Source organism: Tympanuchus pallidicinctus, unplaced genomic scaffold (genome assembly GCF_026119805.1).
Source record: "Tympanuchus pallidicinctus isolate F22 unplaced genomic scaffold, pur_lepc_1.0 scaffold3, whole genome shotgun sequence".
Lineage (NCBI taxonomy): Eukaryota > Metazoa > Chordata > Aves > Galliformes > Phasianidae > Tympanuchus > Tympanuchus pallidicinctus.
Window position 1 is genome coordinate 509314 of NW_026294747.1, and position 101063 is coordinate 610376.

A 101063-nucleotide genomic window follows, 5' to 3' on the forward strand; every position below is an offset into this window, starting at 1 on the left:
TCTGCCTCTCCACCCACTGTATCCAGATGAAGCGCTACGCCCAGCTCTGAAGCTCACAACCTGCCTTTTTGGAACTACTTCTGTCTAGCTCATTAGAGCGGCAGCACAGGGCCTAGTAAGCAGGTCAGAACCTAAGCAGATGTTAAGCCAGCTACTCCAGCCCTTGCTCTTCACTTCCTTTTAACGCCAGTTCTTGTTTCACGCAGGCTGACAGTAGCAGACGTGCACTTTAAGCGCTGGCTGCCTCCACCCCTGGCTCTCACCCTGGAGCACAAAGGCTGTGTGCACCACGTGTGCAGGGCACAGCTTCCCCTCCAGGAGGAGACGCACAGGACCAAGTTCAGTCCCAACTACAACCCGGACAGCCTCAGTCAAACCTTCCTCTGAACTGACTAAGCTCTCCAGTGCTGCTGACCTCCGATTCACTGGGGAGGGTTTCAGACCCTATTGCATTGACACCACTGCCAGGCTTCACTATGATGTTAGATCCAAGCACAGTCACATTACACTGTTATCACTGCTCTCAACGCTCCACAGAGCATTTTCTACGTGACAAGCTCCAGCTGTATGCAGAGTGAAATATTCTGAAGCTCACAGTCAACCTTCTTGGAGAGAGAAAAGGGGAGGGGACCCCAAACACAAACAAATATGGTATAAAGAAAGGCAAGTCTCAAAAGACAATGACTTACTAAAAAAATAACCCAGCAAAGCATGTTGACAGACAGTTAACTGAGTGCTGCCTTGAAGCCTGAAGTTCAACAATGTGAAGTGGAACATCACCATTCTTTTTCAGTTGCCTCTTTTTATTTATTTATTTTTATCAGTAGTAGTCGGATTGCTATCGCAAACACCTTCACAACATACAAGAAACAAATTTGTCTTTAATCCAGAATAAGGTAATGTGGTTTTCCTTGTTGTTGTTGTTCTTTTTCCCAAATCTGATGGGAATTCAAAAATAAGAGAAACAGTAAAACTATGACAACAGCACCTTGACATTGTTTTAATTCCAACGCTATCAGAAGGTAAAAGCAGTAAACAGATATAGTACTAACAGGAATAAAGATACTTACTGTCTAAAATGTAAACGGAATGTTTTGGTTCAATTTATTTTTCTGAAAGAGGACAGTTTATCATCAATTCACAATTGAAGCAGCATGCAATTTTAATTTTTTTTTTTTAAAATCTTTTTCTGTTTTCAATTCTTGGCAACGGCGACAAACCACAACGTTATCGAGGAATGTAATGCAGACTTTTTTAGTTTGTTTGCTTTTTTCTTTTTTTTTTTTTTCTCCTCTTTTTTCCTTTTTTTTTTTTTCTTTTTATTTTTGTTTTAATTTGTGCGCAAATGACTTTGACTTTTGTTCCCTTTCAGGTCATGGATACGTTCAATAAATAGATTGTGGAATCACTGTACTGTATAAACTTCAGTTATACATGCAGTCCATAAAATTATTTTTTACTGAATAATTTACCCTGTTATGTATATATACAAATAGATAATTTCGTCTCAATATAATCTGTACAGCACGAGCCCACTATCTTCCCCTTTTAATGGTCAATGTACATACACAGGAAGTGTCTATTCTTATAAACCGCCAGCCAACTCTCTTTTTGTTATCCATGGTGAGAGCTCTCACGTAAGACTGGGTAGTTCGGCACTGCGAGTTCCAGTGCCTCTTGTCTATGCCCCTGCAGCCTTCCTTTGTGTACCCCTTGGGGTTGCATTTGGTCTCATAGAAGTATTGCTTCAGTTGGCCTTTCGGTACCGGGACTTTCTCAAGGACTGTGACGGTCGCACCAGACATGTCCACCGCAGTCTTTTTCTCCGCCGCCGTTACCCACTCGCTCGTGCTGTCGCAGACGCTCAGTTCCCCGCGGCGAGCTGGGTCAGAGTGACGCCGGACTCTCATGGACATGTTTGCAGCATCCAGGTAGTTTTTGTACTCCTCAAGCAGAAAAAGCAGCGGGGGTTCCAAAGGCACTTGGCTGCTCAGCATGACTCGGGATGTGTACAAGTCCGCGTCCTTGTTTTCCTCGCTGGGCTGGATGTCCTGATCCTCATCCAGAAGCTCCTCTATCACGTGCTCAAAAGTGTCCGCCAGCGACGTCAGTCCTCTTGAACCAGCGTTGGGCCCGTTTAGGCTTTCAAGTGTCCCGTGGGTCCGAAGACCTGGGTAAGCCAAGCTGCCTTGTCCTCTTACACTAGCTTCTTTCATCGGGGCAGCTTTCATGCAACTGAAGTATGAGATAACCATAGTAAGGAAAAGGATGGTCATCACTCTTCTAACTTGGTGGAACTGTTAAGGACAAAAACAAGAAGAAAATTAACCTCAGAGGAACAAAGCTATCAAAATTCACCTAAGCTGTCACAAGACATCATGCTTTTCCTGCAGAGATACACTGCATGCATGCAGCTGCAACACAATACCAGTGGAGGAGCATACTCTGGTACAAAGGTGTTTCTTCAATTTAGATTTCCAGATAAATCATAAGCGAAAACTTGGGCAACACTGATAATAGTGAGTCAGTTCATATGTGCCAATGTCTTGCTGTGGTAAGTACTAGATCATATACTACACAAACTCCTTATTTACTGAACTATTACACCTATTTCAAGTAACAACAAGAGCAGAACTGCTATTTAGCAACATAGCGTTTCAGCATTAAAAGGCAGCTTCACAAGTGTGGAAGGCAAGGAAGTGGAAAGCCAAATATTTGATTTTTTTTTTTTTTTTTAAATATTATTTATTTAAAGATCTACCTATGCCAAAAATAGTCAAATCCAAAAGAAACAGAACGGCACCAGGATAAATTGCATCTGTATTTTAAAAGCAATCCTCAAAGCACAGGAAGAGGCCATGCACCTCAGAGGTCTCACCAGGTCAATCCCTCAACTAGAAGTAGAAAGTACGTACACAAATATAGAACAAGAATATGATGCAGGACTGTGCGCTTGTAACCCTACTAAATTGGAGCTGGAAAGATTGCTTGCATCATGTGAATGCCAGGGGAAGGACATACTGGATTACAGCACTGATAAAGTGCTCGCTATACCGAAATGACAGCGCCAGGATCGCTGTGCTGCGTTTCCCCAGAGCCCCACAGCAGCTAATCTCAAGTGGGCAAAGCACATATTTTAAGCCCAGGGATCTCCATGCAAACTAACAGCATGGCCAGGCCACACCACACCGCCATACCTGAACAAAGAACAGCTTGCCTTGTTTCTCACACATTCTGCCTCCAGTTCTGGATCACGTTAGGGGCCATGCCTTCAGGCTTATCAGTTGGCTTGGCTCTTTCCTCATTGAGCACACAGGGACAGCACCAGCTAACAGCGTCGGCAAGAAAACTCCTCACCAGCTTTGGGATTAGCAAAACTCATTCCTACCAGCACTCCAAACAGTTTGGGCTTGCACAACTGCAGCTACTCACGTGTTTTGCTAAGCCTCCATGTGTTTCCCATGGTAGAAATTGTTTCTTCCTGAAGAACAGAGTGCATAGGTAGGATACGATCACAACGAGAGCCCCCCAAATCCTGCTGTGACACAGAGCTATACTTAGTCTGATCCCAAGTGCTACTACAACATCTATCATGTGTCCAGTTGTTGTATTTCCCTCCTATCTGCTCTCTCACCAGTTCTGCTTGCTAGAAAGCAATGGCATTGTTCACATTTTTGAAGCAGCAGCTAATGCTTATTTCGTAGCTTTTGAAGTTCACTCGGAAGTACCTCATACTTGGCAGCACTCACTGGAGTAAATGCTATTTCTGTTTGCCAACAGGGTGCTATGTAAAAAGCCTTACTTCATCTCCTGCAAATATGCTATGGGAAACTAGTACTCAAGACTCCACTGTGGAAAGACAATCAATCACAAAAGGCACAAAGAAAATGAAATATGTACTAGAAAGGCAGTGCCTGACACGTGGATCTCAAAGTCTACTTAATGAAGTACTGTGGGGTGTAGGGAATGAAAACCAACATTTTTTGTGCCCATGCCCTCCCCTCAGATACTAAGTCAAATTCTGGCTAAGAATCACCTCCTTTCCAGCACAACTTCACTTTCTTGCCTCCATCTCTTTTCCTGTTTAGAAGTGTTACTGTGGCATAGATTTATTAAGATTAAACAAACCTGACATCTGTGACTCACAGGAACACAGTGTTTGCTCTAACCATGCAGAACATTAATATTTTGCATATTTTTCATCCTGGGATTTTAAAAACACATTTTACAGTGAGCAGTATCAGATTTCTTCCTCAAAGGGAAGAAACAGACACTAGAGATGATTTACCACACAAGGAAAAAGGCTATCAGTCTTCCTTGGTCAAATGTGGAGAGGCATGACAGGAGGGAGACAGAGCGGTTTAGCTCGCATAAAAGGACAGAGCCAGTGGGAACAAGAATCATACATTCCCTCTTCTGAGAATTCTCAGAATTCTTTCATGTGAAAGGAAAATCAAAAGCCGTTTTGCGTCCTCTGACCACCAGAGCACTGAACAGAACACAGAGCAGGCGGCTCCTAATCAAGGCGTCATTATTTTTATTAGAGTGGTGCCCAAAGGTCCCAGCCAATATCTGGACTCTAGTGGACGGATTCTGTCTGAGCACACAGCAGCCAGAGGGCCGCCCAACATGACAGCAGCAGGACACAACACAGGCGGGACCGAGGCGAGCACAGAACAAACAGGAGCTTGCATCCGTCAGTGAAGCTTGAGCGTTGGAGGCTGAGGATTTGCTAAGTGAAGCCAAGGATACAGTGATTCCTGGAACAGGACACATCCTTCCCTATTATCATTGAACTGTTTATTTATGATAGCAATGAACTTGATAGGATCCAGAGTGACTACAATAGCAGAACTTCATTTGAGAGGAAAACTTAAAAGGCAGACAATATATCAGAAGCAGAGAGGTGCAGAGAAGCTCCGTCAGGAGGCTCAGTGTCCTCCAACTTGCTGGCTGGTCACCAGATCTAGCAGCATTTTATCTCAGACATAAATTAATCCTTTCTTAATTGGTTTTGCCCTCCATTTAGGAGGGAAACTGCTGTCAAGCTTGATCAATTTACATCCCATCTGATATCTGACTGTCACTATGATAGGTACTACGAAAAAACACAACTAGTCTCTGAAAGCCAACAACTTTATGACAGACGTTATTCACAAGAAATGTGACCACCTGAAAAGCCACCCCTTTCCCTCCCACTTATATCAATAGAGAAGTATGTCAAAGCATGGCTTAGCAGTGCAGACCATTAGCAAGCAAGCACACAGCTACATCTTTGTATAAGAGTTGCAGACTAAACTGAACAGCACAAGCAGGACATGAGAATATTCTCCTTTACCTTGACAACGACTAGAGCAATATACATGGTCCTCAGGTTTTCCACTCAAAATATTGAGTAAAATAATTAAACTTCTAGGAAGCATCTTCATTCTAAAGGCTATAATTTCTATGAGAAGTTGCTCAGAATCTGGTAGTTTAAGATACCACAGCAGATTAAGACAAACCTCATTTTGTGGATAGAAACAGCCTTCGAGCTACTGATGAACAGACTCACGGGTGTGCATGATTTCAGCTCTCACTTAGTGAGCAGGACTAATATCCCCGTGCAGCACTGGACACAAATTGGACAGCATCTTCCAGTCCTTTTTCTTCTACTCCCCATCAAATGCTTGTTATATTGCAAAGATTAAAGGTACTGGCTGTCTTGCTGCAGTAGGTGCCTTACAAACTCCAAACACTGACAGATCACATACACCCCTCCAGTCACAAGGCAGGGACCACATCACCTGCGTGGAAGCAGAAAGGGCTTGGAACACAGGACAAATCCATACTTCCCATTTTCCAAGCGTGCTCCTGCTGAACATCTATTTAAATAGGTGCATGCTAGCTGCCTTGAGACTCAGCGTTGAACAGCTTCCTCGGGTCACACAAGATGCCTGTCAGAAATGAGGCTTGAGACCAGTTCCTTAAATGCTATCCATTCTCATGGCTGTGAGAGCATCCTTCCTCCTCTAATGCAGCAACAAAGCTGAAGCCATGAAAACAGGTCACCCACCACGGACCAGATCTCAGAAAGACATGACCTAGTTTGTACTTCAATAAAGTCCATACAATTACAGCTAGAATAAAGGCACATAATTGTGGCAGCAGTCCCCACTAATGGGAAGGAGGCTTGTTAAATGAAGGTCATGTCAATTACAGCTAGTTTACATATGCAGTCAATTACTTAGCTGCACTATTTACTTAGGTATTTAGCATTTAATGAGAATTCACCAGCTAATTGTTTCATTTCATTATTTTTAGTTATTTTAAGCAGAAATCTAATGGCTTAGGTTCTATTTCCAGCAGAGAGACCTGAAGAACAACCGTGAACATGAACTTGCCTTCCTGCATCCTGATGCGCCATGAAAGTTGAAATAACTTTCAGTAGTGAATAGATTCAGAATCCTTTCATCTCCAGAAAAGCAGCATGCAGTGGAAAGTCAAATCAGCAGCAAGATAATCATTTTCTGCCTTGCCATTTTCTAAGACCTTTATACAGAAGTTCAGTTTACTAAATAGCACCGAATGGCAAAGGCACGAGTTCCTGCTCCACGCATCATTACTGGAGTGTGTGAACAGATACCAGAATGGGATGCATGTCAGCACACGCTTTACAAAGATTTAATGCACTGAGAACAAACAGCATTAACCTTTAATACACGCATAACTGGCTGTCTGACGCACTATGGTTATCCTCACAGCTATTCATGCCAACTATATAATTAATTTTTATTGCTGGAAATAAAGCACCCCCCACACACACCTCTCATGTATACATACATACATAGGCACGCCCTTGCCCAATTTGTATTCTTTAAGTTGTTGCTTCATGTCAGGAAGAACACAGACACTTTCCCCCCCCCTCCTCACAAACCAAAACCAACCCAACCCAACCCAACATCGACCAGAGGTGGGAAAGAACCCAAAGAAAATAATACAGGATATTAATGCCACAACATAACACCCTTGATCCCTCATAGAGTTACACATCAGTTTCCTACAAACATTCCTCATACCTTTCTGGGTGCTCAAACAATACAAAGGGCACACTTGCTGCAAAACTCTCAGAAGGAATTCAGCCGTTCTTTACATGAGCAGACTAGCCAGGCTCCTCATTACAAGTGTGCCTGTAGTTCACTTGGCAAAGTACAGGCCTGAAGGAGTTCCCAGCAGGATTTCTGTCGGCCAGATCTTGGACCCAAGCTGCAAACACCAGGAAAGAGGCACAATAAATTCTGGCAGTGTGCACAGGCGAAGGAATAGCAGGCCAGGCTCACAGATGGTATCAGAGCTTTCACAGAGACAACACCCATAGAAGAGAACAGATGTGCACTATTTTTACACATTCACAATGGGAATTGCTGGGAGAGCCCATGGCACACACACTGCTTCTCCAGCTGTTCGTACAGCATCCCGCACAAGGGGCACCCCAACTGCACAGGCTTTGTGATCATCCCTGTAAACAAACTCAGCTCCAAAAGGGACTGTGTGTTTGCCACATCAAGCTATACAGGGAAAGCCCTCTTCAAATAGCAGCTACCAGCAGGTTTATGCTCACCAGGAGTAGCATGGGTAGGGTAACATGCCATCCATACTCCTACTGCCATACCAGAAACACCAGACAGCAGAGACAAGACTCCAAATCTGAGGCTATAGCATTAGCAAATCCCAGGTTGAGAATTCACGCCGCTTTCCAAGCCCAAAATCAAGCTGTTTTAGACAATTTGCTGTGATACGCTCATGCCATTTCTACGTTCATTCAGAAGGAACATTACAAGACTTAAGTGAACTTTAAGTTCACCAAGACATTATCGTATAAAAAAAATCTAAACCCACATAAAACAACTAAACAAAAAGCCAACTACAAAACCATTCAATGGAATTATTACTCCCTGCCAAGATAATATCTAGATCCTCCGCAAAAGCAAATAATTACAGTTCTCCAAAATCATTCACTCCAATTTCCACTAGAGCTTTATACAATGCTAACCCAACCTGTGCATGAAAGAACATTAGGGCAGAGTCTGTGGTTTGCCTCCCATTTTACTACGGCTCTTTAGTATGCAACACTGTGCTGAATCATCACAGGATAATGCTATTCTGCCAAGCACATGCATGCAGCTCCCACTGAAGTTGAGGATAATCGGCATTTGAAAGCAAGAGCAGAATGGAGCACACTGCAGGCAAACTAGCAGGAGTTGGATCCTTTGTACTGTGACGTGTGTCCAGCAGCCCTCCAACAACCCAGAAGCTGCTGCACCAGTTAAGCTCGCATCTTACAAGCACCTATAAACTTCTGAACAGCATGTAAAGCATCCCACGCACCCATCAGCTCTGCTGCAAGTGGCAAGTTTCCCAGGACCTATAGAAAGTTATGCACTCAATGTGAACGTAAGAGAAGCTCAGCCAAGGAAAAGCAATGGTTAAGAAGTTAAAGCATCAGACAGTTGCCCATGGACAGTGCCTCCTCTACAGCAAGGGCTATGCCCGCTTATTTTGCAAGATACGTACCTTCGCTGAATCCCTGTCTGTGTGTGGCACTGCTGTAAGGGAATACCTTGCTTTTAGCCATAGTCAGTCCTTGAAACAAAGCTGATCAGCACTGTGATGTGTATGAACCAGAAACTGGAAATGCCTGTTGTCAAACTCCTGACAGGTATTAACAATAAGCCTGCTTCGTCAGTGGTGTTATCAGTCATCTTCTGGCTGCCTGCCCTCGTGTGCAGACTTTTCTCAACACATGTTCCATCCAGTTGTTAGCACAGCATCTCTGCGGTAATATTGTCCCTACAAGGTACCAGAACACCTAGAAGTACTGGAATCCAAAGTTGCACAAGAACTAGCAGACCAGCAGGAGAAATCTCTAAGTTCACAAAGCCACCCCAATATATGTTAATGGAATAACGGACAGCTTCTATTTAACTGCCATTATTTTATTTAAACACCCTTGGAGGGGGCAGCAATCTAACCCATCTCACTAGGCAGCCAGCCCTGCACCTGTCCTGCTGTAAGAACTACTTTATCTTTGGAGATAGCACTGTGTTGTGAAGTTAATGTATCAGCATAACTACTGAAAACCCTGTGGCAAGAACTGCTGTCTTCGCCACTGATACTTTATTTTGACAATGCAGCACATCACAGCTTTCAAAAGCATCGTAATTTTCAGCCTGCTTTCCCCCCTCTGTGTGATTTCATGTTGAAACAAGACTTTTGCTATCACTGTCGGGTTCTCTGTAAGCAACTTTAAAAATTAGGGGGGCCAGTTTCAACTAGATGTAGATGTTTCATAGGCAACACTACTTCCACAGCCCTCAACCAGCAAGCCAGTAGCTGAGACCACCCAAATAAGCTTTCTGCTCCATCCCTAGTTGGGCAAGCCTTCACGGCACAGCTGCCAAGCAAGAAGAGAGCAGCACACGGGTTTGCCCACAGGTTTACCCACGTATTTACAACACTGCCTTGTTGCTTCCACTTCAAATTTTGTATAGGAAAAGAGTCTGGAGTTAGTTTGAGGGGGTGAGGAGGTGTATCTGACAAAGATGCAAACGTCAGAAAACAAAGTTCAGTAGCTGCACCGCTCCAGATCCAGACATCTATTAGAACACAAGGAAAAAGAGAAGTAAAACCTGCAGCCTTGCAGGAAGAATTATCAACCTCCTGCCTTTTCACAGTTGTATAATGGTGTAATCTCTCGCCCAGAGGAATATTACACTGTGACTTGTGTGAACACGGCACATGGGCATTAGGTTGTTCCATCCCCCCAGATTAAAGTGAAGTTTACCTGACTGATGACTTCTCATACCAGTCATTAGATTGGTGGCATCGTGGGAAGTTATTTTGATGAGAGCTGCTGAGGCTCACTCAAGCAGCACATATTCCAGCAGACCTAATTCTGGCACACGCAGCCACTGCCTGGTATAAATCCACAGCGCTCTATTCATAGATTTGTACCAGCTGTGAAGCTGGCCCAGCATTTATGCAGTCATAAAATCAGATGGGGCCATCACCTAGACTATAGCTAATATCTGCATCAGAACAACGTGCAACAGGTTTAAGCAGAACAGCTTCCACACGCTCCCGACTCCCCAAGGATATGTGCATATTTAGGATTAATTACACTTTAAAGAGGAAGAAAGAAAGTTTCCTAGGTGTGCAGCCCAGCTCCCCCCTTCCCCCACCAACACAAGCACACAAATAGCCCAGACATGCCTATAAACAAAAGTATGCAAAACCCAGGCCAACACAATCCAACTTCCCTCCACTCCACGTTAGGGTGTTTTGTTTCAGATACTTGCACCCCCAGCAGAACAAAGCGGTTCTGCTGCCAGCCTACAGTCTTCACTGCAAGAGCCCTTAAGCTCCAAAGGGTGGGCTCATAGACGGGATTTCAGTAATTAGACATTCCTCTATAAAAACTTCAATACCTGTCCCTTCACATAAGCAGATCCTACTGCCCTGCAGGGAAGGAGAGCCTCTCTTCAAATAGCTGGGAGTAGGGGGAGGAAGCAGAAAGTCAGAGAAACAAAACTACTCAGTCACTCCATAGAAAGCAGCTAGCTGTTCTCCCTCTCCCAAACCTCTGCACAGCATTGAAGATCCTCAAAATTACTGAAATTCCAAAATAAAACACCTTATCAGATACGACCAATAGATTTCCACGGGGAGCGAAAGCCTTGGAGAAGTTGAAAGAGAAGAGAGACCTGGTACTTACACTGCTGAGTCTCTGGTCGGGTAACACTTCTCACAAAACAGACTGTCAAAGCATCAGAAGCGCTTTGCAAACACAGAATCTCAGCACACTTAGGTGAGGAGAAACCACATTCAACATCCTATTTTCCTACTGGGTAGACTGAAGCACATGACAAAACTTAACTTTCCTCAGGTTGCACAGCAAGTCACTGGCAAACCACAGAACAAGGGAGCTCCTGCTCCCGATCCCTTGCTTCAGCCCCTACAGAGCTACCTTAACCATATGCATCATTCACATATTTTGCAAATCTCTCTACAGTAAATTCCATATCTAACCCAGAAAGAGGCAGGGCAGCTGATTAAAACCTTAGGGATACTATTTAGAATACACATGCTAGCTCACTTCCATCTGTGTTGTTAATTAGTTCCTGACCGTAGGTTAAATGTAGGGCATGTTGTCACGAGCCTAAGGTGGGGTGGCAGGACCTCCTGCCATTGCCATATGGCTTTTTGTTTCTTCTTTCATTCTTCAGCTTTGAGCCTCATGCTTCTAATTTGTGGGCTCAACCATTGTGTAACAAACAACAAGAAAAGGCAGAACTGTTTCTGTTAATGCAAAAATATTATTCACCACCAAAACCTCTAAGAGGTTTGATTTGAAATGCATCATCCAGAAGCTGCTTTTACCCAAAAGCCTGCTATGAAATTCAGGAAATAGCTGTTCTCGTGAAGAAGCAGGTATTGACCAGCCCTAGAAATGCAAAACAGGCAGCTTGCCAGGAAGCAAAGGTCAGCCTTAACTTGGATAAAATAGCAATGAGCAAAGCCATCCTACGCATAATACATACAGAGGCTCCTCGTACAGGGGGTGAAGCCACTATAGCAAAGTCATCATGATGATAAATAACAAAAAAGATAAAAGAAACACTAGCAGTGGCACCTCCACAAACGCATCTTTTTTGGCAGAAAACACGAAGGGCTCAGGATGGTCCTGGTCAAAGCTGCAGGTCACGTTTCAAAGTATGTCTGAACAAGACAAGAGACGCAGTGCATCGACAATTCTCCCTCAGTCATTTCCCAGTGAGCACAACTTGAATAATAACAGCTCTGCTGATGGTTTGCAACTGAAGAGTTGCTCCGGAGCGTTTATCTTACAGTAGAAATCAACGTTGTTTACTATGCTTCCTAGCTGCCACTGCATAGCTGGCCGTTCATTAGCCAAAGGCTGGGGAAATGATTTGTGTTATTTCCACACACAGGGCTTCCAAATTTTCCTAACAGTTACAGGAGTCACAGCACACTAAGAGAACACCCGTGTTGAACAATTCTGATTAAGAACCAGCTGACCTGAGTTCATGCTGGAGCATTACAGAACCCAGGACGTCTCACTCAGGCTTGTCAGACTTGGAGATAGACCTCTTTGTAGGTGTTGACCTGTAAGTATTTTCTTCCTAACTTCTAATGGAGGTATGTGAAATTGACTGACATTTCCTTTGCAAACAACCTTGCTCATCATTACTGCTACTTTTGCAGTTAAAGCTGCACTGAGGGCAGCAGAAATTAATCATTAATAGCAACTGAAAAAGAGAACGGGACTTGAAATGAGTCTTTCAAGGAAGCCAGCTTTTAAATCCAGATGCCAATCACGAGCTTGTGAGGGGAAAGCTCATTTTCAGACTTTACGCTAATCATTACATCAAATTTGTGTTGCTGTAAGTAGATGCAAAGAAGCACCTGCTTATCTTTATCTTTGCTCCATTTCATTGGCAACAACTTGCATGCCCCATACCAGTGCCTTGTTGTTGTAAGGAGATGTTCAACATCGCCTCCCAATGAAAACAGCCTTTCTTCACCAGTCTGCAGGACATTAAATACCAAAAAAAAAAAAAAAAGATGACACTGACAGAAACCATTACTCTTGTACCTCCAAAAGCAGAAATGAAGAACCTTGGTAGTGTTTATATCTCATTTTGGTTCAATCCATTAAAAAAATAAAAGGCAATCGTGATGTTCAGCAGCAGACCTACCCCACCACAGTTTCCTGGCACACGTTCTGGTTAAGTCACCCTTGCCAGCTTAACCTTGTTCTCAGCTTTGCTTCCCCCTTGGACTTGTGCTGGTTTTCGGTACAAATTCTATCAAACAACATTTCTCTCCTGGCATTTAAAGCTCAAACTGGATTATCAACTCAAAAGGAATGTAAATACCAAGTGAACATCCCAGTCTTAATGCAGGCAGCCAGCAAGCACAATTATCTAGAAATACCACAAAACTCAGTCCCATCTCTCATCCCAGCAGTGCCCATACAGTTCTGTACTGCGGTGGCAGCAATGATGAAGAGTAGGTTGGTTTCCTTACTAATCCAGCCCTCGGATCAAGTTTAGATTCCATTTCTTTTTATTTCAGTCTATCAAATACTGAACACACTGAGGGAACCATGTCCAGCATAAGGAAAGGTAAACTAAACCATATGGATATTAAGTGTTGCACCAAGCTTAGAAAGTAAATGGCATAACAGACTAAGGAATTCAGAGATCATAACCTTTAATTCCTCGATCTAGGAAAAAAAAGCCACACACACACACACACACACACACACACACACACACACACACACACAAACCTGCATTTCTCCAGGAGCTGTTATGTTTAAAGAAAGCAGTGTTTTGATCACGTTAGATAAGGCATAACATGTGCTAGAGTTGAGAGGAGATTATGTTCAACTCCTTTATAAGGTACAGGATTCAGCAAAATGCAGTAAAGTAAAAAGGACTCTAGTCCTGTTCTTATTACTACAGCCTTAACTGCAGCAACATGCTTGGAGTCTTTCACATGCTGAGTTAATAAGGAGCATACAACAGCACTTTGCTGAGTTTCCCAATCATTTCCCAGAACCTTCTTGCTATACTACATGTATCTAAGTGCCTACCAGCCTACTGATAGCCCACTGCCTATGGAGGGGAGGCAGCTTGGATGCCAAACTCCAGGTGAACGGAGGGTAGTTTTATAGTTTTATACATATCAGAGTTTGGTACAAGAGCTGTATCCCTTAACCTATGAGGCTGCATGAACAGTCTGCAGTCGCTTCCCTACCTGAAAGGCAAACACCCCTGTGCCACAGCACCTCAATTTCCCAAGGGACAGCTCAGTTCCCACATATAGAACACTTATTCTGATCTACTTTACACCAATGGATTTAAAATATTTTAAGAAATTACCGAAATTACCACCTGGAAAGATAGGCAGTGTGCATAAGCAGTAAAGGGTTTGTATTTCCTAAGTTGCACAAGTTGGAAGTTCTCAGCTCCTACTGATGTTTGCTTGTGCTGGCTTCCTAACCCTGCTGGGCATTTTGACTGCTATAAGTCCACAGTTATTTTAAGAGCCCATAAATAATTGCACATAAGATTGAGCTTACTGACAAAAAAAAAGGCATGTTGGACTGTCCTTATAACCAGTTCCTGGGAAACTGAGTAAGGAACAACGCTTATTCTGCTCTCCCAAATGCAGTCTGCTGTTGCTAAAAAAAATAAATCGCCTACAAAACATACAGATAGGGGTTATCAGCAGCCTGGCTCATTGCAACTGTCCAGGCACAGAGCAAGGGCCAGCCATAGCAGCGTGTTGTGCCACAGATCTCTAGGTGGCGGTAGCTGCTCAGATTTTAAGATACCAAAAGATGCTTATCTCAAATTTAGCAACCAGTATTCCTCCCATCCTCCTAGAACTGCCTTTCCTAATTTGCAATGTGACCCCCTCCCCCCCCCCCCATTTCTTCATAATTTATAGTAGTCTGAAGCTGAGTCACAAGGATTTCTGCGTTTTCCTAACCAAGTGCACAAGAAAAGAAATGAAGTGCCAAAGTATTGAGGTAATTTATAGCGTAAAGCATCGAGAGTTTCTAGTCGATCAAAGGACTCAGGGAAACAAACATAAGAACAATCATGCCTTCTGTTCTATACAAATGCCACGGCCAGAAATAACTGCCCTAATTAACTGGTTTCAAACTGACTTCTCTGAAAGATAGGAGATTCTTACTGAGAAAAGCATACCACTGCTACAGCCTTATGGCAGCTGTCACTGGGCATGGAAATTCACTAAATGAAGCTTCCTTTTGCTTTCTCGAGTTGTCCACGGCACTCATCTTTAGACAGCTGTATCCAGTTGTGATGCCTAAATTACACCATAATGGGACCTTCTGCTTCCATTACTACCAGGGTTACTGCAGCATTACAGTCACGTCAAATCAGCATCATCCCAGCCAGCTCCCAAGTTCTAAGTGGTAAGAATTCGGTGAGGTGAAGTTGGCGTCTCTTTTTGCAAGACAGCTGACTATTACGTGGCATCTGTAGTGTCTTCAGCACTCCAAGCTGCTCTGACTAGCTGGTAATGGTTGCAGTTGAGCACAGCAGCTGAATTCTACTGCCCTATTGTTGTAATAGGCCCAGAAAGCTGAAGAGCAGGCACTATGACGTTGACCCTGCCTACACTGTAGGTACAGGACTATTTGCCCTGTTCTGCAAGGAACAGAATGAAAACAGCATGCGACAGCTCAGAGCCCGTACCTGTAAGCAACATGGCCAGCGTAAGCATGTTGACCACAACACAGTGCCTACCCAATTTACACACACTTGCACCTCCCAAATTAAAACACTGCATTCTTCTAGTATACGCCAGTGCTTCCAAACCAAGTAGCATGAGCATCTGTTGTAACAACATGCAAGTCTAAAGCACCAGAGCAGAGTTTCCAGAGCTGTCTAGCAAGATCTGTTTAGTTTTTGTACTGAGGAGCTCTTGCCAGGGACCAGGGCTGCATGAACGGCGATCCCTGCCCCACACAGCTCACACAACCAGCGTGCACGAGCACAGGAAACAATAGGATCCATGCGCTGATCAACAGCAGGCAGCCCCATCCCAGCTCGTCTGTGGTGCAGCCTGCTCAGCTGGCGTCTGTGCCACCTCCTAATGGTGCGTGGTGGGGAACAAGGGCGTTATTACACACGGCACCTTCTTGCTTGGAAACAAAAGCAGTGGGTTGTGGCGTTACCACATTTCAGTAACACACAGAAATAGCTTCGCATCAGTGCTTTTCAAAGGGTGTTCACAGCTAAGTACTTGCAGGAATGCCAGTATATGGACTGATCTAAGAAATGATTGAGAGTTTCCTAATTAAGCAGCAATTTAGCTATTCAGGAGGAACCAAGTGCTCACAACATATGCTTGAGAGCAGGTCAAGACAAGTTTGTAATTAACCTATTAAAAGCACATATCCTCTTCTCGTGGAGCCTCCACCAGCTCACACAATGCCTAACACAAGATTTCTGGCACAGGCACACACCACGTTCTCAGAACAACATTTCAGCCTTTCACACGAGCCAGGAAGGCAGACGAGTGAATGGCTAATCTCGAAGCAGGCTCACGCACGGAAGCAATGCGATGGTCTCACCCTGCTCCTCAGGAGCTGCGTTTATGCCCTCTCCCTGGCACACAGCTATTACTGAGCTGGAGATGCAATATGCTCTGCTTCCCTCCCTCCAGCAGTGGAGCAACAGTTGCAGGAAGTACTAAGGGCAGTGCACAGGCTTTTAACTGCAGCTGCTTTCACTTCAGCATCATCACTGCGCGCAAAGCTTTAAAGAAAAAGAACGGATCCTTCTTTGCCACTACATCCTTCCACATTTTAATGCACCTCTGGAACGCTGCACTGCATAGTATTCCAGTGTTCTGTAGTACTACAACACCATGCCTTTGCTTTTAGAAGCACGCTGCTTGAAATCGAACTTCTCCAGATTAGCTTCCAAGATAAAAGCCATTTCCCTTTCTCCTCTGCTATCTCCCTTATCACATCTGGATTATTCTGACACAGTGTCCGCACTCCTCCTGATCCGCTTACCCTAATTTCACCGCCCCAGAGCGCCAGGCAGCAGCCCAGCACGCCAGTGGGCTGAGCAGGCAGCACGCTGCTTACAAATGGATTTCCCCAGCCGAGGTTCAATGGAGCTGAACATTAAGCAGTAGTACTACAGCGGAAAATTGCTGCCTGGTATAGCATCCTGCAGAAAGCCTCTGAACTCAGCAATTACAGAATCACAGAATGGCCAGGGTTGGAAGGGAGCTCAAGGATCATGAATCTCCAACCCCCTGCCACACGCATCCAATCTCCACATTTAATACCAGCCCAGGCTGCCCAGGGCCCCATCCGACCTGGCCTTGAACACCTCCAGGGATGGGGCATCCACAGCCCCTCTGGGCAATTCTCAGCCAGCAAGCGGACGAAGCCGTCACCGGCTCCTTCCAGGTGCAGCCAGCGAGCTAGGGGGCAGGGCAGCGGGGCAACAGCCGGGGCCAACGAGGGAGAGGGGCTCGGCTGACACGACGAGCTCTCGGCAGCCCATCCCCGTAGAGATGAGGGGCCCACGCTGGGCACACCGCCCTGCGCTCATCGCGCCATGAATTAAAGATGACTCAAACGCTGAGGAAAAAATGTATCGCCGGGATAGATTCCTCGCATTCATTAGAACCGCGTTACTAGAAATATAAATAAGTAATGGCTATCGATCCCGCGATAGCGGTAACCTCGGAACTAAGCGGAGCGGAACGCTCAGCTCAGCGCACGGCGCGGCTCCGATGCCGCCCCCACGGCCGCACCGCAGCGCTCGGGCCGCGAGGCGTGGCCGGCCGGGCGCCCCGCGCTCCCGTCGGGCGGGCGGCGAGGACGCCGCGCTGCCGGCGCAGGAACGGCGCTAGCGGCGGGCGGCGTGCCGGGCATTCCGGCGGCGCCGGCGTCCAACAAGTGTCTCCCTCCCGGCCTCGCGGCGCTCCCCGAAGCGCCGCCACCTCCGTCGCGCGCCCGCCGCCAGGGGGCGCCACGCAACGCCCCACGGCCGCGCCCGCGCGGGGTCCGCGCGCTCCGCCACGCGCCGCGCTCCGCCGCCGTCGGGGCAGCGCCGGGAGGCGGCTCGGGGCCGGCAGGTGCCCGACGCGGTGGGGCCCCCCTCCGGCTCGGCCCGCCTGCCGGCTCCGCAACTTTGTCGGCGGGGCGCCGCGTACCTCCGTCGTCCACACAAAGGCTGGCCGCTCCCCTCCGGGCAGTCACATCCTCTCGCGGGCGCCCGGTGCCTCCGGCCGCCTTCCGCCGCCCCGGCAACGCAGGCGGCGGCGGCTCAAGTGTCTCATCAAAGCTTGATGAGGGGCGGGAGGGCAACCGAGCGGCAGCCGCCCAGCACCCAGCCCGGCCGCCTCCCTCCTAAGCGAGCGGAGCCGTGCCGAACTTCGCCCCCCGCCCGGCGCTTGGGCCAGCGGAGCGGCGGCCGCCCGCCTCGCGCTGCCCCGCTTAAAGGCTCCGCGCCGCCGCCTCCCCCGCCCCGCCCCGCCCGGCCCCCGCTCCCCGCGCCCCCCGAGCGGCGGGCAGGGCACGGAGGGGCCGGGCCGGGAGGGGGGCGGGGGGGGCGGCGGGTGTTGGTTTACGCTGGCGGGGCCGGAGCGATCCATTTAAATATCGCTCCCGCGCTGACCTCTCCTATTAAGAATGCAATCAAGATAATAGCGGGCATTGCTTATTGATGAGTGGCCCAGGTAACGCTACACCGGCGGCTCGCTGCCCGCACGGGGGCACGGCCCGGGCCGGCTCCGCCCGCACCCGACGGCGCGGACCGGGCCGCAGCCGCAGCCCCGCAGCACGGCCGCGCTCCCGCAGCACCCGCACCCTCCCCCCTTCCCAGCCCCCAGCACAGTGCATTATTGATAGTGGAAAGTGCGCTGCAATGGCAGCCCCTGATTGAGTGGCTCCATCCGATCTTGGTAAAGACCTGTCCCGTGTTCCCTCACAGATCGGGCTTTCGCCCTTCCACACAACCGATGCCCCAGGCAGTTCTCCCCGCTGCGATAGACACCTCGGGTCCCACGCTCTCCTTTGTGCTGGGAGAAATGTGGGCGTCTCACTGCCGCCCCCGGGCAGTCCTGCGTGCTGCGCGATGAAACACCTGCATTTATTGGATCGGCGACGTCGTAAAACAGCCCCGGCGTTTGAAACCTGAGAGCACCAAAGGCCTCCTCTATAAAACTGCTTTTAATATATATTAAGGGAAACAATCCTGGTGGTTAATATCCTTTGCAGCTTTAAGAACTTCTTTAAAAATCGCACCTTGAGTCCTCCTTGCTTGAAACTCCAATTCTGCCATTAGGAACGGGTCAGCCATTGCTTTCCCTCATTATGCACCTGCATGACCTGGGACCGCTTGCTGGTGGACCTTTGTGGACAGCCTCCAACAAGGGGAGCGCAGCTGGACGGTGCTATCTGCATTTCATTTGTACGTCGGGCTTCTACCTGCTACACAGTTCAGCTTTCCAGGTACAGCTGTATGACAGCAGTGCCTGACGGCACTCAAGGTGGCACGTTCTAAGCTGCTTTTTGCATCGTGAGGAGGCTGAGCTGTGGCAGAGCTTTAATATTCAGCGTTCGTAGGACAATGCCTGCAAGTATTTGAATGATCCACCCGTCAGGTTGAACAGCAGCAGGGGCTGCTTTAATTAGCTGTAACGTAATACATTACACACGTGTTATTCCTGGAGGAGGGACTCTTCTCTTACACTAGACATGCAGATGAGCAGCAGCGAATGTCGTGCTGTAGAGACGCTGAAGCATCTGCTGGCTTGCGCTCAGGAGCGAGGGGGAGAGCTCATGTTCAGAAAGCCTGCTTGCAATCAAAGCAAGCTTTTAATTTTGGAAAGGAAGCATGTTCTGGTCTGCATGACAAATCTTTGCTTGGTCGTGGATGCGTTCAGCTCTGCTCTGCTGTGGACATGAAGACCATCGGTTACAGGCAACCTCGTGCCAAAATTCCCAATTTGCTCTGCTACCAGCACTCTGTCTTTTGCCTCAGTATCAAGATCTTGCTAAGGAAGAGGTGTGGTCAGAGAGCTGCTGCATCTTGCCAGGATAATCTGCCCTTGGGGGATTATTACCAGCCAGTGCTTGATGGCCAGGAAAATGAAAAAGTGGTGTAAATAATGATCTGCTTGCGTTCTAATCCAAATACAATCTGGGCTCCTTCGTTTTCAGCAGACATTGACTTCCAGGAGAATGCTGTATGAAGGAGCCCCAAAAGACTGGGCCTGTGAAGTCCCAGTTTGTGAAGCAAACAGAAATCCTTATGGGGAGACACTTCCCTGGCCAGAGACTCTGTTCTGTTTCTACAAGAAGTACTTAAAGCTTAGAGGTACACAGAGAGCCTCGCTTCCACATCCATATGCAAGGATCCGCAGTGCTGCTGCTTCCCATGGGTTCCTGGGTGCCCAGTGAAGACAGCCCCCATTTCCCCTCTCTCTGCTGGAGTTGAGTTTTGCGGGTGCTGCAGCTCAGCACTGCTAGGTAGGACCTGCTCCTAGTTATTTCAGCCAGGTGACTGTAGTGCTTCGAATCCATTGTGTCAGTGCCATGGCATGCCTGCTGTACGGCGCTCACATTGACATCCAGTGTCTTCTTCCTACTCCTGACTAGATAAAACTATGTTTCGCATGCACCAGTTACACTTAAACCTTTTCCAAATGGCGACAGCGAAGGAGTACAACTAAGAGTTGTCCCTCTCTCCAATGTTGATTTATCCCTACAGCAATATCAGATTGCTTGTAGTGGGGTAGGACCATTGCTTTTTGCTGAATTCAATTTAAACAATAGCATAGGCACTAATGATACCGTAGATACCGTAAAGAACAAAGCAGCAGCACACACATCTGGTTTCTGTCTCAGTGAAGGCTATGCATTATAGTGATTGATGTACGAGGTCCAAATTTACTGATAATCTAATTATATGATGAAGTAGGTTGTGGGGCTCTCAAATTCCCCCATTGAGATTGTAAGAGGAACAATAAAAAAAAGTCGATATTTGAAAAGAATAAGGCGGCTCAGCCTCCCCCCACAACTGCACCTTCACGCTCCCTGCTGTAGGAACGTAGTATCTCAGCCTGTTTTCCGAAGAGAAAAAGGTCAAGAAGCTGCAACGTGGACTCCCTCCTGCCTGGCTGTCAGGAAATACAAGATAATCCCGATTACACAAATGTGAATGATGTTGATACGCTCAGGTTTTGACACTGAAGTATTTTTTCTATTAATAATTTTAATTGCCTGAGGTCAGTTCTTATATCACTACAAGTATTTTATGTTTCATTATGTTTATTCATGTTTCCTAGTTACCTGTCTTTGCTATTTTTTCACATTAAAGGGCTGGAAAGTTCATTGAAATAAACTTTTCCAACTCAAGCAATGCGAAGAATTGCAGTGAGCTATAAACACGATTGGAAGTCGCAGGAATATCGTGTTTGGAAGGCGATGACTGGGCTGTGACGCCACTTTGTTGATGTTAGTCCCACTCACACCAGCGGGACTCCAAACCCAGGATCTTTCATTAGATGTGATTTGCAGGCTGTGCGTGTGTGTGTGCGTGCAGGATAAAGCACCTTTCAATCACTGGGGCTGAAACCACATTTTTGCTGAGGCCTAACAGCTCAGCATCATCACCCTCCAGCTACAGCAAAGAAGACTTTTTAAGAACTCGAACCAACGATTAAAGTAATTGGTCTCTTCTCATGTCTCCTACAGGTATGCCAGTTTCCCATCACACGGGAGATCTGTGTGCCCTGGATCTTGTCCCGTGTGTTCTAGTCATGGATTTCAGCGCAATTGCTGTGCGTGAAACTGCTGCCACAGCAAAGCTCTGTGGTAGGTGCAGATGAGGAAGTCATGAGTGAGTTGTACAGAGACGCGTTAAGCCTCTCATGACTGTACATGCTGTGGGATCACACGTGGCCTGCGCTTGGGCCTTGCCACCCCTGAGCAGCCATTGGCGCAGAGATCAATCACGCCATTTGCACACAACATAAGCACCCCCCTCCGGCCAGCAAGAGCATGGCCTCTCCAAAACAGCCATAGAATCACATAAACACAGAGCATCCCCAGTTGGAAGCGACCATCGAGTTCAATACCCTCAGCCCCACACAGGACTGCCCAAACCCAATATCTGAGAGCGGTGCCAAAACACCCCTTGAGCTCCAGCAGCTCAGGGCTGTGCCCACCACCCTCTGGTCAAAGCATCCTCCAGGTTAACAGATTAAAGCATTTAAGAGAGAAGTAGCTGAGAAACGGTAGACATTTTTTGCTAACTGTGGTATAAAATCGTCACTGTGGCCACAAAAAAGTCTCAGCAACAAAACCCAGATCACATCACGTCCTCCTCCCCCAGGCCTGTGACTTATGGTCTATGATGCAAACGTTGGATTCATTGCATTAAAGCCAAAATTTCCCTTAGCTAACACATTTCATTTGTTTGCTGTCTTATATGTTTATTGAACACTTGGGATTGTTAATCTTCTGCTAATTTAATAACTGGAACCATGTTATATGGTTATATAAACGTCGCTGCATTCTGCAGGGGAGATGAATGAGCATCATGGCACATGGCAGCAGGAAGCACCGGGCTGAGGTGGGACAGGAGCATGGGGCTGGTCCCTTTGGGCCTGAAAATCCTGCAGTTCATATGCAGAAAACCGACACGAGGTTTTTAGATGCGTGTAACTGACTTTCCTCAAGCTCCACACAGCTTCTCAAATGTGAGGCTGCACAGTGGGGCATGGCCACTGGGAGGACCCCAGAAAGCCAAGCATGAGGCTGGTGTGCCCCAGCACCCACCAGAACCAAACTCCGGTGGGACGGCCATGGGGCCTTCTGCAGAGATCCAGTACCCACACTGCCAGAGTATGAACTCGAAACCAACGTTTTTAGCGCTTGTTTCCTGGACACTGCTTATTTTTCGTGTAGTTTACACAGCTGACATGTAAATGCTTACAAAGGAGTAGTGGCTTCAAACAGCGCTTTGTTTGTCATTAGTTACCCTGATGAATCTGCTATAACTAATTGCAACCTGACGATATATTCCATGGCCTCATTGTGCCTTCAATAACTTGAATATAAACACCACTGAAGGCAGCAGGAATGCAAAGCATGTAAATCAGCACAGAGCTGAGCACTAGATTTTAAGCAAGGATCCTGCAGCGAGGAATTCAAACCATTATTCTGTATATTCCTTATATTTCTGTTTGATGCTTTACTCTTCTCCGTGCTTGGAGCAGAATCCATTTCCCTTCCAGGCATGCATAGCATGTTCCCCTTTGGTTTCCTAATTTGGGTTAGATCCTACCATATGAAAAATACACTCCGGTATTGCACCTAGAGCACATCGATGAGACCTAAAGAGCTCTTCTGTAATGGGAATTAAGATCAAAAAGGATACAGAATTTAAATATTCAACATTTTTTTCTTGGATATGAAACATACAAAAATTGTTTTGATGCAAAAGTTGCTGCGACAGAATATGTTACTTAAACTCCAGGACCATATTAGGGTAAAATGGCTTTTTAGAAAGGAATTGCACTGACAGAAACTCCTTCGTGTGTAAATTATGACATTTTGTCTATTGCCTCTTACTAGAAATGTTGAAAAAAAATCTGTTAAAAATATTCTTTTAGGAAGTTGTGTTGAGATAAAAGCAAATGAATAGGAATTGGTATAATTTAGAGGCTCATTTCTGATCAGTTTCTTAATTTATGCCCCATTTGCTGCCAGAAATCTGCAGCAGTTCCCAGTGTCCAGGAAGCACAGTAAGCAAAGTTGATAACACGGTTTATTTTGCAGTGGTGTTTGCTGCTTTTGTGTTGGAACCTCGCACTTGCAGTGAGTTGATGCTTTGTTGCTCCCATGAGAGGGACACAGGCAGGCTGGGACTGGGGTAAGCTAAACCTGCCCACAAACACATGCAGAGAGTGAGTGCACGAAACACACGCTGCAACAAGTTTGACCTAGCCTTCTGTCTGAATTCAGCTGCTATTTAGAGCCATTGGTCTTGACCAACATCCCACAGTCAGCACAAGATCACAGAGGCAATGACTTCCCGTGCTGTGGTTTCAAATGCAGCCAGACATGATGCACCAGCAGGTCACCATGGGATCAATAACTCTTCATCTTATGTCCCTGAGCACTGAGCAAGATACGCCTGTGCTCTTTGCTCATCTGTTCCTCCTGTGTGGGTCCACCTGCAGCACGTGCACCATTCCACTCTCCTCTGCAAAGACCCCTTAATGGGGTCCTTCCCCACTTGGTATACCCCTCGCTTCTTCCAGGCTCGAAAAGTGTGAGAGAAACGCAAAATGAGAGATGAAGAGACCACCAGGTCCAAACCAGGCTTGCATCATGCCCAGTGCATCCCAGGGAGGTGGCAGAGACACTGTCCCAGAGGCGTTCAAGGAGAGGGTAGATCTGGTACTTAGGGATGTGACTAGCAGGCACGGTGGGGATGGATCTGTGGTTGGACAGGGTGATCTCAGTGGTCTTTCCCAAACTGAATGATTGATTCCTGGGGCAGCAGGCACTCAAGTAAGCCCGACTGCTCCTGATAGGAACTGACGTGGCACATGCAGTTGTGCTGGCAGCCTGGCAGAGGCAAGCTGAGCTGTGCTGCTAATCAGGGCCGCAGGCAGCTGTCACGCAAAAGCAGCAGCTGGTGAAATGGCCTCTGGAGGTGCAGGAGGCAATGATACCTTGCCTCAGCCCTCCCTGCTGCTCTTGAGCAGGCTGGCGTGCCAGGGCACAGGGCAAGCCCAGCAGTGAGCAAACTGGGAAAATCCATCTTCCCCAGCTTCCCTCTGCCATGAAACAGCAGTCTGAAGTTGTGTCTGGAAAATCCCCCCAGATAAACGAATATGAAATTCTCACCGTTTAAAATTAACTTTCTCCTTTTGCCTGTAAAAAAAAAAAAAAGGCTCAGCCTTCCTATCAGATGTTTTGATTGCTTTGGGCTCCCTAAAAATTGAAAGCTGGCAGAATTCTCCTTAGCGAGTGCTGTGGGAGATCTTTGCTGGGATGATAAAAATAACTATTTGGTGCCAAAGGCGATAGGCTGGGGAACAAAAGCCTCTCTGAAGTCAGAAAAGTGGATTCTCTGAAAGAGTTAAAAAAAAAAAAAAAAGAGCCTAGAACAGCAGTGGGCATCCTGGGCTGTGACCAAGGCTGTGCAGCTGATGGCTGAGTCTAGGTGAAGGATTTGGAAGCAGGAAAACAACAGGTGGCGGGCGGGAAACGTGCGAGAATCAGATCTGCCTGGGGAATAGGCGGTGGATAGAGTGACTGGAGGTGATGTGGCACTGCGGGGAGAGAAGAATGGGACGAATCCCTGATGAAGCCCTGACCTCTCATGCCAGCAGGCCTTTGTGAAGAACGAATGCACAGCGAGAAAAGCAGAGGAAAAGGAAGAGAAAACAACAACGAACCAACGAAAAAACAGACTTCAGGTGTTCCTTTGGGAGAGGATGAGAGTGAAACTTGTGGCAGATATTAGTCACGTCACTTAGCAAGGTGTTCAAATACCACGGTGAATGATGAGTGCAGTATGAGGGCTTGGAATAACTTAGTCAGTAAACCAAACTTGAGGCGCAAAAAGATTCAGTGTTGTGATTGTGGTTGCAATATTGTGAGCTTCACTCCTGGTGTGGATGACTTTCTGCAGCCGATAGACGTGCTGTTCATTTTTCTGATGCAATAACATTTCAACCACAGTGTAAGTGCCGTCACACTTCAGGCTGCAGCAAGTGGCATGTACAAAAGCAAAGGATGCTTGAGATATATTCCGACCTGTCAGAAAATTCCAAAACTGGGATTTGGCCCCCACTTAAAAACCATTAGAGCTTTTTCTCTTGGGCAATTCCATTTTATCAGGTATCTGCTTACAGAACTCAGCCAGATCTCCTCTCAGATGGTTTTACAAACTTTCAGCAGATGTGAATGAGCATTTATTTGACAGAGACAACTAACTACCTCGGCAGCTCCACCCTCCTGACCCTTGTTCGTGAATCCCCTTGGTCAGGTTTCAAAAGTATTTGCTGTCAGAAGTAATCCGTTTTTTTTTTTTTTAGCTTTTAGTAACCACCTGCTTCCCTGAAACCCATTGTCCTCTCATGATAAATTCAGTTTTGCACCTGAATATTACATCAAATGTCATCGTCAGGGTTTTGATGATAGTTTTATGAGAAAATATTGAAGGTCTCTTTGAACACGGTGTAAAACAGAACTTCCCTGTCCCTCAGGAAAACCTGAATGGGAGTTATAGTGAATATGGAATGACCATTGGGTTGCTATGCAAGCTTCTTCAGTTGCTGCTCTTTTAGGGATACAAACGTGTAAAAAAAAATAAAAATACACCTTAATACAGGATGAGGCCTGAAGTCAACATTTTGAAGTTTCCATAGCTGTACATATTCAGTGCCTCCCATAGCTACCATTCACACTTGTTTATTTAAAAAAATCTATCTCTAAAGAAGCTGGAGCATGCATACATGAATATCTATGTGTTGATCCGTGGTATTTTTCACTCTACTCGTTACTCAGAGGGGAGTTTGATAACACATCTGTACCACTGATGAACATACAGTAGCAAAAGAACTGCAAAGATTTCTCGCACAACACACTAGACATACAGGAACTGGAATTTATGCTCTCGGTTATTGATGGAGCAGCCAAGGAACCAGCTTTGCTGGCTTTCTCTGCAGACTGTCTTGAAGAGGATGCATGGAAACGCATATGAAGCAAACTCTCTGGACACTGCCCATGTTCTTCTACTCTTGCTGAGCAGATGAGAGCAGAGATAATCCCAAAATATTCTCACTTCCTCATCAACATGCCTCCAACTTCTAAGTGCTTCAGATTGTCTGTTTGCACTTGTTTTAATAATGGAATCTAGTCAGAAGCTCGTGGCCCCATAAACTTTAGGCATAATTTTAACTATGTCAACTTTAGAAAGTCAGTATCTGCCTCATCAAAGGGCAGTTATGTCCAACGTGGGTGTCTCTGCCAATTGTGTTTCGAACTGCAGCAATAATCCAACCAAACCATGCAAATAGCTTTTCTACACCCACATTTTTTAATTATCATCATGAGACTGAGGTAGCTGAGACCAGATCTATAACATTTTCTGGATGTCAAAATGCCCACACACCTTCTGTAATCCTTGTGCTACCAGCCCCCTTTCGCATTGCTTTTAGCTGGCCCATCTAATTATCTATTACCTTCACTGTTTAATGTATTATTCATAAGCCCCACAAAGGACTGTCAGGAGGAAGGGGCTCTGTTTAAGAAAAAGGAAACAACTTGTCTGACCAGACCACCTCAGCTGCGCCACCTTATAAACACTGCGGCGGTCGATACAGCCCTCCTCGCCCCTTTTCAGAAATGAACCGTTTCTTTTTTACTGCCAGGTGAGACCTCTGCATACACTGCAAACAGAAATAATGTGTTTTCGTCAGAGATTTGTGGCCTACTTCCCATTTTGAAAATAAATAAATTCATTATCTTCGCATGTGCTGCAGTCAATAAGGATCTGAAATGGGAAAGCAGTGAAAATGTTATGACTTAATGAACGCGTTGCGTAATCATTCTTACCAAATGTCAAAATAAATTGGAGGCCAGTGTGTATGGTTTATGCTTGTCAAGTTAGGGTTTTGTTTGCTATTTCTGGAAGAAAAAAAGAAAGACCAGAACACTAAAAAGTAGGGGAAGAGAAGGCATATATTTGGGTACTGATGGAAAGAGTTTGGTCCGTGCCAGCCCATCCGCTCACGCAGCCTGCCAGCAGACCACAAGGCTGTACTCTGCCATCAAGTTCCAGCAGCCCCAGGAACTGCGGAATACAAGGAACAAAGCCAGGTTCTGCCTATGCTTGAGGCCTTTTGGGGTGTCCCATCACATCCAGTGTTGGCATGTAGGCATTGAGAAACATGGGATTCGCCTGTCCTAAGCAAAGAACTTTCTGTTTGTCCAAGCAATGAATACCTGGGAAGCTCCAAGTCTGGAATATCCGCAGAGCCAATGGCTCGATCCTTGGGTCTTCCCTCTGAGGGTGCCTGGGGAAAAGACCAATTAGGACTATGCGATAAGAAGGATGACTCCCATACTTATGTGATTAGGAAAACAGATCTCTAAAACAACATATTCAAAAGAAGATCAAAGCAGGACTGTTCTTTTGTGGTTAGATTTTGACTTATTTACGCTTTGCCCCATTGTGTACATGTTCTAGCAGCACCCAGAGGCCACAGCTGTGCGTTGCTCACTGCATCAAAGGCAGTGCCTCCAGCGTGCCAGTATTCCTTATGGCCCGCATGAAACGCGCAAATACACATATGTGGCTTTCATTTATTTTGTTTCATGACACAGGGAGGGGGGAAAAATCCTTTTCATACACCTACATCTATCACATAGCAACTAAGAATAGAAGCAATATTGAGACAGATGGAAATGTTAGCGGTGACAGCTCACAAGCACGAATCGCACATTTGTGAAATAATGAAATGGGTGGGCAGTTGTTATATGAACTCCATGTCAGTCGTTACGCTTTCCTGGCTATCATTTTGCAAGAGTATGTCTCAGAGATATTTTCAACCCAGAGGAGTTGGTGCCCTGCGCTGTGCCACACCTTGCTGGATGTGTGGGAGCGAGGACTTGGGGAACTGCCGAGTGATTTGTGCAAGAGCTGCTCATCACAAGCCCTGGGATGGTCCAGGACATTTCCTTGCCAGGACATCTCAGTATTTCCTACGTGTGGTGGGAAGGACGCAGAAAGGAGTAAAAACATTTGGAAACCCAAGTGCAAGGGAAACACGGGATGCTCAGATTTGTTTCCAAAGCTTAGTTCTAGCCATATGAGTACTATGTGCTTACGTGTCATCTGCCCATATCCTGTGGTCCCTTGCCCACCATGAATGGCAACAAGTTAGCCCTGCATTCCTCACTTCAGTCTTCCCAGCTCTTCGTGCCCCAAAAGCCACTGTCTCCATTTTAAGAACCGCTTCAGTGTTTTGCTAGCCCCATTTTCCAAGCCTCCATCCAAGGGTTTTTCCACCAACAAAAGAAACGCTGTGCTCTCAATCTTAAGTTAGCTCAAAGGGGAGGGAGCTGTGAAAGCGCTCCCCCATAAGTCCATCCATACGTCTGCCCATATGCCTTGCAGTCTGTGCTACCTGTCTGTTTCCCAAGTCCTGCTTGGGAACCTGCTGATTTTCTGAGGTACCGTTGCTTTCACAAGATGCTGTTTACGGCATCATGTTGACATTACTATTTTTTGCTGGAGGAATGAACTAGATCTCCTGAAACCTTATGGACGTTCTCTTTGTTTGTGTACCTGATTAAAAAAAAAAAAAAACAACCAACAACTCTGGCAGCTACATCCTGGAGTGCTCAGTGGAGATTTACTACAGTGATTCATTCATGATAAGACTTCCAGCTCTGAGCAAAATTTCTCCTCGGGGATTCATCCACCTTTCCAGAATCTCTCATGGCTGGGCAATAGTGTGCCACTGCTTCTAGGAAGCAAAGTCCAGTTACTAAATGGCAGCCAGATGACATTTTCTTTGGGCATTTCGGGGAGCTCGAGAATACTGGCGTGGTAAAGAAATGAAAGAAATATCTTGCTGCACGAAATCAAGTGCACATCCAGCCCCTCAGCTTAACGAAATGCTACGCAAGACTCCATGCCTATCAGCAGTGACTATCAGCAGGTCATTCAAAATAGGAGAACTATTGAAGGATGTTGAAAATCAAGTGGTTATCCAAAAGGAGAAGGATAAATTTTGAGACAAATCATGCCTACATCGGATGCCACACAGAGAAACATCTCATAGTAAATACAGATAGCCAAGAGACATCAAAGCAATTAAGTTGCACCAGGGGAGGTTCTGGTGGGATGTTAAGAAGAATTTCTTCTCAGAACGAGCAGTGAGGCATTGGCACCAGCTGCCCAGAGAGGGAGTGGAGTCATCTGGAGGTGTTCAAGAAAAGAGTAGATGTGGCATGGAAGAAGATGGTCAGTGGGCATGGCGGAGGTAGATTGGGTTTGGACTTGAAGATCTTTTCCAACCTTTATGATTCCATGATTCTAAACCACTGAAGACAACACTTGTGGTAGTGGGCAAAACAAATGGAAAGCCATTAAAGAGGACAAAAAGAGGCTGTCACGTCAAAGCTTTGGAGGATGAAGTGAGATTCAGAGGAGATTGGACATTTTACAGTATCATAAACGTAAGAGACAGAAGGCAGTGATGAACCACCACCAAATGGGTGACAGCTCCTGGAGAAATACTATGTACTAAAATCAATAAAGCCACTTGCAGATGAAGGCATGAGTCACTCGAGCAAATGCGACCAAATATGGCCCAGTGTCATTTGTTAGCAGCCACACGTCCCATCCATCTCGCAGAGAGTTCTGCACAAACAGGGTGGCGGTGGCAGAAAGGGCAACAGTAGAACTGGGAGTTTGGAAAGGCTGCTGACAGAATACCGGGTGTAAAATTAAAGTGAATGAAGACATACACGGCGGTCTCCGGGGTGGGAAATTCACGTAAACAGAAGCTCCTTGAGAGCAGTTTGGGGGAACTGGCAGGACTCCGGCAGGGCTCACCGCCTCTAGTTCGCAGCACACGTACTCAGCTCTCAGCCACCTGACTCCTTCCCGAGCGAGGAGAGGTCAGAGGATGCTTCCTTAGGAGTCTCACAACCCGGCGCTTCTAAGGAGCCGCGTTCGGGCTCCCTCCATCCTGCCGACGACAGCCGCTCCCAGAGCGGCCTCTTCCTCCTCCACGACTTTCTCCTCTCTCGGGCGCTGCCGAGAAACGTCCCGGCAGCGCAACTTTCCAACTGGCAGTGGAAAAACACCCGGCTGCTCCCCGCCCCTCCCCGGGCTGCCCGGCAGGGAGGCGGCCGCTCCCGGAGCGGGGCGGACAGGAGCCCCCCGCACAGCGCACGGCGCTCCTGCGGCAGCTCCATGTTGGCTCCGGGGCGATGGCATCCCCGGCCCCCGCTGCCGGGACCCCGGCGGGAGGCGGTCGCCGCGGTAACCGCGCGGCGGGGGCGGCGGGGCTGGGGCGGGGGGGGGGGGGGGGGTGGGGGGACGCCCGGCCGTGCCAGCCGGGGTTCCCTGCTCGGCGCTACGTGCGAGCCGCCGCGGGAGCCCGGGGAGGCGGGGGCGCCGGGATCCTCCCTCCCTTCCTCCCTCCTTCCCTCCCTGCCTCCCCGGCGGGGCCGGCGCCGCAGCGGGGCGCCGCCGGCTCTGCCGCAGGGAGCGGTGCCGGGGTGGGGGGAGTCGGAGCGTCTCCACCGGGGCGGGCGGCCGGGATCCCCCGGCGGAGGCAGCACGGCCCCTTCCTCCTCGGGAGCCCCCTGCCCCCCAGCAGCCCGGGTTCGGGAGGGAGAGCGATGCACAGGCTCCACGCAGAACCCCAGAGCTTCTCTACCTGCTACACCGCCGCTGCTCCGCCAAACTGCTGACTTTCCAGAGCTTATTTTTAGCCCGGAGACTAAATATTATTAGCTACATTTCTACGTAGGAAGGATCGGAAGAGGGAGGGGAGGGGGGCACTCGAGAGAGGGAGGCGAGCAGAAAGCTTATCCGAGCCATCTCCAGGCGGGGGACTGCGTTTGGGTTTCAGGCTCGTCAAACACCTCCCCCCTTTCATTTCTAGGCAAGCGGCTGCGGACATGGGATCGGCAGCGCAGGACGCTCCGCTCCGTCGGGGGCTGCACGCACGCACACATACACACACCGCGGAGCCATCGGTGACCCCCGCGCTGGGCACCGGGCGGCTCCATGGAGGTGCAGCTCAGCTGCGTCTCTTTATCTGCGTGAGATCAGCTGTGCACAGTGCCAGCCAGAGCTGAGCTGCAGCTCTTCAGCTATGCAAAATCAACTTCCATCCTCAGCTAGGAAAAAAACCCGGCGCATCTGCTTATTTCGGTAACGATCGGTTGCATCTCTGCCCAAAGCATGCACACGCAGATCGAGATACGAGATTCCCAGATAATATCAGGCACAACTTAACTCAACTCGCAGCGCAATCTCATAACGCGTCTCCTACCTTTGCTACGCTCCACGCACAGCCCCGCCACAAAGGGAACAAAACTCGGCACAGAGCAGGAACCCATCCCCACAGCACCAAGCGGGAGGCAGAGCCAGAGGGGGGGGAGTCACCCCTCTGCTTACCTTGCTCACAGCCAACACCACCGGCAGTGGCTAGATCGCGGAGATAAACACTCGCATTTCCCAAAGTTGACACCGTCAAACCAACCCCCGGAGCTCGCAAGACTCTTTTCTTTTTTTTTTTTTCTTTTTCCCTCCCTTTCCTCCTTTTCCTATCGCAGCCCGCGCCGCTAGGAATTCAACTTCGCCCAGCTCCGGCGGGAAGGGAGGGGAGGGGAAGGGAAGGAGGGAGCGAGGGGCGGGGGGGTCGGCGCCGGCTGCCAGCGGCTCCCCTACCCCCGCCGGGCCGCGCAAGAGGCGCGCAGCGGGGCGGGACGCGGAGCCGCCCCCACCGCCGCCTCTGTCCAGGGTGCTGCCCCGCCGCAGCCGCCGCCGCTGCGCGCCCGCTGCGCGCTTCCTGCGCGGCCCCCGTTGGCGTCACGTGAAAAGCGCGGCTCTGCGCGCCCTCCGCCCGGCCCTGCCCGCGCCCCGCGCCCCCCGCCCGCTCCTCCGCTCCGAGTTCCTCGGGCTTTCCTCGCAGCCCAAGAACGCTGGGGTGAAAGTTGCGCCGGCCGCACCGCCATCGCGCTGGGTCGGAGCCCCGGGCGCGTTAAGTACTCGAAAGCCGAGCCCGTGATATCGCACTCTGTCGTTAAGCAACATCTCCAGATTTTTCTTTTTTTTTTTCTTTTCTTTTTTTTTTTCCAGTTACAAAAATACGCTTTTTAAAAAATTATGATGATTTTTTTTTTTATAGGTACTCACCATTGTTTCTTTGCTGTCCTGGAGACAGAAGTGTCTTAAAACCTGGTCTCTCCAACAGATGCTGGAAGGTAATGTGTCTTGTTTGAAGTCATCATGTGAGAACTTCTGCTTTGCTCAGTGGATCGCCCACCACTTGGTGTGACTTATGAATCTAATAACCCTTTGCAATATCCGTGAGCTTCAACTCTCCACCACCTTGGTGCCTACAGAAGACAGAAAGCGACTGGCAGGGAGTTTTAAAAACCTATAGATGTACGCAAACGCCTTAGCTCAGAGTCACGTTTCCCTCCGAGTTCTTACGTGATCCTAATGAATGAGAGGGGTTACCGGCTCGCTCGCTATAAAACGCGCCCGCGGCCGCCCCCGGGAAGCGGGACGGAAAGTTCCCGAGGAAAGCCCCGGCCCGACGCAGCCCCGGCAGCGCTCCTGCCGTCTCCCGGCCCGCAGGGCGCCGTGCCCGGCCCTGCCCGCGGGGCACAGGTAAGTCCACCTGCGGTCCTCCCGCGGGAGCGCTCCGGGACTTGTTGCTCACCCGCGGGGAGCGCGGCACCCTGGCCTGGGCGAGCCGGACCGAATCCAGCCGCACCTTCCCGACCCGCTCCCCCTGTCCTCTCTGCCCCAGACGCCCCCCGATCCTATCCTTACCCCCCCGCCCTCCCGAATGAGTGTCTCCTACCCTGCCCCCGCCGTCCCCATTTTCTCTCCGTTTCTCCTCTCCAGGGACCGCAGCCCGGGGACCGCCGCCGCGCCCACCCCAGCCCTCGGGAAAGAACCGCAGCCATCCGGCTCCGGACTTGCCCAACTTCACGGAGTGGCCCCCGGAGCGCAGCAGGAGCCAGAGCCTGAGTTCCTCGCCCTTTGCCATTCCCTCCTGAAGGACTGCTACAGGTGCGTTTATGGGGTGCTCCCCCCAGCCCCAGCCTTGGGTACCTCTGCCTGGGAGCCAAAGCGAGCAGCCTCTTCCATGACAACCACTTCTGTTGATCCATGCAATAACCAGCAGATGCTGCCCTAAGACTGGTACAGCTGGTATGTCCCTGCCTCGGCTGTCCTGGGGGCAAAGTGGCCAAAGGGAAGCCAGGTGGGCTCCAGCACACCTGCCTGGAGGAGGACTGCAGGCCCCCTTCACCAACATCACACGCTGCTGTGTGACACGTGGTGGGACGAGCGGCTCACGAGGCTGGTGTAAGGCTGCACCCAATAAATTGCCCTGTCACTTGTCACCTGAGACCCATCCTGAGGCAACGATCATCCACCGGGAAGCTGAACTTCCAACTGCTGCAAGTTCTAGTAGCTCATGTTAGCAGCAGTTATGAAGTCATGCTAGTACCACTTTTTAAATTCTGTTAAAACCACCCTGCAGGCATTTCAGTAGGTGGGATGGCTATAAGCTGTGCTCTTTCAGCCTTCCAAGCCAACAGTTTCCACCTGTTCCTCAGCAGAGCAAAATCAGAAAGTCCCACAGGTCATTCGCACAAGTAAGTATCCCAGTCCTGAAAGTTTCTGACTCTGCAGAGTTCTTCTCAGCAGATTTGGGGAGAGACAACTCTATAAAAATACTGGATCCATTTAAAAAATCACATCTACGTAATTCTTTCATAACTCAAGGAACTTTCATCTAGAAAGCCACTCCAGCTCCATCACTTGTAAAGAAGTAGTCAATTCAAAGCACTTCTCTCTCCTTCTCATCCCATTAACTTTCAGATAGTTTCATTTTTTTGTCACAGCTCTCTGTTGCTATGAACATCCAGAGGAAAATTTGGCCAGGTCACACTATTCTGATGACGTAATGGTACTGAACTTACTAAAAACTTGCACAAAATTTGTCCAGGAAATCTATGGCTGGAACAGGACACACAACTGATGGGATTTGCCAATGCTAGAATGCTGTCCTGAAATGCTCCTGGGAAACTGCTTCGGATAACTCAACCCAAGCCCTCCACCTCATTGTGGTAGATAACAGCTGATGGTCTCAGGGCATCAGACCAAATTAAGCTGAAGGTGTGTTCTGCTCTTCATCACTTCCATCATATCAGTCTGAAGTAATTCATAGGGGGAAAAAAAAAATAGTAATCAGGATAACAGAAATAAAAGGTATAGAAGAACAAAAGGTCATGGATAGAGTAATACAGGATGCCCAAATGCATGGGAGTTACCTAGCAGAAGAGGAGGCTGTTGGATAAAGCGGTCATAATCCCATAGGGATGCTCACCGGTGACCAAACGGTCCACACTGTTCTGGGGGACCAGGGACAGGATGTCAGTGGTCACAGAGAGACAGCAGGGAAAGGCCACTGCCAGGTCCTTCAGAGAGATTCCTGCAGGAGAGGCACTGAGGAGGGAATGAAGAGATTAAACCCAGATGTTCACTGGGTTTTCCAGCCGTTTACTTCTCCTACCTCTCATCCCTGGCTCTTATCTCTAGAAGAACAGATCTCCAGGCCATGGGAGACCCGGCTATGAGACACCACTTGATGCGAGTAGCTGGAGAGAACAACTTCTCAGCTTATCGCAGAAGGGCACAGTTATTTCAAAGTCATTCGTGTGGCAAGTCATATGCTTCAGTAAAAGTCAGCCCTAGCTCATCGAGTCCAGTCCAAAATTTAAGAGCGACAATCAGGTGTTGTGCCTGCAGGGTGCTGAGACAGCATAGCTGTTGGCCTCTGCCAGAGCTGCGCAGTGCAGGGCTTGCTACGTTCAGGTGGTTCGTACATATAAGGTAATGTACTTCTCTTGTTCCAAGTATGTTTATCTTGGATTTACATTGTTACCAGATGAAGTATACAGCTGCAGGACTTGACTTCAGCGGGACTACTCGTATGTAAATAGTGACAAAACTGTTTAGCAGATGAGGCCTAATTAAGCAAGAATCAGTCATACATTTTCCCCTCTCTCAGACAAAAGAATGTGAAGAATACCGGAGGAGCATTGCTGGAAGGTCCTGGTGCCTTGAACCAACCCACCAAACACAACCAAATCCCAAGTGAGCTGCAAACATTCCTTCCCTGGCTTAAAGCGCCGGACAAAAGCAGCGAGCTGTTATTTGTTGGCTTTTTCACATACTCGAAGCGTGCAGCAGGCTGTCCTGCTAAGCGCAGGCTGGAAGGCTTTTCACAGCCACCGTGCACTTACTGCTCCTTCAGAGCTCATCGGGAAAGCGTCTCAAACCCTGGCGCTGGCAATCCGAGCAGAATCAGACGCTAACAGTATCTGTCAACTTGAAGGAGATGCTTCTGAAACAAGAGCCATATTGCGTCATCACTGCTGTGAAACGTGGCTGCCAGCATCTCTACATGCCAGCACGCTCATGGCGTGCTTGAAAGAAAGGTCCCACGGGGTCGGTGTGTGCTGGCTTGGCTGGTAACCTCCTGCCTCTGCAGCAGGCGGGTTTGGCACTGCCTGCTGCTGCCCAGAGGGGAAATACCATCCTCTCAGCATGCTTTTAGGGTTGCCTCCCATAAAGCGCTAATGATCTATGCCTGATTTCCTCCTCCTGCAAATTATCCTGTTCTGATATCTCCATCTTCTCCATGATCTTCGTGCTGCAAACGTTAGCAGTCCCTTCCTCCTCCCCTCCCTGGAATAGTTTTTCTTTCTTCCAAGCCCACTCGTCTTCAAACCGCTCCCAATTGCGTATTTTCACGCCGGTAACATGCAGATGAACATCGTAGTCATGATCCCACTCAGATACTGAACAAGCCTCCCACCAATGCTCAGTCCTCCTTTAAAGCACTAGAGCATTACATTTTGCTTTCCGTCTCCTCAAAATACCAGGAAATCCTATGGAGTAGGCAGGCTGCATCGAATGTGTCTCACGGTTGCACCTTCAGGTGGACAGTGAGCAGCACGCACCCTCCAGGAGCACACTGGCATGGGGCGACGGCTTCTCCCCAGCACAGCAGTAACTCAGTAACTTCTCAGAAAGATCTCGAGTTGTGGCAAGCTCACCTTTATGCTTGGTAAAACCAAGGGAGAGACCACGTGTGGCTTGAGCTCAGCACCCCTAGGAAGGCTGTAAATCAGTTAGGTTCCCACCATCCCAGTGCTGGGCGCCTCGGACATTGCTCTCATGCTATGGAGAAAGCAGCAAAGCTGGAGTAGTTTTCCTTCAGCTACTTTTGTTATTTATGGAGAAGGTGTGATTCAGGACAACTTCTAGAATTAAACATTCCCGCTTTGTTTTTCCTCAGACTACCACGGATGCAAATGCAGTTCAGGCTATATCTCGTCTGCTTGTGTGGCACTCACTTAAGTTAGCTGCAAAAGACAGAAGATGAGATAAATGTAATGGAAACTATTGGCCCACGTAAGTTCTCCTGGATGACCTGAGCAAAATGAGCCACTGGGTATCTCTTACTAGAATAAAACCAGAGATAGGGAGAGAAATCAGAACCTGGAAAAAAAGAAACATGACAGCCGTAATCTGTTACTATTGCAACCTGATTACTGGGTGCTTTGACATACTGGGGGACACTTTCCTTCTCCAATGAAGAATCCATTTCACTTCATGTAACCCCAGGGGAAGTATTTGCCGACGGATCAACCTTTTAAATTGACTCTCTTCACGTTGTTCACGTTCTTTTTGCTCAAAAAGAGCAAAAAAGGCACTGTGAACTTGGGGGAAAAAAAAGATACACCTCACCACCTTTTAAAATGCTGTTGGTATAGCCCTGAGTTAGGGGAGAACTTTAGCACTTCCAGAACAAAGAGGGATTTGTCTTAATTGTACTTATAAGTAAAAAGTAAACACACACTTCAGTTCCTTTATAAGCTAATGTTTAAAAGGAAACTATCTCCAAAACTGTATTAATCTACTTCTTTGCAGTCAAATACCCTATCAGCTTGAATGGGAGTTCTCTGCAACAGCTGTGTTTTTGAACCTCATTCAGTGTGATGGAGATGTGTTATTGTTAAGAACAAAATAGCTGCCGAAGGAACTATACATGGAGTTAGCAGCCAGCACCAGGAATTAGGTGCGTATCATGCAAGAATTACTGAGGAGTGCTGGAGAGTTCTGTGTAAGAGCAACCCTTGACTTTGTTTCTGCATTTATATGATGAACTTTTTCAAATGTAGCTGTGCTACCTTTGACACCTCCGTGTAAAAAAGGAAGAAGCAGGATGACAACGGAGGATGATGGGAACAGGGAAACAGCAATGTAGGAGAAAAGCACTCTAAAAGATGATAGGAAATAGAACTGGACTGGTAGGAAGTCACCACTGGACCAAGGGTAATTAGTAAACTAGTAACCTCCAGCTAGGCTCCAGCACTGAGAAAAAAAAAAAAAAAAAAAGAAGAAAAAAGCCAACAACAACAAAAAAAAACCAGTTCCCATACCAACTAGACTTGTAATTGACCAGGATATTTTTATCCTATCATTCTGTGACTAAAACGACAAACAAATTCTCCCATGAGATGATATTCACAACAGTCAGGAAATAGTGTTAAAGTTGACCTAAATAAATAAAGCTTTCCCTGCATAGGAATTCCTGCAAGGATCCTTTAACACAAGGTCTTTTCAAAACATCCTCTGCAAAGTGCACGCAAACCCCTGTGGGCAACCCACCTACCAGACACCCAGCCTTACCATCTCTGTTCTGAAGATGGGAGCTTCAGAAGCAGGTTTTGGGGTGAAAACGTAGAGGCCAAGCCAGAAGGTCCCCCATCCTGCTGGTAGACCTGGCAGAGACACGTTTTCACAGAGGAAATGTTATTTTGCAGAGTTATGTGCAGGCTTGAGCTCGGGGCTGTTGGCACACGTGAAGCCTCGCGTACATTTGTTGTCTTTCAGGGATTTGCATGATGCTCTGTGCCTCACATGGTGTCTGTTACACCTGCTTAGCTTTTTGATAGGGTCGTTCACTGCCGTTACCGAGAGCAATTCCACACTCAACATGGTACATCTCTTTAGATGCATTGTTTATTGAGGTGAATTTTATCTCTTGATCTTAATCATTGTGACGCGGCAGAGTTGAAGTTTGAACTCTTTCCATCGTCAAACTGCTCAAAGATAGGGGCAAGCCTAAGGGAAGATTTTGTGCAAACTTAGTCAAGATTTTATCGCAAAGGCATCAAACCCAGCAGTGTTAAAGATTGCTGGTGAAAACACTGCTGCTTCTTGTCCTTGCTATTCACATCACACGTTTGAGGTTGGTTTTGCTCACTTTGCAGCATCCTCCCCATTGCTCCAGAGGGGATGAAAAACCAGCTTCTGCATTTCCAAAACTAAGAGCCAGACTGGTATAAAAGCACCATAATTTCCTCTGCCTACTCACCTTAAGGAATCATGGAGTCATTAAGGCTCGAAAAGACCACTAAGATCCCCAAGTCCAACTCCTGCCCATCCCCACCGTGCCCAATAACTGTTCCCACAGTGTCGCATCTCCACATTTCTTAAACACCATCAGGGGCTGTGACTCCACCACCTCCCTGGGCAGCCTGTTCCAATTCCTTACCACTCCTTCTGGGAAGTTTTTCCTTGTATGCAGCCTGCACTTGCCCTGGAACAACTTAAAGATATTATCTCTCAACCTATCACTCATTTTCTGGGAAAAGAGGCCGATCACCACCTTGCTCTTCTCCATATGTTCCGTGGGTTGATGCTTGCCACACACTGCACATGCCAAGCCTTTGGGTGTACAGATGTCACTGGGAATCCGTCCACTTCAGCCACTCAAGTCCTTTCATCGCCTCTACTAGAGCTGAATTAAATACAATCTATACCCATTCCCTTCCACTTTTTTTTATGACGCGTTCTTCTAGCCTCATTGCTCCTCATAGGAGCTGAAAGTTTTGTTTGTGACCCAGGGAACTTTATTGAAGAAGTATATCCAGAAGTGTTCCGAACACTGAACAGCACAAAAACTGCATGATTACTTTTAGTGTCTCTCATTGAACAGAAAGTATTTTAATAACCTGAAAGACTCTTCAGTGAACGGTGCTGGATCTGCTCAATTTATAGCACATTTAAATATTTTTACATTGGTACCCCAAGATTGAATTCCAATACTTTTCTTTTGTATCTCTGAGCATTTTAATATGCTTCTGGGAACACTTACCTTTTATGATGAAAACAATATTTTCTAACATAAAGCGGTGATTTCTGCTTAAGTGCAACCATATGTATCTTAGGGCAAGGGCCTTTGGTTCTAAATAACTGCTTAACGTTAAGGATCTTAATGGAAATGTCACAAACTACTATATAGCTTTCTTGGAGAAACAAAGATGAAACAGAGAGCAACACAGTATAAATAGTTAAGAGTAAATCCTTTGAGGCACGACTGCAAATTGAGATTTTCAGTGGAATCTGTTTAAATTGAGAGATAAGAGAAAAATACAAATCTACTTGATCTGATGAACCTGTTTCTCTTGTACGGACTAGATCATGTCCTGTCTTCATTTACCAATCTGATTATTGGTGGACGATCACACCGCTAAACCTAATTGCTCAGAACGACGCAGATAATTTATGCACGAGTCTGTATGTCATACAGCCCTCATCAGTAAGAGCATCACATCCAGCCACGGTACCCAATGCAAAGATCTCAGATCCTTCACAAACGTGAACTAATCCTTATGGCTTCGAAGGAACTTTCCATGACAGTCTTACAAAAAGAATTACTGGCGCAGAGAGCACTTAAGCTGACTGTAAATGACTGATTATTGCAACTCTGAGCAGTTTACCCACAATAAGGTCAGGATTTGGCAGTCCCAACACTTTTTTTTTTTAAGAAATATACAATGATTCTTTCCCCATACCCGCTAGGTATGTTATTTTGACACTGGGAAAACATGCATGCAAAGGCATTTATGTCATAATCTCAAGCATATGTGCCCACTCCTACTGCCTAGCTGCAAAATACTGACAAGGAGCAATGATAAATTTGGGGGTAAAAACGATTTTCATTGTTCAGGTAAATCAGAAGATAAAGTAGAACAGAGAGCAGCAATCAGATTTTCCAGCCTGCTTTAAGACTTCTTGGGCTCAGGGTGCTTTCCCTCAGGCTTTTATCTACCCATGGGTCACAGTGTGATTCCTGTGCCCTGTGCCTGCTCCCACCCTCAGCTTTTCATCCATCAGCACTTGGGACAACAAGTGGGCCTGAAGAGCTGATGATCCATGCCAGTGTTTTCCCATCTTTTATTGGTGACTCATTTTTTTTTTTTTTTTTTTTAAACACTGCCTGTTTTCTAATGTGAGGAGAAATTAACCCAGATACTACCAGGGAAAGGAGGTGTGAAGATTCAGATAACTACAATAAAAGTCACTCCAAATTATTTGTTAGGAAAACTCCAGATGACTATCATCATTGTTAGTAATTTCTGTCTCTGAGGTGTGCTTGGTTACGTGATATTGAACTGAAACTTGGCCTGAGGTTTCCCTGCCTTTCAGTGGGTCTGATTGCTCTTTGAAAGATACGATTGCTGTGAAGATGCTGTCTCTCGTAATCTCACATTTATCTTATTCTCGGCCTTCTCACAAATCTTTCGACATGCCATGCTTAGGAGTAATCCTCAGTAAATCTAAAGTACGTGGCAGAACTCAGGAGGAAAAATCTGGGAGTGAAATCTAGAAGGAAAACCTTAGGCTGAAAAACAAATGATTAATCGCAAGTATGTAGGGAGGAAGAAAGTCACAGAATACCAGCACTTTTCAATTATTTAAACTTAATCAGCAGCATATAAATCACCTGGTCCTATTTTGACACCTCCTTCACCACCCAGCCTCTTTCAAAAATGTATTTCGAGTATTGGCCTAAAGAACATTCTCAAAGAGTAGAAGAATGCAAACGACAGCGACAGCAAGACGAAATGATTCAGTCAACAGTCGCACGGTTAATTAATGATGTATAGCTACCCAAAAAGCCTTTAATGGGGTCTGAACAGCACAGGCTGAACCCTGAGCTGCCCTGGATCAATGGTTCTATGGGGCCAAGCCGTGCTGCACAGGGCTGGGACCTATCTGCCCTGCCTCAGTCCTCCTACTGTCACAATGAAGGAAGCCAGCCTACAACAGCTCAAGCCACTCCAGCCATTGCTTTCCTGTACTGATAATTCGATGGAGATAATTAAATACTACCTTTTCTGCTTGATCCTTTATAAAAGGTTTTTACTGTGCAAGTCACTAATAGAGCTTATTCCCCTCCGCTTGTATTTACGAACACATACAGCCCAGAAGTGCCAGCATGTAGCCTGATGCTCTCAAGCCCAGCTGCACAGAGGGGTCTATGCTGACACCCACGTGCAGCAGATGAACCTGATGTGCTAAGCCCTATCACTAGCCAACAGGTGCCATTTTGTGGCCTGGCTTGCTGCTTAATTGCTGCTGGCCAGGCTTCTCCAGAAGGGAGTGGAGTGGGTGGCAAGGAGCCCATTAGGGACAGTGGGAAATGCCATGCCATTGGTGTGGCAGCAGCTGGGAAGAGATGGGGGCCACCAGAACACCTCAGATGTTCAGAGACTGCAGGTGAGAGTAGTCATCTCCAGGTGCTGCCTACAGCACAGAGCAAAATTCTTGGGAAGAGATTGAAATCAGAGCCTTGTGCTTGGATTGCAGCCCTTGCAATCCACCTCTCCTCCCAGAGCACTTGAGGCAGGGGTGACGCGAGTCCTTCCAGACTTACCTTACAGAGACACAGCCATACTTAGAGAAGGGGAGGCAGGCAGGGTATGGCTCCTGTCACTGCTGCGTGTCCTTGCTGGTGCCAGGGATGCCAGGCCGTCCTGCTACAGGGCAGAGAGAGGCAGGGTTAGCATCTGTGGGAATGGCATGAGAGATCCAGATCTGAGGGTTGTGGCTGCACAAAACAGGAATACCGTGTGCTAGAGCAGAAGGCTGGGCAGCATCCTGGCCTGCTGCTTCCCAACCTTTCCAGAGCACGTACATGAATAACTCATTTATGTACACACATACACTTTCATGTGCATGTTAAGTCTGACTACAGAACAGATTTAAAGTACAGTGATAAGAATAAGAATGACAAGAATACAAGAATAAGAAGCAGAGGTTACAGAATGGCTGATAGAATCACAGAGTCATTGAGGTTGGAGAAGACCACTAAGATCCCCAAGTCTAACTCCAACCCATCCCCACCATGGCCACTAACCATGCCCCTCAGTGTCACATCTCCATAGCTCCTGAATACCTCCAGGGACAGTGATTCCACACCACCCTGGGCAGCCTGTATGAGTGCCTCACCACTCCTGAGAATATCCAACCTGAACCTTCCCTGGTGCAACTTGAGGCCATTACCTCTTGTTCTATCACCGCTAACTCAGAGAAGAAACTGGCCCTCACCTCACTACTACCTACTTTCAGGTAGTTATAGAAAGCAATATTTATCCTGGGCCTTCTCCAGAATGAGCAATCCCAGTTCCTTCAGCTGCTTCTGATAGCAACACTGCAGATGTGTTCTTGCTCAGCTCCAAGAGCTCTGTCAGTTGCAAAGGGCTATCTGAAACCTGCACGCTGGAGGAGGACTGACAGCAGGGTTGCTACAGCAAGAACATGGATGGGGCAGTTATTTAGCATGAGATAGAGTGGAAGACATCAGGAGTGCTTCAAGTCTCTGACAAGCTTTCCTATAGGTCAGACCCCTTCCTGTGTATGGCTCCTGCTGTGCTGTGGGAGTAAGCAAGGCTGCAAGAGCAGGACACAAAGCTCCTAGGAAGTATATTTCCTCAACCCTAGCAGAACCAAAGCAACATCAGAACACCAAAGCCAACAGCAACAATTTCAAGGCATGATTGTTATTTCTCACAAGTAATGTGTGGCTAGATTTGCAAAGGTCTTCTCACTTGGCCATTGAACTGCGCATTGCCTCTGAAAGCAGTTAAGTACAAAGCAGTAAGGACACTTATTTCTGTAAACCTAGAGCAGTGTGTGGTGTAAGAGCCACCACAGCAAATCTCTCCTCCACATCCTACATCTACACAGCCTACGCAGGATTCAGGTGTCAGCGAGAGGGGGGGCATGCAATGCAAGCCTGGATGTTCCAGGACAACTCCAAACCCAACATCCATCAGCTCCCCCAGCCCTACCTCCAAGAAGATATCAAGAGCTACAGGAGCTCCTTACCTTGTGGAGGGGCCAGGTGGCTGAAGTCATTAACACCAGCAAGGATGCACCAGGCAGAGACACAGGAGCAAGCACTCGTGCAGGTGAGCAGACTGACCGATTTGCAAGGATATAACACAATGGTTGCACAACACTGAGGGTGATTTACATTTGCTATCTGCAGATAGGGCTGGAGCACGGGCTGCCTGTGGCGTGCTTGCATGCAGAAGCACGCACGCCCTGGAGGGAGTGCGAAGTGGGGCCCTTGGATCTCTGTCAAGGCAGTGAATCAGCAGCAGAGCCACATGCGGCACTGGGAGCTACTCACCAGCTGCTTGTTGGGTGGGCTGGGGCCTGTTAACTTGTCTGAGCGGAGACAGACACTGGGGACACAAGAGCTAGAGGAGAACAAAAGCACGAGTCAAACTTCAGTGTCCGTTACCTTGACGTGCGGCTTGACGACAGTTTGCAAACCTGCGTGGGAGAACTAAATGGAAAGCATCTATTTTTCTGTTGTGGAGAGATGCTGAGCTCAAAACAAGACTTATTCCATGAAACACAGAGTTCTGTCTTCTTTTTAGTCTTAATCCACCTCCTGCGACACACTCCTCTGCTCAGAACAGCATATACCTTCATGACATCGCTTTCACGCGGGGTAGCATTGCTTTGGTACAGGACCAGGTTCAGAGAGGAAATTGGTTTCGGATACTCAGAATGGCTGTGTAAATGAATGATGAATGAAGACGCAGGTGAGCAGAGAAACAAACTGATAAATAGAAAGGAGCACTGTGGAAAAAACCAAGGGGTTCTAAATTGCTTACACAAAACCTAGTAGTAATTTGCATGCTTAGTACTAGATATTAACAGCATCTCTCTCCCTGCTGCACCGAAACGTGTTCTATATGCACAAACAAAGGAAAGTGCCAACCACCCAAGTGTTTATGTTGGTTTTGGAGAACCCCCACATTTCATTTCCAAACTTAAAAGGAAAAAAGAAACCTGGAGCTGCAGAGATCATTGCTGTTTCCTACCAGAGCAATTCTGTATGTTTGACATCTTATCTATTGTTTATGTCAGGCAAACGGTGCCTGGACAACACGCAGAGTGGGCTGCAGCAGTAAGGTGGCAAGCGAATGCCTATGAGCTGCTGTGATTCATTGCTTCAGAGGAGCTCTCGCTTTAATCACAGAGGACTGGCAGATGAGGGAGGCCACAGCGATTTATGACTTTGGGGCAGAGTGACAGCTGTCCCAGGTATCCCAGCTCCATGCTACAAATCAATGCCTTTATTAGAGGGTGACAGCATTAGTGGCAAAGGTTCAGGCAGCCCTCGGCCCTCTGAAAAACTGCTGCCTGAGAAAGCAAGCCTGCTTCACGCACAGAAAAAATCAATCTGACATGAAAGCTTTCCAGTGACCGAGGGTGACATCCACAAGGTCGTCTCTAGCAAAGGTAATCTCACCTCTTGCAGGGCTGGATGCCCATTTTATCACAGGCATTAAGTAGTGCAGCCCCTGCTGCCTGCAAGCTGTAAACAGTGGTACTCCAGGGAGCATCCCCTAGCCTGCCAGCATCCTGAGGTGCCCACAGCACTTCACTGCTCTACTTTCCAGCTGTGGCTACATCCCTTTGTCCCACCCTCTGCTTGTGTCCACATTATGCAGTGTGGAACACCCCGGAGCTGCCCCAGTGGCCACAGAGCAACTGGGCCCTACCTGGGAGCAGCCAGCATACCAAAAGGAGCATTCCTTGAGAATGTGCAGCCAGAAAGCACATCTAGAAATTAAAGGTTCTGCAGTCATGCACACAGGAGAAGAGTTTCCTTGTCTGCATGCCTCAGTTTCTAAATTCTCCAAGTGGAAAGGCTGAAAGTTTGTTCACACAATCAATGCGAGGCTTAAGCTGGGTGTGAAGCATTTGTGCTGGCAGCAGCTCTGCCTAGAAATACCAGGAAAGTACTGAGGAGGGCTCCAAGGACCAGCCCACACAGTGGCTGAGGTGGCCTGCACAGTGCCCCACCAGCATAGGTTAAGGCTGGTCGATGCGTCCATACCTGTAGCTGTTGTAAAAGATGCAAGAACAGCCCAAATAGCCTAATAGAAACAAAGAAGGAGCTCAGAGCCTTGCTTCTTGACCAGACGGCCTGTAGTTCTTTGCAGAGAGCAAAGCTAAACTTTAGGTTGAGTTCACAAGCCATTGCTCCTTTTGTCATCACAAAGCGTAGTGAGAAACGTATACATTTAATTTAGAGATCATCTGTTGAGCTGAGCATTGTACAGAGCAAGAGACACTCCATGCCACCAAAGCAAATCCCAGGCACTGCATCTGCAGAGCAGGGGACATGATGCCAGACAGCAGCAGCCCACGAGGCCTCCACTGCCCTCTTATCCAAGGGGTGCTCGGGAGAAGGATTTCTAGCAATGCCTCCCCCTTCTGCTTTCACTTCTGTAGGAGGTCACTTCCACTCCCATGTGCACCACAGAGCCTCAGTTCTCAAGGCATCACCAGAAGGATGATCACTCGCTGATAGAGTGGATGAGCCCTGTCTTCCAAAACATCGATGTGGCTATAAGTCAGAGATCAGAGAAGAAAAGCTAAAAATATTTTGCCACTTACAGACAGAGATGACTTCCAAAAAACGCTTAAAGTTTCAACAGCAGTGTGAAGACTATCATCATCTTTTTCCAGAGAAGTTTATCATTTTCTTCGGAGAACAAACTCCTGTAGCGTTACCTCTGTATGCACAAGATGACGGTGTACTCAGCTAGTTCCTGCACTCTACATGTTTCCAGCTGAAAGGTCACAGAAGACGAAGGGATGACTGAGCATTGCAAAGAAAGGAAGGAGTGCTTGATGCTGTTGGGGCACTGCTGGTGACATGGTGGGTCCGAGGGAAGCTCTGCCAGGACACAAAGAAACCAGCAGCTCTGTTGATGGAGACCCCCCTGCCAGCATTTCAACACTGGAGGGCTGTGAATAAGCAGCTTCAGGAAACAACGTGTTCCAAGACCTGACAAAAGAGCATTTCTAACATTTCAGTAACCTGGGAGTCAGACATTTTTTTCAGCTTTGGTCACTATTTCAGTAACATACTTCAGATGTTTTGCTTCTCCTCTTAACACCAGAGCCAGCACACAGCATAGCCAGACACTTGCAGTATGCAGCATCACGGACAGACACCAGTGGAGTACTGCATATACAATGGAAAAAATGCAGTGGCAACAAATACACATCTATATATACACACACACGTATTGACATTCAGGTGGGCATGTGCAGCTGGGGCTTTCAAGGCTGACATGTTATTTACTCTTCTCCTGGCCTCAGAACACTTTCCTTGGAATTCAAAAACCGGTGTTTCAGATGAGCCTGGAGCAGGGAATTCACTGACTGTGAAGCAACTCTGACAGCCTGCTGCTCACCCAGTTTCCCAGCTGACACAAAGCAAACACCACCCTCATCTACAGGCCAATATACTTGACCTTCGCATCTCCTAGATAAATGCTCAAATAACAAGGGAAGAGCAGGGAGGATTCAGGGAGAAAACAGTCCATGCACAACTCTGTTCAGCTGCCTGGTTGCTACGCCCTACCATAGCGGTGATCTGGGAAGCTTCTTGATGGTTTGCATGTCAACTGTGAGAGCTCGCTCTGTCCTCACCAGCACAGAAAGCAGTCCTGAAGATTCCAGAAGCTAAAGCCATGCCACCCGCCAGGAAGAGGAGCACATCCTCCTACCTGTCTGGCCAGTGTGGAGCTTCAAAGCCGAGCAGAGCTCACAGCAATTTCATTTGTGCAAAACTCTGGCGAGGAAGCAGCAGCTGGTGCCTGGCATACCGCGAGGTATTTGGCCATGTGCTGGCAAGCACACCTGTATGTGGGGCTCCCAAACTGATTGGAGAGCGCACAGCTCTCCCCATCAGGCAGCAACCCTCACAGCACAGAAGGGAACTGAGGGTTGAGGAAGCATGGTGTTCTTCCCTGACCAACTTAATCATAAAACAGCTGGGAAGGAAGTCAGTGTAACTTGGGGTTCCATTTGCAGGCATGCAATTTGATTAATCTTTTTTCTCCTTTCAATCATTGCCCATCATGTAGGGCACAAAGAGGAAATGGTTTTGGTCTTCCTTCATTAGCTACATTAATTTTTAATTGAGAGTCATACTCTTACCATGACAACCAAGGAGATGGATGGATTTGATTCTAACTTCATTCAAACATCCTCTGGCTGAGCTTTGAGCAGTTTGTATTGGCTGGGACTAAAATACAAAACAATTTGCCAAATATTCTCCCCACTCAGAGTATTTGTGCACCTTTGCATATAGGATCTCCCCCATTCAAGAGAATCCTCACTAGTTGCTCTGATCCCCATGCTGCTCACAGTGGATAGATACAGAGCAAGCTGCATTGAGTTGAGCCCCGTGTCTTAGTAACCATGGCAGTGTGTGGCTTCTTTTCCTGAGGAATAAATTTTCCACTGGTCACACCTGTGGCCAATAAGGCCTGAGGGAAGAAGCTGTAGGAAAGCAGGTCATTAACTGAGCAAACACAAAATGATGCCATGAGGAAGCACTTGGCAGAGACACAGCCACACTCTCCTGCTTTCCTGTGCCCCTAGCAGCAGTGGCACTGCCTTCACACTCCAGCCCCGTGGGCAAGACACTGCACTAGCCTACCACGGCCAGGGCAGAAACGTAGGCTCGCTTTGCCATGGCTCAGGGTCGCTGCTGTTTGAGTTTTGGGGGCTGAAGGGAGCTGCCTGACGGCAGGGCCAGGCACGGGGCCGACCTGTGAGTGCCGGTCTCACCACCTACCTCCTCACGGCAGATGCTGGCTGAGCTCTGCAGGAGCAGGGACACACGACTGAGCGAAGCTGTGTGCGGGGCCGGCCCCCATGACTGGGGCTAAATGAAACACTTCACCGTCTGGCATATCACTCCGTTTCCCACGGATGGCACAAATAGTCACTGTGCGATGTACAAACACCGGGGATCTATTATTGGCACCTCTCCTTTGCTTGCCATAGTGACGTCCAACCCAAACGCAAGTGTTAATGCCCTTATAAGGCTCCCAGCACAAATTTAAATTTTTTATCCTTTGGCCGATGATACAAACTGCAATCTCAGTAGCATACGGCATGGGGAGGTGGGAGATTTTCTTGGCTCTGTGGTGAGAGAGAGAAATTAAAAAGGAGCCTACAATGCTGAGTCACTGTGACAAATAACTTACTATGGCATACATTCAGGGTTTAGCAAAGAGGCAGCTGAGAGTGAGTCAGTGACTGACTAGTGCCTCCTAGATTTTCCTCCTTGGGAAAGATTCAATTCAGTGTAAGGAAGAGATGGCAAAAGTATTTCTCAGTGTTACCATTACCAAGTTGCTATCACTAATTACACACACGTGGTTAAAACCATCAAGTTCCATTGTGTAATACAGGCCTTCTGTTTGCTATATAACATCACCCATCACAGAGAAGTAATGCCCATTACAAGTACTGGTTTTGAGATACAGAAAACTTGGCCAAACTTCAAGTGTTTGGCAGTGTCAATTCAAGCACCTCCCCTCTTTTGGTTGCTCAGCTTCGTAGTCTTATCCGCATCCTATTTAGCTCTCTGGCTGAGTAGTCTGTAGCACCATTTACACCAAAATAGACAGTTTTGTGATCAAAAAAGACCAAGTGCAAAATGGATACAGTTTCGTGGAAGAATGTGTAAGAAGGTCACAGTTCACCAAAACACCTAGTCCCAGTAAAGTCAAATTTGCATGTGCTGAATCACAGCCCAAGTTATTCTTGTGTCGTTCTGGTTTTGATGTTTCTAACCCCCTTCTCCTTCTGCTCAGGCAGACAAGTTCTTGTCCAGCACCCCAGATCTGGGAGGAGAGCAAGAAGCAGGTCTGCATGATATCCTCTCCCCTCACCCCAGGTCCCATACCTGCCCATGAGAGAGAAGAAATAATAGAGTTTCCTGTCAGGAAGGGGCTGTTTACAGCTTTTCAGCTGTCTGTACACCCCCTTTCCCTTCCACCTGCTGGTTGGGGCTGCAGTGAGAACTGCACCAGCCAGCATCTCTCCATTTGTGCCTTGTTTCTCCTACATAGAGAGGTATCACTGGGTAAGCCCTGAAATTCTTCAGATACTATGCTAATTTGTACATGATGGGGAAAGAATATAACTGCTCCCAAGCAGACCACAACCAGCTGGAAAGAATTTCCTACCACCCTCTTCCACATGAGCCACGGGGTTCAGCCTGGCAGTGGAAACATCTTGCCTCAAGTAATTCCAGTTGGGATACTGCAGTCAAGCCATCCCTTCTGAGCACAAATAAAGGCAGAGAATAATCCATTGTTCACTCAAAATGTTAATTAGTGAGTGAATTATGCTCATACTGTTCCCAGTCGAAGACTGACTGCTGAAGAAGTGTAATTAGGTAGTTATATCTGTTGTCTAGCTTATACGAACTACAGTGGTCCAGTTGATTGTGAATGAGTTCATAGAGCTGGTCAATTATTTGTACACGATGCTTTTGTTTGTTTCTTAAACAAAAATGCCTTTCCCCTCTCCTAAAACAAACCTTTCTTGAAAAATAGTGATATCATCAACAATTTCACGGTCTTTTTTTAGCTGAGCGCGTCTCTTTCCAACTGTGAGACAAAGGGCTTCCTTATTTCCACCACAACCCTACCAAATGCATTACAAACCCCACGAGAGAGCGCCTAGCATGTCCCAGAGCTGCCATGTGCTCCTAGGCAAGAGGGTACAGCTGAGATCCTGAGTCTTAAGGAAGAATTGGCTTTAAAGATCACACGCTGACCCTGCTTTTAAGAGCAGCAAATCCATATAATTTCACGGAAAAAAAAAAGAAATATTTGTGTTTTCCTTCATGTGTCTGTGAAGAGCAGCTCTCAGATCTGACCTTTCCAAAATGCCTATCAGTGATCAGCTGTAAAACAAGAGATCTCTGTAATATTTTTCTAACGCAGAGTGAACAGCAGCCAACTTCCCATAGAGAAGGAGGAGGATTTTCTCAAACTAATTTTATTTCCTTATCTTTAGTCATCTGCTGAAAAGAAAACACTAAATATATTCCTCAGTCTACTCCTTCCAGTGATAGCTCGAAGGAGTAAAGAACCATATGCTCCTTCAGCTGATCCATACTGTCTCCATGACAATGCAGTTTACAAAGTTTGTTCCTGACAGCTCTGTAGTACGTGCTTCAGCTGCTCACATTCTGGGGCATGAGGATGGCTGGCAGCGGTGGCACTGGTGGCTGCCACTGCAGTGCTTGGGCATGCCCACCAGTGGCTCTGGTCAAGCAGTGCTTCTGCCCAAACCTCCCAGCCCCATCACCAGAGCCCACCAGCGAGCTCCAGCTCCAGTGGTGCAGCTCAGCCTGTGGCACCGTCTGGAAGCTGATGCAGCCAGTCCCTCCAAATTCCTTACGAGCTTTCATATGTTCAATGCCTTAAAAGGAGAAAGGTTTTCACCTCATTTTAGCCAATCAGAAAAATCTCGGTGAATTTACACAGAAGGAAAAAAATGTGTTCTCCTCATTAAAGTGCTCTTGGCCTTCGGGCAAGGTGAATCTCCTGGATCCTCCCAGGAGCACAGCAGAGACAGAGCTGGAGCTGTGCCACATCTTTCCTCTATACTCCTCCAATCCCTTCGCATCCCTATTTCATTTACAACGTACCACACAGTGCATAGAGAATGGACTTTACCTCCAGCCAGCCCAGGCAGGACACTCAACTTACTGACTGCTGTGCTGGACAAGATACCTTATTCTATGATGTAACAGAACAGAAGCATTCAGGAACAGGCTGTGCCTGAGCTGCAGGCCATCAATTGGCAGCCTCCACCTCAACAAGTGCAGAAAGACATGATATTGTTATTTTCAGAGCCTGTGTATTTCACTATTCCCCAATCAGCACAATAGCTGTCAGCACTCCTGTTTTGAATTTCACACACTTGTTTGATCAGAAACCAACAGAAATACATAACTGGCTGTGGTGGAGCATGAGATTCAGTTCTTTCTTATGAAGGAGTTACCCAATTTGTGTGTCACAGATCAGGTTGTCTCCATGCAATCATTTCTAAAAGCAACCACAGTACATATTTAAGAGCAGAAATAAAAACTTCAGCTGGCTAAGACTGAAAAAAGAAAATAAATATATATATATCTATACACACGCATACACACACACACATGTATGTATGTATGTGTATATATATATATACACACACATAAATACGCATAAGCCTGACACTCATTTGAATGGTCAGGGTGAAACATTTAAAAAATAATTAAATTTTAAAATCTCTAATCTACCTCCATCGCTATAGAATGGCCTACACAGCTGAATTCCCATAGGTTTGCCAGCTGTTTTGAGTTCTACCAGCCAGGCACTCAGCAGCAAGAAGCTTAATCATGCTAGAGGGTTCCCCACCTGCAATCCCTGCTGCCCCTTGGAGCACGGAGCCCAGCAAGGACCCTAGGGCTTGGGAGAAACACTGTTCACTCCTTCAGAGTGGCCAGGCCTGGGACACAGCTCACAAGATGTCTCAGCATTCCTTTGACGTATACGGATATATGCCAAGTTCTAATTATGCTTGACTGTCTTCTAGAAATTCAGGCTTCTTTTTCCCCCCCTCCTCCTTGAATATGCCAGATCTCTCCTGAATTCTATTTATGGGCTGAAAAATGAAGGCTTGTCTAATTAGAGATGATTCTCCTCTTATTCCTTCACCCCCTATACCAGGAGCTGAGACAACTTCAGCCAAAGAGGACTGGCATCTAGACTAGTTCCTAGCATTATACAGTGGAGGGATGTGCACTGCACAGGAACAAGCTTCCACAGAGAATGAAGACAGCTTGGAGTCACAACTTCCTTTCAAGCCTATGAAACCCATGGTTTTCTAGAGACTTGGCCCCCAGCACAAAATACCCCTCTTTGGGGGTTGGGGAGTGGAAGGGGGGGGGGGGGTGGAAATAAAGAGCAAGGGCTCTGCTAATCTCTCCATTTAGCAGGAAAGAGCACAGGACCCAGCACGCCACATGCTTTGGAGGCACAACTCAAAGTTATTTGGTGCCTTTGGAGGCTCCCCAGGGACTGCCAACATAAAAGATTAAACTTGCATGCCCATATATCAAACAAACGCTGTCTATTAAGAAGTTGAACGGTGGAAACACTTTCCAGACACAAAAGCCTTTTCTATGGGAACTGCTACTCTGTAGGATGTCAGACACATAATGCTGATGCCATAAGTGTCACTTTCCAGTAGTTTCATTCAGAAAATATATGATGGATGTCTAGAAAAGCCAATGAAATATATATTCCTTTTAATTATCCTTATCCATGCCGCTTTCTCCAGGGCTTTGAGGAACATACTTGAGGAGGATCTTTGAAGACTCGTACAAAACCAATCTCTTTGGCTTTGAGGGCTGGGGAAAAAAATCACAAAACTCACCATATCTCACCAGAGGGAAAGAATGGAATTCAGCCCTGGGAGATAATACTTGCACGTGCCTGGCACTGCCCTGGCTGGCGGTGTAGGGACAGGCATGACCCAGGGGCTTATCAGGCATCTTTCCCAGAAAAGAACCCAGCCCAGGGCCTGGCAAAAAAAAAAACAAAAAAAAACAAAAACAAACAAACAAAAGACTTTCAGAACACATATGAGAGTTGCTCGCTCCTTGTTGGATAGTTCATATCAGATGCCCACAAATACATGACAAGGGACAACAACAATCCTGAAGACTTCAAAGTTTGGAGAAGCGATTTGGACAAAGCAAATACTAGCATCCTCATTCTGCAGGGAGATTAATTGGTTTTATTTAACTGCCTCTGGCTCTCTTCAGTCAATAGGGAGAGTTATATACCTCCAGTGGATGATCCAAATCAAGTGGGATTGAAAACCCTGGACTTATACCTTTGCAAATCTTTAGACTGCTATGGGCTTCTTGGTTTAGCTCTGTTCATTAAATTAATGGCTATCAAGCTTGAGTCACTGGTTCAGAGCTCACCAATGCTGGACTGAAAGCGATAATGAGTGCCTGGAGGAGAACTTGAGACCCTCCTGGAAAACCAGGTCAAGACCCCTACAGAAGCAACAACCCCCCCTTTTTGCTATATTACTTTCATATTTTATGGTCACCAAGAATGTTTTTCCCGCCCTCTTGTTATGCTAGTGCCTGGAGTGGGCTGTTTGTCCCCCCAGCAGAAAATAAAGAGTCACAGCAGCACCAGAGGGTGTGGGGGCAGATGCTTTTTGGGCATCAGAACTGGCAGTTTTTAGAGCCTCCAAATGAGTAGGCAACTGTGCTGAGGCTCTTTCTCCCACCACAAATCACGAAGCCAAATATCTCAGCTGCACGGCATGTCTGCAGGAGCTCCTCCTCCAGTACTGGCTTGTGTGGGAAGGGCTCTGCTGGCACACAGCTCATCTGAACACTTGCGTGCCTGTGGACAAAATTAAGGCAAGCCTCTGTGCACATTCAATATACATGGGCAAAGCCCTCCTTAGAGCCTGCCTGGCTTCACAAGAGCAACCTGAAGCACTCTGAGCATTGGGGCTACATGCAACCAGCCAACTTTGGATACCAATGCTTGGGAAGTTCCATGCAGGAGCAGGAAGACATGGGGATTGGGGCACCAGAGAGCAGAAGTTTCTTTTTTTTCCTCCTCAGAAGGAAAAAAAAATTGGCTAAAGGCAGTAGAAACAGATGTACTTATGTATCCCATACACTATAAAAGAAAAGCCCTTCCAGCAAAGCAGATGGGTTTAAGTGCCATTTAAAGCAACTTCTGCTTCACCCAAGGAAGCCTCACACAAGCTTTACATGTGGGTTACACAAGTATTTTAAACAAAAAGTCTCTGGCTACAAATCTCTAACATCACATGAAGCTTTCCTTGATGAAAGCTCATCAAGTGGAACCAAGGAAAACAGCCCCAACACCCCCAAACCTCAAACAGTACCCTTGACTTCAAGCTTCGTGGGAGCAGAACGCAGTTCTGCAGTGATGCTGCTTCCTCTTCGGCTCACATCTTCTGATACCCTAGCCCCGGAGGAACATTTTTAGGAACACTTAACAGCATGGGTTCATTCTCCTCAATCGAGAGAATCATTGTGCATATACGAGGTGAAGAAAATTCCACAAATGAGCCACCACCCAAACAGATGTTGTCATGATAGATGTCATGCCTATGAACTTTTCAGTGGACAGAGTTGAGCCACAGGTTTGGCAGTAGTCTCACGTACCTTGCTCCATATTAATTTTCCTCAAGGATGAGAAGAATTAGAACAGCACAATATGTTTCAGAAGCTCACCCTTTTCAGCCTTTTTTTTTTTTTTTCCTTCCTTTTTCTACAATCATGTACTACAGACCAGAGTCATAACCAATGTGTATTTCAGGCCCATGCACAGGTAGGAACATGGAAGATGGGTAACGTCTACTTCCCATTCTCTTCATGGAGAAGTTGCTACGTACAGAAATGAGTGGAGTTGTTTTCTCACATCCAGTCAAAGCATGACTTAACAGCCAAAAGCTCAGTAAAACAAAGCAATAGAAAAAAAAGAACACTGAGCCTTTGTTAGCCTGGTCAATGTAGGTAGGTGAAAGATGAGTTTGGACAGGGTTAGAGATTGAAATGTCATGAGCACCACATTCCAGGAGAACCAGAATTGGTTTACTGTGCTAAACTGAGGAAAGCACACACAAGCTATAACTGAACAGAAACACAGGGTAGACTGAAGTGTTTTTATAAGAAAAAAATAAAGGCCTAAGGAAAGAGTGACTCAAGACAAAAAGCTCCCAGCAGTAAAAGGAAGGTTGCAGCTTTAGCTCATTGCTTAAACCAATGTTTGAGGGGAAAAAAAAAAAAAAAAAAAAAAAAAAGCCTGGTACCAACAGAAATAGGACCCGCTCAACATACCTGCTGGTGGCAATGCATAAAGTACCGAAGGATCACATCTTCTGCAGAAAAAAGCATCCCTGCTAGTGTGCTGCTCCATCTTCTCACATGTATGAGCGTCCCCACCACCAGCACTCATTTATTTCTGTCAACAGGGTACACTTGAGCCTTCTCCTGTGAGCACTTACACCTGTTCCCTGTAAAGGTGGTGATGGTTCTCACACTCTTCTAGTGTTGTCAAGTAGTCTAGGGATCAGCTGGCCCTTTATGAGCCATGGCTGGTAATTGTTCATGCCTGCTGGGTACCCCACCTGCTCAGCTTTGGATCTGCCCCATTCAGAGTCCAGTCCCACAGCTCCCAGCAGGGTTGGAGTGAAAAAAAACCAACAATCAATGGACCAACCAAACAACAACAACAACAAAAAACATTGCAGTGTTTGTGATTAAGAGAGATGGAAATTTTTTGCAGCTGTCAGTCCAAATATACCTGCCTTGCTTGGTCTTGTGATCTGTGTTGCTTGATCTTATGGAGTCTGTAGTGGTGGATGAGAATGTGGCTTGGGAATAAGCATGGGTGTGTTGAAAAAACTAATGAAGCTAAAAACTTTTACACATTTCAGACAAAAAATGCAAGAAAAAGAGATTTCTGGAAGAGGTTCTTTTTGTTTTTGAATTTATTTTTCTTTAAATGAATGTATTTTAATCTAGCAACTTTCTGTATGAAGGCATAGACCCCTTCCGTTGTGCAGATCAATGCGGCTTGTTCTAAGATATTGTTTTGATCAGAGATGAATTTGTACAGGTGTAACTCTTCTCATCCCAGTGTAAATACTCCTGATATGCACCTTTCAACAATATGATGAAGCCTGAGCTGATGAAGTCCTCAGTTTCTTTGTTGGCTTTAGAAAACGTTGTAAACAGCTTTGCTTGGTTCTAACAGAATAGGGACGTGCAGCAGAGTTCTTTTAATGCATGTTTATTATGATATGCAGTCCTGAAATGCACGCCCCAGTGTAAATAGCCACTCCTTCAAACAAACTGGAAAATCTGAGAGGGTATAGGACAGAAAAACTGAGAGGGTATAGGACAGTAGTAGAGCACGTAGATGAATGTGCTGCACTTAGTTCGTGTAAGCTTAAGGTAAATTAAATAATTCAGCTGAACGACAAACTCAGTGTTTTATTCAGAAGGAAGAAAATGAGGGGTGGTTAAAGCTGGCATCAGGGTGATGTAGAAGTTCCTAAGGAAAGGAGAGGAAAAAAAACAACATCAGGGATGTTCATAGTGGAAAGAAGGAGGTGTGAAACACCGGAACCTCAGAGAAAAATCAGATTTAGGTACGCAGGAGTCAGATCTCTGGTTTGAGGAAAAAATGCAGTTATAACAATGCCATCAGAAGGGCTTGGACAAAGCTGGAGAACAACTGAAACTAAGGCATGAAGAAAGGAGAGTGGTTAAATACCAAGACACAATCAGATATCACTTAAATGTGATGTTAGTTTTTGGATCACTAATGTAGAAAATACTTAGGAAATAAACAGGTATACGAAGGCAAAAGAAGATTTCATTACAGGGCATTTGCAGAGCACTCATTGGTTTCAGTGGAGAAAGCATTCAGGTTATTTGCCTTAGTCTGAGGCTCCACAAAACGTTAAGACTTGCAGTTTGTGCTCCCAGGGATGAACAAGGTCCTTTCCTCTGTCTAGTTTAGCCCATCTGTTTTAAGGAATCAGAGTATTAAACAGGGTTTTCTCTCTGTTGGATTACAAAAAGAAAAAAGGTTGATATAGAGTCAAATCAATGGTACTATTTTGCCTTGCTTGTTCTTCTGTACTTGAGAAATAGTGGGGAAGCTTGACGTTGTCGGATGTCTGGAGACGTCCGTCATAAGCTGGGGAGGGATGGAACTTGTAGTCTTAACTCTGGTGACAAATAGAATTGAATCCATAACAAGAGGAGGAAATCCTTGCAGGTTTTTATTTCCAGACGTTCATTCAAACATTTGAGTTAAATGGTGTTAGCATAGAAAACAAAAAGAGCTTAAAATGGTCTAACCAAAATCACTCTTAATCAGGTTTTGTTTCCATGGCACCTTTGATGTCATAAGCTTAATAGCTCCCCAGTGATCCATAGAGTCTTCCAGGAAAAAAAAAAAAAAAAAGGCTAGACAACCTGAATGCCAAATGTTGAACACATGCTTAAAAATATCCTTTCCGAAAAGTTTTCAGGCCTCCCTTCTCTTTTAAGAATTAAGGGAAACCAAAAATCAAACCAGGAATTCCCCACAAACACCCACCCACCCTGCGCATCGCCGGAAATCTGTGCACGGCGGTTTGAGTGCATGGAGCCCTACAGATATGATATTAAACTGCAAAGGAAATGCATAAATAGGCTGTTATAAAAATAGCTGTAAAACACTTTTTTTTTCTTTTTCCTTTTTTTTTTTTTTTTCTTTCATTCTACAGATGCAAAATTTCAAGAAACATTTTTCTGTCAAAACTGAAACAGATTGTGGTGTTCAGCAGCACATTTCTTTGCTAGGGAAACATTCTTGGTGCAGTGTTTTTGCTATTCGTCTCATGTTTTTTCCAAGGATTTTCTAATTAATCATGGTGCTGATGGATGATGGCTGTCCTACTATGGCTGCTATTAACACACACAAGTCTTGCCAGAGGTAAAGTAGATGTAATTTGCTTTTATTTAAAAGCTTTTGCTCAATGATGTTTTTATGGCCTGATCTGGCATTTGTGGTCAAGCAACATTCCCAGACCCTTCTGCCTTCAGGATCCTTATCCAATTCTGTAAGAGCTTTGCTTCTCTTCTGCTTTTCTGGTCACTGCTCACTGGCTGAGCAGAGATGTATTGCTCTGCCTGGTGCTTTTGGTATGGATAGCAGAGGGTCTGAAGCTTCGGAGTGCAAGACGTGTGGAAAATTGCTGCTGGAGAACTTAAATGTCAAGACTCATACTAGAAATAAAAGCAAAATCCTAATCCGGATTGGAATCTTTGTATCATTGAAGGTATTGAATGTAATGATACACCAAATCCACCAATTTGAACGGGAAGAAGAGCCTAAAAGTTCAACTTCTTTCAAAATGGAAGTTTATAAAACACTGCTTAAGAGGTGCCAAACGTGTATGTCAAACAATACGGATATAAAATGTGATATGAACAATGAAAAAGATGCTGCTTCAAAATAAAATCCAGCAATCAAATATTCTTTTGCTAGAATAGCAAAATGAATCAACGTTCTACCTTTCCCAGGGCTGAATTCCACAATGTATATGGAGTGAGTCTGGATGGCATCAAATGAGCCAACATAGCAGCTAACTGTAATAATAACCTTTCTAGCAAAATAAATAAGCTTGTCATGTTGACATGCTTATCATATTTTTAAAAGGATATTATCTAATAAAATATCAAGTGTTACTTAAAAAGTGTGTTACCTCTCTCTATAAAAGTATTTGCACTAAAATCGCTGTGTTAGTGAATTACTCCGAACGTTTCATGTTCTAACACAGTGTGGCAGAGTCTACTACGCCTTAAATCACTTGTCTGTGTCAGATTTGGCCCCATCACACTTTCTCCAAGAAGAAATATAGTGGCTGGTCTATTTCGGTTTGCAACAATAAGTTAATAAATAAAAACACAGATTCCAAATTAGAAACAAAACTGAAGCAAAACAAGGCACACGTAATTCCAAGTGCAGTAAATACAGATTAGTTTTCTTGTTTAGGTTACTGGCTTGTTTGCCTGGCTTCTTTGTGAATGAGAAAATGAAACATACTGTACTATATTAAAATCTGGAAAAAGAATATTTTATTTTTATAATGCCTTTTTCCCTACTTGTCTTGTGTGTTTTGTATTTCGTGTGATGGGACCGATTCGTTCAGATATTTATGTGCTATTAATTGTAATTCTTTTTCGTAACAAACATCAGAACTTTGATCTCCAGGAACTTTTCCAGGTCAAGTTTTCAGATGAAACACCCAACCATCCATACACAGACCTGTGTACAAGTTTTAGTATGCTTCCATTTGTCCTTCTTTAAAACAAACTTCTCCAGACAGAAGAGACTGACAGGTGCATGAAAGACCACTTTAATCTACTCCTGCAGTCAGAGCAGATATATGAAGTGTAGCACAAACTGGAGGTACGCCTTGGAACGGTGCTTCCCAGAGTACTGCTGAGTATGAGAACATTCTCAGTAATGAGTTCAGAAGAGAAGGATGGTGAAAAACAATATTAATCTGTGCGGCTGCTGTAGGGAAGAATTGACAGCTGAGCTTGGTGGATGCTGGTTGCTGATACGCTGACAGGCAGTGCTGGGTATGGCATCTACAGGTCACCGCCAAGCAGAGCACACCCCACCACTCAGCTCATATAAGCACATACACCATCGATCTTGTGCAGTTGTTGTACCTGCCTTTTGTCTGGAAAATGAGTCGCTGATTAAAGACAGGGGCTGGGAACTGTAGGGGTCCACGACTGCAGCAAATGGGAACCGCAGATTCTTCGTGTTGTTATAATCCCTGCTCACACCCCTACGTCACACGCTGCCTTGTACTAACATTTAATTTTGTCTGTGATTGGAAATGGAATGCAATCTTTAAAAGAAAAACGGCTCTTACTAAAGGCTGTTAACTTTTCCATCCTGAAAATAATATTCTCCTCCTTTCTTCTAATTAGGCATAATTCCTCCTTCCTCAGATTTGTCTCTCTCTCCCATGTTCTTTTCCTCTTATGACTAACAGGTTTCAGGAATGAACTTCAGACGCGTCTGAAAGAAAAAAATCTCTTCCAGGATGGCTATTTTTCCATTAACTCCTACAATTATATACAGCAGGCAGTTCAGAAAATTGGTCATAAGAAACACACTGCTCCGTCTCCACATTACCCTTTCAGCTGCAGCTCCAGGTAGCAATCAGTGTCAGCATAGCAGCAGACTTCAGCCAGCACCACTTCCTTCAGGATCCATCCTTGCAGCACGAATTCACCCTCACCAAAAGAAGACGTCCTTAACCAGCTCACCACTGTTCTCCATTCTTGGTCAAGACCATTGTTAGTTAGTTGTTTGGATTCTTTTTTTCCTTACCAGAATATTGCTTTCCCTCAAATCCGTCCTCTCTTTGCTTCACACATGTAACAGCTCTTTTCTTTACCACAGTGTGCTTCTACTGAGGAGCCCAGCTCAGCCTAGAGCAATAGGTTACCTTCCAAATAGCTCTCCTTGCTTTTACCCACTCTCCTCCCTTTCCACCCCTCCATCCAATCAGCAGAGTCATTCTGACATTAAAGATAAGCAGTTTTTTCAATCTCACTCAGCACTTCCATCCAAGTCAGTTAAAGCATCTAGGTTTCCTATCCTCTTTTTTTTTTTCTAAATTTACCTTTAATCTACAGTTTGGCCATAGTTCCCTTTTATGCATTTTAGGGACATGGTTTCTCGCATGTATTTTTCTTCTGCCCTGAAGTTCAGTGTAAGATCAAATATTCAGAGGTGCCAAGTAGCTCCCAATTACTCCAGATTTACCTCACAGTAATAGAGAAAAATCTGGACTCAAAATGACAGGATTTATGGGGCTGTGATGTCTGTGTCACTGGTTTTATTGTTATTTGCATGTGCCATATTTCCCCTGATGAAAAGCACGTGTCTCTGATTTACCAAGCAGTCTTTAACCTCAGAGTCAGCTTTTTATTCCATAGACCCATAAAATGTACCTAAGGAGAAAATAAGGGCCAGGACTGACATAAAAGTGAGCTGAAATGAAGCAGCTTCAGACTCAGCAGTTCCTGACTGTTTTGCTTTGCATAGGATTGTAAAACTCCCCAAGCTGGAAGAGACTCACAGGTATCATTTGTTTTGGATCTCTCCTTTGCAGATGTTTGGTGGCACAGGGAGAAGCAGGGTGAAACTCAGAACACATTCATATTAATTGCTTATTTGGAAATTAAACACAAAGTATCTAGAAAACCAAGAGAGTGGAAGATACTCAGCTCAGCACACTCCTCATCAAAGAGGTGCATACCAAGCACAGGGCAGATCCCACTGCAGCACCTCACTTCATTTAAAAAGTTCTTGTCTAAAGAGTAAGGAAAGATGGTCTGTGATCCTTGGGCTGTGCTCCTGGTTCTGCACAAAATTCCTCCACACATAGAAAAAAAAGAAAAACAAAAGTTTGGGGAGATTTCCAGCAGGGTACGCCATGGATCCAGGAGCATGGTGTGATTTATAGAAACCACTGCTCCGGCCAGGACACTGCTGCATCTGCTGTTTCAAAAGCCCTGCTTTATTTACCTTCTGAGTATGAAGAATCTCTCCTTGTGTGCCTTCACTTACACTTGCTGCTTGGAGCAGAACGGCTGGTTGGCTTCTATGCAGAAAGATTGGGAATGGCCATGAGTGTGAGGGCAGCCCATGGCTGTGAGATGGCCATCTGGTAAAAGAAAGAAAGAAAAATCACAGGGCAGTAGGCGGGGACTGCTGCTTTTAAAGTTTCACTATACGCAGGATTTCAGCAACATTGTCCCCATTTTAATGGCCTTATGTAACAAAAATCATTCTTCATGTGTTCGGGCCACTTAAAGAGCTGCAGTGTATCTGCGCCGTGGTTTGTCCATGCTACAAATTTTTCCTAAAATATGCTCAGAAGAGGGAATGTTTTTTCTCGTGATGGCTTTTGTGCTTGCTGCCTCTAGCTGTGCTCCAAGTGCCTTTCTGCAGAGAGGTCTCCGTTGCTCAAGAAGTAGCAGCTGAATGGCCAGCTTGCGATTCAGAGTGCTGAGGAAACCTATGCTCAGTGCCTCAAGGTAAACTGGGGGCTGGCAGCTGCTGCTGAACAGCCAGATGAGACACCAGCCTGGCATGGGTGGGAAAAAGGGCAGCATGGACCTCTGCGACAGATCGCTGTTTGTCACAGCTGAAGTCATTCCAGCTCACCAGTCACAGCCCCTTGCACCTCAGTTGTCACTGAAACAACATACTTCTGCACAGTCTCAGCTGTACCTAGATAGCCATAAACACAAATTACGGCTGCCGTGCGGCCCCTCTGCATTGCTGGCAAGGTGACACGAGGTCTACACTGAATAAACATTGCTGAAAGTTTTTCAAAGGTGCAGGCTTTGGGACTTTTGACAATAGATTATCTCAATTAAATGTAGTTGCTTGTGGGGTTTTTTAAATTTATATCACATCATTTTCTGCTGCAAGCGGGAAAGTGGTATGCAAAACATGAGTAGGTCAGAGAATGACAGTAGATCTGGTGGTATTGCTTCTTTGGATTGGTGCCTAAGCAGTCTAAATCACATATACACATGTGGCATCACTAGATGCCAGATTACAGAAATGGAGAATTACATACGCCTTTTTAGTAATTAAAATTTCCTTTGTATTTGCTGCCTTTATTAGGAGTCCCTGAGCCCTCTTAATTCCCACTGTTAGAATCCCTGCTGCCTATTTTTAATATTCTTGCAATTTAAATACATTTTTCACACTGCTTTAAGGACCTTATATGAATAATATCCAAATAAACACAAAACAGTGAATCACATAACTTGTGGATACTTTACATGCAAGTTCTATGAATTCAGGTCATGGAGTGCGGTGAATTTATGAAGATGCTATACTGGCTTCTAAGGCCAATTAAACAAACAAAACAAAAAAAATGAAGGGGATTTCTTTAGCTGCTTTGCAATAGAAGAGAGTTTGCTTATTTCGTTTGCATGTTGCTCACTGGTGGCTCCCATCTATCTCCACTCAGCTGCCCATCCCCATGAGCTAGACGTTGCCATTTGCATTTTAGCACTGCCATAACGCTGTGGCTGTGGGACACAGCCAGAAGAGGCCATTGGTTTTAAAAGAGCAAAACTCCATATTGCCAGGAAGGGCTGGAACAACAGCATACTGTTTGCTCTGCTGTGAACCAGTCCCTGCAAGCAGTGCTCATTTCCACCGCTGAAGTCAGGAGAAGGCCATAAACAAAGTGACTAATGGAAGGAGTGGGTGATGTGAATACCATCGTTCTTGGCGTATATATTTCTTACACCCTCTTGCTCTAAGACATCTCTCTGAACTCTGTGCACTGGACTGGACTTGCAGTCCTAAAGCAAGGCTGAGCTGAAGTGTCATTCTCAGTGCCCTAGACAAGAGTCCTAATGTTTGGGGCTCAGAGGTGGCTACACTGAATGCTATATTTAACATAACTCCTGGATTTCAAACTGATGTAACAACAAAACCTCATGGTGTTATTGGAAGTTGGATGTCTGAACAGGCAAGAAAGGAGGAGGATCAAAAGAACTTTGTATAAATTGCTATTATGCATCCAACTGTGCTTAACACTGAGTCTAAATTAGATGCCATTGCTAATTAATGCAAATGAAAGGGTTTTACTGATTTTTAGTGCTTAACGTTTTGCTTGGAAGGTGCTTGAACTTTCTATCAGACTGACACAAATCCTGTCTTTAATCTGGACCTCCTTGCTAAAAAAGACCAGTAGTTGCCATAATAAACCAATCTGACATCTCTGGGAAAAGGTCAGTGCCAGTTATCAATCATGGAGCTGTTTGTATTTGGCATACCAAAACTGAAGTTGCGACCTGAAACCTTTTGCCCCGTGGTTTTAGGAGCAGATGCACTGCTACGTCTTAGTTTGCAATTTGCCATGTGTCAGAGCAGGCTCCATAGTTTTTATCAGCTTCAATGTATTACAGACGCTTTGTCACAACGAATGGGACATATGTGCAAATGGAGATACAACAGCTTCATACTTTGCTCTTCCAGAAAGGTCCTGTTCTCAATTCTCAACTCTAGACTAGGGAAGAGTATTCCCTAGCATATACATTCCAGGAAACATGCTAGTGTATCTGCCTCAGCAAGGAGAACAAAACTTCAACTACTGGAACAGCATGTTCAAAAACAAAGGTGCTACTGGCTGCAACACGGATGAAAACAAAGGCATTTCAATTTATTGAGGAAATGTCCAGATGTATTTTCTTGTTTTCATCAAAACAAAGTGTTGGACCATATTTTTAAATAGTATGCAAATTTTAGTTGCTAGCAACTGATTTTTTTTCCCAACAAGCAAACCTTTTCGTACCACCAAATAGCTGTGTTTCTTTTGGCTCACCAAAGAGCTAGAAGTGAGAGAAAACAATGTGTATGTCAAGCACATTCTCCAGAGTGTCTACAGGCACAGCGTCATCTTCCAAGCCGTTTTGCTGAGAAGGTGTCAATGCTGTATATTTCCATACAATTTTCAGTGATGGCATCTGCTACCTACCAGATCAGGCTGCTGAGAGCCCCTTCCAACAGGCCTTGAACACCCCTGGGGATGGAGCATGCTCAACTCTGCTAGGCAATACACCAAAACACCTGCACATATATGTACCTCTGTTTGCATACCATACAAATGCTTTGGGGTCAGGTGCGGGCTCTGAAAACAAAAGTGCTTTCCTGAATGTGATTTCTCTCAGGATTTCCTCCTCACCTGCACCTTTCTGCTCTCCTGCTTATATTCATTTAAATGACTGCTGAGACCAGCAGCCCTCTGGGGGCTACCTATGCTCTGATTAAATTTAGGAGATACATTGTCATGTCCCTCCAGCACTCAAGTGTAAATGGAAGTACAAGCCCCCTAATCCTAGAATCATAGAAATGTAGAATGGCCTAGGTTGAAAAGGACCTCAGATATCTAGTTTCAACCCCCCTGCCATGGGCAGGGCTGCCAACCACAAGACCAGGCTGTCCAGAGCCACATTCAGCCTTATCCAGATTTCCATACAGTAGCAAGCTGCCAGGCTTTGGTCACTTCCTGCTCATTAGAGCTGTGCCCAGCAGAGATCCAGCAGTGCCACCAAATCCTCAGTGCCCACGGTTGTGGCTGGCTCCTCAAAGCACCAACAGAGCCATCACTGCAGAAACAAGCTGCACTGACCCAGGTCATCTGATGACTAGGCCATTAAGATGAACGGAAGCAAATCTGTTTCCTACACAGACTGCATCATCACCTGCTTATTGAGGTTCAGCAGTAGCTTCCCACGTTGTAATCAAACAGGAAAGGTCAGTCCTCAAAGGAGCATCTTCTGAACTGTGGTGGAGGAGGATGTTCTCCTCTAACCTGCAGCTGCAAAGCAGTGGCACGATTGCCTCCTTCCATCTTCTTTCCTCTCTTCACCTTCTGTATTTGTTTCAGGGAGTGCTGTGGAAGTGAAGCTGCGCATTTAGAGATTGTGCTGCTCTGTTGGATGCTGTACACATCAGGCTTTCACTTCTTCAGATTTATGTCCAAAGAATTTCCCTTATTTTCAGGTGTTTATTCCTCACTCGTCCCCATGACATCTGACCAGACAACTCGGAGTGCAAACACGACCTGTGCAACATCTTCCCCTTCCCCAGCGTGGGGGCACAAACACATATACCTTCACTGAAGCTAATTTAACAGCATAAAAAGCAACACACTCTACATACGTGATCCAGAATCATCATTTTCTAATGTCAAAGGTTACACGAAATACCTCTTACGTTGTATCAGTCTATTTCCTGGCATAGAGTTGTAATCTCCTAGAAGGCATAAATGTTTCAGTATTAGTACTAAGAAGCCACATGAGGGAGCATTTGGAGAATTGAAATGCTTTCCTTGCATCAGTGTAAATAAGTGAGGGAATCAAACTCGATCCCTCTGGGATATATATAGAATTCAGACAAATCTAGATGTTATTACTCATTTCTTGACTCTTGCAGGATTCAGAATTCAAAACTCCCTCTGAAGACTGAAACAGACAGTTTCTCACTTCTGCCCAGGTGTGCTTTGGCCAGCACACCCGGAAGTGAGGCTGATGAGTGGGTTTACGTTTCAGCTCAGTGAATGTGTGAGGTGTTCTGCACAGGTTATTTCGGGCTGACTGTGGCAGTGGTGCCAACTTTCCCAGGTTATCACCAGCCCCAGCAACAGTGCTGGTAGAAGGGAGCAGCAAGGCCCAGTACCTGCACTCTTCTGACCATGCACCTTGCTCAGCCAAATCATGACAGCATTCACAGCTCATGTTTTTATATCTTATGCTTGACTAAAGAAAATAAACCATAAACCCCACAGGTACATAAAATGAAAGCAATCTCAATGTTTTTGTAAGCTGACTCACTTTTTTTTTTTTTTTTTTTTTAAATATGTTTGAGGTTGGCAATACTGAAGCTAACCAAAACAAAAGATAAAAATGTCAGCATGAGCCACAATGGGAAGCAGGTCTACATGTCTGCTCTGCACTGAAGTCTCAGCGAAAAATCAACTTCAGCTTGGGCTGAATTCATTGGCAGAGTCATCCCTATCAAAGACCAACATCCAGTGAGCGTATCAAAAACATTTTTGGTGGTAGTACTCAGCAGGTGTTGAGTGAATAAAAATTGAGCACTCTGCCTCCAAAAGTCAACATCTGTTTTAACTGTTGTCAATGAGAAAAACTCACATTAAATGTCATTTTGAAATCAATAGAAAAGCACTTCACCAAGAGCCTAGCTTTTTCCTAATAACTGAGCCTCATTATTTACCTCTAAAATTAACTGAAGAACAAGTTATGAAGGAACTGTAGGAGAACTGAGTTGTAGCTATGGTATTACAAGCACACAGCACTCCATGCATTTGGCTAAGAAATTTGCAAATGCTTTTATTGGGCAGATGTTCCAGCAACACCTTTTTTTTCCTGCAGACTACTTTACATACTCCAGCTGTTGCAGAAAGGTGGAAGAAAACCTAGACTTTTACAGTGGCTGTGCTTCCTCAGGCTTCATTGAGAAGGTCTGGGATGCTCTCTGCAGTACCAGTGGCAGAAGATTTGAGCTGCATCTGCCCTGGAGGACAGCTGTCTGTGAGCTTCCAGGCCGCCTGCGGGAAGCCCTGCAAATCACAGCATGGAATTTATCCATGTTTGAAATAATCCCTGTTTTCCAAAGGATTAAATTGAACCCAGATGGCTCCTGTGAGCTGGTTTACAGCTCAGTCCCTTGCACCACTGCATCCCTGCCACCAAGGGGGGAGCAAACTATGGCACTGGAGCAAGGGCAGGACATCCACAGGTCTGCTCTGCTGCTGGAACCAGAAACTGGGTGACTTACTGGTCTTGCTTGCATGAAATCATCTGACCATTCTTATTAAACCAAAGAAGGTCTGAAAGACTGGAGTTTGCCATTATCCTCATCTCTAGAGAACAATTCTTTGCAGCTCCAGTAAATAGGACTTAAAAGGTAAATGGCATTATAGTGTTAATTTCAAAGTGAATTATTCAAAAAGTGCTCCACATGTCAGCAAGCATCATTTTGTGGAACAATATTAATGTCTTCCTTAAATACAGTTCTCCCTTTCTAAAAGCTGTTTTATAGATCCAGGAAATATGTTTGGTATGAAGAAGTGCTTATTGTAAAGGATGTTTTAGCAGTTGTGTTCAATTAATGAGGAAGGCAGGATGTAGCCCTATATAAGAAACAGCATAATAGCAACAATTCCTTGGGGCATGGGAATCTTCACACTTTCAGTTACCACACAGATGTCTGTTCATTCAAGATACCAGGTCAGATTTGTTTCTTATTTTGTATTTCACATCAAAAAAAAGGTAATACTTCCTTTTGACAAAACTCTGTAAAGAGTTGAGAAGCTAAAAAATAAACTGTTGCTTTTCAGCAGAGATGACTGAACGTAAATCCCTTAGGAAAGACCCCAAAACTTCCGCCATCATCGGAAACAAATAGAGAACTCACAATGCTGACAGCCACGCAATCCAATAACTAAGGGGCCAGACCACAGAACTGCATTTGATTCCACTGAATTAACCATCGCCTCCCTTCAGACATTCCTCAAATTCAAAAGATAGCAAGAAGATATAAGAGCAGTGGAAGACCTCTCTAGATTTCTCCGTATTGACATGTTATTGGGTGCTGCCAAGCAAACAGACAAACAGCAGCCTTGATTTAAGAGAGGGCATACGTGCTTTGAAATTGTGAAGCAGAATGGGAGCACTCAGTAACCCGAGCAGCAGATCCATTTTTCTGGATTTCTCCTGTTCAGTTTATGGGAACACAGCACCCCATCCTTTTACGTTCTGCATCCATCTCATGAACTCTGTGGGGCTGAGGATTAAAAGCAAGCACATGCAAATATTAAGAGGATTAAGAATGTCTGTGAGGTGGCCGTGCCCCTATCATCTTTTGTAAATAACAAAATAAATAAGGGCTGCAGTTATTTCTATTTGTATAACCAAATTGCTTAGGAGCTCAGTCAGGCTTGGGATCCTACAGCGAGGACCAGTGCAGATAAAGACACAGAGGTGACAGCAGGCAAGTATTACTCTCATCCCTATTGCACAGGGGATGATTACAGTGTGGGGAGATTACACACAACCGCACAAGACTCTGTCTGCGGCCACGCTGAGAACCGAGCACCAGTTGCAAGTGGGTCCAGTGAAAATACAATGGAAGTGATAGGACAGAAAGCCACAAGTGCCTCTTTGGACTCTCTATTCACAGTGAGTGTGACTTTCCCTGTGTCTAAATTGAACGTCCACAGTGATAGTTAATATAAGTATCACTTCAATGTTTCATTACCTGCGATGACTTCTGAGTTCCGTTTCTCTTTCCTATTAGAAAAAATTGATCCCATTCAAAAAATACAGCGAAGGCAATATATTTTAAATTGTGAAACAAAGTCCGCTGGTATAGCAAATTGCCTTACAAAAATTACTTGCTTGGTAAGCGACCAGAAAGAAACGCAAGTCTAGGGTGTTTTCTTATGGATAATTAAAGGATGTGAGCTCAGAATCCAGACCCTACCTCATTGCACATGTTGCCTGCATTAAGACAAACTGGCTCTGGCAAGGACAGGTGCCACACGTTTGCCATCGAGTTACAGTAGCATTATTGCTTCCTGACAATGTTTTAACTGCTGTATTGTGGAAGCCTCGCTCGAAAATATTGCTCCTATTATCATTACGTAGCAGCCCTCAACCTTTCATCAGGTCCAGACAATGCTGTGGGAAGTGCAGTGCAGGAAACATAAAAGGTAAGCACAACTCTTTCATTCTGGACTTACAAGGGGAGAAGCACCAGGGGGAGGAGAACACGGCAGCAGCCTATTCCCAGCAGCCAGAGGGAAACCTGGAGGGCAGCCTGGCCTCCTGCACACGCTGACAGCCTCTGCTCACACACCGCACTGAGCTCAGGCGAACAGATTTCTCCAGGATTTACAAGTTGGCTGGGTTTCAGAAGATTTTCATGAGGATGGATAAAAGCACATCGCTAACATCAGGCTGACAGACCTGCTTACTTCACCCAAATAATACCTAGCCAAGTTTTGAATTCCTGCTCTCAATTGCTATAAATGAAACAAGTTTTTCTAGAGCAAAAGCAGAACAGCAAAACAATGCATTTTCCACTAGCTTTGCTCCCCAGTTTACACCACGTGTCATACACTTACCTAAATCAGCTTGATGCAGCATTCACCGTGGAAAAGGTAATTCACAGCAACTGCATCCTGACAGAGGGAAAAGCTAGATAAAAATTGGGCATTACTGGGCCATACCCAGCAGCTGTTATGGTGTTGCTGTGAGTAGAGACAAAAATATTTACACTTTTAAGCAGCTTATGATGGACAAGTAGCATGAGAACAGATCTTGGGAGGAGATTTGAACAAAAAAGGATTACAGTGAGCCCTAAAAAGCAAGGTGGGGGTGAATGATGTTTGGTGTAACTATACCTTTCTTTTCTCTGTTGTAATCCACATATGCTCCTTCTTATGAGTTAACCTCTCTGGAATGAACACATTTCAAACCATCGCTATGAGTCTGTTTGGTACAGACATTTGTAAATGGCTACTGTGCCCACACTGCCCATCTCATCTGCTGCGGAAGGGGGAAAATAGATGACTGCATCACAGCACAGGGTTGGGACTAGACAACCTGTAAGGTTATATCCAACCCAAGACATTCTGTGATTCCATGATTCGGATCTCAGCAAATTTGTACAAAGACTATCAAAGAGTTGAGGTCTGCTGGCCTTCATGTTCAGCAGTGAAAGGGGGGACTTGCTGACACCAAGAGAAAATGTCAGGTGCGGCCAGCTCCTGTACTCTGCGGTGCCATCTCATGTGCCACCAAGCACATCAGCTCCCAGAAAACTTTTTCGAGAAGGAAAATACGTTTTTTTGTCTCAGCATTACTAATAGCCTCCTGGTCCAAATGGTAATACGTAACTTTAGGACCAGCTCTTCCACCATCACTAAATGAACCCTGTACTGGCCTCATTAATCTGTGTCAGAGTCTCTATCAATTAGTCCCGTGACAAACTCTTTTGAATTACAAGAGAGAATGGATAAAAGAAAAGCACACAGAGGGAAAATGTGCGAGGCAGACTTTAGTTTCCACAGTCCCTCTCTCTCTCCCTGTGAAATGGATGAGTTACTGTGTGGTCTGCTCCACACATGGGTCAGCAGAGGCACTGTATGCTGTGGACATTCTACATGAAGTGGGATGGGTGTTCATGATAGCTGCACGTGGGTGTGAGGCCATGTTTTAAGTGGATTTGCCAGTGATAGTAATTACAGTACCAACGCTAGCAGCAGTAAGTCAACTTCTTTTACAACAGACTGAGCATCAGTTATTTCTCAGCTTCTGCCTTCTCCTCTTCCAATTCAAGAGCTGTTTCCAACAAACATGGCCCTGTGCTGCACCAGAGGCCTTTCCAAACGCACTATGAAGCATTCAAAGCTGTTACTATGTCAGTTCTAGATAAATATATTTCTTTCTAAGTGAAAGTCCATCATTTTTTCTCCTTCATCCCTAAATCACTTCTACCTTAGCAGTCCCCATTCACATTTGGTGACAAGGAATAAAAGTGGCACTTTCGAAAAAGGGGAATGACTAATTTGTAAAACAGAATCATATTTTCATACTTCTTCCCCACATGATATATGTACCTCATTCCTGTCATCCCTCTCAGCTGCTATTCAATACCAAACTGACTGTTACTGAAATGAGAGTACATTGATACGCGACTCAGTACTACCTTGATACAAGTCTTCCCGCAGAGTAGTTGCAACTCATTAATTAAGAGGCCAGCTCCTGTGCACATTTTACCAGTATTACCTTCCAGACATCACTCAGTGCCCATTACTTGCACTGTTGAGGTTCTGTGTGTCATACCACTCCCTCCAGCCAGGGAATCATGGGTCTGACAGGAATGCAGAGCTCTCTGGAAGCTTCCCAGCAAATGAAACACCAACTCCTGGCACCAACAGGTAACTATGGGTCTGAAACAGAGATCAGTAAAGTAAATCTGTTTGCATCTGAGCAACAAAGAGGTTTGAGTCTTATTGACACCAGAGAACAAACCTTGGTGGACTCTTACACTGGAATATGCTGTTTCTATGTGAAGTCTGGCTTGATCATCCGTGCAATAAATCTTTCCATGGAAATGAAAGTCTTGTGTGGAATTAAAGCCTTCATCATGAGTGGGAACAAACAGGGCTTGAACTGTAGTGCAGGACCTGGAGACAGCATGGAGCCTTCCTTCTGCTGGGAGCTGTGCCTGCACTGGCTCAGGCTTACTCAGCCGTGGTGTTTTGTTGTCTTTTAGCTGATCTGTATCCTGCCAGATGTATTAACACGACACTCCAGTCCTACACAGTGCCATCTTCACTGCCCTAAAAAAGAAGATACCTCCCATCAGCTTCCCTATAGAACACAGAATACATCCATAAGCTCCTCAGCAGTGTTCCTTAATCACCTCCCACCTTTATTTTTGTAAACCAACTGGTCACACTGTAGCCTTGGTTTTTTACCCAGGAAATATATATATTTATTGATTTAGTCCTCCGCACGCAAATACTTGTGAGGGTCAGTTAATGGGTAAATCCTTTTATTGTTCATTCTGCGTCACTCTCCCAACTTTTCTGGTTGTTTTGCACCTCTAGCATTATTTGTGTCTTTATTTCTGACATCTTCAGCTTATGCTTACACTGGAATTCCTGGTTGATGTCCAAGTTATGAAATGTGACCTGTTTTTACCTGTCCCAACTCTCTGTTTCTTCTCACCCCGATTCTTCCCTTCGTGTTTTCCAAAGACACTCAACATCTAATAACAACACCATAGTCCAAACCCTTCCCACATCTGCTGTTTCAGAGATTCAGGTTTCACATCCGTGATAAAAATCTTCAAAGGGAGATTAACCCCTCATAAGAAAGGCTGGAGAACAGGCTGGGCCTCGTCTTTGATCCCTCCCCCCTTCACCATAATGTAATCTGTAAAGCGATGCTAAACTTACACGAGGAATTAAAAATGAGAAAAAGATCATGTTGTGTGTGCACTGGTTGGAATGTACTGCTGAATAAAGAGTAGACATGTGGGGTACGTTCCATTAAAATCAAAATCACTGAGGTTTTCTCAGTCATCTTCATAAAAGCTTATCCAGAGTTTTTTAAGCTGAAGGAAAACTTCCTCTTCTTTTAAACATAAAGAGCTCACCAAGACAGATATTATCTTTGAAGAACAAAAGAGTTCCCAAAATGTGTTCCAGGCACCGTGAATATCCAGTTCTATTCAATGTACATCAGAAACAAAAATAACTACTGCCTCAAGATAGACAGAAAAGTCATTGGCTTCCTAAATGTTTCTACCACACAGTATTACTAAAAGTGTTCACATCAGACTGAGTAAGAGAGGCCCCAGAACTTAAGATGTGTTGCAGCAGTGAAAGACAATCCAAAATCGGAGTTTGGTTTGTCATCAGGCCAACCCCAAATGAGTGGAATAGTTTTAATGCTTTGACAGTTTCCCCTAACATAACACGATCTATAGGAACTTCTGCAGAGTAAATTGCATAGGAAGCAGAGTAAATTAACCTGCTAATTAAGAGAGAGGTGGGCACTGAATTGTAGTGGCTGTGTTGTACACCGTGGAGCTGTGCACAGCCCCTAAAGCACCCGCAGCTACCAATAGGTGGCAGAATGTTAAAAAAGGAAAAGAAAAGAAAAAAACAACAAAAAACTTTCACCTTTCAGCAGGGATTCAAACACAAGCATCGTTGCCTTGACTCTCGCACATCTGCATGGAATTAGATGCAAAGAGGAAAATATTTGTGAAGGTGATGGATTACTTGCTAGGATTTCCCATATTTTTTAATAATTTCAGCAATTTCCCCAGAGCGTGTGAAAGCCCACAGTGCAAATTATTTGATCCTTGTCACTGTTTGTATAATAAGCCATAAATGCTTCTGACCTATTGGAGGATTTAGTTCACTCTGGGCTCTGAGGACCATGCTCTCATACTGTGTGCTCCCAGGCAACAAAGCTCTGTTTTGCACTTCCAGAGGTGAACAAAGCCTGTAAACCATGGTAGCTAAAGAGATCTGTTAGAGATGGGGCAATCAGACAGCCAGTGGATTTCTTGAAGATAGATTCCTCATGTTTCTCCAGAAGGTAAACTTAGATAATTTGCCGAAATTTGTATGTTGTTGTTAGATTTACGCAAAAGAAGCAGAGCCAGATGTGTTAGCGAGTCTCATCTGGGATGTCTGTTTTCAGGTAACAATGGAAATGCAACATTTTTAACAGAAGAATGCACGTACGAAAGCTCTTTGTGCAACTTCCAGCCTCTTCCCAGCCCACTCAAATAGACCAACTTTTAAAGAAAGACATTGGAGTAGTGAGTTTATCACTCAAAGCATCATCTCAAAAAGCTGAAAATATTTACACTCACAACTCACTAATACAACTTTGAGGCTTTGTTTGTCTGTTTTTATTTTTCTTTATTTTTCTCGCTTTGTTTTTTCCTTCTCTCTTTTTTTTTTTTTTTCCTCTTTCTTTTTTTTCCCCCAAAGAAACGATTATTCTGAATTATGCTTAGATTTCCAATACTTCCTATTTTCAGGCAGAAATCAACACTATGTATGCATCAGCCAAGGGAAATCTCACTGCAGATCCATAAAGTAGGACTGGAATGAGGACTGTTCTGGACAAAGCACTTAATAGCCTCTGTACTTAGTGTCCAGGATATGAATGAGTTTTATATTCACTCAGAGGTAATTTGGGCAACTTCACACTAAGCCATTTTGGACCAAACCTTCCCTACAGGAGAGCCTGGACTCCAGTATTCCAAACATCTGCAAAGTGCATATCCAGTTCTGTCTATGGAAAACTTACCGCTCAGAAACCACTTCCTTCAACATGGGCCCCTACTTATGTAGCAACTCAGGGAACGTGTACCATGGTAGTATTTCCTTATAACCACTACGCGTTGGCTACGAAAGGGAACGACGTGATGCACCAGCTGGTTGAGAAGAAGAAGAGAAGAATTTTAATATTTGGGAATTTGAAATATTGATTTGTTTCATTCTCAAAATGGTGACAGAATCCTTCAGTTGGCTATAGCTCCTTCTACTCCCAAAGCTGTTTCCACTTCCTACCTAACTGCTCAGCAGCTGACCTCGGAGACGTGACAGCTGTTAAAGGAACAGTGTTTTCAATCCTGCTCCTAAAGTTGCTTTTAAAATATTATTTAACATAAAGAGAGATTTCTTGCCGGGGCTATTTTTCTAAACTCTTGCTGCTCTATTACTCATAGAAAAAAAGAAAATAAATAGGATAATCTATAGCATCTCCGTGTCTATGATGAAATTATGCCAAAAGATTTTTCCCTGCCCGGCTTCAAGTTCGTTCTAAGAGTCAAAGCCAAGTAAATGTCAGGCAGTTAGGACTAAATAATCCCTTAGGAGCAGAGGGGATGAAAGACGTGCAGACAGCATCCAAAAGTCTCCAGTGATCATGGAAAGAAGGAAACTAAGAAGGAGAGCACTGTTCAGCTCCAAAAATCTCATAAGCCCAGGCATGGAGACACTGTGAGTTTGAATCTGAGCAGAGCCACTACGTACAGCGTGTCACTCCTTTGCCTTCCCTCTCTTAACGAGGCACTGGGCATCCCAACAGGATTTCTGTGTGAAACCCTCCAGCCACAGCACCTGAGCACAATCTGGCAAAGAGCAGGGCTTAATAGATCCGAGCCAAAATTTGGTGGTGACCTCTGTCATCCCCTGCACCCAGGTCCTCTCCTTCTTCTGGGCTAGTTCTGGCTGCTCAGGATACCCAGAAACCTTTCACCACCAGTGTGGGATGGGAGGTAAACACCTGGAGAACGTCTGGGGGTGGCAGACATCAGCACAGACAGTGCTCATTGAAATGCAGGTGGAGGAAAAAAGATACCAGCCAGGTGCCAACCTTCTTGGTTCTTACAATTTCTCTTCAGGCCAGCGGGATAAAGTAACAATAGTTTGTGAATGGACGTATCACAGTTTTACCCTAGGACCTATAGCTTTTCCCACACTAGAGTTTCACCAAGATGCTCAGAGCTATGTGGCTACTTTTAATGTCTTTGAATACACTCAAGTGCTTAATCCAATTCAACATATTGGGGCATCAGGCATGTATTTTTTTTCATTATTGCCTGAACAGGATGGTATCAAGTGGGGGAAAATAGCATCTGCAATATGCTGCCTTAGTGACAGCCATATTCCAGGGCAGAATCTGAAGCAAAGTGCAGACGCACAACACGGCTCTGACTGGAATGAAGGATGAAGGGTGCTGCGGTGCGGCCACTAACAGCTCTCTGCACATTCTCAATATTAAATTTCCGGATTGTCTTTTTGACAAATCTTTAAATGCACATCAATTGGATAGAAAACAACAACAACAACAACAAAAAACCCCACCAACGCACAAGGCAGATTTTTAACAGCATTAATAGGAAGTGCACGATCAGTGCATGATCATTTTAGAGAATAAGGTTAAGGCTGCCACAAATGACAGCAAGAGGCTGGAAAGAGCTAAATAGGTGTGCTGGATAAAACAGCATTGTACCTTGAGGAAGGACATTAATATACTGCTTGTGACTTTTCTTTTCTTTAAGTTTCTCAAGTTCTACCCCCCAGCTCCTGATGTACTCATCTAATTTCCAAGTCATGCTCCTCAGGCCTTAGCGTCCTCTTGCAAATGTCAGCGTCAGATCTGTCTGCAGAGAAAAAATCCACTGAAACTCTTTTTACCTGCACGCATATTAGTTTCCTATTTCTTCCTGGGAACTTGAAGGCAGTGTCATGCATTTTGCTATTACCACTGAGGTATGGACTTCACCTGCTGTAGAAAAAATTACTTTACAGGAGCTATAGAACCAAATGTCCAAATATACATGCTCCTTATAGTACCAAATCTTCATTTTGCACCTTTTCAGAGGAATTCACACAAATCCCCAAGGCAACGTTAGGACTGAAGGCAGGAGCACTTAAAATTTAAAACAGGATTTTAGAGCGTTCTTTACAGTCACCACCATTAAGTGGATTTGGCACATGCAGCCTCTTGTCTGTACAAAAAAAAAACTGAGATTCTTATCCTTTAACCCAAATTACTGTGCCAGGAGAGGCTTCTATCTCACATGTAGCTGGTGTGTACAATAAGACACTCTTGGTGTGGCAAGCAGATCGTTGCTGGTTGCTGTAGGAAAGCAATAGCAATGCGTATCCTCTCTGCATAGTCACAACAATGAGGTGCAGGTCTGCTCACTATGCACTTTCTCCTATGTTACTCAAAAGCAGTGAGTGGTAGCAAGCATTTTTATTTCTTCTCAGCTTCTGTGTCTATTTTCTGCAAGCTCACGCAAAAGCATCCTAGTTTAATAATCAAAATAAACATTTCAGGGATCTATTCCCGCAAGTCGTTTTATTTCTCTATAAAACAAAGAAGTACAACCAAATGTTACCTCACTTTATAACTGACCAACAAAAACACAGTGCCTGCAATGCTTCCTTCTCTTTTGGCTACATAAAATTTGAATTATGATTTTTCTGCTTTTCACTGAGGGCTCGTTTCTCATCATTCTTCTCTTTCATTTGACTTACCATTGAACACTTAAACCTTGGCTGAAGGAAAAATTACAATGATCTAGAATTAAGCACACAGCTCTTTCTCACCAGGCTGTGCTGGTTTGATGGCCATCCAAAGAGAAAGATTTCTTATGCAGCAAAAGTGGTTGGGCTTCTCTTCCACCCACAGGTCAGGGGGTCGAAAGACAAGAGTAAGACAAAGCAACCCAGCCTAAGAGGCTTTGATATGTTCTTACCTGACACTTCTGGGAATAATGAATAGCAGTGTATCTACAGGAGCAAGAGGAAAACCCAAACCAAGACAGTAGCAAACTTTTCCAGAAGGGGAAAAGAAAATGAAACAAACCACAACATAAACTGGAATGCTTACGTCATAACATCTAAGCTAAACTCATTTATATTTAGCTCTCCCACTTTCCTTGAAGACTTGAGAAAATTAGTCAAGTTGTTTTTGAACTGATAGTTTAATCTGCCAGCAGACTAAAACTATATAAACGGGGAAGTGATTAAATAATATGTTTTCATTGTGTATAAATCTCCTTTCCACGCAATTACAACCTCCTGTACAGAGTTGTTTTGCAGGTATCATTTATTATTTATATTATGTTAACTGCTTGTTGGCTCACTTCGACTGCACCAAGCCTTCGCCGTGCAGAGCACTGCACAAATACATATAAATGACACTTCCTGGAGCTACGTGTGGCAGAGGCCATCAGTCACAGTGCACACACGGAAGGGAAATTACAGCCCCATAGAGAGCACAGGGGCCGGTCATTGATTTCAATAAAAGCAGAATTTCACTCACATATTTTAAGCCACACAAAATTAGTGGAGCTGCTTTCCTGAGTTCAGGTAAAAGGAGTCTTTCAAAGTGTGGCACTGAGCGCTTCATTTTCATTCCTGGAGTGGAGTTCAGTGAGCCACGGATCCGATTAAAACTTTAGTTTTATATGTTCCCCATTTACTGTACAAGCCCAGAAATTATCCATGTAGGACAAGAAGATTCTCTACTCAGAAGATGATGACTCCCTCATAGCTGTAGGACATGAAGAACATTTTATGCACTCACCCTAATTCCACATGTACGAGCAAATATATACATAACATAGCTTTTGAAAGGAACAAATTATTTTTGATGATGAATATATTTATTTTTCATTTGATGGTTGCTAATGAATATATTCATGTTGCCCCTTTGGGATAGCTTTGAAATTCCAACCATTTGCTAATTGCATGAAATGTAACTGTGTCACTCCGCAGCAGCCAACAAACACATCTAATACTACATGAGACTAGCAAATCTTCTTCTAGTATCAGAATATCTGCACAGCAACACAACAAGCAAGTCTAATACTACATGAGAGCAGTATATCATTTTCTAACATCTGACTATCACCTGTCTATTTCTGCTATGGTGTCCCCTTTCCAGCCCTGTAGCTTTATTTCACTACCTCTCAATTTAAAAAAATCGAATGATGGCAGGTTGTAGAGTAGCACAGGATTACCTTCTGTTCTGCTGAGCTGTAGCAAGTAGAAGATGGACAGCCCATACACTCTGCACTGATTATATGAAACTGCTGGTGCAACCTCAGCCTATGTTCCCGGTGCCACGGAGGCACACAGGGGCAGGGAGCTGAGGTTCAGATTCCTTCCAGAGGATGCTACCAGTCAATTAGGCCTGTGGCAGAAGGATCTTAGCATGTCATTCTGAGTCACAAAGTACAAAGTGTACGAGTAGGAGTCAGTAACGATGCAGCTGGTTCAGTACGTTTTGCATCCAGTGCTATGAGATGAATAAGCCTGACAGAAGGGATATGGCCAAGGTTCTGCATCTAGAGATCGTGAAAGTTCAGTCTGGGATTCACCTGTGACTGTCATAGGGGAAAAAAAGTGTTACACTATGAATATTTCATTATGAAAGTGAGAAAATGTTTTCCCCTCGAGCAGATTTCGTTGGTTAGCACTTTTCATCTCTAGCCTTCACAGCAAAATCCCAGGTTGAATTTCATGCTCCCTGAAATATGTGGAAGGAATTCCCCTCTGCTCACCATAAATGCACTTTCTGTGGTGTAGCATGGAAGGAAGGATGGGGGGGAAAAATCAAAGATAATTAAAAGAGGAGAAAAATGAATAAAATATCACTAAGAAAAATCCTGCTGTGGTGCATCAGGGAAATCAAGGAGAAAATCAGTACCTCAAAGACTTCTCTTTCAGCCTAGATTTTTTTCCTTATGCAGCATAGCTGGTCTGCTGGTTACTGGATGTATAAGTAAATGACTTTTGGTGCAAAATGTAAATATAAAAATAATATTTAGCTATTTGAACACATACCTGAAGGCTTCAAATCGCCATCTCGCATTTTCTCTCATCTTCCACCATCACAACAAGAAGACAACAGCCATTCAGGAGATGAATAAATTGCACTGTGCAATTGTAAAAATGTTTGCACACCATTGACAGCAGATTGTCTGAAGATGGTATTTGGCTAGTCGTATCCTTTATTTTAACACACAAATATCTGGTCTTTGTGAGCATCAATAACATGTATCTCCCAGAACAGTTAAAATTCTGCACGCTACACCGTGTAAAGGGAGTTTCCTGAATGGACCAGACTTAAATCTACTGTGTAATTTATTCCTGGAGACAGTCTTGGCACCTTCGTTTTAAGCACTGAAGTGCACATCAGTTTGCTCATTTTGTGTCTGAACTGTGAATTGCTCATATGTTTTTTTCCCCAGACATGAGCTTTTTCAATGATCATAAGCCAAACATTTTTTTGAAGTTTCATTTGACTTATATGTAGACCTCAGCTTCGAAAAGTCTTTGTTCATGTTAGGAACATAAAGTAGCTTTATTGGTTGTGAAGGACCAAATCCCTAAAGGAACTTCTAACTAATTGAAATGAAAAGAAAATTGAAAATGAAATGGAAGAAGAAACAAACACTCTGAATTGTATCTTGAAGTACACAGGTAACATAACAATCTTTTATGTATACATATATATGTATATATTAGTATTCAACATTGGGATTTGCTATATTTTTTAGCTAAACCTCTGTTCAGTTCTTAACACTAAATGTTAAAAATCAGTAACATGAAGCAGAGTAAAATAAAATCGAAAAGGAGCGAGGTAAGGAGGAACAAAACCATCCATGCACTTCAGTTGCAATGTCCATCAGTGCTTAGTGTAGAACAATAAAATTCTGGGAGGGGAAACCTCGCTCTGGAAGGTTGAAGTGCAGTCTTGCTGCCCATAACCCACAGTGCTGAAGGAGAAGGAAGGGCTCGGGATGCTCAGACCCAGGGCTGGACCCAGCTTTGCTCCCCTCCCTCCCTTCAGCAGCTGTCTGTGCTCTGTCTCTGCCCCAAACCCTAGGGATGCTGGCAAAGGGACTCAGGTGGCATTAAGAGCATAGAAAAGGATTTTAAAAAATAAAAATGAGGTCGGTTATTACTATTAAAATTTTTAAAGAGAAAAAAAGAAGTGCAAAAAGGTGTGGCTTTCTTTGGAAACATCCTTATTTAGCTTTCTATATGCATCGTGCATGGGAGAAATGGGAACTCAGAACGTTTCGTCTCCTAATTTGCAGATGATTATAAGGCTACGGGGAGCTGTCAATTGTTGGAACATCCCTAGTATAATTACATCAACCTCATCTGGTGAAACCTGAGTGTAAATTACTTCTTCACTTAATAAGAAGGCTTAATTGAAGCTGTTCTCAGTCACCGTGCGACAGATTTCTTGGGGAAGGTTTGATATTATATATATTTTAACGGTGCTTGAGTTTTGAAAGAATGAACTGAAAGGGAATTTTATATCTCAGTGATTTTTAAGAATGAACTTCAAAGAAAGCAGGAAAAATAACTATTCTTGTTCTCATCGCCTGCTATAAATGGCTGCAATCTTTAGCTGTGGTAAACGAGAGCAGGCACACAGCTTTATGAATTAAGGTATCAGCCAGCCAATTAGCCGTAGAAATAACATCCTTCCCCTCAGGATGGATTTATCTCTTCCCAGTTACAGCAGCTCAAATGTCAAATATGTAGTAAATGTTGTGAATGAGAAAAAATCAACACCTCTTTGCCTCATTTTAAACAAAAGCATTTTTCTTTTTGAGTAACCACATTACTTGATCACTCGGTGCAATTTCCTGCCTACTCCAACATCGGTAGACTTGAAAACAGAGCACTTCCCAATACAGTCAGGAAATATTTTAATGATTGGAAGTTAATTTTTGTCCTATCACTAGTTACTTGAGAGAAGAGGTCCACCCTCTCCTTGCTACAACCTCCTTTCAAGCCTCAAGTTGCATCAGGGGAGGTTCAGGTTGGATACTAGAAACAATTTATTCTCTGAAAGAACGGTGATGAATTGGCACAGGCTGCTGAGGGAGGTGTTGGAGTCACCATCCCTGGAGGAGTTCAGGAGACTGGGTGAACTTGGCAGTCTTTTCCAGCCTCCATGATTCTGTGACTGTGTGAAAGATGAGAGAGACAACAGTAACAGAAGTTTCTCCAGCTCAAGCGTGGAAAAGTATTTCATTTTCTTCGTTCGTCTTTGAGCTGAACAACGCAGCTCATAACTTTTGCATGCATTATTTTTATTTTTTTTTCTTTTTGCTAGAAAATATGTTATGGCTCTTCTGCATATCAAACACTCTGCCTTTTTTGTTAAACGTTGCAAAGATGGAAGACTTGAGACGAGAAGTCGTATTTCTTATTAAACTGACTGATAAATAGATAAGCTTGATCACAAAAGCCTTTCCTCATCTCAAGGAACACTTCTGACTCTTTTTTTTTTTTTCCTTATCTGTATTAGCTGGTCTAGTAAAACGTGACCACACGCTGCAGACCTTGTCTCCCTCATATCTCTGGAACATCAAAGCTAAAGCATTAGCATTATTTTCAAAATTAAATTACAAAAATCTGTTAATTATTTCAGTATGTTCTCTTCCTGTGAAAAGAGACTTTTGCTGAACGGGGAAAAACTGTTTCATTGAAATGATTAATATTGTTATTTTGAAAATCTTACTGAAAATAGATTGATTAATTTCAAGCCCTCTAAATAGAAAATAGTTTTTTGAAAAAAATATTAATGTGATGGCAAGCTATAACTGGAACCTCATGCTAGACACATTTAGGCTAGAAATAAGATGCAAATGCTTAACAGCAAGAGTAATTAACCATGGGAGTAAGCAGTACTAAGATGAAGACAGGATGTTTCCTAAGAGGTATCTTTTAGTTTTGCCATATTTATGGAACTGGAAGCGGGAATTCATTCAGGGAGGTGCATCCATTAGATGCCACGGATGAGTCAGCAACATCTCAGGGACAGCAGCATCAATCTTTCCATGAAACTATCGTGTAACACTTCGTCTATTACAAGCAGATCGTTGACCACAGACATTAACATCTACCTTGCTCTGTATTGTAAAATGTCCTACAGCTAGGCTGATTATGACCAAAGAAATTCAGCTGAAGCCTGAATCACGACACTTTCGCAATCACATTTCCCAGCTAGGATCATTTACAAAAAACAGGTTCCTGTCAGTATTGTTAGCATCAGATGATGGTTACAATAACAAGCCTCTCTTATTTAAGGGAAGTTTTCTGTTGCTTCTCCCAGAGTGAGGCAAGAGTAATAACACAACAAACAAACAAAAGAAAATGATGAAAAAAATACAGCCTTCCTCTCCCCATCGTTATGCTGACAAAAGCATAGGCCAAATGTTTGTGCCTACTGCTGTTCCATGAAGTTCCTGGAGACTATATTCACATTGGGACAGAGGTGCATCCCAAGCGCAGCAACATGGAAAGGGATTTTCCTGACACAGCTGGAATCTGCTGCCCATGGGACATGCCATTATTTCCTCCTGTGCTCTCACTGCCAACCCAGCAGGTTTTCAGGGCCCACATGAAAGGCCGTGAATATTTACTAACCTGCAGTAGCAGCTAACAGATTTCTCAAAACAACAAATACATGCATTGTGGCAAAAGTGACAACCATGAGTTGAATTCAGTAAGCTGAAAACTTCGGAGACGTGCACTGACCTCTACCTGGTCACTCATGCTGTCATTCCTGGAGGTTTCCTGTGATGTATCGCATTGTCAAGCTTGCTGGAAATAAATCACAGAAATTTTTATATTAGGGATCTTCCACAAATGAGATGTAATGAATCAGTCTGCTAGTCTCCCAACCCAGATTCCTCTAATAGTCATTTACATATCAAGTAACATCTTCCTCTCTTCGTCTCAGACACTTGGCTGAGCTTGAAGAGATGTTCAGTGGGGAAATATTGGTGGCAGATGGATTGGATGGATGGATGGATGGATGGATGGATGGATGGATGGATGGATGGACTGAATGATCTTGGAGGTCTTTTCCAACCTTGGTGATGTTATGATTCTATTTTACTGTAAATTGAGACTAACATGCTTTATTCAGCTCTAAGCTATCCGTAAGAGAACTCTTGTAGAGCTAATCCTACTATTAAGAATTTAAAGTATTTTTCAACATATACTTCTACATATCTGTGCATGATACGATGAAATGATTACTGGTCTAAACATCAAGGACATAAAACAGATTGTGTCCTCTTTTCCATGCATCCGGCTTCAAGGCCACTGGCTTGGCTCTGGAGGTAGAGGGTAACTTGTCAATGAAAATGTGATGCAATGTGGCCTGGTATTCTCAAGCCTGAATTTGAAAGTTCAGCTGAGTTGGGAGCTGCCCAGCCATTTGCTAAGAAGGGAAATCATCAGGCATACATTGTTTTTACTGGTCATTGGCATGGAAGTCTGCAAAGCAAGGCTTCAGTTCATGGACCTGAATGAGAAATGGTAGAACCATCACTATAATAAATTATTTATTCTTTCTCTCTGTAAGAACCATTCAGAAACAAAAAGTGTCAAATTGAGGCAGTGCATTCAAATTCTGTTTACTGCACAGAAATGTACACTCAATATATTCAGCTATATCAACAGTGCTGTTAATTTGGGAATAAAATGACTTTCAGACTTCGGTAATAATACTGATGCTTCCTGTCTTGTAATGAGACATGTGAGTTCTGACTGCAGCAGTATATGTAACTAAACAAGATTAGGTTTGTTGTTTCTGATATTATTGATGGGTGTCCAAGGTCCCTTTAAGCATGACACTTGTAGATTTTACTCACATTATTTCATTACCTGTAATGGAGGATAATTGGAAACAGGAACAAATGGTAGATTTTGATTCTTTTTTTTTTTTTTTGAAACAGGCTTTATCATGACAGCCACTTTATTTTAACATCATCTTTTAACATGAAATCGTTGTGCTGAACATTACTGAAAAGTGCCTTGTGAAGGAGCAATTACCCAGAGTAAATGGATTTCTAAGCAGATTCAAAGAGAAAGATAACAACAAGCAGCAAAATGTACATTAGTGAAATAAAGCTAAATCAAATAAGGATTAGAAGAAGCTGAATGATCCTCAAATAATGCACTATTCTAACTGCTTAATTAAAAAAAGATTTTCATGCCCAAGAGATTGTGTTGTGTTATAGCTCAGCAATAGGGCACACAAGGTAGAATAACAGGGTCTTTTTATGTCCGATAAAAAGTACCTCTAGGTGCTACTGTAACATAGATAATGAAGATGAGGGCCCTTGCAGCAGCAAGAGAATCCCACAGGGATGGTCTATCTGCCAACACTGTCTTGACCTGCCTGGGCGTAGCAGAGCCATGCGGCAGCACTGCTTGTGACACCGGGATGCCAGCCTTGGCACAATCCAGCCAGGGGTTCTCTGCAGGATACAAGACCTATCAGCTTGGATTTGTAGGCTTTTGTCCTAATGAAATAAATCTCCTGATATTATTATCAATACCAATGTTTGCACAGGTGTCCAAGGTCTTGAAGACGGACTAGGTGAATTGCAGTGCTAAACAGGTGTTTATTAAACTGTCATACAGCTGAAGAAAGGGCTGGAAAGATTCTTTCAGCCATTCTAGGACCAGCCTTCTCACTGCACAAATCGTTTCACTTCCTTTTCCCTCGAAATTGGCCTTACTCCTGATGGAGAGAGCCTTACTTTTGACAGTAATCATCATCAGCATGCCTAGTAACTATATATACATTTATATTTTAAATGGAACAGAAGTGCTCTGTGTAATAGGATCTCCTAAATCCTTTTTATGAATTTTCATCACACTAGCCCAAAGAGCATAATCCATCCATAATAACCATAGACTCACAGTTCCAAATCCTGCTGCTGCACACCACCTGAGAAGCCCTGCTGTCTGAAATAAGACTAACGTAGGCACTGCACACTGCTTAGTGAGAGAACACCGTTGCAGGGTAGTGCAGAGAAGATAAACTACTGATACTGTGGATAATTAGAGGAGTCTTGTCCCTTTTTGTGCCCCACACGCCTGTCCTTCCCTAGCACAGACAGTTAAAGCTCCAGCCTCCTGTTGCTGTTTTGAAGAAGGGAAGGTTTGGGCCAGGCACAGGAAAGTTTCAGGTAGAAAATGGTTCTTATACCATATAGCACAGAGACTATAGAGAGTAAATTAATCAAAGTGTGGGGCAACAGCCTGCTCAAAGATCTATCATTTCTGCGTGGACTTGAATGAGACTTTTTCATCACTGAAGAGTGGTATCTGATGATTAAGGAGTTCAGTCTCATTAGTCTTGCATCAAAACACCTACACCTCCCAAAACAAAACATCTGACCCAAGGGCAGGCAGTTGCAAATTTAAGCTCCAACATCAGTAATGAATGAAGATATAGCTTCTATGATCTTGTTTTTTACTTACCAACTACTGTAAAAGAAGATGCCATGTTCACCAGACAGCTCTGTCATGATCTCTTCAAGGAGGTTTTCCTGAAGGACAGCTGGATCTTACTGAAATAACAAGAATCAGCAGGCTGCGTCGTGTCCATGTGACCTTGACCCAATTTAACCAAGCAAAAAATGTCAAGAGATCCTTTATAGACACTTCACTGCAAGATTAAAATGTAATCATATACTGGAATTGATGGCGATGAAAGTCGCATTGTGAAGGAGAAGGTTGTATCCTGAAGGAGAAGGTGGGAAACTGCCAAACCAAAGAAACTCCAGAGATTCGTGCAGCTGGCTGAAACGGAGCTGGGTTTTTACACCCACTGTTAAATCACCCAAAACAGCTGCTCTACAGACAATCAGGAAGCGTTAGCATGTACTTTTTAAATTAGGCTTTGAAATACACTGTAAAACTTCAGACATCAACACTCACAACTGATTATTCGATCACAATGAAATCATATTCACTCTAACAGAGAATGTTTAGCTTGACGTGCCAGCTCTAAGCTTCTGTGTACTTGGCTGCGTTGATCCTTGGGAAATTACATATATTAGAGGTTTGAGTAACACATAGCAGATTACCTAGGAATTGGAAAGCGTTGTTTGAAAATGAATTTCTGACTACAAAAGGCTGAGCTGTGTTGGCAGGCATCTTTGAATTTGACAACTGATGTGCAGAGGGTGGAAGCAAAACAGTATTTTTTTCTTGTGGGAGATTCTCTAAGGGAGCTCCCAAGCAGCTTTACAAAAATAACAGGAGCAACAAAGAAGGTGCCTGCAGCTCATTAGCAATGTGAAAGCCAAAAGATTTTAATTAGAGTCTGCTCTCATTGCCGCTTAGGTTATAGTGGCTTGAAGATTTCCTTACCAACGTGAATTTATAATGCATGGAGAACTTTTTGCACATGCCTGGGGAGGAAAGGAGGAAGAGATTTGCTGAGGACCTTCTCAGCAGCACTCAGTGTCATGCATGACCAGCTCAACTGACTTACCTGAAATTATCTTGCTTAAATAATGTGATGATCTTTGCTGACTTCTACATCTCTGACTGCATGCATGCACTTAGGCAAAGATTGGGTTCTAAAATACATCCAGTCGTCCGATCAAAATGAATTTAACATGTTGAAATGACATCTCTATAGCTGTTGTGCTAACCGAGAGAGGATGGGAGAGAAAGAGAAAGTAACAGGGACAGGTTTGTCTGCTATTATTCAACATTACCACAGTTGTCTTCCTCTTCTCTTTCCCTTAACCATCACATGCTACCAGTCTAAGCAACTACTCCCCTGAGAGATGAGGATGACTCGCTTGTTTCTGTAACAATTTAAAGGGGTGTATTTGAAACCTGAAGAGCCTCTAAAGTCCCAAGCTCCATGAAAGTGCTCTGACCTTCTGGAAGATACTTTCCTCCCTTACTGATCTCAGATTTTAGTATAATCATGGCACGAATACAAGTTTTAGCTACTTCTAATTTAGCAGATTGTTGAATCTATAAAGACAGCATTCTGAATTTTTACCTACTTGAATTCTATACTGAAAACATTTTTTTCTGTATTGTTTCAGGGGACCTTGCTAAATTAACCCTTACATGTTCCTTGATATCTCCCTATTGATCTACTACAGTGAAGTATCACCTCCTGGCTAATGATGCTCACATGATTAGGCAGCAATTCATCTTCACACCTTATTCCACTATAAAATTTATTCAGTTGCTCCGTAAGTAAAGAATTTTTAGGGAAATTAATTCAATATGCTGGTTCTAATAAACTACGTGAAAAAGTTTCAGTGAATTCAAGTAGAAAACTCATCTGAAAAAAAGAGTACAAGAGCAATTAATGTTTTGATATGAATAATAAAGCCTCTGCTAGGTATTTGCCATTTCAAAATCTTTTACACATGTACATCCATTAAGGTATAGGCATTCTGCTCTCCATTGTAAGCATTGGTAAGCAAGTAAAAACTGCTGCTTAGGATAATCCCTTACCTTGTGTCTAACCTCGTGTCTAACAAATAGTAAATTCTGTAATAAAGTCGGTAGGTAATAATTAAAAGAAGAAGAGATCTTGTTTTGGACACCTTAATCCCGCTTAAGAATTGTGGAGGAAGCTAAACTTAAAAAGACAATTCCCAAAAGTCTGATTTTATATCATAAGAATGCCAGTCTTTGCCCACTAAGCTTTTGTCCTTTTGACTCATTTGTGACTCACAGCTCTGCTTCTGCCTTCTGTGTGGAGCTGAGCAGCACCAGCCGAGAAGATGGGGGGCCCTTCCTTTCTTACAATTCTTGACACTCAGAGCAATCACTAGAAGATAAGGCATGAGTGTAATAGATTTCAAACTATGAATTCCACCCTCTAGGCTCCATACATTAGCCTGGAGCATCCTCGAAAGGCTAAGAGAGTGCTTCTGTGAAAGAGCATGATGATCTCTAGCTCTTAAATAAACATGAAGATTACCTGGGAAACAGATTGTACATGAACAGCTTGGAGCAAAAACCTAGGTGGTCTCAATTCCAACCATTCTGGAAGGAGTTGTTCATGCTATTTTTCCCCTCTAAAAAGTTTTTGTTACTCAAGGGGCTGTCTACTATGAAATAGAGATGGACTGCTGGGACCCCTAAACAGATTCTGGACTCCATCGTTCAGGTGGCAAGTGCCCAAGACATGTGCTGAACTCCACATGTAATTTTTCCAAAGATCAGATATTCAAGGACATCAAAATGGATCAGATGTTGGCATTTTTCATAGTGCAAATCATCAGCTGCAGTATTTCTTTTCAAGTATCCTGTCACTGTTTTTCCTTCTCGAAGTAGTGACTAATAGGCAGCGGCCATCAACATGAATTAACTTGATGTTGTGGCAGCTCTCAAGCACTGCTGCATAGGGATTCCTTGCAGATAGAGCAGCATTAAGACACAAAGGAAAGACATCCATTGCTGTAAAGCCATCTGACATGTGATTTGGATACTGCTTATTTACATCGCTTTGTGTTGTTTCAACTTATGCCTCCAAACGAACCTAGAAGAGAAAAACAGAAAGAGAGAAAGAAATGTTATTTTTAACACAATTTTATCTGTGCCTCAGAAATTATGTTGGAGATGTTTCTCATGTAACGAGATATTGATTCACTCCTTCGAAAGTCCATTGTGCAGTCAGATAGAAAACTTGGGGCAAGGTTTTATTCCCTGAAAAGTCAGTGGTCCAAAAACTTGGCTGTAGGCATTACAACACCAAAGATCTTTGTATGTCTTAATACAAAGATCTTCATGACACTCTGACACAATTTTACAGCAGTTCTTAGATGGGTTTTGCAAACTTTTTGGGTGAAGTGGTATTTAAGTCTTTCTAAAATGTAAATACAACTACTTCAGAGAAATTTACATTCACGAGGTATATCACAAGCAAAAGTAAGGCTTTATGGTATTTTATACAATATAAAAGGATTATATTGCCAAAAGCACAATATCTACAGTTGGGTTTGATTCCCACTGGAATTGGGTTCTCCTTTTGGGTGAGGTTTCAAAATCCTCAACACTGTGACTGTGTTTTGTTGCCTGTTCGGGCTCCAGAATGCCCAACACCACAACGTCCAGTAGCAAGTAGAATCATAGAATAGTTTGGGTTGGAAAGGATCTTTGAGATCATCTAGTTCCAACCCCCTGCTATAGGCAGGGACTCTCCCTCTAGACCAGGCTGCTCACAGCCCCATCCAGCCTGGCTTTGACTGCTACCAGGTAGGGGGCATCCACAACCTCACTAGGCAAACTGTTTCAGTTCTCACCACCTCACAGTAAAGAATTTCTTCCTGATATCTAGTCTAAATCTACTCTCTTCCAGTTTAAAGCAATTTGCCCTCATGCTGTTGCTGCCTGCCCTTACAAAAAGTCCCTCTCCCAGCTTCAGGTACTCTACAGCCACAGAAAGGTCCCCTTGGAGCCTTCTCCAGCCCAAAGAGCCCCAATTCCATCAGCCTGCTCTCATAGGTAAAGGACGCTGGGACTTCAGTACTGTGTGAAGAAAGAGCTGCAGCAGCAGCTGAGTAGAAGACAGCTCTGTTTAGCTCATTTTTAAGAAGTAAGAGCTGATATGCACTTTTAATCTAGGCTTGAAGATAAAAAAAAACAACAACAGGACAAGAAAAAAAATGAAACCTCAGACCTACCAGCAAAACTATCGTTGTTTGAAGATCGAAGAAACGTAAAAGAGAGCACAATGGTGAAAGATACACAAAGAACATTATAAAAATAATTATAACTTAGAGAAAGATGATATTTGAAAAACAGCGATGGATCTAAATTGCATAATCTCTATTTCACATGGATTGACAGGAGGAGCCAAATTAGTCAGTAAAATGGCTCCATCGTTACCTTGGAATGATGCAGGTTGCCTATTTGCATTAAAAATCCTTTTGCATTTCCAGTGTCCTATGGTCAAATCCACATTCAAACTTTTTTTTTTTTTTAAATACTTTAATATTATTAGAAGTTACATCCCTATCTTAAGCACATTGCTTTTCAACTCATTTTTGTCTTGGAAAATGGCCTTCCAAAATTAGAGGAGTTGGGAAGAGTTTGGAATTTCTTTGCAGAGTCATCCAGTTTTCTAGAAACATGGAAGCTTAGAACTGAGAATAAAATATGAAAAAGCAGTATTTCCTTTGGAATAAATTTCAAAGGTTTTTAAATAACGTAGAAATATTTCATTCAGATACCAAAAGAAAAATGTCAGAGATGCACAACTCCTTACTACACAGATGCATGATATTAATATTTTTAAAACGTGCATGGCAATGAAACTAAAAAACTCCTCGAGAAAGTTTGTACCAACTTTTTAACTGTTCTTTTGCATGACTTTTGATAAATAATTATGTAACCTAATTATGAAAAATAAATGCTTTTTTTTTTTCCTCAACCAAGAGGAAACAACGTGAGTCAGAAGATCTGGCTGTGGCCCCAGATATGTCCTATGATTAATTGTCCTGCATTCATTCTTTGTGCATCAGGATACTTTTTTTTCTCTAAAAGGGGGATATTTATCTATCTCAGAATAGTTTAGGCTTCAGACAGCAGTCCAGATTCTAAATGTGTAGTAGCTGAGATGTTCCCTGAGCACTGTTCAGGGTGCACGGGGGCGAAACTGAATTCATGCATTTTTTAAATGGTAAGAGATGATTACTGTTAAAACAGTTGTCTCCTTCCAATTAATTCCTTAGGCAGTTTAGTACACATTAGGAGAGCAAGAAAAGAAACTTCCCAGTTTCCTGAACAACAACAACAAAAAAAAGATGTTAATTTAATTTTCTGAACACCTCTTGCAGATGGACCTATTGTACATTCAGATCACAGAACAAAAACATACCTTTCAGTAGGCTTTTTTCTATGATAGCTTTTCACCTGACTCAAGCCATCAGCTCCCAGCAGCCTGGTACCCCTGTACCTCCACCATCACACATTTAGCCCAGGGTGGCTTCAAACTAAACCACTCCAGGAGGGAATTTGGTTGAGAAGTAGAATTTGTTTTGCTGGGCACAGCGCAATGGAAAACCACCTATTCTGCCCAAAGAGCAGGAATGATCACCCTTGCATGCTGCAATGCACAATACTGCCTCAAAATACATAACTACAGTAAATGCCTGTCATGAAATGTGTTTGACCACGAGGAACTTACAAAGCAAAGCAGATGTAAATGCCAAGTGAGAACTCACCTAGGGGATGCATCCTGGAACAGGCTCTCAAGGGCAATTGTCTTCTTTTGAGTGTATCCTGGAGCAAAAAAAGTAGGTGCTGCATCTGCACAGCCTCCTGTCGGGGGCATTTCACGCAGTGGGCACTATTCACACCTCAATATTAATGGGATTAGTAAGACAGGGAACAGAAACGTACACATTTTATCACATCTTAACTTTGTGGCATAAACAGATTGTTTCTTCAGCAGCACATTTCTGCTCATGTCCAGTGTTAGCTGCCTGCTGGTAAGGAATATGACATCTAGAATTAGTTATTTGAAGACAAGTTTCTTTGTAGGTGTTGAATTAAGTTTCAATTGGAAATTAGAGCTTTTCATAACTATGAGGGAGTTTAATTTAATGTACAGGATGTGTATAAAGGTCATAAGAGACAAAAATGAGGCAAGCGTCGATTATGTATTATTTATGGTTATGGAGGGGAATAAATATTCATAATTCAAGGAAAACAGATAACATGGGGCTAAGTTATTGAGCGGTGTCTACCAAGAAAAAAAAGAAAATTCTTTTTAAATGAAGAGAGATTATTCCTTCCCGTATGTGTAAAGACAAGTTAGAAAAGTGTGATTTGTTTGACTGTGACTCATCCCTTCAACATTTGACGGATATGAATCAGATGACCTTCCCCTGGGAGCATATGCTGAAAACAAACTGAAGTTTCTGATTGTTTAGAAATCTTCAAAGATAGTTCGTATAGTCAACAGGATCATCTTCATTTAGTGCTCAGCTGTTTTTGTTGCTTTTTCCTTATCAACCACAGTCAAAAAGTACTTGTCCCTTATAATGGCTTCTCTCATCTGGAGTGAGAAAAGTACTTAACAGATGATGCACTGGGCCAGAGGATGGGTAACCAAAGAAGGAGGAGGACTCCAGCTGAGCGCCTTGATGGTTGACTTGACACCACTGTGCCAGAAGAGGAACATCCAGGGGCACTGAGTCTGAGTGAGAACACTTGAACAAACCAGTAAATTGCCCCACAGAAAGGTCCATGAACTGACAATCAGACGAGTCGCTCACCGAGAAGATCTCCCTGGAAACCTTTTTTCACTTTTATGAAATGTTCTCCATCCAACTTACGGACGATGGCAAAGTTGATTTATAATCACTCCAGTTACTCTGAAGCATTTAACTGACCTTGGGATGAAGTCACAAAGTCAGAGCAAGAAGCTGCCAATGACGAAAAAACGTTCTTTTTATTCTCACAGTTGCTGTTCTGTCTTTTACACTTTCTGAAAGTCAGCCTACCCTAGTCAGTAAGTCTGATTGCAGGTCAGCCACAGCAAATTCGAGATATCTCGACTTTGGATATCTCACAGCAGTGAAGAATGCAGCTGTGGGCTTGAAGTCCATGAGAAGAACAATTTCCATTTAATAGATAGCCATTCCTGAGCACTACCATGTGATTACTCATCTCTGTCTGCCTCTAGATGTATGCCTTGCAGAGGAGGAACTAAATCCTGACTGTTCTGAGAACTGTAGACTTTCCAGTCCTATCAATGACATTTTATATCTTCTTAGTCATCAGACAGCATTCAGCCTTAGTTAGCTCACTTTAAAAATGGAGATCTCCAGAAACTGTAGAACCCAAGCAGACTTTCTGCTACTATAAATGGATTTTAAGCAGTAAATTACGGGAATGCATTTCATTGTGGTTGCAGAAAAGTGGAAAACAGTAATACAATGAGAAACATGGAGAGCTAACAAATGGCACACAGGCAGGGGAATGGAAAAACCTTGCTTGTACTTAGCACTGCCAAAGCACACCACAGAGAACCATGGTATCCATGCAGCATTTGGGCGTACCACAGTTCCTGTGAAGGTTCACTCATCTCTGCTCATTGACAAATCAACCTGCACAACCCGATTTTAGCTAAGGTTTGGCATAATTACAGGTCTCTATTTGTCTGAAAGGTGAAATACAGAGCAGGAAGAAGAACTAAGAGCTGTACAGACCTAGCAATAATAGGATGCAAAGAAAATACAGCTATCTGCATTAATATCTGACCATAGGATCCTCACTTCACATTCCTTCAGAGAAATATTCCTTCTCCAAGATATTTTAAGCTGAATGAAACAAAATACTGGAAATGATGCTCTGAGAAATAGCCTTCTAACATGAATAAATGGCAGAATTTTTCACTGAGATTGATGAAAACCAGAGAAAAATGTAAGATTTACCTTTAATAATGACATGTAAAACTGCTGGTTTTTTAATGAATTATGCCAACAAAAGTACAGAGCTTTTCAGAAATGAGAGAAAATACTATTGGTTATTTGTCTATGACAATCCATTCTAGCACAAATCCCAGAGTGTTGCTTTGTTAGCTCCATCTCCCCTCCTTTCTGATGGATTCTAACAGTGGTGCCTCAGCACATTGCTGGAAGCTGGTGATGTCCCACAGGAAGCTGAGAAACTGAGTGCAGTAAAAGATGGGGAAACGCATATAAATAATTTACAGCCAGAATAATGCGAGGAAACTTCTTAGACCAAGATTCAGGAAATTCAGACGTAACAAACTGAAAGAAAGGTAGTGTATTAGATGACCTTCTCCCCTTCCTTACCTTTCAGAACATCGCGTCCAGTTTCTGTGCTGCTCACCTTTTGCTGCCTCCCAGTGCATGGCACAAAGACTAACATTTCTGAAAATGACAAGAACATCTTTTAAGAACTTCCCAAGAGAAGACGGTCATCTTACAGATAGTAGAATCTTGCTTGTGGCTGGGGATTGGAGGGACGGCAAAAAAGAAGTGAAATAGAAGTGGACTTCACCATACAATCGAAACATCTCAACAGATTACTACTGGGAGACTGGTTGCTTAATCTTTCCATAATTTTCATTGCAGATGATGTTCTTATTTCGGATTAATTTTGAATCAGGCAGTGATGGCATCAGTGTTACTTGAGATTACACATTAGCAAAGCTGGTATTATCCTGCCTCTGAAGTTGTCAAATTGTTACCAAATCATAGCAGCTGGCAAGGTTTTGACTTGAAAGGAGGTGACACTCTTCCAGACCATGTCCAGACAAGGGAACAGTCTGGAACAGGGACTTCCCAGGTATCTGTTAGTGCAACTGCAGTTCAGGAGCCTGTTCTCCTCATTTTACCAGCAGCAGGAAGGGATGAAAACACACATCTGCATCTGTGCACACAGCTTCCATTTACTGCCCGCATGCTCAGAAGAAACCATCAACCTTAAGGGCAACAGGTTTAAATAATCTCTTGGGGAACTCAGTGTAACTTTGTTACTGACTCATGAGGATGAGACAAGAGAACGAGCCCCATGTTTGGCCATTTTGCTCTGCAGTTCCTCCTCTCCTTCTTGTTTATCCTGAGGTCCAGCTCCTTAGTCATCTGAGCACTCAGTAAAGCTGTATTTGCACAAGAGTTTCTGGATGAACCTACAATTTGTGATGCAAACCCTCACGTTCACACCCAGCACCCAGGAGAGGCTAACCTTCACAACAGATAGTTTCCAGACATCAGCACAAATTGCTGGACTCCCTCCTCTTCTTAATTCCTGTACAGATGGCTTTGTAGTATGGAGGATTACAAGTCTCCCATTTATTAGCAGACACTAATAGCCTCACGTGGCCATTCGGAAGGACTATGCTGAAGAACCTTCTAGAAGAAGTATAGTGAGAGTTACTCCTCCAATTTCTGCTTGTTAAGAAACAGACTGTTTCTTTCCCAGGAAGAATTTGCACCTCTCCCAGTATCAGTAAGGCACTGATGCTCATCCCGAGTCCTCAGTCTTCAGCCTCTTACATACCTCTGTGTCACCACTTAAATAGGTCTCTCCATCAGCCACCTGAAGCAGGGTGAGGGGATCAAGTTTATTTCTGCTCTATGAATAAGAAACTCATTAACCTCTCATTTCAGTGGGTTGTAAAACTTGACATCTCTACCTCAGAGAAGTGCTGGACAAGCGTGACAGCTCTACTATTGCTAAGCAAAGTTCAGCACACAGGCATTCTCTGTGGGTGAAATGTTAAACTGGTTTCCACTAGCTGAAGAGCTAAATTGCCAGTATTTACACATGACAGCAGTCTGGACAGCTAAATTTGTATCTCTTCCACAGTCTTTAGCTTATACTTTTTTTTTTTTCTTTCTTAATTTTTATTGAATATAAGAGCACAAGTAATTAAATGCAATCACTGCTGATAAAAGCTGGAATAAGGGCAATAAAAAAAGAGAAGGAAACTACTGAGTCCTGGAGTGGGAAGATTCCTGTGCCTTCACTTACCTCTCCATTTGTTAACAAAACCAAGCAAAATGGTCTCAAGAGGGTCTTGTGCCAGTCGAAAGGCAGGTTTGATGTAATGTAGAAGACTGCATTTACACAGCTTCTGACAGCACTTTTAACACAGCTCAGCAGGAGGATCTGCTTGACCACTGATACTGAAATATCTACCACCATAAGCACAGGAGCAAAGCTGCTCAACAACAGGATCTAAAGTTATATCAGTGGGCTGCAATTTTGACCCACATCACGAGAGTTAAGGGAGCAGTCACTGAAGTCTGTGTCAGGTGGAAATATAGTACTGAAGATAGAAATAATACTATATTAAGGCTGTATTAATCTTGCTCAGAAAGAAGTTTGATGTGAAGTGTATAAACATGGTTAATGTTTAATAAAGTAGATCTGTAGTATTTGAAGGCATGAAACAACTGCAAGCTGACCCCAGAGGGCAAGAAGTTGGTTTACAGAGCTGAAGCCATGTCTAGACCTCCTAATAAAGGTGAACTCTTAACCAGGGTTAGTTGAGTGAAAGACAAAGTGCCTTCTAGCTTCTTGGTGAATTACTGGGCTGAAGTGAAATTTTCTGTGCTGTGAGATTTTGACTTGACCTGTTAAACTGTGTAAAAATTACAGCGTACTTCACTGTTAGTATGTGGAATACCTGAAGTTAAAACAACCACAGCTTTTCTCAAAAAGAGGACAATGCTCCATATGGAAGGCAAGGAAGTAACTCCTGCAGGGATTAATATGAGTGCTCATTTCCATTTTTAAACTCTAGAGATTTTGCTGGGTATTCTTAATCAGTTGCAAATGCCCATATGAGTGAGTTTTGTATGGGGCTGGTTCTAGAAAAAAACCTAGGCTTTATTTTCAGTTCTGCTGTCAGTTCAGATAAAGTTTGCATTAGAGATTAAGGAGCCTGAACTTCCATTACCACATTTCTTTGGACTTAAAGCAGCACAAATGTTACCTATTCTGATAAAACCTGCATTTATTAAGCATACAGAAGAGTAGATGTTCCTTCTATCACTTGTAGCTATCTGGCAAAGGCATGAAGATGCCAAACACTGCTGTAACTGTGATTAGTATGAAGTATGATAAGACATTTGGCAACAAAGCAGTGATACTGATATGCTGCTGATCTGCGTAAAACTAAAAACAGCAGCATTGCAACAAGGCATGTTGTCAACAGAAATGCCACTGCAGCTAGCAGGGCTGTACAAACAAATTTGTTCATAATGAACCATGTCAGTCTGGAGTATTCAGGAATATCTACTCAGCAGGAGAAATGAGAGATGCCGCTTACAAGTTCAAGAGTTCTAACAAGTATTCAGTCCCTACTATTTCACTTCTGTACACTTTAGCAATGTTTTCCAACTCTCTGAAAACCTGAGTGCCAGGTGTTTGTTTGTTTTGCTTTTGTTTAATTTTAATTACAACCGATATTCTTATGGAATTCCTTAATTCTGGCACCTTGTTTGAAACTTGAAGAAAAGCACTCTGAGGCATGCCACTTAACTACCTCACGTCAGCCCAGTGGGTGCATCTCAGTGCTGTGTAGTCATGCTGTTCCAACATGGGGTTAGAAAAGAAAAAAAAAAAACAACTAAAAAACCATAAGATTGATGGTTCCTCCCACAAGGGAAAGGCAGCCTCACTTCAACTTCTCAGGTCGAGTTTATGTCCTAACATCTGTCGTTTCTTTTTGTATAAGATCTCTGAAACTGTACAAGATCTCCATTCACATAACAGAGCTTTCATCTCAACTCATAGCATCCGGAATATTGCAACATCCTACCCTCACACCTTCCCAAGTGCAGCTTCATCCCACTGGTCTCTACCCTGAGCACTCTACCAAGACAATTTTCCTATGTCACTTCACCTCTGCATCGGTCATGCTGGCTACCCCTCTTACCCCGAACCACTGCAGCAAGCCTGAACTGCCCACTTTCAGCTATAAGGACTCTCCATTTGCCTACCTGCTTTCATTTACTTAAGATCTCCCTGTTGCCATTGACCACGAGGTATATTCTTTTTCATGACGCCTATGAAAACAGAAGGCAGGCAGTTGATGTGCTTAACCCCTGCCCGCTCTGCTGCCCAACACAGGCTTATTTCTTTGTGCACGTATCGTGCCATCTTACATTACAAGCAGCTCTCACACTGGTTTTGGGTTCAGTTCCATGTTTAAAGCTCCCAGGCACTACAATCATAGAAAATATATGTAATAACAATAAATTATTTAAGAGAGTCTACTGTTAAGTAACTGGAGACTTCCAGTATACAAACTGATGCAGAAATGTGATAATAGGGAACACTCTATCATTTACTGTAGACTAGCACAGAGTGCAACTCTGATAGTAACGCTGTAGTGCAGAGTAAGAGTGAGTGGTTTTATGCTGTAATGCTTGTAAATCTTCTGAAAGCCTTGTAGAGAGATTTCAGCAAAACCACAAAACGTTTGGTGCTGGTTCAGAATGGACACCAGGTGGAAATTCCTAGTTTGGTGCATTTTTATGTCCTGAAATAACCAACCTGTCTAGAATGCCAGATCAGAACACTCGGGGCTGCCCTCCCCCTGAGAAATGCATGCACCTGAACTGTGGCCAAACTCAGCTTAGCTGTACTTTCTGTTCAGTGGATACTAATTTACCAAAACGAATAAACACAGTGTTTCAAAAATCATTACGGTTGCTACAAATCTCTACAGAGGCTTTGACACAAAGCAATTTTCTAAATGTAAGTATATTTATGCATAAGCTATAATGCTTTCAGAATGCTTGTTGTGTTTGATGCATTTATCTCACCAAATTTTTCTTCAACAGCATTTGTTAAAGAAAACACCTCATCCTATTTAGTAGAGAAGTGCATGTTTTTGTTTCTGGAACCGAGCTAATGGGCAACAAATTGTTAGATATATTCATTATATAGCAAAATCCTTCAGTTTTAAGTTTACTTGTCCAACCAGAGGACAAGTACAACCTTGTACTGCTTTACCCTCCGACCTCTTTTTATACTCTGATGCTCATATTAATTCCATTGCTTTGAGTGCTCCTTTGGTAAAGATAAATGAAGAAACCACACAAACCTAAAAAAGCAGAGGCCAAAGCTACCTAGGTCTTAAGACTCTGAGCACTCAAACTCATCTTTAGCTTCTCAGCTGACATTTGGGTTTCAGGCATTCACTGTATTTCTCAGATATGTGAAACTCAGGGATTATAGTTTGAATTAGAATTCTGTTGGGTATTAGGCTGAGAATAATTTCCCTTTGAAATACATTTACGCTGAAGCTATTAGGATGCAACTTCAGTAGAGTTGCCTTCTGCTTTGCCAATTGGGAACTTGAACAATGCAACGATGATGTTACTGAGATGATGCTTTACTTAAATCCAGTTAGGGTAAATTAAACTTGAAAGGAGAGAGCTATAGGATGCTGAGCCAAGTAATTTGCTCAAGGCACCGAGCAGTTAAATGAAGCACCTGTTAGAAGCTCGTGCTTGGTACTCTTCTACCTGCCTTCATGGATGTGCCATTATATCCTCTGTGCACTCAGGTAAAGCGGCATGCTGAGTGCTGGGGGCAAGGCAAAGGAGCCACAGCCTTGACTCATCTCAAGGAGCAGAGGCGTCACCTACGCATCCTCGTCTGCACGAAACCAATTCCTCCTACTCATTAGTGTCAGAGCAGATTTGGGGAATCTCTGTGGATACAAATCGGGAGCACTAGGAGCCCGCACCCGCTATGCACTGTGACAACAGCACGGAGTACGTGGGCTTGGGGAAATCCTGGCTGCTAGGGAAGACTGTGAGGAGAGGATGTAGGCATTGCAATGCACTCATGCACTCATCCCCCACAAGTAGGGACAGAGTGCTCCACTGCCTGTCCTACATGCAGCTGACAAAACATGGTGCTGACCAGTGGCTTCCAGTTCCATCAGGAGCCAGCGTAAGACCACAGCTCCTAGTAAACCAGGGATAATCATGCTTTGTAGAAAAGCAGCCAATGCATAGCCACGCTCCCCTGAAGCTGAGGAATAAAAATGAATCCCACGCCTGGAAATAAGCTACAGAAGTCTCTCACTTAGAGTACATCAGGCTCAAAAATCCTAGAATAACAGGCAGGCAACATGACGTACCGTAAGCGACCCTCAATATCTAGACTGAAATCCACAAATTGTGCCTAAAGCTGTCACTAAGTGCAAGTGGGTTTTTAAATTAATATTCTGTAAAAACAGAGCAATAAATGACTTATCAAATGAAAATGAAGATCAGAATGGTAGCAATTGTAGTTCCTTTATCTTTTATTTACATTCCTCTATGTGCAGACACACGTGCACATATGTAGATACTCAGCCCCTGCATTTATATGCAGGTATGCTCCAATTCCCATCCAGCCATTGGAACTGCATTTCTGAATAACAGGAGTAAGCAGTTTTAATCAAATCGAATCTTTCATCTGAACTGCTGAAGAGGTTATATTGGCACTGCTGAAAGGCCATGAATATTTTTCTCCTTTTCTCATACCCTTTTTCCACCCAATTATTGTGGTTCTGCTTACACAAGAGCCCTTTTTCTCCACTCACACCAGACTTGCAGAGGCCCTCTCTGCTTTCCAAGAATAAGCAGTACTGCAGCCGTCATCCCTCACACTCCACACCGTAGCTTTAGGGATCCTGCAGAAGATCAAGCACTGCAAATAATTTATTCAGTGCAGTCTTCTGAAGACCTTACACTCTCCTTCACCAGCCAGGATCTCCCCAAGCCCACGTACTCCATGTCACCGAGTGGCTGCCATAGCATGGCCCGGACCTTACTTATGGTACTTTGGTTATCACAAACCTGCAGGGAA

The 101063-nt window shown here is 44.4% G+C and overlaps 1 protein-coding gene and 1 long non-coding RNA gene across 6 annotated transcripts; both read right to left on the reverse strand.

Moving 5' to 3' along the window:
* Positions 1–470: 470 nt before the first annotated feature.
* On the reverse strand, positions 471–32739 carry BDNF (brain derived neurotrophic factor). Of its 5 annotated transcripts, none has more exons than XM_052692490.1 (2): positions 32541–32739; positions 471–2297 (listed from the first exon to the last, which is right to left on the reverse strand). In XM_052692490.1, exons 1-2 carry the CDS (start codon positions 32541–32543, stop codon positions 1536–1538), a joined length of 765 nt encoding a protein of 254 aa, XP_052548450.1. In that variant the 5' UTR covers positions 32544–32739; the 3' UTR covers positions 471–1535. The 5 variants fall into 5 exon arrangements, with proteins under 5 accessions (XP_052548450.1, XP_052548452.1, XP_052548453.1 ...); XM_052692492.1 differs by lacking the exon at positions 32541–32739 and adding an exon at positions 31800–31969; XM_052692493.1 differs by lacking the exon at positions 32541–32739 and adding an exon at positions 31675–31755.
* A 2218-nt stretch (positions 32740–34957) lies between these two features.
* Positions 34958–55720, reverse strand: LOC128085318 (uncharacterized). Its single transcript, XR_008208889.1, has 3 exons — positions 55528–55720; positions 42163–42265; positions 34958–36796 (listed from the first exon to the last, which is right to left on the reverse strand). It is a non-coding gene; the product is annotated as an uncharacterized LOC128085318 (long non-coding RNA).
* Positions 55721–101063: the final 45343 nt, after the last annotated feature.

Bases quoted from the DNA above. Each gene is read 5' to 3' on its own strand.
- BDNF (XM_052692489.1), bottom strand. From the start codon at position 3,233: ATGTGTGAGAAACAAGGCAAGCTGTTCTTTGTTCAG. The intron at 2,298-3,197 runs GTATGGCGGTGT...TGTCCTTAACAG, and splicing joins GCAAGCTGTTCTTTGTTCAG to TTCCACCAAGTTAGAAGAGT.